General features: G+C 45.0%; 1 protein-coding gene across 1 annotated transcript; it reads left to right on the top strand.

Annotated features, from left to right (window-relative positions):
- The first annotated feature begins 6,440 nt into the window (after window positions 1-6,440).
- ECT2L (epithelial cell transforming 2 like) lies at window positions 6,441-101,191 on the top strand. The gene is made up of 22 exons (XM_075338244.1): window positions 6,441-6,623; window positions 8,309-8,421; window positions 15,578-15,740; window positions 17,009-17,261; window positions 24,166-24,299; window positions 25,972-26,099; window positions 30,472-30,610; window positions 30,681-30,849; window positions 36,296-36,424; window positions 37,213-37,305; window positions 48,172-48,357; window positions 48,459-48,562; window positions 48,674-48,796; window positions 50,555-50,644; window positions 68,958-69,172; window positions 81,040-81,187; window positions 82,624-82,697; window positions 91,240-91,396; window positions 91,704-91,769; window positions 96,822-96,910; window positions 100,519-100,691; window positions 101,009-101,191. Exons 1-22 carry the CDS (start codon window positions 6,441-6,443, stop codon window positions 101,137-101,139), a joined length of 3,060 nt encoding a protein of 1,019 aa, XP_075194359.1. The 3' UTR covers window positions 101,140-101,191.
- Window positions 101,192-110,978: the final 9,787 nt, after the last annotated feature.

Below are 110,978 nucleotides of genomic sequence, written 5' to 3'. Positions count from 1 at the left end.
CGGTGGCCGCGGGTAACCTCAGTGACAGCTCAGCTGATCGCGCTACTCACCTCATTTGCTGCGTGGAGCTGACCGGAGCGGCGGTGAGTAGCGCGATCAGTTGAGCTGTCACTGAGGTTACCCGCGGCCACCGCTGGATCCTGGTAACCTCAGTGACAGCTCAGCCGATCACACTGCTCTCTTCATTAGCTGCGTGCAGGTGACAGGAGCGGCTGTGTCTTCTGCAGCTCCTGTCACCTGCATGCAGCAGAGCTGGATGCGACGTCGGAGGACCGTGGATTACGCCGGACAAGGAAGGCTTTGTTGTGGGTAATAAATTGGTAATGAGGGAATTTGTTAGTGTTTTTTTATTTCTAATAAAGGATTTTTCGGGTGTGTGTTTTTTTACTGTCACTTACAGATTAATCATGGAAGGAATCTCGGGGAGACGCCTGACATGATTAATCTAGGACTTATTGGCAGCTATGGGCTGCCAATAACTCCTTATTACCCCGATTTGCCAACGCACCAGGGCAAATCGGGAAGAGCCGGGTACAGTCCCAGAACTGTGGCATATAATGTATGCGGCAATTCTGGGCGGCTGTTGGCTGATATTGTTAGGCTGGGGGGCTCCCCATAACGTGGGGCTCCCCATCCTGAGAATACCAGCCTGCAGACGTATGGCTTTATCTGGCTGGTATTAAAATAGGGGGAACCGCACGCCGGATTTTTTAATTATTTATTTATTTATTTTACTGCACAGTATAGACACGCCCACCGGCTGCTGTGATTGGTTGCAGTTAGACAGCTGTCACTCAGCGTGTGGGCGTGTCTCACTGCAACCAATCATATTTGCCGGTGGGCGGGGAAAAGCAGGGAATAAGAGATTGTTTAATGAGCGGCCGGCTTTTTCAAAAAAGGAAAAGCCGCTGGAACAGAGTGAACGCCATGCAGCGCCGGGGATCGGTGAGTATGAGAGAGGGGGGGACACTTCAGTCACTCGGGGGAATAGCGGTCACCGGTGAATCCTTCACCGGTGACCGCTAATCAGGACGCTACACAGACAGAGCCGCGGAGTCGCTGCAAAGTCTTCACACACTGAAACTTTGTAGCGATGCATGCTGCACAGCGGGAAACAAAGGACCTAGGAATGGTCCTGAAAGATTTGTAGCGATCACAACTTCACAGCAGGGGCCAGGTCGCTGATAGGTTTCACACACTGCAATGTCGCTGGGGAGGTCGCTGTAACGTCACAAAACCGGTGACGTTACAGCGATGTCCTTTGCGATGTTGCAGTGTGTAAACCCAGCTTTAGTGCTGCCTTTTTATTATTGCTCTCTTGTATAAGGCTATGTAGTTATTGTGAAGTGTAATTATGGAGTGACAGATTTCCCTTAAAGGGACAGTTTTCTATTAAATTTAGAGGTCAGCATTTCCTTTATTGTCTTGTTTCCTTTTCATTTTGAGACAATTGTTGGATTTTATGTTTGTGTAAACACCTTTGTAGGACCTTTTGTGTGGGTTAAGATCACACTATCTGCAGCTTCGCCACTTGTAAACAAATCCTTCTGATGATTGGTACATGTCAATGAAAGTGAATGAGCTCTATCGACTTCTTGTCTACAGTAGTTGCTAAAAAATTATCTAGTGTAAAAGGACTCTTAAGCTGGGTTCACACTAAGCGACAGCGACGTCGCTGTTACGTCACCATTTTCGGTGACGTAACAGCGACCTTGTAAGTCGCTGTTATGATCGCTGCTTAGCTGTCAAACACAGCAGAAGCAGCGATCATAACGTCGCTGTGCTATATGTGCAGAGAGCAGGGAGCCGCGCTTAGCGCTGGCTCCTTGCTCTCCTAGGTACAGTACACATTGGGTTAATTAACCCGATGTGTGCTGCAGCTACATGTCACAGTGCAGAGAGCAGGGAGCCGTGCGCACTGCTTAGCGCTGGCTCCTTGCTCTCCTTGCTACAGTATACATTGGGTTAATTACCCGATGCGTACTGCAGCCACATGTCATAGTGCAGGAGCCGGCGCTGGCAGCAAGGGCGGAGGCTGGTAACGAAGGTAAATATCGGGTAACCAGGGAAAGGTCTTCCCTTGGTTACCCGATGTTTACGCTGGTTACAGCTTACCGCAGCTGCCAGTGCCGGCTCCTGCTCGCTTCATTTCGTCGCTCTCTCGCTGTCACACACAGCGATGTGTGTGTCACAGCGGGAGAGTGACAACCAAAAAATGAAGCTGGACATTCAGCAACGACCGGCGACCTCACAGCAGGGGCCAGGTCGTTGCTGGATGTCACACACAGCGACAGCGACGGGACGTCGCTGCAACGTCACAGAAAATGGTGACGTAGCAGCGACGTCGTCGTTGTGTGTGACACCAGCTTAAGGCTATGTGCCCACGCTGCGGATTTACCGCAGATTTTGCCGCGGATTTGCCGCGGATTTCCCGAAAATCTGCAGCCGCGGCACTTCCAAGCCATTTCAATGGCATTTTGGAAATGCTGTGTCCATGCTGCGGATTTTTCCGCTGCGGATTTGCCGCGGATTTTGATCCGGAAAAATCTGCAGCATGTCAATTGTTTGGTGCAGATTTGGTACGGATTTTTGGTTTTGAATGGGGAAAAAAAAAAAAAAAAAAATCCGCGGAAAGTCGCGGATTTTCAGGCAGAAAAATCCGCAGGTACATTCTACCGTGGACACATAGCCTTAATGGGAAGCTAATATCAGAAAATGGCCTATACTGTAAATAGGATTTTTACAATGAATATATTATTAATTTTAAATTGACACTTTTTTTTCTTTTTCATACCACAATCATTATTTAAAATAAAACAAAATTCATATCTTGCACTTTTCACACTGGCCGCTGAGGCTATTTTAGACTCCTCCTTCCTGTCCTCTTAAAGAGATTATCACCTACTTTTACACTGATGGCTTCTCCTTAGGATAGGTCATCAATGTCTGATCGGCTGGGGTCCGACACTCTGCATCCTCGCCGATCAGCTGTTCTCAGTCCCTGTGGCAGCAGCTGGAAATGCTCAGTTCCAGAGCTGCTCCGTCTTCTGATAGTGGCCGGGTACTGCACATCCACCTCCCATTCAGATCAATAGGAGACAGATGTGCAGTATCCGGCCTCAGCCACTATTAGGCCCTGTGCGCACTGGAAAATGGAGTTTTCTTAAGAAAATTCCGCAGGGTCTGAAAGATTACCACACCCGCGATAAAAAAAACCGCGGCAAACCGCATGCGGTTTTACCGCGGTATTGTTCGCGGTTTTGCCGCATACGGGTTGGTACGTGTGCTTTAATGCATTCAATGCAATAAAGCACATTGAGAAAAAAAAAAAAAAGTAATTTCCTTCTGAGATAGATAGCAGACAGATAAATAGCCAGAAGAATAGATAGAAGGATAGATAGAGTCCCTGTGAGCACACGCTGCATTTCTCCCAAGCGGTAATGTGTGTTCACATTACCGGCCGTGGGAAATGCCCTGTGGTTACCTCTGCTGTCTCGTTGCGAAGCTGCATTCAGCGCTGTGTGTCAGACGCGGCTGGATGCAAGCATCGGAGGATGTGGATTACGCCGGAGTTGTGTGTTTCGGGGGGTTAATAAAAAGGTGAAACGGGCTTTTTTGTGTTTTATTTAAAATAAAGGATTTTTTGGTGTGTTTTGTTTTCACTTTACTTACGGGTTGATCATGTCAGCTGCCATTAACTCCTTATATTACCCTGATTGCCACCACATCACGGCAATAGGAAGAGTCGGGGACACTCCGGTACTGCCGCATAATGGATGCCACAGTCCCGGGGCAGCTGTGGGCTGATATTCTCGGCTGTGGGAGGGGGGGGGGGGGGCATTAACCCTGGCCCTCGCCCTCCCCAGCCTGAGAATACCGGGCCGCCGCTGTGTGCTTACCTCGGCTGGACAGTAAAAATACGGCGGAGCACAGGTTTTTTTTTCTTTCTATATGTCTGTTTGCTTTCTATGTGTATTCTATGTGTCTGTGTGTGAGTGCGATATGGGTGTGTTCTATGTTTGTGTCTGTGATGTGTGTGAGTGCGATGTGTGTGTTCTATGTCTGTGATGTTTGTGTGTGTTTACTCTGCTCCGCTTACTCTTCCTGTCATAATGACATCACTTCCCTGCAAACCGCAGGGCAGCGATGAACATTACCGCAGGTAAACCGCGAAATACGTTATTCCCTGCGGGATTTCACGATTACATGGCAGTCAATGGAGTGAAATCCCGCAGCGACGTGCGGAAAAGAAGTGACATGCAATTGTTTTTGCTGCGGGAATCCCGCAGCAAAACATGCGGCTGTCAAAATCCGCATAGTGCGCACAGCATTTTTTCCCCATAGGTTTTGCTGGTGAATCACTACAGAGATGTTATGAACATAACATGCAGCAAAACCGCAGGTAATCCACGGCAAGTGCACACAGGACCTTAGAAGACAGAGCAGCATTGGAGCTGAGCGTTTCTGGCTGCCTGCTGCCGGGACTAAGAACAGCTGATCGGCGGGAGTACAGTGTGTCAGACCCTGGCCGATCAGACTGATCACCTATCCAAAGGACAAGACATCAATGTAAAAGTAGTGGACAACCTTTTTAGTGAAGAGTTTAAAGCAAGGCTTCTTATCAGAAAATATAGGGTTGGTGATTGACCATTGTGGCTATGTACATGTGTTATTTCCCAACCCAACAGAAAGTTAGACTAAAAAAAAAACCCAGTGTGAAAACTATTTTTTTTTATCTTTAGTACAGATATTATGTAAAAAATTAAAATTTCCTAACTTTTTTAAACTGCATTTGGCACAAAAAGCTGATTTAAAAAATAGGTAATTTTCTGAAGATTGTTCAAATTACTCTGTAAAAAAAAAAAAATTTTACAAAGATGGGAAAACATAAGCCTGTCATTCTGCTAAACCGCTTTTGTCAATTTAATGTGTGAAAGCCACACATGGTTTCTCAGCTATGTTCACACAAAGTTTGAGTTTTCAAGAGCAGATCCTCTCAAAAATCCTCTTCAAAAACACATTGAAAAATTTCCAGTAACCCCTTGATAACAAGACTTTTTTTAATTTGTTTTTTTATTTTTTCCTCCTCTTCTTCTAAGAGACAACTTTTTTCGTCCACATAGCCGTATCGAGGACTTTTTTTGCAGGACAAGTTGTAGTTTTGAATGACACAAATAATTTAATATTATGATGCACTGCAAAGCTGGAAAAAAAATCCAAATGCACTGAAATGCAAAGCAAAGTGCATTTCTACAATTTTTTTAAATTTTTCTTTACCATATTCACTATACAGACAAAATGATTCTCTAAGTCAGTACGATTACGCACATACCAACATGTACACTTGAAGAAAAAAAATAAGTGGTGAAAAAAAATCCAAAATTTGTGAAAAAATAAATACATAAAAGGAAAAAAATAATAATAAAATTTAGATTGTGTCACCATTTTCTGAGATCCTTTAATATTTTCAATTTTCAAGATATGTGGCTGTGTGGAATCTGCTCCAAACAAGGCCAATAAAAATGCTGCCCAAAAAAAGTCAGGAAAAAACCTTTTCAAAACCTCTTCACCTAAGAAAAAACTCCCCCAAAATAGGAGCGTTTCTGGAAGTGATTTCTGATTGTAAAACCCATTGTAGTTAAACACCTAAAAGTCCTCTGTGTGAACATACAATGTGTAGCCATACTCTTTCAGTGCATAATGAGCTTTTTTTTTTTTAAAAAAAAAAAAAACTGCCAAAAAAGGAAAAAAAATGGTTCCCCATAGAGAATGTCATAAAAAAACAATTCCTCTTGGCCTATGGAATCCTGTTTCCCTTTACCTCAAGCCGTGGAAAATAGAATTAACCCTCATGTGTGATGGTGACATGTCCTGCTGGGACGTCTGTCTGTAATGTAATGGAGCTTTTCTAGGCTTTATAGCACAAAATATTGATAATAGAGATTACAACTCGTTTTGAAAAAAATGACAAACAGGGCCTCATTTGGCTTTGTAAATACAATTAACGAACCTCTGTTTCATGAAATGTAGCTTTCAGTATTTGTAAATGCTCAGTCTTGAAGAGCCAAACTAGGCCAGTGGGTTAAAGAGGTTGGCCAGTATTTTCTTATCCTCGGGATTGGGCATCAATATCTGATAGGTGAGGGGGTGACATCCGGCACTCACGCTGATCAGCTGTTACCGGCAGTGGTTGGAAGCTCTTGGATGCTGCCAGAACACAGCAGCTCCATCATTTCTACACCAATCATAGCTGGGTACTGTAGATACACCCCCTATTCACATGGCACCGGTAACCCACATCAATCACATATTCATGGCTAAGGATGGGCTAGCAATAAAACAAAGTAGTGAATAACCGCTTTAATTTTGCATGTCTGCTATCACATGTACTGTTAGAGAATTTCACTTTACCGTTTCAGAAGTTGTCTATAGTAGAAAGTATGACCAGTCCTCGGACATACAGCCCACACAGTGTAAAGCGATGGCAACTAGAAAGTCTTGGCCTCCAAGGTGGAGGAACACAGATGGCAATCACAGACAAGATTAACCCAGATCAGAACGTGAGCACTCATACAAGATTTAGTGCTTGGACACCAAAGGCAAGCAAGTCTCCCAACAAGCAGGTATTTGGAATATTTATCACAACTGGAATCATAGATAAACTCACTCAATAAGGAATGAGATGATCAGTAAGACAGTTAAAGCACCACTCCAGTGTTTGTTTTTTGTTTTTCCACCTCTGGAGTGGTGTGTTAAATCTATGTACTTTGCCCCCACTCTTATAGTCACCCTTGACCAGTTTGTGACGTGTCTGTCACTCCAATGTTTCATGGAGCACACCAAAACTCACAACTCATGCAAGTCTATAAGAGCCTCGTTCTGGCTCTCATAGACTTGCATTGAGAGCTTGTGACGCAACTTCTGACTTCCGGCCAGTCAGAAGTTGCAATCACAAAATTGGGCATAGGACCAGAGCGACAACGAAAAAAGGGGAAAACACCAGAGGATGAGTATAAGAATGGGGGCTTAGATTTTATGCACCACTCCAGTGGTGAAAAAACAACAATGGTTTAATTTTAAAAGACAACCAGTTAAATGGAAGGTATGTTTGTATAGGTCTAGGGTGGCATGCTATGGCTGACCATACATATTGTTTCATGCCAGCATTTCAGATGAATGGCTGCTAATTGTTTCTGTTATGGAGTAAAGCCACACATACACATTATATAGCTGTGTGACAAACAATGGCTCTTCTCACAGATAACGACACCTCTGTACATAATAATGATCAGCTAGGCCACAGGTGCACAATATTTTATGCCACACCACTGCACTAGACAATACCAGGGAAAGGAAAGACAGGCGGGGGATAACAACAAATGACAAAGTTCAACTCATGGCTGCAGTCAAATCCAGGACTGCAACCTACTCATCAACTCGAGATAAGGGCGCCACCGGCTTCTTCCACCTCAAGGCCTAGCTTCCAAATGATCTCAATAACCGACACCCTCTACTGGGAGACGAGGGTATATATAGGGACTGGGAGTGGACACAAACCAGAAGCACCTGAGGAGAGGTAATGAGAATGCTGCTGGCAAAGAGAAACTGACATTAACCCGTAGCTCTCCAAAGGAAAGGAAACTACATTTAATAAAGAGTCTTACATGACAACGAAAGATTCAAACCCAGAACCTGTCACTAGTCTCATACTGCAAAGAGACAGCTGAGACATCAACACTGTCCTCCCTCCCCATCTTCAGTGTCTCCACATGTTCCTTCCTCTCCATACTGTCCCCCCCCACGCTCCCACCACTCCAAACTGTGTAATTACACCTCTTCATACTGTCCTGCCTTGCTCCCAGCACTTCAAGCTATTTCCCCTCCAGCTCTTAATACTGCCCCTCCCACACTGCAACCACTCCATATTGTACCCCCACACGCCCTTCTCTCACTACTGATCCATTGCCATGACACACACACACCTCACAATAATAACCCTGACCTGTAATAATAAGACATTTTACTTTTTAGCCATGTGTGAGTGCAGCCCAATGTATTTAGCTTGTAAATCTTGATTGGATCGGTTGATCTTACCTGTGTGACCCTATTGGATGCCCATTCTACCATCTTTAAGGGCTATGTTGCTCGGGAGAGGGACAGCCAAGCAATAGCTCACATTATATATTTAAAGTCTCTACTCTAGCTTTAGATCATGAGTTTTATAACCATACATTTTCATTATTTTGTGATACATTTTAATAGTGGGAAGTTGTACATTGCTTTTAATCATTTCTGCATTTTTTTACAGCTATTTCAAGAAAGAGTAAATCTCGTAGGGCACTGGTATGATCTATGGACAGATAAACAGCGTAAACAATTTCTACATGCCATTTTAACAAGGAGTAGCAGGACACAGCTAAAGTAAGGAAATAGAAGGGTACAATAATAATGGGGTACATTTAGGGTGTATTCACACATCACAAGTTTGTTGCAGAATTTTTCAGACTGTGGTGTTCATCTGAACAGGGTTTGCCAAAATCCATGTACTTTTTACCACTTTGCATCTTTCAAAGTCTGAAGTGGTTAGCAGAAGCTTAAAAGACCTGAACATATTGCAGTGCATACTGTATAGTTATTCTTTTTAGCGTTTGTTATATGCTTTTTCATGTGGGTTTTGGAGTAGACCTGCCTAGAAAGGATGGCGTATGCACTCCCTTAAAGTACCCTAAATACTGATAGACCACTGAGCAATATACCACGTCATCCTGTTTCATCTGCTAAAGGATTCTGTAGAGCAGGGGTGTCAAAGTACTTTTCACCAAGGGTCTCATCGGCATTATTGTTGCATTCAACGGGCCTCTTGTAATTGTAAGGGTTTATGCAGATACATGGTACAAGCATGGACAAATTGACTAGGTGGTATACAAGAGCTGTCCCTGGGTAGTAGGGCTTAGAGCGGTTTGAGTAGATAGTAGGTCTAAGAGAGCTGTTATTGGTTATTAAGGCTAAGGACGCTGTCCCTGGGTAGTAGGGCTAAGAGAGCTGTCCCTGGGTAGTAGGGCTAAGAGAGCTGTCCTTGGGTAGTAGGGCTAAGAGAGCTGTCCCTGGGAAGTAGGGCTAAGAGAGCTATCCCTGGGCAGTATCGCTAACCCTACTTAGTAGAGCTAAGAGTGCTGTTCCTGGATACTAGGGATAAACTACAGCTGTCCCTGAGTAATAGGGCTATAAGCGATCTGTCTCTGGGTAGAAGGGGTTAGAGCACTTTTTGTAGATAATAGGTGTTACAGGGTTGATGGCTTAGGAAGAAAGGAGTGAACAACCCGGGGTCCACCGTGCTATGGATGTAAAATAGCTGATAAGAGCCCAGAGAGCAAGATGGACAACAGCAGATTAAAGTAAAGCTGAGTATTAATGAGCGCACTAGGCTCTATGTTAATTGCACACAGACTGCACAAGTAGCAACAGAAAAGTAACACAAATTCAGGTGACCTGCCTATATGCGATGCACAGCATGCTTAACCAGTGTACACACCAGTACTAAAGACACAATTAAAGCGGCCTGCCTATATGCTGTCTCTCTCAAGTTCTGTAAAGGAGTCCAAGTCCTGTTAAGGCATCCAATTCCAAGAGGTCTCTCACATGTCACACATAGACACAAGTAATAGCGGTGTTTTCACCTCCCGTCCCAGACACCAAATGAGACAGGTAAACTTCCTTTTATAGCTTGTTCCAAATACTGGAACTGGAGTTAAGGGAATGGCCAGTCCTATCAAGCTCTAGTGGCTGTTTCTAAAACCTAGACCCAAAATCCAGGCCCATTATTCAGAGTTATAAGCGCAGTATGTGCTGGATCCTGCTTCTCTGGGTCCTAAATCACAGAAGCTTGCTACCTCTGGTACAGATACCTCCCATCCAGAAACTGTCCAGCAGCCATCTTACATACCAACTCCCTACCAAAAGCAGATGAGCTTGTCACCTTCTGTCAAAAATGTACCCTTGATAGGGCAACCGCAATCCCATGTTGTTTAATGGGCCTATGCTTGACCTGAAAGCTAAAACCTTGAACAGTCGGAAACCACGGTGTCACCGAGGCTTTTTTCCCTTTTTTTTCTCCCACAACTATCTCAGTGTTGAAACGTCAGAGACTAGCTTGAACTTCTGGCCCAGTAGGGAAACATCTTAAGGCTTCCAGTGCCCACTTGATGGCGAAACCATGTTTCTCTATAATAGAGTAGTTCCACTCACAGGAGGACAACTTCCTACTTAGGTAGATGACTGGATGCATCTCCCTGTTTAACTCCTGTGACATGACGGCACCCATCCCAACGTCTGACACATCCATCTGGATTATGAATTATTTTGTGAAGTTGATTGCTACCATTACTGGCCGTCTAGAGAGCGCTAGCTTTAATTTCTGAAATAGAAATGCCCCTTCAGCATCCGATGACCACTTAGCTAATGTCTGACTTTCGACATATCAGAAGGTTCGTCAAGGGTGCGCCTGTCAAAGCAGAATTTGGGACAAAATGCAAAATGTACAGAAAAATGTTAAATGTTTATGCAAGATTAAAATCACTAATGAAATCATGGAAAAGACAGTGTGGAATTCTGCTTAGTAATGTGATATCAGGACCAGAGAGGTAGATCTGGGTATCATCAGCGTAGAGATAATGCTGACAGCTGTATGACACTCTAAGCTATCCCAGGCCAAAGGTGTAGGTGAAGAAGAGCAGGGATTCTAGAACTGAACCTTGGGGGACACCAACAGATAGAGGTTGAGATGAGAAGGTGGTGTGTGAGTGGGAGACGGTGAATGTCTGGTATGTTAGGTATGAAGTGATCCAAGATAGGGCCAAGTCTACGAAGTCAAGAGATGGGAAAATCTGTAATAAGAGGGAGTGTTCCACTGTATCAAAAGGCAGAGGACAGGTCCAGGAGGAGGAGGCCAGAGTAGTGTCGCTTGGCTTTGGCAGTTAGTAGGTCATTGGGGACTTTAGTTAGGGCAGTTTTAGTTGAATGATGAGGTTTGAAGCCAGATTGTAACTGGTCAAAGAGGGAGCAGGAGGAAAGGTGGGAGGACAATTGTAGATGGATGTGCTGTTGCAGTAGTTTGGAGGCATTGGGGAAAAGTCGTATGCGGCGATGGTGGGTCAAGGGAGTGTTTTTTAAGAATGGATGTGATCGAGGCATGTTTGAAGCATGAGGGGAAGAAACGAGTTGTTAGTGATAGGTTGACGAGATGGGTTAGAGTTGGGTGGAAAACTGAGGCGAGGTTTGGTATGAGGTGGGACTGGATTGGGTCAAGTGCACAGAACTTGAGATGTAATCTGGACAGTAGAGATAAAAGTTTGTGTATAATGGCAGAAAAGCTGGTTTTGAAGGAAATCGGCTGAGTGGTTATAAGGAAAGGCTGTGGGGACTGTAGGCCAAAGCTTTCTCTTATATTGTTAATCTTCTGCTTCAAAAATGAAGCAAAGTCTTCAGCTGAGATGAGAGGAGCTGCTGGGGGACAGAAGAGAGAATTGAAAGTGTTAAATGGCTATTTAGGGTTGTGAGACAGGGAGGATATGAGAGATGAGAAGTAGGTTTGTTTTGCAGCAGTGAGTGTGGACTTGAAGTTGGTGAAGGACTGTTTGTATTTATTTATTTTACTCACTTATATAGTGCTATTAGTTCCACAAGCACTTTACAGATGTGATTATCACTGTCCCCATTGGGGCACACAATCTAAAATTCTTATCAGTATGTCTTTAGAGTGTGGGAGGAAACCGAAGTACCGGGAGGAAACACACACACAAATACAGTGAAAACATACAAACTCCTTGCAGATTTTGTTCTTGTTGGGATTTCAGCTAAGCTCTCTAACACTGCAAGACTGCAGTACTAACCACTGAGCCACCCCATGCTGTCCCATCTGTATGTGATGAAGTGCTCGTTGGAATGGGATCTCTTCCATCTTCACTCAGCAGCCCTGGAAACTCAGTTCTTTAGTCAAGTTGGTGCCTGTTGATTGGGCGAGTTTTGTTATGTTTGAGGCGCTGGCGATTCGAGAGCTACAGCTATTGAGGTGTTATATTAGGCGGTAGCAGCATCTGCATCATGTAGGGAGAAGGGACTCAGAGAGTAAATCAAGGTGTTAGAGATTTCTGCGAGAGTGTGTAAGTTTGTGGAGTGGGGATTGTGCACTTGGACAGAAAAGGGAAGAGAATGTGAGTAGGTTTTGGTCAAATAGGGGGGAGAGGTGAGTTAGAGAGGTTAGATAGGAACAGAGGTGGGTGACGATGAGTTCCACTGTGTGGCAAATTTTTGTGAGTGGCTGCAGAAGACCATTGAGTGAGGCCAAAGGAGGAAGTAAGTGTTAGAAACTTAGAGACAGCTGATTGGGAAGTGTCAATGGGGATGTTGAAGTCACCCATAAAGATAGTGGGGATATCAGCAGAAAGGAAATGAAGTAGCCAGGTGGTCAAAAAAGGTGTAGGCTGGCGGTGTATGACAGCCAGTTGGAGGTTACAGTGGGAGTAGATACGGACAGAGTGCACCTCAAAGTGAGAGTAATGGAAGGTAGCAATTATTATCCATCAGGGGAAATCCAACTCCTACACCATGCTTGTTGTTGCGGCAGGGGTGTGAAAGAGATGGAGTCTAGCATATGAAAGTGCAGCTGGAGAGGCTGTGTCAAAAGGGGTGAGCCAGGTTTCGGTGATGCCAAGCAATGAAAGTTTTTAATGATGAAGAGATCATGGATGTATGAAGGTTTGTTGCAGGCAGAGAATTCTATAGACCTCCTGTTAGAGAGACTGGGGAAGCCGCGACTGGGTGAATGGGTATAAGGTTAGAAAGGTTGCGGATATTCGGATATTCGCTTTTACAGTACAAGCCTATGGAATGTCAGAATAATATCAATGAGGTTATTAATGGTTATCTGAGGAATGTTCTGCAAAAGAAATGCACTTGGGCATGCAAGTCCTCAACATCTGCTGTTGCAGCTCTGTTTGCAAGAGCTGACCAATGACATGCCAGCTGTGTTCATTGAAAGACAAGTCCAGAGGCTCTACAGGTCATGGTACAATGTTTAGGCCACACAGGCTGCTCCCAGTAGCATGAGCAACATGCGGCCTGGTGTTGTAGCTCCTGAGATGCTTTAGAGAATTAGCCATACCACTGGTTCCAGTTGATTTATTCTGCATTGCAAGTGAAATTGGGTGTTATATGCCAAGCTTAAGGCTTGGTATAGTGTCTACATAAGCAATGGATGACATTCTTATCGCCAGATGCCAAACTCTGTCGCTGAGGCCATTCAGTTTTCACCCAATGCTCTGCTGTAGCTCTACTGTCCCAGTAGCACAGAAAACAAGGGTGTTTTGTGTACCCTCCTTGCAGACCAAAAAGAAAATTACCATTTTCAAATCAACACAAATTAACCACCCATGAACATTATATTGCAACCTCTCTAGAACAATCTTGATGTTTTTATATTCTTCTTTAAGTTTTACAGAATGACCTATTGGTACAGAGCCATACTTATTTCCATTGATTAACAGAACACATTTTAAACTTCTTTTGGAACTATCAATAAAAAGCCTCCAATCCCTTGAATCATATGCTGGAAGCCCCATAAAGAGAAGTAGCCCTTCAACATCAGTATAATAGACAAGCTGGCCATCTGAATGGAAGTACTTACGCAGTTCTGCTTCCCTGTTACGATAAAATGAGACACTTGTTCCGAGTTTCAACATTCGATTCTCTTGTAGTCTTGAAGCCAATAGTTCAGCAGACTCTTTTGGTAGATAAAGATCTCTCAAAAATAGCAACAAAAAGAGGAGATAAAAAGTCCCCCAAAAATTTAATATACTCACAGCAGAAAAGAGGGCATCCAGTCCAGTTAGCCCAGGCCACCACATCTATGCACAAACAGAATGCAGACAAACCTCTCACCTTGATGGACACTTCACAGGTGCAAGGTAAATTGCACACTAGTGGCACGCATAGGGCGCTGTCCACACTTGTATGCGCATGGTGTCCAGCCAGCAACCTATTACCAAGCCCTTACTATTAGATTAGGCAGGTTACCTGGACACTACTCACTGCAACACACAAGGGACAGAGACTCCACTATGCACGGCCTGTATTAAGAGGCCCGGCTGCACCCCGTATAAAAAAAGTGCAAAAAATATATCAAATTTATATGAGGTATTAGTTAGTAAATTGGCCAATGTACATAAGCCTGCAATCCTCATCACGGTTCCTCATGCTTGCAGGTCCCTACCTATCAAAAATAGCAACAAAAAGAGAAGATAAAAACTCCCCCAAAAATTTAATATAGAGGTTTGCCTGCATCCTGTTTGTGCATAGATGTGTTGGCCTGGGCTAACTGGACTGGTTGCCCTCTTTTCTGCTGTGAGTATAGATAAAGATATCTAACCAGATCATTCAAAGCAGACTGAGTAAACAGAATTGGTTTGTCACAATCTTCATCACATGGCTGAAAAATATCTGGACTGTCTTCTTCATCAGTATAACAATGTGAGGAGAGATCTGTGCCAACGTTTTCTGGAAGCGCAGTAAATTTTGGAACAGGTATGTCTTCACTATGGGCAACTGGTCGAATAGCTGAAGGGATACTCTGGTATTGCAAATATTGCTTGTTTTTCTTATTGAAACCTTTTACATCGACAAGGCAGAAATAGCAGTCTTCTAAATGATTGTTTGGTTCTCTCCAAACCATAGGAACTCCAAACTGAAGTTTAGCATTCTTTCCTTGAGACCATGATCTCAAGCTCTCAATACAGGTTTTGCACATTTTGTGAGGAGCCCAATGCTTGTCTTGGTCTCCAAGTTTTACTTTGAAGTACGCAAAATACACCCTCTTAACAAAGTCAGTAATGTTGCACCTCTGAGTCTTCACAGTAAAGTTTCCACAGATGTAACAAAAAATATTTGGATCATTTGAGAACTGTCTTCTGCGAGATATAGAGACCATTGTTAGATCAGCAAAACATCCTGCAGAGAAATACAAGATAAAAGTTGTTAGCTACCTGAGTTGTTCATTGAATTTCTGTCCCCCCCTTCCCACACACACCTTAGGTATTTATTTACAAACAAAAAAACAGAAAAACAGCAGGCTAAAAACCATAAATATCAAAATTCATTGAAAATTTCAACAAAATAAAACGGTACATGCACACGACTGTTGTGTACGTTGAAAACTGTTTGTTTACTTATCATAACAAATGGGAATTATGCATGTTCAAAGAAAACAAAGATATTCTCACATTTATTGGGAGACTAAATGAAAACTAAATTTACCTTAGTGAACCGTATAAACCGGCACTTTTGATACACTACTTATATTTTTCATGGAATTCATGAAAATGGGATATATACCTATAGCGCGAAAATGTGATGTGATAGAGAAATTATAAGATCAGATTTGAATTCAGCACCCTCAAATTAGTCTAAAAACTGTTCTTAAAGTCCATGGCAGAAAGTATTGTTATTTTTTTTTTGAAGACCAGTGACATAGTCACTGTATGATTGTGAATGCAGCTTCTAACCTATGGCATATTCCTTGTCTCAGATTTATACAGGGCTGGTTTTCTGAAGAGGTTCCGGTTACCAAGGTAGATTTTACCACAGTCATACCCAGGATTCTTTCCCTGTACATTCTATCTTTCCTCAATCCTCATGACTTGTGTTCCGCAGCCCAAGTTTGTTGGCACTGGAAGTTCCTCTCTGAACAGGTATGGGGTGACATAATTTTTTTTTTTATTACTATGCTCTCTCTGGATGACAGAATGCAGTTAGCTCCATCCAATGGCGGCAGCGATATGCCAGCATGTTACCAATAATATAATTGTCTGATGAAAACAAGTATTCCACAGGATAGGTTATAACTTGTTGATCGTGGGAGTTCAACCACAGAGTCCCATGCGGATCATTAGAATGAGGAACTTAGAATGTAGTATAAGTGTGCATGCTCGACCACCGTCCCATACATTCGATATGGAGTTGCTGAGAGTAGTGTTTGACTTTTTCCAGGGAATGAATGGAGAAAATTTTAAAAATTTCCTGATTTAGTGGGTCCCAGCAGTGGGGTTTTGTCTGGAAATCCCTTTAACATTTATATTGATCTAATAGTTTGATGTTCTTTATGAAAAAAGCAAAGTTCTGGTGTAGATATATTAGAAAATTAGTACAGAATGTTAGAGGAAAAAAAAGAGGATGATAAAGGTGTAAATTTATTTTAAAGGAAACCTGTCATTATGGAAATGCATTGTAACCTGCAGGTACTGTTCTATAAAGCAGGGGGATCTGAGTAGATTGATATATAGTTTTTAGAGAAAAGATTTAGTAAAGCTTTTGTTTTAATAATTTAAAGGTGTTGTCCAGTATGTGGACACCCCCTTCTCATTCCATACGTTTACCCCCATTAAAATACAGAAGGTTATACTCCTCTTCCGTGTCAGCACCATTTCAGTGGTGCTGGCACTTGCTTACCCAGGGCTCAGGTCAGATTGTTATGCCGCACGACACGGGAGGTGCATATAATATAAGCTTTTTTATTTTAACTGGGCAAACATGTGGAATGAGAAGTGTTTGTCTAAGTAGTGGACCTTTAAACCTCTGCTCTTTGTAAGGTTTTTAAATCCAGAAGGCAACCCCATCAGTGATTGACAGTTATATCTGTATGCACACTTATAGAAAGACAGCTGTCTGTCACTGAAAGGACCGCCCACTTGACCAAAAATCCAAGAAAGAGCAGAAGATTAAATTATAACACCATGGGTTATACTGAATCTTTTCTGAAAAAATATTTATCAGCCTACTCTGCTCCCCTTGCTTTAGAACACGATACCCCCAGATTGAACTGCATTTTCATGGTGACCGCTTCCATTGAAGGTTTATAAATCCATACTCTATAGAAACCAATCTATACTGTAAATATTTGCTACCTATCTAAGATATAAGAATTATGTCTTCATACAGAAGATCTTCGTTATTTTCTCAGGATTGCCTATGGATGCCAAAATGCACTAAGTTTGGTTGGTTTTTGCCATATACTCCAGCAGACAATGAGTATGGTGCATGGAAGAGACATTATATTTCATGTGCTTGTAGTCTGGATTATCTGACACCAAGGGAAGCTTCTAAAACATATGGCACATTGAATGAGACCAAGGAGTCTAGAGAGGAGCGTGAAGAGAAACTGAAGGAGAAATGGCTACGCAATATGCTTCGAGAAAGGCTAGCACTCGAAAAACGTGAGCCACCTTTATATAATTGAGTAATACATGTTGAGTAGTCACTAGTGATATATTTTATTTCTGCCGATTTCATATTTTCACCGAATTATTTGTAACATGTATTTATTAGGGTATGTGCACATAGCATTTTTCTTTATGAAGCCGCTTCATGAAAACACCCATGGAGGTTTTCCTGATGCAGCATTACTGCTGGCTTTACTCGTTTCTTTTTGGCTATGTCTTTTCAGTGAAAATGCTACTTTTTTAACCGCTTTATTCTCACAAGAAGTAATAGGAGACAGAGGACAGCCTCAATTTGTTACACAACTTCCTTGGACACAGTGATGTCCCTATAAGTCACTGGATAAAACTTTTTGGTTATAGTGTAAAGTCTGAAAAGAAGGAGCGCTCTTTGACTTTTATATGGCAATTTTGGCTGAAATAGTTTGATGACGCCATGTCACATTAGCACAGTTTTTACAGTGGCAGAAAATAAATAATCCCCCACAAGTGACCCCATTTTGTAAACTATACTAATAAGAAAGTCATATAGGGGTGTTGTGAGTACAGTAGATTGAACCCACAGAACCTCACAGAATTTTAAAACCGCGTGTCTTGGGGAAAAAACAATTACTACTAAAATGTTATATTGGCAGCAAGTCTTTGGTTTTCCAAAGGTAATAGGTAAACGTTAACCCCTCAATTTGTAACACAATTTCACCTAAATTCGCTGATACTCCATCTTCGCCATGCAGCTGCGCTTAGAATGAAGGAGCACTGTCTGACTTTGAGTGCATATTTTGTTGGAATACATTGTGGGCACCAATTACACCTTAGAGTGCCAAAACAGCAGATACCCCTACAAGTGACCCTATTTTGGAAATTATATCTGCAGATGATTTCATCCAGGGAATAAGTGAGCATTTTTAACTTTCAGGCAGTTCACAGAATTGTATATCATTTGGCTGAGTAAATGAAAATTACCATGTTTTTTTCAATAAAAATGTTAATTTGGCCCAACGGTTTAATTTTCAAAGGGGATAATGTGAGAAAACAAATTACACAATTTGTTATGCAATTTATTCTGAGTACGCCAATACCCTATATGAGGCGGAAAACTACTTTTTAGGCACAGTACCAAGTTCAGAAGGGAAGGAGCGCCATATTACATTGCAGATTTTGGTGGAATAGTTTGCAGGTGCCATGTCACTTTGACAGAGTCCTTGTCTGCCAGTACAGCAGAATCCCCCATAAATGTCCCCGTCTTACAAAATACACCTCTCAATAACTTCATCTAAGGGGACTGAAAAAGAGGGGGTATTTAAATTTGGGAGCACAGATTTTGCTGGATTTCTTTTTTTTTTTTTTTTGGGGGGGGGGGGGGAGGTAGCCATAGTGCTTTTCTAGAGCTTCTGTGCTACCAGTAATGTGGAAGCGCGCTTTATTTCTATTAACTAATGACAGAACTGAATTGGGACTTGTTTTTTTTTTTATTTTGTGTGGATTCAGTTGAAACTTTTCTTGAGCACCTTTAACATGAAACTTTATATCACATTTATCCCATGGGCTACACTGAACACTTTCATCGTGGTTTCCATCTAAATTTCTGAATGACGGGATACAGATGAAACTTTCAGGGATCCATTCACTATGAGGCAGCAGAGTAACTCTGCAGTCTGTCTGGCCTCTTTTCGGCAGTGTGCTTTTTAGAAGCGCAAAAAACTGTGGTTAACCATGCTTTTATGAACCACTGAAAAGATGGACACTGATGGATCATAGCACAGATTGAGTCCAGGGTAACTCCCTCTGCTACATTATAGGGAATCTTCCATCAGAGGTTCAATCTGAATTTCAGATGTTTACACGGAAACCCAGATGTAAGTGCTCAGCTTAGAGCGCAGGATAAATGTGAGCCAAGCCTTACTGTGATCTTTGGAAGAAAGAATGGACAAAACAACAGCAGGTAATTGCTTTTATTTATTATTTACTTCATTCTCTATGCTCTATAAGTGATTAGATGGTGTTCTTCTTTATGTCTGTGCAATTACAGTGATACCAGATTTATATTATTTTTTTATGTTTGGCTACTATCACACACTAAAAGCCGTATTATTTTTTACAAAAAAAGTTTTGGAAAGGCTATGTTTTAAGAGCTGTATTTCTGCAGACGGCTCATGTGAGGGCTTGTTTTTTGTGGGATGAGTTGACATTTTTAGTGTTACCATTTTCGGCACATAACATTTTTGATCACTTTTTATTCCTGTTTTTGAGAGGCAGAATGAACATAAATCAGCATTTTGTTCTTTGTGTTTTTTTTCTTATGCTGTTCCCTCTGTGATACAATTAATAAGCCAGGTTTATTTTTCAGATCAGTATGATTATAGCAATACCACATTTATATTGTTTTTTTGTTTTGCAGCTTTTATACAATAAAAGCAATTTTAAAGAAAAAATGAATTGCTTTTGCATTGCTGTATTCTAACAGCTATAGCTTTTTTTTATCTTTCATCGGATGGAGCTGAATGCAGCTTATTTTTTGCAGTACAAGATGATGTTTTCGGTGTTACCATTTTTATTTACATGTCACCTTTTCATCGTGTTTTATTAAAAAAAAAAATTCGGCGGTATGAGGTTATATAGAGCGAGTCATTCTGAACATGACGATACCAAATATGTACTTTTTGGCTTTATGTAAATATCTTTATTTTTTTATTTTGTGATATTTAAAAAAAATAAAATATATATATATATATATATATATATATATATATATATATATATATATATATATATATATATATTTATTTATTTATTTATTTATTTATTTTCAGTGACTCACACACATGTAAGAGGTGTGTGAGGTCCTGCTCAAGCCAGGACCTCACAGGCCACCTTACATGGGTGACCCCATAACCATTATACGGTTCAGGGTCACCATGGTGTTGATCAGCATGATGCGATCACAACCGTGTTATGCCAATCGAAGTAGAGAGGGAACTCCCTCCCTCAATGAGCAGATAGATACCTCTGTCACCATTGACAGCAGTTCAGAGGAGTTAAACGCCCAGGATCTAATGTATGTGGCAATCTTGGGCGGCTGCAGGCTGCTATTTTTAAGCTGGGGGTTGCTCAATAACCATGGGTCTCCCCAGCCTGAGAATACCAGCCCCACAGCTGTCGAGCTTTATCATGGCTGCATATCAAAATTGTGGGGGAAAAGGTCCGCACTCGGTTTTTTAAATTATTTATTTAATTAATTACAGAAAAAGCCGCATCCTATTTTGATACACAGCCAAGATAAGCACATGGCTGGGGGCTGTGCCTGTAGCCGTATGCTTTATCTGTGCTGGATATCATACTATGGGGGACCCTACGCCAAATGATTTATTTATTTTTACACTTTAATACCGTGTTTTTCCAAAAATAAGACACTGTCTTATATTTTTTTTTGCCCCCCAAAAAAGCACTAGGGCTTATTTTTGGAGGAGGTCTTATTCTTGGAGAAACACGGTTGGGGGTAAGTTTATCACCCAAAAAAGCAGACCCCCCACTTCCCAGGAGACTCATACTCACCAGACCAGGACGTCTGCGTGGTTCCCAGGTCCTCCTGTGATCTCCGGTCGGTGCTGCACGCCGTCCTACCCTGCTGCTAGCTGACACACACAGAAGATCCCAGACACACACAGCAGATCTCACACACAGCAGATCTCACACACACACACACAGCAGATCACAGATATACACAGCAGATCACACACAGCAGATCGCAGATATACACAGCAGATCACACACAGCAGATCGCAGGCACACACAGCCGATCGCAGGCACACACAGCCGATCACAGATACACACAGCCGATCACAGATACACACAGCCGATCACAGATACACACAGCCGATCACAGATACACACAGCCGATCACAGATACACACAGCCGATCACAGATACACACAGCCGATCGCAGATACACACATCCGATCGCAGATATACACAGCAGATCACACACAGCAGATCGCAGGCACGCACAGCCATCACAGATACACACATCCGATCACAGATACACACAGCAGATCGCAGGCACGCACAGCCATCACAGATACACACATCCGATCACAGGCACACACAGCCGATCACAGATACACACATGCGAACGCAGACACACACAGCCGATCGCAGAAAAACACAGCCGATCGCAGACACACACAGCCGATTGCAGACACACACATCACATCACATCACATCCAGCACTTACGGCAGCAGAGAATGAGAGCAAGTCACGTGTCCGGCCGCAGGTCTTGTTCGTTGCGCTGCACCGCACTGCCTCTCAGGATTCTCCCGGCGAGAAGAGATCGGTGTCACTGGATGAGGTGAGTGTGTATGCGATCCGATGTGTGTGCGATCCGATTGTGTGTGTGTGTGTGTGTGATTTGTTGTTTGCGTGTGAGCCGATGTTTGTTTGTGTGTGCGATCTGATTATGTGTGTGATCTGACTGTGTGTGCGATCCGATGTTTGTGTGTGAGATCTGGTGTGTGTGAGATCTGATTGTGTGTGTGTGTGTGTGTGTGTGTGAGAGAGCTGATGTGTGCGGGTGTGTGATCACTGCAGGTCCTGCTGCTCGGCGTCTGGTGAGTGTGATTGCCGGGTGCCGCTGTCTATAATGAAGTGTCCTGCAGTATCTGTATCTTTTTTAGCTGCACGGACACTTCATTATTGATCCGGGACTAGGGCTTATTTTTGGGAGAGGGCTTATATTTAAGCCTTTCTCCGAAAATGCTGAAAATCCCTGCTAGGGCTTATTTTTGGGGGAGGTCTTATTTTTGGAAAAACACGGTAGTAACCTGCAGACAGTGCACAGTGCCTGTGATTGGTTGCAGTCAGAGACTGTCACATAGGCTGGGGGTGTGTCTGCCTGCAACCAATCACAGACGCCAGAACGACTAGTGAGTGGGGAAAGCAGTGCATATGGATAGCAATAATAAGGAGCCCCAGAAGTGAATGAGCGGCCGGGAAGCAGTTACAGCCGCACCAGAACCTTGGTAAGTATGAAGCACTTGTCCTATATCCCTATCCCTTCTACCACCATTTTCAATAGCTGGATTTTGGTCCCCATTGACTTATATGGGGACCGGCATCCAGCCAGATAACCGGGACCAATCCCGTGCCAGAAACAGGATTTTATTTAGCCTGGTTAGATCCACCGGTCCTGGTTATCTGCAAGTCCACCCATCACTACTCCTGATTCCTCTAGTTTGGTTGAACTCAATTATCAGTCTCTGTTAAAGCATCCCTTTAAAGATCTCACGACTTTTAGTAAGTTGAAAATGTCTTGGTTTGGAAGGATGAACACTATCAAAATGGCCATCCTGCCTCGCTGCCTATATGTTTTTTGAACTGTATCCATTTTCCTTCCTGATAGTTTTTATCCTTAGTTACGATCTGCTTTGGTTAAATTGTCTGGGGTAAGATGAGACCTAGGATAAACATGCAAACTTTGACATGGCCTAAATCTTTGGGTGGAGCAAGTCTTATTGGCCTCAACGACTACTTTCATGCTGCTATTCTAGTTAAGATTGCTAGATTTGCATTTTCATGAAGAAAATTAACAATGAGTTAGTCTGGAACAGGAGGACTTGCCTATTTTACTGAAACATCATCTCTTCTCTAACCAAAGAGACACTTCAAATCTGGTACTCACTCAGAGGTAGATTGTTCCCTTATAGGACAATTAGATCTCTCACACCACTTTTTTACAATTTCTCTTTTCAACCTGGATTCTTGCGTAGGTCTTTTCTATGCTGGAGGACGCCTGTTTGTTCCAGGTTCTACAAAATGGTGTGCTACCCTCATTTATTTCTTTACGGTGTGGTCCCCATCCAGAGAACTAATGTAGTTTGAATATTTACACTTTCACTGATTTCGATCTCAGAAATATGATAGTTTGTCTCTGTGTGACCCCACATTCTTTGAGAAACTGTTTTTACAAGATTCTCCACCGGGTCATGTGATTATCTTTAATATACCATGGTTTGAACAGAGAAAGTAATTTGGCCCTTCGTCAATAGGGAATCAAAAGAAAGCTATTCTTCACCTTTGTTTAACAGCTGCTCATACAGTGATCTCGAAATATTGGAAATCAACACAGATTCCTACTACAGTGGACTGGTATAATGAGATGGTTAAGATTCGTAGTACGGAGGAACTTATGCGGAAAATACTGGTACCTTAGACAGATATTTGAAGACTTTGAGTAATTGGATTCTGTCTCAGGATTTGTCAGATTTTCATAGATTATTTTGAGGACCTGGATTGGTTCTGATGTATAAATGAATATTTATGTAGGATGCTAGCCCCTTCCTCACCCTTCCCTCTCCTTTCTTCTTTCCCCTACATCTTTCCTTATACTTATTTTTTTTTTTTTTTTTTTTAAGAAGTTCCCCATATGGGGTCTCCTTTTTCTTTTTGGAATGATATGGTTGCTTGGTGGTTTTGTGCACTTACATTATTTTCTATATTTAGAAAGACTTTATAGGCTTATATTTCTGATGTAACAATCATTTAATTATGATTAGACTGTCAGTCAGTTTTGCTGTATAAGTACTGCAATGTGATATTTTACAATTACTGTAGATTTGTTTGTTTTTTAATAAAAATAGATTGAACATAGACCGGACAATCCCTTAAACCAAGGGTTTTTTTAATAAACCTTCACGAGACCCCTAAAACACAATCTTGCAATATATCCCAGCTTTCTGTAGATTTACAATTCATTAATTACACTATCCTCTTTACAACCAAAGACATGGAGAATCCAAAGCTCTAAATAAAGATAAACTTTAGATCTTTTAGATATTGTATCAGTCCTAACATTTGTTATGATGTTTTGTCTCATTGATGCTATGAAACATCTTGGGTTTTTTTTAGGAGAGCTTTTTAAAACTAGACCACCATGGATGAGCGGAGCATGGAAATCAGCAATAAAATCCGGTTTATCACTAAGTCCATCAATGAGTATGACTGACCGGGAGGCTTTACAGGCTGAGCTCTGGTTCATCAAGGTCAGAGAAAATTGTTCTGCTACTGTGTTCATAAATGAGCTATTATTGTATGTGTGAACCAAATGTAATTACTACACGATATATTATGTAACTTTCTAATATATGTTGTAGTTCAAATCTTCCCTACTTAAATCTCTGCTTGTTGTCAGCTTGGCATGCTGCATGCTGTTAGTAACAGCTAGCACCCTGATAATACCTGTTCCCTGCAGACCAAGAACAGGGAACATGGCTTCACCCCCCGTCACTCCCCCTGTTCTCGGACAGAACAAAAGCAGCTATTATCAGGGGGCTGACTGTTACTAAAGGTACCGTCACACCAAGCAACTTACCAGCGATCCCAACAACGATAGGGATCGCTGGTAAGTTGCTAGGAGGTTGCTGGTGAGATGTCACACTGCGACGCTCCAGCGATCCCACCAGCAACCTGACCTGGCAGGGATCGCTGGAGCATCGCTACACAAGTTGCTGGTGAGCTCACCAGCAACCACTGACAAGCCCCCAGCGCCGCGTGGAAGATGCTGCGCTTGGTAACTAAGGTAAATATCGGGTAACCAACCCGATATTTACCTTGGTTACCACCGCACGGAGCTACACGTGCAGAGAGCAGGGAGCAGCGCACACTGAGCGCTGGCTCCCTGCTCTCCTAGTTACAGCACACATCGGGTTAATTACCCGATGTGTGCTGCAGCTAAATGTGCACAGAGCAGGGAGCAGCGCACAATGCTTAGCGCTGGCTTCCTGCTCTCCTAGTTACAGCACATATCGGGTTAATTAACCTGATGTGTGCTGCAGCTACATGTGCACAGAGCAGGGAGCAGCGCACAATGCTTAGCGCTGGCTCCTTGCTCTCCTAGTTACAGCACACATCGGGTTAATTAACCCGATGTGTGCTGCAGCTACATGTGCACAGAGCAGGAGCCGGCAGCACAGGCAGTGAGAGCGGCGGAGGCTGGTAACAAAGGTAAATATCGGGTAACCAAGGACAGGGCTTCTTGGTTACCCGATGTTTACATTGGTTACCAGCCTCCGCAGAAGCCGGCTCCTGCTGCCTGCACATTTAGTTGTTGCTGTCTCGCTGTCACACACAGCGATCTGTGCTTCACAGCGGGACAGCAACAACTAAAAAATGGCCCAGGACATTCAGCAACAACCAACGACCTCACAGCAGGGGCCAGGTTGTTGCTGGATGTCACACACAGCAACATCGCTAGCAACGTCACAAAAGTTGTTCGTTAGCAGCGATGTTGCTAGCGATGTTGCTTAGTGTGACGGGGCCTTAACAGAAAAGAGAGGGCCACACATCCCTTGATGTGTTATGTAATGTCCCAGAGGGGAGGAGGACCAGAAAGGAGCATCACACTGAATTACAGGTAGTGGGATGGTGGGGCACAGCATTGTGCATTTCATAGTTATAGTTTATGAAAGTAGGGTCGGTAGAATACTTTTTTTTAATTTTTTTTTATTCTCCCCAGAGTACCCTTTAAGCTCTATGAAGCTCTATTTTAAGCCATTAATCAGCATAGAATTGTTAGACTTCTTCAGAAAAAAAACAAAAACATTTCAAGATGGACTTTAATTTTATAAATTCTGTTATTTGTTTACATATATGTTAAACAGATTAAATATATTAATTGGTACATTTCTGCGTTTTATATCTATGTACATATTTTAGGGTCAGGACAAAAGGTCTGAAAATGCTCTTACAAGTCGGATTAATGAAGAAGAAACAATTACTCCCAGTTTCACATTATCTCGGGAAAAGAAACTTGTAGAGCAGTCCATAAACTCACTACCTAAAAGGTATATATGTCTAGATTCTTAGAGGCTTTGGGTAGGTTAAATGGTCTCTGCACTTTTATAAAAATTACTCTAAAAGGCCAACACTATGGCCCGATTAATGAAGATGTTTGTGCCGAAATGATGGCATAAAACACTTTTGTTCAAATCTTAAACTTTGGTACAATACAAAGTTGCACAAAAATGATGTGACTTTTGGAGTTTTCGACAGCTTAGCCAAAATGGGTGGAACTGGGGAGAGTAAGGGGCTGGTTCCGGAAGGGCCATTGTAACACTCACCCGACAAATTAATTAAAAGTTGTGGTGTACCTTATGCCAAAATGTTACTCCAGTCTCCTACTGGCAGAACATAACTATCAAGGCAAACGCCAGTAATATGCTGCTCTGAATTCCTTAAGTAGCATGCGCCTCTTGATGAATTAGGCACATCTTATTACTGTATGCCCATCATTAAGACTGACATACGGAATGCCAGTCTTAAAGAGATTCTCCAAGAATGAGATAAAATGTCATCCCTAATATAAGTTAACCTACACCCTGTCCTAGTCACTTGTCAGGATGTGTTGCAGACTGAAGACATACAGCTCTTGAGACCTGTATTTCAACTGACAAGAGTTGTATCACACATATCTCGGTCATTGACCAAGAGCAGGGCTGTTATATGTGACGGAATATGTCTTAACTGGTATTGTGCTCAGCGAGGAGATATTTAGCTTTATTCTCCTTCTCTACTATCAGTCTATCAATTTTATAGCAGTGCATGGGAACTGATGACTGCATCCAGCTAGAAAACAAACATTGATAAGGATGAAGCTGGAGATAGCAATGTTGTGCTCAGCAAGGAATAAACATATTTCTTCACATATCACAGCCCTGCTCCTGGCCAACTGAGGTATGTGTGATACAGCTCTTGTCAGTTGATACACAGGTTTTGGGAGCTGTATGTCTTCAGTTTGCATCTCATACTGATATGTGACTGGGACAAGCTGTAGTTTGAATTATATGAGGGACGTCATTTTAGCTAATTCTCTGAGAAACCCTTTAGTGAATTTAACGAATGTGTGTAATGCCTGCTGAGTGGAGAATGAAGCATTTTTCATCTCCTAAAGTGTTGGCAGAATACTGATAAACAATTGCCCACTTAAAAAGAAAGGTTGAAAAGTTAAAGAAAATGAGAATCAGGGGTTCATTGATATAACCTTTTATTTGCGCTAAAAGATGTTGAAGTTGTTTCTGGAGAATGATGAAAACAAGATTGATTCTCTACAGGTTCTCCATGAAAGGACAGGTGCCCTTTAAGTGGCATAAATTACACTTCTTTACAAAAGTAGCCAACAGTATTTAAATAGAATTAATTTCCCACCTCATTTTCTATGGATACAATGTTGAATGACTTGTCATGTCTTTCATAAAAAAAAAACCCCTGTATGAAACGGTGAGAGGAGTTGTGCAGTTTAACAAAGAATTTGAAATTTGGAACCAATAATGACAGTAAAATGTGGGACTGAGATGAGAAAGAGGAAAGAATAGAATGGAACATAGGATAAGAAAATATTTTTTTTTTCATGATGCCCACCATACACATTACGGTACATGGCTGTCGGCCAAATGATGGTTCAGCTGCTGGTCATTTTGGCCATCTCTCCCATACACAGGAGCGCTGGTTTAGCCAACTGCTCCTGTATGCTCTATGAAAAAGCTCCTACCAGGTGTGGTGACAGCTTATCTCCGGAAGTATGATCAGGAGTCTGAAATCAGATATACTAGATCAATGTTTCCTGCATACTATATATATTGTCCAGGGCTCCCTTACACATTAGACTGATGCGCATAGGAGCCTAATTGTGAGATCAGAGATGCTGGGTCTTGCTATTGCATTAGTCCAAAATTACACCCACCGTGATGCGCAATAGCTGCATATCGTGAATTCATGTCATGCAGTTGTGACGCCCTGGACTATTCGGGTCGTCACAAGGTTCTGCACAATCTGCCCTCCCCGTGTAGGGCTCAAACCCCCATTGTTCTGGGTCTCCATCCTGCAGTACTGCCTCCACCAGCATTCACAAATCCTAGATACACTTTGCACTACACCTGTCAGGCACACCAGTGGGCTGCTTAAGCAGGAATAAGGCCGTCCACCTAGGGGTCAGACAGGGAGGTGGGAGGTGTCAAGTTAGTTGAGTGGTAGTCCTCGAGCTGTGAGGAGCTCTGAGGAAGCTGAGAGTTGTAGCTCCTGTGACACCCTGGCCTATCAGGTCGTCGCAGGGTATTGTGCAATCTGCCCTTCTGCACAGTATCCACTCCTCCTTGGTTACGGATCCTGGTCTTTTGGTGTTGCTAACAGCTTAGCCAGTCGAAATCTTAGGAACACTTTGCACCAAACCCACCAGTCACACCATTGGGGGGCCTGAAAGGAATAGGGCCGCCCACATGAGGGGTTGGTTGAGAAAGTGACAGAGAAGTGAAACAGGAGTGAAAGGAGTAGGAGGTGGACGGTGACTCTCTGAGAGGGAAAGGTCACCGGTCCGGAGCAGGGCTCCTGAAGTTTAATAGATGGCAGACGTTGGTCTGGGCCGGTAGGAGCTGGAACCCCGGTCGCAGGGGATCACGTCTAGGGGCACGGACTGCCGAGGAGGGCGGCCAGCGGCCTTAAGCCATCACCGGGCAGGGGCCAGAGCACGACGGGGTATGTGGACCCTAGGGCGGGAAGTAGCTTCACGCGTCCCGATAATTACCCGACGAGGGTGAATACTTCAAGATTCATTCCCAACTCGCTCCAAAATCGGGCTACAAGCGCACCGATGGGATAGGATTTTCCCAAATTACAGTCCAATGAAATCCTACGCGTGAACCCTGAGAGCAAGCTCACTCCGTTAGCCATACGGGTGAGCGGGACCCGAAAAGTTTCAAACTTGAGGGTCCAACTAGTGAGAAGGTGCCACGGAAAAGGCCACAGGCGAACAGCAACACCAAAGACACAGATCCAAGCGTGCTCCCTCCATGCTGCAGTGGTGCTCAGAATTCTGGTTTACAAGCTGTCGGTGTTGTTATTCCTGGACTGCGTGAGTGCGCTGAAAAGCCCCTTTTCCTCTATCAATGGCACCCCAATCACCCACACCCAACGGGCCTCGGGGCACAAACCCCCTACCCACGGAGGGGTTAAACATCCTGCTGCTACACCATCGCCACCGGGCTCCCCAACAGCAGCAGTGGTCTCCTACATTACCACGCACCGTGGGTGGCTTCACGAACTTACACATCCCCTGTACACACTTGTCCCCCTCTCTTTTAATTCGAGTGTACGCGTGAACCACCCGGGCCGGAAACCCCTCGAGCCACCGCGGCTCTGGATCCGAGTGGCTCGGCCGCTAGCACGGGGGGCGGTACACTCCCAGGGGAGTAGCAGACTAGGTCGCAGACGGTGGTCTGGATCTAGAGGAGTCGGACCCTTGGTCACAGGGGATTGAGGCTAGGTGCCTAGAACTCGTCAAGGAGGACGGTCAGCAGCCTGGTCCTATCACTGGTCCGGGACCGAAGGCACGTTGGGGTACATGGATGCTAGGTTTGGGAGAAGCTTCAGGCGACCAGGCAATTAACCTGTGGAGGACAGGGCCTTATGGACTGTTCCCACGAAGCTCAGAGATCGGGGGCACTAGTGCAACGAGGGGGATAGGGCTTTCCTAGTAAGCGGCCCACTGAAATCGCAAGCGTGAGCTCCTGAGAGCAGGTTCCTTCACTTAGCCATAGTGGGGAGCGGGGCTCTGAAAGCTCCAAGCTACCGGGCCACAACGGACAATCTAAATTTTTGTGACAGGAAGCAGGTGATGGACCACCAGGCAGTGCTGCAGGGGACGGGACCCGGACGAGCTCCTTTCAGGAGACAACGGCAGTCAGAGACTTGGTTTACCCTGTTGTCAGCGTCTGCTTCATTGCTGAGTGAGTACCCGACTGACCCCTGCACTGCATTCCCGCACCACCATCCAGAGTCCCGGGGCCTACCCCTACCCGTGGAGGGTGACGACATCTGGCTGCCCCACTTCATGACCCCGGGTACTCCCAACAGCAGCGGCGGTACTCGCAATTACCGTACACCACGGGTGGCGTCACGAGCTATATCTAATCCCCTGTAAATAATCCCCTTCTTCATTTGAATGTGGCTCCTAGCGCCCGGGTCCGGAGACAATTCACAATTGTGTCCCACTTATTGTTGATTCTTCACCATAACATTAAAATTTTTATCTTTATGTTTGAAGCCTGAAATGTGGGAAAAGGTTGAAAAATTCAAGGGAGCCGAATAATTTTGCAAGGTACTGTGTATTGTTAGAAGCTCTCACATGTTAAATGTAAGTGTACTTCATAGTTTTCCTTTTTTTAGGCAGAATGTATCTGGATTTGACTACTATTCAGCCACAACCAACCGACAATATCGCAGTCTCCGTTATCAGTATGGAGCTACATGCCCCCCCAAACTACTTCACATGGTGCTGATATCATCCCATATACCAGCGTATGAGGTATATCTGCTTAACGTGTATCTTACTTCATCTTACATTCTAGAAATCTCATTTCCATTTGTTCCTGCAGGTCCTTTTAGATAGTGTGAAACCCAGCGTGATACCTATAGTGTATGACTTCTATGGGGCGACGACTGAAAGTCTGCTCTTCACTGTGGAAAAAGCACTGGATGGATGCACAGTACAAAGCATTGGGATTATCGCAGATGGAGATTCCCAACAAATACACTTCTTACAGAGTAAGAACTGGTTATGAAATGTCATAATGCTGGTGAAGGTCAAGGCATCGTGTAGCACTAGTCAGGGAATATAGATGAGATGTGAATTATTTGGGCTTTAAAGGTAGTAATTAGTGTTGAGCGGATACGAACTGTAAAAATCCGGATCCGCGCGGCTTCAGCGTCCGATCCGGGTCCGACCCGGTCGCGGGAATCCGGCTGCACGATCCTGGAATTTTTATTTTTTTTTTCACTCTCACTCTCACTCTCACTCTCACTCTCTCTCTCTCTCTCTCTCTCTCACTCCGACTCCGACTCCGACTCCTACATATATTGCTTATAGTTAAGTGAAAAATTTATTGTAGTACCTGAACATGTGTATGTGAACATCAGACATTTAATAATTTTTATTATACAATAATCAAGATATTTGGATAGAACATAAAATATATTTCTTGGAATACAACTTTAGAACACAAAAAACTAATAAATTGTAAATATGTAATACACTATGTAATATACAGTAGATTACATATATAGCTTGTGTGTATATGTGTGTATATATATATATAATATTGTATTACATATTTACAATTTATTAGTTTTTTGTGTTCTAAAGTTGTATTCCAATAAATATGTTATGTTCTATATAAATATCTTGATTATTGTATCATAAAAATGATTAAATGTCTGATGTTCAAATTGCACTACAATAACTTTTTCACTTAAATATAAGCATTATACTAAATGTTATTATTTAGCATGTTTTTGTTGAAAACTTTTTTGCCAATTACATAGTTTCTTATATAGTGTTTTATATATATATATATATATATATATATATATATATATATATATATATATATTATATATATATATATATATATATAAAAAACACTATGTAGTATACTATGTAAGTGGCAAAAAACAGTTTTCAACAAAAACATACTAAATAACATTTGTGCAGTCTATGAATTTGTTGTAAGAAATAGAATTGCCTCCATCAGTTTTGATGAATGGTTGAATTTTTCTATTTCTTTGAGAGGAAGTAAAAAACTTTACAGAAATCTGGTCAATCTGCTGCTATAGGAGACGGCGTGAAATCTTTTTCCTTGCGGCAATGCTCTGCCTGCTCCATGTCATCCAAATACTTGTCAAAGTTAAGCTCCTCATCTGATGAGGATGAAGATATGGCAACAGTAGCACTGTCAGGCCCCAAGTCCTCTTGCGCCTGGCAGTCCTGTAGCCACTCATCCTAACTGCTACCTCACTCAAAGCTTCTTTGCCTTAAGTAAGCTGTTGATCATCAAGCAGTATACGATGACTTGGGTCCACATAAACAGCTGCCAGAAGAATTTTATTTTCCAATAGCTGTGTATCTCTCCATTTCATTGAAGCAGAAATGCCATCTGCGATTAAACCTCCTCTTTGGGACAGGCAAAATAGCAAGTTTTTCCACTCCCTTATGAAAATGCCAGGAGTTAAATGCTCAGCTTGTAATTTTTTAGTCACGGTAAATGGGTGATTAAGCAATTCCTTCAATTCAGCCACCTATGTCCATTGACCTTCATTTAATGTTACTTGAGGGTTCACAATATCTATAAGAAACAATTTTAGTTCAAGCAATTGCTCAGTCATTAAATAAGTGCTGCCTCACCGAGTGGCTTGATCAACAATTGCCCCTTTCCCAGCACGTCTCTTCAAGATGGAATCAATTTTAGGGGCTCTGGCGGCAATAACCAACTTCCTCACTTTTCCAATTAGATTTCCAGCATGTCCGCCCAGTTTCACACATCTGGCTTTTCGCCGGTTTGGCGGATGTGGCGCACGCCAGTACAGTACAATACAGTACAGTGGCAGCGCCGCAACTTCCGGGTCACATGCTTCGGTCACATGACAGCATGTGACCGGTGTTTGTCGCGCTGCCACTGTACTGGAGTGCGACGCATCCGCCAAACCGGCGAAAAGCCGGATGTGTGAAACCGGGGTCCCTCTTGCAGACTCTCTCTTGTTGCCAGCTGCAGCGTGTGCACAACACAGCGCATGTGATGAATATGAAAGTGTTTTGAAGCAGCTTCAACAAGATCATCTAATTCTAAAGTATTTTGCTGTTCTTCTGTTGTAATATCTGTTTGTTTCTCAGTTACATGAACAGCACTGTGGCCTTCCATCTCTAACATACTAAATCCTAAATTTTCTTCTAGCTGTTGTTCATTACTCTCATTCATCAGTTTAATTGTACTTATCATGTGTGAAGCATTGTCCTTTACAATAGTAAGAACCTGTTTTTTTTTTGAGCTCGTAATCTTGCAGAACTTTTTCAACTAAGGCCTGGAGAAACTGGCCGCTGTGATGAGCTTTAGTATCTTTACTGCCAGTGTCTTACTAACAATTTCTTTCTTGTTACAAACATATTGAACATTGATGGCAAAATAATTCAGTGAAATGCAGTGACTCTGGGCATCCAGCAAAGGCAATGGGTGAAAAGATAGGACATTCAGACACATCGTTTTGTGAGGATCCTCACAAAGAGTGAACATGTCAGTTTGTGGCCTTTTTATAATCTGCTTTTGCTATTGAAAGCATTATTTATGAGCTCAATAACTTTTCAGGTGATGCGTTTTTTTAAAAAGCTGATCTGCTTTTGCAGCTGAAAAACGTATCCTCAAAAAACGCTGTGTGTGAATGCAGCCTTAGATCAGGAATAGAACAGCCATTTATAGGACATTTCATAACTTTCCCAAATTCCTATGAAAAAATATTCAGCACACTCTGCATTGCACTACTGTCCCCAATTTATTATATATTTTAGGAGTCGGAGTTGGTGCATTTTATTCTGACTCCGACTCCACCAAAAGGAGCTCCGACTCCGACTCCACGACTCCGACTCCACAGCCCTGGTGTGTACATCGACCGTCCGTTTTTTTTCCAGCGCACAGATAACAAGTCTAAGGGGTACTTTGCACGTTGCGACATCGCTACTGCGATATCGTCGGGGTCAAATCAAAGTGATGCACATCCGGCGCCGGTAATGATGTCGCAACGTGTAAAGCCTAGATGCGCCGATAAACGATCGCAAAAGCATCGAAAATCGATAATCTGTGTAGCGTCGGTCATTTTCATAATGTCGCACCAATAGAAGATACGATGTTGTTCGTCGTTCCTGCGGCAGCACACATCGCTGTGTGTGAAGCCGCAGGAGCGAGGAACATCTCCTTACCTGCCTCCACCGGCTATGCGGAAGGAAGAAGGTGGGCGGGATGTTTACGTCCCGCTCATCTCCGCCCCTCCGCTTCTATTGTCCGCCTGCCTTGTGACGTCGCTGTGACGCCGCACGACCCGCCCCCTTAGGAAGGAGGCGGGTCGCCGGCTAGAGCGGCGTCGCAGGGCAGGTAAGTGCGTGTGAAGCTGCCGTAGCGATAATGTTCGCTACGGCAGCTATCACAAGATATCGCATGTGCGACGGGGGCGGGTACTATGGCACTCAGCATCGCTAGCCGATGCTAGCGATATCGCAATGAGCATAGTACCCCTAAGGGTCCGTAAAAAATGCATACAGCAAAAAGAGGACATAATTTTTTACCTTGTTTTGTTGAAGATTATAACATAACAAGATTACATCATAGAACAAAAGAATAAATAGCATTTCCCATTGCTAAATAATGTTGCCCTTAAAATACCATGGGTCTATTATCTTAACCAAAAGCATAAGACACCCTTGTCAGGTACCAAATATCACATACTTTAATCATAAGAGAATACGCCTCATCGCCTGGAGACTAATGTGAGCCTACTATACAAGCAATTGGAAAGGCTCTAAAGACGCTCCGGCATCTTCTTCAGTGCTTTGTCAGCTTTTTTGCTTCAACAACCATTAGCATTTCTTCATTGATGAATGGAGTTAAAAAATACATCCTGAAAACAGTGTGGAATAAGAGCGCCAGTCCATAAGGTAAGTATAGTCGGTTAACACTGTCCAATTCTCTGCTTGACTCTAAGCCCGTCTGAGTGAGCTGTAGGCTCCAGACCTTACAAGGATACCTCCGGATTCCCAGACCAACCCTTAGTCCATGCTGCGTCTTTAGTCTACGAACCCTCGTTGATACCCGAGTCCTCACTAGGCCTGTCTCTCTAACCAACCCACTGGCTATCTCTCAGTTCTGCCCTCCTAACTACAAACCCCCTCCATACCGGGAAGTGTACAACACTGTTTACACCTACTGAAACCTGGTTTTGCTAATACAGGGTACTAAACATTGTCAATATATTTCCATCACATTAAACAGTACATACTCTTTATATTATCAGGCCTCAAAGCTAGGCGGCACCAGCCGCTACACAGTCTCGGTACTGCTACATCAAAGAGCATTTTGCTAGCAGCAGTGCATAATAATGTTTCAACGACATTTACAATACAGGGGAATAGCATAATAGAACAGGGGTGGGGGTAAACGCAACTCCTACAGAACTATGGTGAATGAGAAGGTGTCATCTAAGTCGTGATATAAGGTTACAGGTCTTATTAAAGCCTATGGAGAGGATCACTGGCAGAGGGACAGTAAGACCATGCTGAAGCTTGTAGCAAATATGTTATCACACTACAATACTGGATTCAGTACTATGCTGACCAGTGCTGCTCTACAATGTTCTCCAAGCGGTTACTTATCAATATGTGTTACCCCAGGGAAAGAAGAGCAGGAATTCCACGTGTGTGTTGTGAATGGTAGACATTGTAGCAGCAAGTCTCCACCCAACTAGCCCAGGGAAAACGGAAAATTAGAAGAAATCTGTCAGCAGGGTTTTGCTATGTAATCTGACAGAAGCATGAGGTAGGGGCAGATTCCAAAGATTTATCACTTAGTTAGCAGTGGTGATAGAATCACAGCTTTCTCTACTGCAGATCTAGCTGAGCTCAGGTGTTGAGCTGTGTATAATTTGCCCACAACACAACTTTCTTTGTACGTTGTATAGTGAGAGCTGCTAATCAGTGCTGAAGCCAGGGTTGCAGAGGCCAGTTGTCCTAAAGTGTTAATCTCCTGCTGATATAACATTGATTCTATTGAAACAGCAAAACAGAGTGACACATTACTATAATCAGGGTCTCGACTCCTACATCATGCTGCTCTCAGATTACATAGCAAAAACCTGCTGACAGATTCCCTTAAATATGTAGCCCAAACGTTTTACCAGATTAGAACCACAGAGATCAACTTTTACTGCAGATATTTCATCTTTACTTCAGTTCCCTTTGATCTGACCAATGCTGTGCACGACCATATGCAATATAATCACAATCTATGAAGTGTAATGAATTTGGCTTTAGAAGGTTAAAGTGTTCGATCTGCACAAGGACATTGTATAGAGACTGGTAGCCAGTCTTTTATGTATGTACGGCTTATAGTGATCAGCATGCATTTGTGATAAAACATTACTAATGAATCATTTCTTTGTGATTTCTCTTTACCAGGTATCAGAATCAGTTCACAGAGTGTCCTAAGATCTGACATTAGGGACTTTTGGGAGAAACTAGGGAGCTGCGTGCAGGCCGAGAAAGATGGTGGCCATATTGACATGTTTGTTCCACTGGCTGCTTCAGGTATGACAAATTTGATACTGTCTTTTATTATAATTACTAAAACTGTAAAGAATTCTCATTATTGAAATCCGCCCTCTGTGAATTATGTGCCCTCACACTATCACAATGACTTTCAACAGGTTGTGGAATAAAGTGAGACATTAGATGTCAGTTGGCCGATCAATGCTTTATCCAACTGCCAAATCGGCCATCTTCCCCATATACAGGAGCTCTTATTCGGCGCTCCTATGTTTTCTGTGAAAAAGAAGCCAACAGAGACAGACATCTCTGCTGGTGGCTTATTGTTGGGCGAACAAAGTGACCCGCAGTCTGAAATCAAATGTGCCTGATTGGCATCTTCCTCGAAGACCAGTTGGCAGAGCCCCATACACATGAGAATCTTAGCTGAACCAGTCTATTGGTTTTTATCTATATAGTTATATGGGGGAGTAAATTGTATATACTCTTTTTGTGACTGTCCCACAATCCAGTATTTACAATTGATCTAAGGTAATTAAGTTTCCTTTTATTTTGGTTCCATAATCCAAAGAACACTGAAGACAACAGCTGTTTCACGTAAAGTTACTGTTCCTCTAGACTGCTTGGTAATAATCCAATAAATTAGAATATTTCCTTATTTTCCACTCTTGACGTGCCATTAGATTAATGTATATTTAGATTATTGATACTTTGTATATAATCTTCACTCATTCTTCTAGCTTCTCCGTGCCATGTGATCTGTGCTCTAATTGTCACTATGATACATGTACAGATTATAATCTGCCCTTATGTTTTACATTGCATTGCAGAATCTGGAAATGAAATCCTTGGCCATCTTTCTCGGATAGCTGGAGTCCCATTTTGTTCGCCAACCGGGATTGCAACTGGATCCTTTCATCATAGTAAGTTTCGGCCTGAAATGTTTATTAATTGTTTTTTTATATTTGTAGGAGGAGCACCTAAAAATCATTGAATCACTATATTAATGTTACAAGAAAAATCCTCCACATGTAACTACAATGATCTAAAAGTTCAGATAACCATAAGGCTATGTGCGCACGTTGCGTAATTGCATGCAGTTGCGCTGCGATCTGCACCACAGCGTAACTGCATGTCTCCTGCGTCCCCAGCATAATCTATGGAGATTGTGCAGGAGTCGTGCGCACGTGGCGTATTAGAGCGCAGCGGTTCGGCTGCTGCCAGAAGCGTGCGTTCTAAGAAGTGACATGTCACTTCTTTCCTGTGCTTTGCATGCAGCTCCTGCTCTCTCTATGGGAGGGGCTGCAGTCAGAGCGCATGGAATCGGCTTTTTTTGTTTTTCATTACGGACTGTTTCTGCAGCGATTTGAAGCGCACGTGTGCTGTTCAAATCACTGCAGAAATTTCTGCAGTGACAGTTCGCAACGTGCGCACATAGCCTTAGCTTCTTATGTTTAAGGCTTTGTCTTTAGTGCTCTATAGCTGAGTTTCTTCAAGCTACTTTAAAAATCCTAGAAAGAGAATGCCAAATGTATACAAAAATCATCAATTCAATAATTTATAAAATAAAAAAAAAAAAACAACCCAAAACGTTAGCAAAAGAAGATAGCTGTACATGTGGCAGAAAAATCTGCTAGCTATGGAAATGTACATAGATATTTCATCCCATTAGAAGGATAAAAGCCTGTTTAATAATTGTCAATAGAATCAACATGCTGTGGAGTTAATGGGACTCTGTCAGAACAGGGTGACTGTTCCAACAAGTAAAGGTGCTTGGTGCACTATTGGAGGTGCCAAACATTTAAAATCCTCCTTCCCACCTGCTTGTTTTCCCTCTATCTCCATCCCGCCTTTTCCTTTGACAGCTCTGGCTTTATAGAGCCAGAGAAATGAGGAGATAGAAGGAAAACAAGCAGGTGGGAAGGTGCACTTAAATATTTGGCCCCTCCATGATGCACTGAGTGCATGTGCTTGTTTGAGCAGTCATCCAGTGCTGACAGTCCCTTTAAATAGAACAATTCTGCATTTGCAGTCTCTTATATTGATTTTTACTTCATTTGTGCAGTTGTGTAGAATTTTTTTTAGTTTTTTCTGGGATTTTATACTATTAGTTTTTATTAGTAAAGTACTGTGCAAAAGTTTTAGGTAAGTGTGGAAAAAATCCTACAAAGTAAGAATGCTTTCAAAAATAGAAGTATTAATAGTTTTCTTATCTATTAGGCCTCTTTCACACGTCCATGAAAAAACACACACATTTTTCACTGACGTATTGAAGGTGCATATGGCTCTCCAAGCGCTGTGATTTTGGCACACGTGTGTTCTTCGTGTGCTATCTGTGATAGCACACGGAGAGCAGGAACTTTATATTCACCTCTCCATGCCGCTGCTGTCCGTGGTGTTGATGTCTCCCGCAATGCTGTTTTGGGTATGCGGTGAATATAGAAGAGAATATGTAGCGGGCCTGGAAGCAAGTGACAGCAGCGCCCCAAGACAGCAGTACTGGAGACAGGTGAGCATAGAAAATCATTTAATTTCACAGACACGTGCTTTTTCTGGTACGTGTCACACGGATCACACTACTGTGTGGTCCTTGTGACATCAGTCGTGCCAGAGAAAAACGGATTTCACTCCGTGCAGAATGCGCGGACACGTATGCCACACGGACACACATGCATGAAAAAACATGGATGTGTGCGCAGACCTATAGATTAGATAGGTCTGCGTATGTCCATGATTCTGGTACATATAAAAAAGGTGACATATGTACCATACCAGAATAACTTATATGTGAAGGGGCCTTTAGAAAAAGCAAAGTGAATGATTCAAATGGCATCAATCTTCTAGGTCCACATGACACAGTTTTTGAAGAAACTCGGCAGAGAGGCTGTTCAAAACATCTTGGGGAACTAACCACAATTTGTTCGTTACACTTAAGATAGTTCTTAATGACATTGGCTGTATGTTTGGAGTTTTTGCCCTACTGCAGAATAAATTTGAGACTTCCCTGCTGGTCTTGTATAATGGATGAGTATCTGTCTATATTTCTCATCATTGAGGACTCCATTTGTGCCGCCCCCACGCCTGTAGCAGCCGGGCTGCTTGGATCCGGACCCGCTGTGTGGCTCAAGGGATCCTCCGGACTCGGGGGTCACGCGGACACGCCAAATGAAAAGGAGAACGTAGTTGTACGGGCTTGGCTGTATTCAGTTCGTGATGCCACCCACGGTGTGTGGTGAAAGGTGGCACCACCACTGCTGTTGTGGGACACCCCAGGGGGAGATGTAATGGCAGCTGGATGTTAACCCCTCCGTGGGTAGGGATGGTTGCCCCGGGGGCCCAGTGGTTCTGTGCAGGGAATGGTGATGACAGGGTCTGCATGCCCGGACGTACTAGGGGATGTTTGGTTACTCACAGTTGAATAAATCACATGAGTCTTTTGGTAAATCAAGGTGCTGGTGGCCGGCCGCCACGGCCGGTTGTACTCTAGTCCCCGACCTGGGCTGGTAGTCGCCGTCTTTTCCCTCTGCACTGTGTTTGCTTGTGTTGGACTTCCCAGTATGGAACACTGGAGTCCGCTCCCGGATTGTTGTGTACCTGAGGAGCTGTGCCCGCTGACTCTGACCGGTGGGATCTATCGGGCCCTGGTGGTTGCCCTCTCCCTCTCTGTGGGTGGTTGTCTGCTTTTGGGACTTTGGTTGGGACAGGACCTAAAATCCTGCCCTCAATTGGTTAATTAGCTAGACCGTTGGACCCTGAAGCCAAGACCGGAACTAAGTACCCCCTCTGTGCACAGTTTCCGGGTCGGTTCTCTGGTGTCGGTACCGGCGGGCTCCAACCCTGTCCCGGTCCACCTCGGATATCCGGATGCCGTCTTCCCATCGCCTGCTGACGGAGACCACCATCTGCCACCTAGCCAAGGTACCAGGGCTCCGACCCTGGCGCCTGTCAACTTGAGCTTCACCTCCGCTGGAGCTACACCTAGCCCCAGCCTCCACTCCTCTCAGCTTGAACTCCAGACTCCTTCTAATCTGATCTGCTCTGCCTGTTTTCCCGCCCCGGGCTATCTAGACCCCTAGGTGGGCATTTCCTAACCGCCTGGTCCCACCCACTGGTGTGCCTGTCTTGCCTTGAGGGTGGTGGCTAGGGTTTCAGGTTGGCTGTATGTAACCTAGGTGAGGGAAGGTGTTATGCGGGGGCCTATTGTGTGACTACCTGCGATGTCAGGGTGTCGCACATTAATGCTGACAAAATTCCAATTTCCATTTGCTGAAATGCAAGGAACCTCCACCATGCCTCACAGTTGCCTACAGACATAAATTATTGTATAGCTCTACAACCCTTCAGCAAAGAAACTGCTGTCTATCACAACCACATTTTTTTTTTACCTAAAACAGAGAACCTGTTGCCATTTTTCTAGACCACAGTTCTTATGATTCCATGTACAGATGAGTCACTTGGCTTTGTATCCATGTTGAAGGTATGGGTTTTAGCTGCAATTTTTCCATGAAGACCGCTTATGGGCCTATTTCTCCAAACAGTAAAGCTATGTGCATACGTTAAATATTTGGTGCAGAAATTTCTGCACTATTTCTACATCTCATGGCATGAAAACTGAGTGTCAAAAACGCAACATGTGCCCACAGACTAAATGGGCATAGGTGGGCCTGCTGACAGTTGTGAACTGATGGCACTTCTGGATATCTTCCGCACACTGTAAATTCAGGCAGGAACTGAGCCACAATGAGCAGTGACGTCACTCAGGTTAGCAGCGGCTGGACGTTCCCATGGTTCTCCAGCTGTGACCGCAGGTAATCTGACCTCAGGGACTTCAATGAACTCAGGTGAGGTCACTGAAATCATCTGAGGTCAAATTACCTGTGGTTGCAGGTGAAGGACCGTGGGAACCTCCAACTGTGACCGCGGCTAACTTGAGTGACGTCACCACCGATCGAGCGGCTCAGTCTCTAATTGAAGCTCATAGGGGACATTCATGTTCTATGACTGCTCGGTGTGAATTCAGATGTAGCAGTGCTTTAATCATCATAAGACCTCGTGTGGATTATGTTGGGCCTGCAGGGGTGTTTTAGGAGTTAATAAAGTGGTGAAAGAGGATTTTTTTTGTCATTTATCTCAAATAAAGGATTTTTTTGGTGTTTGTGTTTATTTACTTTCACTTACAAATTAGTAATGGAGGGTCTCATAGACGCCTCACATTACTGATCTAGGATTTATTGACAGCTGAGAGCTGCCATTAAATCCTTATTACCCTGATTGCCACCGCACCAGGGCAATCCGGAAAAGTCAGGTAAAGGTCCAGGACTGTCGCATGTAATGGATGTGGCAATTCTGGGCATCTGCAGGCTGCTGTTTTTAGGCGGGGGGGCTCCCAATAACAATGGGTCTCCCCAGCCTGAGAATACCAGCCCTCAGCTGATGGGCTTGATCATGGCTGGATAACAAAATTGGGAGGGATTGCACGCTGTGTTTAACATTATTTACGTAAATTTAAAAAAAGAGCCACATACAGGTCCTGCTATTTTGATACACAGACAAGATAAGCACACAGCTGGAGACTGCAGCCTGTAGCTGTGCTGGGTATCATAATATGAGGGGACCCTACGTCAATTTTTTAATTTATTTATTTTTACTGTACGATATAAACACATCAGACAGGCTGTCACTCAGCGTCGGGGCGCATCTGACTGCAACCAATCATAGACACCGGTGGGCGGGGAAAGCAGTGCATATTCAATGAAGGTAATCATTTGCCTGGGAAGAAGAATGAGAGGCCGCGGGAGAGTACAGCTGTGTTGGTGAGTCGGTAAGTATGAAGCGCTTACTCCCACCCCTTTTTTCCGGATTCTAGTCCCCATTGATTATATGGGGACTGGCATCCGGCCACATACCAGGCATCAATCCCCCGCCAACCCCGAGGGATTGGGAGTCCTAAAAAGATAGAACATGCTGCATTTTATTTGTCAGAAGTTTGACAAGTAAACTGCAGACAAAAAACTGCAATGTGTGCTCAGCAAATCTGATTTCTCATAGACTTTGCTGGGAAGTCAAAAGTGAGAACTTTCTGACATCAAAACTGCACCAAAAGAGGAAAGGCTGCAAGCCATGCTCAGTTCTCTGAAGTCATCACTGCAGGAGGATTTCAGGGATCTTAAGAACATGATTAAAGACGTTAAGGAGGAAATCAAATCACTGGGGGACCGTACAGACCATGTGGAGTCTAAAATGGCCGAACTTGCTCAGTCACACAATGATCTGATTGATGCTAACACAGCACTAGAGGAGGAGGTGGGAATACTGAAAAACAAGCTTGGGGATCTGGAAGACAGATCCAGAAGGAACAATCTTAAAATTAGGGGCATTCCTGTGTCAGTAGCTGATAAAGAGCTGCCAGATTTCTTTCACAAGTTACTCCAACTACTGCTCCCAGAACACACAGAAAGAGATCTCATAGTGGATAGAATACATAGAATCCCTAAACCTAAAGGTATCGACCCCACTCTGCCCAGGGACACGCTGGCACGACTGCATTTTTATAAAACAAAGGAAGCAGTGCTCCAGATACTGAGGGATAACCCTATCCTCCCAGATGAATTTAATGATTTAAAGGTGTTCCCGGACCTGTCTGCTGCAACTCTGGCAAAAAGAAGAGAATTTTCCCAGTTCTCCAGAATCCTGAGGGAGCATGACATACACTATAAATGGGGATTCCCGGTGAAACTGATTATCTTCAGGGATTCTAAAACACATGTATGCCAGTCCCCTCCTCAACTGAGCAAACTACTTGAGTCCTGGGGATTACCCCTTACAATGCACTCAGACTCACGCCGGGAGCAGGGGGATGCTCAGAAGAAAAAGATCAATCCTGAGTGGGAACCAGCTTGAGGGAGTCTCGCCAGCCGCAGGCGTGTGTAGCTCTCATGTGACCTGTGATGTCACTTAAGCCCTCTGTTGTTCTCGCCTATGGCGAGCAAGTACTTCCCAGCTGTCCGGTAAGGATGAAGCTGAAGTATTCAAGTTTTTTTGTTTTTGTTGTTTTTTCCCTCCACCCGTGCACCGTCCCTAACTGGTCCTCCTTGCCTGCCTCTGCCTGCCCTATGCCTCTCAGTCGGCCTGCCTGGAAACATCGTCCTTTCTGGGATCCACCATGAGTATTAAGTTTCTGTCTCTCAATGTGAAGGGTCTCAATTCTCCTGCAAAAAGATCCATGCTGTGGAGAGAAGTTATAGCATCCAAATGTGATATAGCATGTATTCAAGAAACTCACCTTCTTACTGATGACAATAAAAGGCTACTACATCCAAGATTTCCACATATGTTCTTTGCAAATGACTCTAAAAAAAAAAAAAAGGAGGAGTGGCTATCCTGATTAAAAACTCTGTGGCTTTCAAAATGATTCATGTAACCTATGGTGCAGACGGGAGATATATTATTCTAAAGTGCCTCCTGAATGGGCTGTTGTATACCTTGGCATCGATTTACACTCCAAACTCATCTCAACTAACATTTGCCCGGAAATTTTTCCAGATGTTTAGGAGCACCGCACAGGGGTCAGAGATAATCTGCGGTGACTTTAACACTCCAGTTTTCCGATCTATGGACTGCTCGGCGGGGTCCGCTAAGTCAGGAAAGGAACTGAAACAGTTGGTCGCGGAGTTTCATCTACATGACATATGGAGATACCTTCATGCATCGGAAAGGGACTATACTTTCTTTTCCCCAAGGCATTGGTCGTACAGCAGGATCGACTTCTTCCTGACGGATAGTAAGACTGTTCACAAGTGTACGGGTGCTGAAGTGGGTCTGATAACATGGTCGGATCATGCTCCGATAACTTTGGTTGTACAGGACTCTACTAGTGGATTTATGGTGCCTCAGTGGAGACTTAATACTAGTTTACTGAACCAAAAGAACGTTCAGGAGGAGGTTGTGGCAGGCCTGTTGGAATACTTTGGACATAATGACAATGGGGAGGTCTCTGACGAGACCTTATGGGCTGCACACAAATCAGTTATTAGAGGGCAGTTTTTAAAAACTGCATCATTCTTGAAAAAGCAAAGAGAAGCAGAAATTAAAGAAATTATAGCCCATATTCAACACTTAGAAACTATTAACAAGGCCTCCCCGTCGTCTACACTGTCCAAGGAAATTCTTACTTGCAGGTTTCAACTGCGATCCCTCCTGTTGTATAGATATGAACATAATCTTAAAAAGAGTAAATCAACTTTTTATGCGATGGGGGATAGAGCCAGCACCTTACTAGCTAGAAGAACAAAAAAACGGGAAATTAAATCTAAAATTGAATTTTTGAAGGGCCCCGACGGATCACTTATAAGGCACCCTAATGGGATAGCAGACGCCTTTGCCAAGTATTATGCTGCCCTGTACAATTTAAGGGATGACCCGCAAACCCCTCAGCCAACACCGGAAAAAATGCAGGAGTTTTTGGACGGTCTGGAATTGCCTCGGGTCTCAGACCGGCAATTAGAATCTTTAAATCTTCCCTTTACTATACAGGAAATTTTGGACACCATTAGAGCTTCTAAACGAAACTCAGCCCCAGGCCCGGATGGGCTTCCCTATGAATATTATCAGCAATTTGCCTCTATTCTAGCCCCTTTTTTACTAAAGACCTTTAATTTGTGGCAAATGGCCGGGACTATTTCCTCAGAGAACCTAGAAGCAGTTATCACTACACTACCCAAACCTGGGAAAACGGCAGATACCCCTGGGAATTTCAGACCAATTTCATTGCTCAACTGTGATTTAAAAATTTACTCAAAAATGGTAGCCACCAGACTCCATAAAATAATCCCCTCCTTGGTAGCCCCGGATCAGGTGGGTTTTGTGGCGGGCAGGCAATCCAAAGATGGCACCAGGCGGATGCTGGATTTAATTGGGGTGATGGAGAAGTCGGGTGTCCCTGGTGTATTCTTGTCACTCGACGCCGAAAAGGCCTTTGATAGGGTGCACTGGGGATATCTGGAAAGAGTGTTTATGAAATTTGGTTTTGAAGGAAGAATTAAGTCATCTGTTTTGGCCTTGTACTCTCACCCAAATGCTTCAGTTCTAGCCTCGGGTTTTCGCTCATTAAAATTTTCTATAACCAATGGCACCCGCCAGGGGTGCCCGCTGTCCCCTATTGTTTTTGCTCTGGTGGTGGAACCTCTGGCGGAGGCAATTAGGGTGAACCCGAACATAACTGGTATAAGGGTAGGGGAGCATGAACATAAATTGGGTCTATATGCGGATGATGTAATAATATCATGTACTAACCTTGAATATTCCTTTCCAGCAGTGATGTCCACCCTGTCGACCTTTTCTGAGGTGTCTTATTACAAATTGAATGCCACTAAGTCCTTAGTACTAGCATTTAATGTACCCGCAAGGTCCAGAAGGATTTTGGAGGCAGCCTTTCCTTTCCAGTGGTGCGAAGACAGTATCCCTTATCTAGGTATCCGTTTGACACCAACCCATTCCCTCATCAGATCCAATCTCGATCACCTACTCAAAAACTTGGGTCAGGCTCTAGGCAGGTATGAGAAGTTGTCGCTATCTTGGATGGCGAGAATTCAATCCTTTAAGATGACGTTCCTTCCTAAGCTGCTGTATATGTTTAGGTGTCTCCCTCTTAAAATTCCATATAGATATTTGATAAAACTGCAGTCGATGACCAATAAGTTTATTTGGGGTAATAAAAGAGCTAGAGTTGCTAGTAAGATTATGCATCTGCCATATGGAATGGGAGGTCTGGGTACGCCTAATGTGATGGCCTATTATAAAGCTTCTCTTATAGAATCACTCAAAGAATGGTGGAACACGGAGAGTTTCCATAGGTGGGTTTAACTTGAGAACTCTCTGACAGACCAGGGTTCGACGAGGAAACTGATGGAGGTGGAATATCTAAAACGTACTAGGTCCACCCTGTGTTTCCCTACTATGACAGCATCGATAGCCATATGGCGCAGTGAGATGATCCCTAAGATCCAGGTCCCGCTGTCAGAAATTTCGCTCAGAGCAATAGAATCCCACATTCCATATACAAATTTGAGTAGATGGGAAGCAGCGGGTTTTGGAGTTTTGGCAGACTTTTACGATGGTGCAGGGATTAGGCCCTTCAACGATATACTTCGGGAGCACCCCTCCCTAAAGGGGTGTTTTTTATCAACACCTGCAGATTCGCCATTTTCTAAGCACAAAATTACCCCCGGGATCAAACCTGACCTTACCCACTGTTAAGGCACTATTGTTTAAAAAACTAATGAGGCAACCGGGAATCTCTTTAACCTACAAATGGTTGAACAACCCCTCTGACGAGCAAAAGCTCCCATACATGACTAAATGGGAATCAGATTTAGGCATTAACACCTCCCCCTCGGCGTGGCATACTGCGACGCAGTGGGTGCAAAGATCCTCAAAATGCATTAACCATTTGGAACAGCTGAAAAAGGTGCATCTACGTTGGTACCATACACCGGCAAAATTGGTGCATTACATTCCCAACTACTCACCGCTCTGTTGGAAGGGCTGCCTCCAGAGGGGATCACTGGGACACTGTTGGTGGCACTGTCCGAGGGTCCAACCTTTTTGGATAGCAGTTTTCAGACTCATTAGTGAAATAACAGGTGTGCACACCAACCCCAACCCAGGGCTGGCAGTTCTGAATTTGGGCATAGACTCGTACCCGCAGAATTTTAGGGGACTGATTGTGCAAATTCTAATAGCTGCCAGACAGTGTCTGAGCCATTCGTGGAAGGCCACTGAAGCTCCCTCTGGAGCCGAGTTATATAGTAGGATCGACCAACAATGCCAATATGAATACTGCCTTGCCCACTCCCTAAAACAAAAAACTAGAATTCTTACAATATGGGAACCCTGGCTGTCATCCAGCCATGCAACACCTATTACACAACTATTCCCCGGGCAAAGAGCACCCAGTTGAGATAGAGCCGATGGAATTATAGCCCTGGCTCGGCTAGCCAGGGGGCTAAAGCATTGAGACCCTGACTGAGGCAGCAGTTTATGAGAGAAATCTAGGAGGAGTTGATGGCCCCGGCTGGTGGACTGGGGTTGGTAATGCAGGCAGGCATCTAACCCTGTACCCCTACTAACCCCCCCCCCCACTTCCCCCCCAACCCTACCTTCTTCCCCTCCCCCTTTGTTCTTGTTCCCCCTTACTTGAATGAAGTCCCCATCTTTCCTCCCCTCTCCTCCCTCCCCATGTTGTTGTGTGGTTAAAGTGTAAGGCAGAGGAATTGTAACTGGATTGTCTCGGAGTATATTAATGTATGGAGCCCTCATGTGCGGGCAGTTGACAATTGTTCTCTTAAATTACCATGTATGATTTTGTATCTGCCGTGTTTTCAATAAAAACTAATTGGATTAAAAAAAAAACTGCACCAAAAAACGTGGCAAAAATGCAACAAAAAACGCCGCGTGCGCATGGTAGCCTTAGATTCCATTGCAAAAACTTCTGACACACCTATAGTCTAATGATTAATCTTTACATAGAGAATTTTAATGGGATGTTTGTTATATCTTCTTGTATTGGGAGGCTTGTGTTCTTTTGGGTGTCTTATATCAGTATTATAGGGTGCATGTAATATTGAATAATGACATTTTAAACCTGATGATGGTCTTTAGACTAGTATTACCGTAGCTTTTGGTTCTGGAGCCTCCTGTGGATCTCACATCCTACATTTAGCTCCTCAGCTCCAGCTATTAAAATGTAATACTAATACGTTCTGCCAGCATTAATATAATCTCAATATTAGTCCTCAGTGAATGGCTGCCTGTCCCCCGAATGAATGGATCCCCTCCTTTTTCATACTTCACTGATGTGAAACTACAAGCCTGGTGCAGACTGGCTGGTGTAATGGAAGAGGCGCTGCAGGCAGTCAGGAAGGAAATGAAGAAGTATCTTGCTGATCTCCAGAGGAACGTCTCCAGGAGGATAATAGGTAATCCGCCTGCGGTATAACATAGTCATTGTTGATGTTTGGTCACTACATTCCTTCCACCGCTGTGTGAATCATGAATGTAATGTTTTCTTGCCATACAGGGCAGTTCATGTATGACGCGATGCCCATGGTAAAGGTGCTAACCAATAATGAGGTTGGTGAGGCTTTAACTGAGGCTTTGATGGAACTTGCTAAGGAGAAAAATGTATGTAATGAAATAAACTGGCAAGAGCCCAAGTTATAAAGTCTTTAATAGACTTGGGGTAATGAATTACATTATTTTGTCTCTATTCTCTGTTCCCTTTCTTAATCAAAGGACCATCCTCTGGAGTTCCTTTCTGTTTACCTGTTAAAGAAATGTAGCAAGAACAAGGAGATCGGGCATCAGCTGCTGTTATCAGAGGGATCCATCGATGATACACTGTCAGCATTTCTGAAGGTACTTAGCAGACATATACACGTTAACAATAGAAGACCCTTATGGTAATGTACGTTTCAGGTTTTTCTGCTATTACAATTTTTTTATGGTTAACCCCTTTAATTTGTATATGGTTTCTTTCTAATTTTATATTACGATGTTAGCTATAATCTCATACAGGCAAAAAATATACTGTGAATGTCCAGATATTAAGACTATGGGCACACCTAGACTTTTTGCTAAGTTTTTGGAGCAGAAAACGAGTGCAAACGTCACGTTTTTGAGTTATGAGTTATTCACTCGATTTTGGAAAGTTTCTGTTCCAAAAACTTTAAAAAAAACCCTGTGTGTGAATATACCTTAACGGTAACCAATCAAAAGGATTTTCATATATAAAGTAAAGTCTGTGCTATACTAGCACTAAGATGCTGTATCTAAGCATACCTTCTGTTCTGAGATTGGAGGTTTTATTTGAGAAATATGTGCAAATAAAGTTCCAGCAATGCACTTCTCTTTGATTGACAGGTGCAACAGGAAGGAAATATGTTCGTTGAATCTTGCTATCTATTCCCAGCCCTGTCTGCCTGCCTGGCCTTCCTCCCCCTTTCGCCGTCATAAATGTTAATTTTGGCGCAGACAGACAAACAGGAGCGGGAATAGATGGCAAGACCCGACTCACATATTCCCTTGCATATGTTGCACCTGTCAGTCTAATAGCAATGCATTGCGGGAACTTCACTTGCAAATATTACTGTAATAAAACATCCAATCTCAGAACAAAAGGTATGCTTACATTCAGCATCCTAGCGTCAGTATAGCACTTGTTTTAGTTTATATATGAAAACCCTGAAGGTTGTTCTCTTTAAAGGGGTTTTCTGATTTCAGAAAACACCTTTACCCCATCTGCAGTTGTTTTAAAATAAATAAATAAATTAATTAACTTACCCTCTCTTGTCACTTTGATAGCCCTGCTGCCAAGCGGTAAGATAGCAGCTCTCCTCAAGTAGATGACATGAGCTGCTAAGTTCACTGATTGACTGCAGATCTGAAGATGTGACCTCAGTGCTGTAGAGAATAGCAGCAGTGGACCTGGGGAAGGTGAGTAAGGCCGGGGCCACACGGGGATTACTGCGATCCCCTTGCATGATACTCGGCTCATGCTGGCAGTACAGCAGAGTGAGTGTGATGCAAGTGTCCCTGCGACTGAGGTCCGATCGTGCGAGCGGACCTCAGCTGCGGGGCGCGGCCCGGCTCTGAGGAGGGGTGGGCCAGTGCTGAGGAGGGGAGGGAGGGATTTATCTCCCTCTCTCTTCCGTAGCCGGCTATTGCGATTCTCGCTCTGCACGCGCGGTACACCGGTGTACTGTGAGTGCAGTGCGATTTTTCTCTCACCCCAAAGACTTGAATGGGTGCGAAAAAAAAAGGATCGCATTACACTTGCAGTATGCTGCGATTGTATTCTCTGTCCGATTAGGGCTGAGAAAATAATCGCTCATGGGTGCTGACACACAGGCCAATATTGGTCCGAGTGGAATGCGATTTTTTTTTTTATCACACTCCACTCGCACCGATTTTCATGCCGTGTGGCTTAGGCCTTAAGCAGAGGTTTACAAACTGCACATGGGGATAGAGGCTTTCTGAAACAGAAACTGCTTTCATACTTGCAGATCCGTACATGTGCGTGCCTATGAATCCAAGTATTTGTAGAGCAATTCCAGGAAGGTTTTATTAATCGTTAACTGAAGACAAGAAACAAATATGTTCCGATGTCTTTTGCAGCAGGAAGATGATGTTGAGGTTGACCAAAGTGGAAAAGTTCCTCATTACCAAAAGAATTCAGACGTCACATTCCAACGACTGACACTGCTGGTAGCTATTATCATATGCTATAAACTATGGTGTATATCATGGAAATTACCAGATTCTGATATGCGGATACTAAAGACCTAATTACCTTATTTTATTTTTCTTTACAAAATAAATTTGCTTCTGAAAAATAAACACAACGTTCATATTTAAAAAGAAAAAAAGAATGTACTACAAAATCTTCTTTGTCATATTCCCTGCCTGTTTTTTTTTTTCTTTTTGCTTAATTGGACCTCCCGGGGCTGGGGTGGGGAAGGCAAATTGACAGGATATGTTCTGTTTTTTTTACTTACCTATTTCTACTTATAGGCCAGAGTCACACTTGTGAGTGCCTCGCGTGTAACTCGTGCGAGTCTCTCATTGAATCACCCAGCATGGACTCATACTCTCAGGACAGGATCAAAAAAACAGAGAGAACATGGAGTAATAAATAGTGCAAAACAATGACAAATTTTATTCAATTGTGTGAAATAGACAAGACACAAAAAAGGGGGAATGGCCATATAAAACACCATAAAATACACAGAATGGGGGGATGGGAGTAGATGGTAACCCCAGGGGAAAAGGCAGCAGCATGTATGGAGACAATCAAGAAAAATGTCAGTATATTAACCTGACTGGCAGCTATTACAAACAAAATACCAACATGACAGCATGTAATAAATAGATAGTCATAAAGTGCTGAGTGCATAAGTGGATACAGTGCAAAAAATAGCAGCATACAGAGATTGTAAAGTGCCAAGTGCAAACATGAAATCATAAAGCTGCTCTGAGCACAATATACAGTGCCTACAAGTAGTATTCAACCCCCTGCAGATTTAGCAGGTTTGATAAGATGCAAATAAATTAGAGCCTGCAAACTTCAAACAAGAGCAGGATTTATTAACAGATGCATAAATCTTACAAACCAACAAGTTATGTTGCTCAGTTAAATTTTAATAAATTTTCAACATAAAAGTGTGGGTCAATTATTATTCAACCCCTAGGTTTAATATTTTGTGGAATAACCCTTGTTTGCAATTACAGCTAATAATCGTCTTTTATAAGACCTGATCAGGCCGGCACAGGTCTCTGGAGTTATCTTGGCCCACTCCTCCATGCAGATCTTCTCCAAGTTATCTAGGTTCTTTGGGTGTCTCATGTGGACTTTAATCTTGAGCTCCTTCCACAAGTTTTCAATTGGGTTAAGGTCAGGAGACTGACTAGGCCACTGCAACACCTTGATTTTTTCCCTCTTGAACCAGGCCTTGGTTTTCTTGGCTGTGTGCTTTGGGTCGTTGTCTTGTTGGAAGATGAAATGACGACCCATCTTAAGATCCTTGACGGAGGAGCGGAGGTTCTTGGCCAAAATCTCCAGGTAGGCCGTGCTATCCATCTTCCCATGGATGCGGACCAGATGGTCAGGCCCCTTGGCTGAGAAACAGCCCCACAGCATGATGCTGCCACCACCATGCTTGACTGTAGGGATGGTATTCTTGGGGTCGTATGCAGTGCCATCCAGTCTCCAAACGTCACGTGTGTGGTTGGCACCAAAGATCTCGATCTTGGTCTCATCAGACCAGAGAACCTTGAACCAGTCTGTCTCAGGGTCCTCCAAGTGATCATGTGCAAACTGTAGACGAGCCTTGACATGACGCTTTGAAAGTAAAGGTACCTTACGGGCTCGTCTGGAACGGAGACCATAGCGGTGGAGTACGTTACTTATGGTATTGACTGAAACCAATGTCCCCACTGCCATGAGATCTTCCCGGAGCTCCTTCCTTGTTGTCCTTGGGTTAGCTTTGACTCTTCGGACAAGCCTGGCATCGGCACGGGTGGAAACTTTCAAAGGCTGTCCAGGCCATGGAAGGCTAACAGTAGTTCCATAAGCCTTCCACTTCCGGATGATGCTCCCAACAGTGGAGACAGGTAGGCCCAACTCCTTGGAAAGGGTTTTGTACCCCTTGCCAGCCTTGTGACCCTCCACGATCTTGTCTCTGATGGCCTTGGAATGCTCCTTTGTCTTTCCCATGTTGACCAAGTATGAGTGCTGTTCACAAGTTTGGGGAGGGTCTTAATTAGTCAGAAAAGGCTGGAAAAAGAGATAATTAATCCAAACATGTGAAGCAGCTCATTGTTCTTTGTGCCTGAAATACTTCTTAATACTTTAGGGGAACCAAACAGAATTCTGGTGGTTTGAGGGGTTGAATAATAAATGACCCTCTGAATAAACTTTTCACAATATAAAAAAAAAAAAAAAAAAAAAAAAGGAATAACATTCTTTTTTGCTGCAGTGCATTTCACACTTCCAGGCTGATCTACAGTCCAAATGTCACAATGCCAAGTTAATTCCGAATGTGTAAACCTGCTAAATCTGCAGGGGGTTGAATACTACTTGTAGGCACTGTATGTGTGGAATCCACTCTAACACATGCCATCAACATAATACAATATATAGCGATATGCAAAGAGCTGCTTGCAAGGTGCTAATTGCAAAAAAGGGGCCAAAATCCCCAGGTAGGGGGACCCCCCCATGGGAAAGAGCCCCCTAAAACCTCCAATGTACGTTTCGCAGGATAAATACTACCCCTGTGGGTACCGCTTCATCAGGGAGGAAAGGCGAGGGTGGTAGAGATAAGAGGCCTCTCTTATTTATAATGCCCGCTGTGTATGTGGCTTCCTGAAGTGACGCCCACCGGAATGACGCGCACGGAAGCCGGCGCCACGCCTCCTCACTAAAGGAGCGCCGTCAGACCTGGAGCGCGCACGTGGGAGCAGGGACGCGTCACCCATATCCCACATGTGCGCTCTCGTCCAATGAGACAGCGGTCGCGTCAGAGAGAGGGGAGGGGCCGGCGAACCGGCGCGTACTGGAGGGCGGCAGGCCAGGAAGCTGAGGGAAAGTAAGTAATGTGGCAGAAAGAGATCCGATCATGTGACCAGGTGGGGCGGGGTTAAGTCGAATACACAAACAATGCAGGCATATAGTTCCACATGCTGTCATGTTGGTATTTTGTTTGTAATAGCTGCCAGTCAGGTTAATATACTGACATTTTTGATTGTATCCATACATGCTGCTGCCTTTTCCCCTGGGGTTACCATCTACTCCCATCCCCCCATTCTGTGTATTTTATGGTGTTTTATATGGCCATTCCCCCTTTTTTGTGTCTTGTCTATTTCACACAATTGAATAAAATGTCATTGTTTTGCACTATTTATTACTCCATGTTCTCTCTGTTTTTTGATATTGTATAGGAGTATGTGCTAGGCACATGTTCTGCCCCATTGTGGGCATCTGTGCCTTATATTGTGATAAATGACGGTCATGAGGTATAGCTTCCTCTCAGGACAGGAGCATCTTAGCTGCATAGACATACATGCAACCGACCCGCTACTGTCAGGAGAGTGCGAGTCCGTGCTGGATGATTCAATGAGAGACTCGCACAAATTACACGCGGGGCACTCGCAAGTGTGACTCTGGCCTAAAGGCGCTTATCTATCTCAGAGGATATATATTTTATTTACTTAAATGCTTGTCTAAAAATCATTATTGCAATTGGGTTTCGTTAAAAATGTTGCACTGTTTGGCCTTTGACTGTTCCTTGGTTTCCTGCACATTCTACATTGATGAGGTCTGTGGTCATAAAGTAGCTGAGAGGAGCTCAGAAAAAGACAGATAAAAGAGTTACAAACCTGTCAGACTACCATAGTGGTTAACTCCTTCAGCAGCCAGCGATAGAGGGTGCAACAAAGAGGTTAGAGAAAGCACATGGTGAAACATTCTTAATGAAACCCAATTGCAAAAATTATTTTTAGTCGAAATTCCATGCATTTAAGAAAAAAATAAATAGTCACCAAAGGTGGACTAACCCTTTAAGAACAGGTTAAAAACCTATTTAATAACATATTATGCATGTATGAATGTTTTTATAATTCCATAAGTTACCCCTATAGGTGATCTAAAGGGAAGCTGTCACCAGGTTTTTTCAATTTAAAGCACAGCCATCACCTTTACCGCCTCTTTTGTAGTATTGTATTGTAGCGTCCTGCGTGTAAGTTCTTAATCCCCTCTGCATCTCTCCATAGCCCAAAATAGAGCTTTCAATATGCTCACATATAATGTGTGGTCCAGTCTGAAGGCCATCGCTGGTCTTGATCTGGCACCTCCTCCTTTCCCATAATCGACATTCGCCTTCCTTGCTTCATGTGGATCTAACCCCAGGGTCTTCCACAGAAGCAGAACGATCGCGGTCACAGGGGTCGCTATCGCGACTGGTCTCTGAGGTTCAGGGGGCCCAGGACCTCAGCAAGTTGTGCACCGTCAATAGTGGCAGACCATGCGACCAATATAGCGCCCAGTGCCAATGCTGGCACTGGGCCCCCATGCAGGCCCCCCACTGAAGATCACACTTTCAATTATATCGCAGATACTGATACAATTGAAAGCAATGATGAGAACGTGAGGGGCGCAGTCCCTCTCTGATCATTCTCCCACTATGTCTGCGGCGCTCTGACAGCTCAGCACAGTGGAAAGTGATGACGTCACTACTGCGCCTGCTGTGCTGTGATGTGCAGAGTGGTAGAACAGTGGACACTCTGAGGAGACTGGAGCAGCAGGTAAACTAGGAGAAGGGAGTATGTATTTAATCACGGAGGTCAGACCACTATGGAGGTGCATTAAACCAGATCGTGGTGGTATGCTACTACATGGGGGTTGCATAGTGGTATATGGGTGCTGCCTAATACTATATGGGGGCTACATAATACTATATGGAGGAATATGGAGTGCATTATAATACATGGAGAACTATGGGGGTGCATGAAACTATATGCAGGACTATGGGGGTGCATTATAATACATGGAGGACTATGGAGATGCATTATAAAATATGGAGGACTATGAGGGCTGCCTCATACATGGAGGACTATGGGGTGCATTAAAATATATGGAGGACTATGAAAGTGCATTATACCATATGGAGGACTATGGGAGGTGCATTACACTATATGGAGGACTATGGGGAGTGTATTAAAATATATAGAGGCCTATGGGAGTGCATCATAATATATGTAGGACTATGGGGACTTTATTATAATATATGGAGGACTATGGGGGCTGCATTATATAATATGAAGGACTATGGGGGCTGCATTATAATATATGGAGGACTATGGAGAGTGCTTATAATACACTGTGTGCAGAATTATTAGGCAAATGAGTATTTTGATCACATGATAATTTTTATACATGTTGTCCTACTCCAAGCTGTATAGGCTTGAGAGCCAACTACCAATTAAGTAAATCAGGTGATGTGCATCTCTGTAATGAGGAGGGGTGTGGTATAATGACATCAGCACCCTATATAAGGTGTGCTTAATTGTTAGGCAACTTCCTTTCCTTTGGCAAAATAGGTCAGAAGAGAGATTTGACGGGCTCTGAAACGTCCAAAATTGTGAGATGTCTTGCAGAGGGATGCATCAGTCTTGAAATTGCCAACCTTTTGAAGCGTGATCACCGAACAATCAAGTGTTTCATGGCAAATAGCCAACAGGGTCGCAAGAAGCATGTTGGGCAAAAAGGCGCAAAATAACTGCCCATAAATTGAGGAAAATCAAGCGTGAAGCTACCAAGATACCATTTGCCAACAGTTTGGCCATATTTCAGAGCTGCAATGTTACTGGGGTATCAAAAAGCACAAGGTGTGCCATACTCAAGACATGGCCAAGGTAAGGAAGGCTGATAAACGACCACCTTTGAACAAGAAACCTAAGATAACACGTCAAGACTGGGCAAAAGAAATATCTTAAGACTGATTTTTCAAAGGTTTTATGGACTGATGAAATGAGAGTGACTCTTGATGGGCCAGATGGATGGGCCAGAGGCTGGATCAGTAAAGGGCAGAGACCTCCACTCCGACTCAGACGCCAGCAAGGTGAAGGTGGGGTACCGGTATGGGCTGGTATCATCAAAGATGAACTTGTGGGACCTTTTCGGGTTGAGGATTTAGTGAAGCTCAACTCCCAGACCTACTGCCAGTTTCTGGAAGAAAATGTCTTCAAGCAGTGGTACAGGAAGAAGTCTGTATCGTTCAAGAAAAACATGATTTTCATGCAGGACAATGCTCCATCACATGCATCCAACTACTCCACAGCGTGGCTGGCCAGTAAAGGTCTAAAAGATGAAAAAATAATGACATGGCCCCCTTGTTCCCCTGATCTGAATCCCATAGAGAACCTGTGGTCCCTCATAAAATGTGAGATCTACAGGGAGGGAAAACAGTACACCTCTCGGAACAGTGTCTGGGAGGCTGTGGTGGCTGCTGCATGCATGTTGTTCGTAAACAGATCAAGCAACTGACAGAATCTATGGATGGTAGGCTGCTGAGTGTCATCAAAAAGAAAGGTGGCTATATTGGTCACTAATTTTTTGGGGTTTTGTTTTTTCATGTCAGAAATGTTTATTTCTAAATTTTGTGCAGTTATATTGGTTTACCTGGTGAAAATAAACAAGTGAGATGGTAATAGATTTGGTTTTTATTAAGTTGCCTAATAATTCTGCACAGTAATAGTTACCTGCACAAACAGATATCCTCCTAAGATAGCCAAATCTAAAAAACCCCTCCAACTTCCAAAAATATTAAGCTTTAATATTTGAGTCTTTTGGGTTGATTGAGAACATAGTTGTTGATCAATAATAAAAAAAAATCCTCTAAAAACTTGCCTAATAATTCTGCACACTGTGTATATGGAGGACTATGTGGAGTGTATTATAATATATGGAGGACTATGGGGAGTGCATTATATGATATGATATGATATGAAGAACTATGTGGGATGCATTATAATATACAGTGTGTAGTACTATGAAATGCATTATAATATTAGATATTATATCGGGATATCGGAGTATAGCAAAGCTGGGTGCTGAGGGAAAGAGCCAAGTGTCAGCATACTCTAGTTACATCACTGGTCTGCCACATACTGCTCTCCTATCTCCTGATTCACTTTCATTATAGCGTGGCTTTATCTGGGTGGTGCAGCGGCTAGTCCACTCCATCCCCATCCCCTTGCTGCAAATACTGAGCACACAATTGCATAGGTAATTACCTCAGCCTTATGTGATTCTCTCTACATCAGGTCCACTGTGACAATTGCTTTTGACAGTGTTGATTTTACTGGCTAGCCGGCTTACTGCACACAAGCTGTAATAGATTGGGGCTTTAACAATGATTGTATATATTCATGTTTTACTTATCTTAAGGTCCAGTCACACTAAGCAACTTACCAGCGATCCCAACAACGATAGGGATCGCTGGTAAGTTGCTAGGAGGTTGCTGGTGAGCTGTCACACTGCGACGCTCCAGCGATCCCACCAGCAACCTGACCTGGCAGGGATCGCTGGAGCGTCACTACACGAGTTGCTGGTGAGCTCACCAGCAACCAGTGACCAGCCCCCAGCGCCGCGTGGAAGATGCTGCGCTTGGTAACTAAGGTAAATATCAGGTAACCAACCCGATATTTACCTTGGTTACCAGCGCACGCAGCTACACGTGCAGAGAGCAGGGAGCAGCGCATACTGAGCGCTGGCTCCCTGCTCTCCTAGTTACAGCACACATCGGGTTAATTACCCGATGTGTGCTGCAGCTAAATGTGCACAGAGCATGGAGCAGTGCACACTGCTTAGCGCTGGCTCCTTGCTCTCCTAGCTACAGCACACATCGGGTTAATTAACCCGATGTGTCCTGCAGCTACATGTGCACAGAGCAGGAGCCAGCACTGACAGTGAGAGCGGCAGAGGCTGGTAACAAAGGTAAATATCGGGTAACCAAGGACAGGGCTTCTTGGTTATCCGATGTTTACTGTGGTTACCAGCCTCCGCAGAAGCCGGCTCCTGCTGCCTGCACATTTAGTTGTTGCTGTCTCGCTGTCACACACAGCGATCTGTGCTTCACAGCGGGACAGCAACAACTAAAAAATGGCCCAGGACATTCCGCAACAACCAACGACCTCACAGCAGGGGCCAGGTTGTTGCTGGATGTCACACACAGCAACATCGCTAGCAACGTCACAAAAGTTGTTCGTTAGCAGCGATGTTGCTAGCGATGTTGCTTAGTGTGACGGGGCCTTTAGTCACATTGTTACTTAGGGATTAGGTGCTGTGAGCTCAGCTGTCAAACTGTGCCCTAACAGATTGTGACTCAATCCACTATCGGATATATTTTATGCTATATTTATTTTTGTAACTGTTACTCAGTAACCAGCTAATGAAAGCACAGCACCTTCTGTAACGATTGTGTCTGCCTAGTTGTTTCAGCAGATCGTGCCTCATCACCCTTGTATGTAATATATGATTCACTGTCTGTTAGGCCTAAGGGTACCGTCACACTTTAGCGACACAGCAGAGATCCCACCAGTGAGCTGACCTGGTCAGGATCGCTGCTGCGTCGCTACATGGTCGCTGGTGAGCTGTCAAACAGGCAGATCTCACCAACGACCAGTGACCAGCCCCCAGCCAGCAGCGACGTGCATGCGACTCTGCGCTTGCATGGAGCCGGCGTCTGGAAGCTGCGGACACTGGTAACTAAGGTAAACATCGGGTATGGTTACCCGATGTTTACCTTAGTTACCAGCGCACACCGCTTAGCGTGTGTAGGGAGCAGGAGCCGGCACTGGCAGCGTGAGAGCTGCAGATGCTGGTAACGAAGGTAAATATCGGGTAACCACCTTGGTTACCCGATGTTTACCTTGGTTACAGCTTACCGCAGGCTGTCAGATGCCGGCTCCTGCTCCCTGCACATTCAGGATTGTTGCTCTCGCTGTCACACACAACGATGTGTGCTTATCAGCGGGAGAGCAACAATAAAAAAACGAACCAGGGCTGTGTGTAACGATCAGCGATCTCACAGCAGGGGCCAGATCGCTGCTCAGTGTCACACACAGCGAGATCGCTAATGAGGTCACTGCTGCGTCACAAAAACCGTGACTCAGCAGCGATCTCAGTAGCGATCTCGCTGTGTGTGAAGTACCCCTAAGACACACGGCATGAAAATCGGAGCGAGTGGAATGCGATAAAACATCGCATTCCACTCGGACCAATATTAGCCTATAGGGTGCTTTACACGCTGCGACATTGCTAACGACATATTGTTGGGGTCACGTCATTAGTGACGCACATCCGGCACCGTTAGCGACATCACAGCGTGTGAAACCAAGGAGCAACGATCAACGATCGCAAAAGCGTCAAAAATCGTTGATCGTTGACACGTCGCTCCTTTTCATAATATCATTGGTGGTGCATGCTGCTGGTTGTTCGTCGTTCCTGCGGCATCACACATCGCTATGTGTGACACCGCAGGAACGACGAACATCTCCTTACCTGCGTCCACCGGCAATGAGGAAGGAAGGAGGTGGGAAGCATGTTCCGGCCGCTCATCTCTGCCCCTCCTCTGCTATTGGGCGGCCGCTTAGTGACGCCGTTGTGACGCCAAACGAACAACCCCCTTAGAAAGGAGGCGGTTCGTCGGTCACAGCGACGTCGCTAGGCAGGGAAGCACGTGTGACGGGTGTTAGCGATGTTGTGCTCCACGGTCAGCGATTTGCCCGTGACGCACAACCGACGGGGGCGGGTACGCTCGCTAGCGATATCGATAGCGATATCGCAGCTTATAAAGTACCCTTATGTGTCAGCACCCATGAGCGATTATTATCTCAGCCCTATTCGGACCGAGAAAACAATCGCAGGATGCTGCGACTGTAATGCGTTCCTGGTTTCTCTCGCACCCATTCAAGTCTTTGTGGCGAGAGAAAAATCGGAGATAAATACCCCCTTCCCCTCCGCAGCTCTGGCCCGCCCCTCCTCAGCGCTGGCCTGCCCCTTCTCATCGCCGGCCCGTCCTCCGCAGCTGAGGTCCGATTACACGATTGGACCTCAGTTGCAGTGAGACACGCATGACACTCGGCTACCACTGTGCTGCCAGCGTGAGCCAAGTGTCATGCAAGGATCGCATTAGTCCCCCGTGTGGCCCCGGCCGTAGCAGTATTACATTTTTGAGTCACCATTTGATTGTATGTTCGGTTGTAGGAGAACTAGCATCAATTATTTACTGTATTCAGGGCCGGACTGGCCATAGGGCTATTCTGGCAAATGCTAGAAGGGCCGGTCCCTGTAGTGGGCCACTCGATCTACGGCGACTCTCTCTTCTGCTTCATGCACTGCAGGCAGCATTAGTATGCCTTGAGTACAATCATGCTGCGCTACACAGCTAAAATCAGCAGGAGCAGGGGGTGGCTTGCTCCGAGTCACCCCCTGGTCCTGCTGATTAGACAGTGGACATAGATCGAGCCTCTATCCGGCCTGCGAGATGTGGGAGTCCTACGCTGCTCCCTGCTTTCTGATCAGTGTAGGGCCATGACTGGGTCCTGAAGTGTGGCAGCGTCATAATGTCAGTACATTGCTGACATCATCCCATGGCACTCAGAGACACGTCGGGTACCGGTAAGCGCTCCACGGAACCGAAGATGAAAAGTTTTACCAATTTGGATGAGAGGGGAGGGGATTAGGTCACAAGATGGGTAAAAGGGGGCAAAGCTTTGCAAGAGAAAGTGGAGGGAGTACTTTATACAGTGTGTCTGTAAGGGGGGGTTGTACTGGAGCAGTGTGGGGAGGAATATTTTGGAGAGGAAGTGTGTGTGTGTGTGTGTGTGTGTGTGAGTGTGAGAGAAGCAGGGATATTATGGAGAGGGGAATCATGGGGGTAATATGATGGAGGGGGCAGCCTGGGGGGATATATGATGGATAGGGGACGTCTGAGGGGGAATATGATGAAGAGGGGCAGCCGGGGGGGAATATGATGGAGAGGGGCAGTGTGGGGAGAATATGATGGAGAGGGGCAGCATGGGGGGAATATGATGGAGAAGGGGCAGTCTCTGGGAGATTATGATGAAGAGGTTCAGTTTGTGGAGGGGATATTTTGTGAAGGAAGCACTGCAATAATTTTTTGAGGCATGCAGAAAAGGAGACCTTTATGGGGCAGTATAATGATACTTTTATCCTTAAGAGCGCCATGTTGAGACGTGCTGCGGAAGGTGGAGAAGAGGGAAATCTGGACACACAAGCTCTGTGCACGACATCTCATCATGGCATCTTTACTTCATGAAGACACAAGGCACAGAAACAACTCTGATCTGAGATGACATCAACTATAAGGTACCTGCATGTAAATAATTTTGATACTGTCTGAATCTCATCAGTACTGTGGTTCCTGTATGCTCCGCAGTTTGATGATGCCTAATAACAACTCCCAGTATCTCCTTACCATTTTTCATGACAACCTGGATGTTGTAGGTTTATGCAATACAATTGTACATGGGGCTAAGCTTGGTTATTTATTCATGTACTGATGGTAGTTCTGGCTCTGCATTCATGTGCTGACGGTGGTTCTGGTGCTACATTCATGGGCTTACGGTGGTTCTGGCGTTGGATTCATGTGCTGACCTTGGTTCTGGCTTTGCATTCATGTGCTAACAGTGGTTGTAACGTTGCATTCATGGGCTGTGGGTGGTCCTGGTGGTGCATTCATGTGTTGACCTTGGTTCTAGCTTTGTATTCATGTGCTGACCCTGGTTCTGGCTTTCTATTCATGTGCTCAGGGTGGTTCTGGCTGTGCATTCATGTGCTGTGCTGCCCTTGGTTCTGGAGCTGCATTCATGTACTGCCGCTGATTCTGGTGCTGCATTCATGTATGGATGGTGGTTCTGATGTTGCACTTATGTAATGACAGTGGATCTGATCTTGTACACATTTAACAATCCAAAACAAGCTTCATGGCTAAGTTAAAATGTAAGAATCTCAAAACTTTGTTTTTGAGATTATGAGGAGAATTTGATGAGATTCTTATCCAAAAACAGTGTAAATTAGCGTATGTTCATATTTATTTTTTGAGCAGAAACTGAGCATAATCTCACCAAACCTTCATTAAATCCTTTCAACTTTATTCCAGGGATGCATTAATGTACTGATGGTGGTTCTAGTGGTGTATTCATGGATAAGATACTAAGGGGTACTTTGCATGTTGCGACATCGCTAGCATCGGCTAGCGATGCCGAGCGCGATAGTACCTGACCCCATCGCACATGCAATATCTTGTGATAGCTGCCGTAACGAACATTATCTCTACGGCAGCTTTACACGCACTTAACTGCCCTGCGACGTCGCTCTGGCCGGCGACCCGCCTCCTTCCTAAGTGGGAGGGACGTCGGCGTCACAGCGACGTCACACGGCAGGCGGCCAATAGAAGCGGAGGGGCGGAGATGAGCGTGACGTAAACATCCCACCCACCTTCTTCCTTCCACATAGCCGGTGCTGTGTGTGTTGCCGCAGGAACGAGGAACAACATCGTATCTCCTATTGGTGCGACATTATGAAAATGACCGACGCTACACAGATCATCGATTTTCTATGCTTTTGCGATCGTTTATCGGCGCATCTAGGCTTTATATGTTGCGACGTCGTTACCGGCGCCGGATGTGCGTCACTTTCGATTTGACCCCGTCTATATCGCAGTAGCGATGTCGCAGCGTGCAAAGTACCCATAACTGCTCACATCCTCTTGATATCTGATGCTTCCTTTTTGTTATAAAAATTAGGAACTGCTGCTGTGTCTGGTGTCTATAATTTATTGGTTGCAGCGCCATGATTGTGATGTGACATCAGCGTTGCAGATAGTAGCAGGCCTGGGGAGATAGAGCAGTTTCTTTGTTTTCAAACAAACTATCCAGGGAATGGGTTTCCAAAACTTGAAAACCACTTTAAGGGTATGTGTGCACAATGTAATTTAACTCAAGCAGAACCACCAAGTTTTTGAAACAGAATATGCTGAAAACCATGGTGTTATTTTCCTGACCCATCTACTGTGTAGTTTTACAGTAGTTTGCTAGGCATTTTTTTTGTTTTTGACCATCTTTGTTTTGTTTTGTTTTGTTTTTTTTCAGTGTTTTCTCATTGTTTTTGTCACATATTTTTACTGTACTTCCTATTGACCTGCATAGTAAAGTACAGAGCGTCTTCCGAGTGGAAACCACCAGTAGACTGTGGTGGTGACTTCTTTTAACTGCTTGGTGGTTTTAGAAACCTGAAGTAGTTAAAAGATGCTCAAAAGTCTGAACCTGTGCACAGCGAGTAGATACAGATGTTCATTCGAGTATTTTGCATAGTGGTATCCATGGTGGGATCTGCCACCCAAAAATGTCATTGCGCATTGGTATGCACCCAAAATTAGCATCAGTGAAAACTACAGCTTCCTTCCATTCCCCCTTTCAAAAAAAAAGCAACGTTATGGGTCTCAAAAATTGTTGAAAAAATCTGATTTTGTATCCCTGCCCATTAGCAATATGAAGAGGCCACAGCAGCATCCACTCATTATCTGCAGACCGATCTCTGTAGGGAAAATACAGTCAAAAAAAGTTTGGGCACCCCTATTAATGTTAACCTTTTTTCTTTATAACAATTTGGGTTTTTGCAACAGCTATTTCAGTGTCATATATCTAATAACTGATAGACTCAGTAATATTTCTGGATTGAAATGAGGTTTATTGTACTAACAGAAAATGTGCAATCCACATTTAAACAAAATTTGACCGGTGCAAAAGTATGGGCACCCTTATCAATTTCTTAATTTGAACACTCCTAACTACTTTTTACTGACTTACTGAAGCACTAAATTGGTTTTCTAACCTCATTGAGCTTTGAACTTCATAGGCAGGTGTATCCAATCATGAGAAAAGGTATTTAAGGTGGCCACTTGCAAGTTGTTCTCCTATTTGAATCTCCTATGAAGAGTGTCATCATGGGCTTATCATGGGCTCCTCAAAACAACTTTCAAGTGATCTGAAAACAAAGATTATTCAACATAGTTGTTCAGGGGAAGCATACAAAAAGTTGTCTCAGAGATTTAAACTGTCAGTTTCCACTGTGAGGAACATAGTAAGGAAATGGAAGAACACAGGTACAGTTTTTGTTAAGCCCAGAAGTGGCAGGCCAAGAAAAATATCAGAAAGGCAGAGAAGAAGAATGGTGACCACCTCCAAAGACCTGCAGCATCATCTTGCTGCAGATGGTGCTAATGTGAATCAGTCAACAATACAGCGCACTTTGCACAAGGAGAAGCTGTATGGGAAAATGATGCGAAAGAAGCTGTTTCTGCAAGCAAGCCACAAACAGAGTCGCCTGAGGTATGCAAAAGCACATTTGGACAAGCCAGTTACATTTTGGAAGAAGGTCCTGTGGACTGATGAAACAAAGAGTTGTTTGGTCATACAAAAAGGCGTTATGCATGGAGGCAAAAAAACACGGCATTCCAAGAAATGCACTTGCTACCCACAGTAAAATTTGGTGGAGGTGCCATCATGCTTTGGGGCTGTGTGGCCAATGTTAAAGTTGAGGGTTGCATGGATTCAAGTCAGTATCAGCAGATTCTTGACAATAATGTGCAAGAATCAGTGACGAAGTTGAAGTTACGCAGGGGATGGATATTTCAGCAAGACAATGATCCAAAACACCACTCCAAATCTACTCAGGCATTCATGCAGAGGAACAATTATAATGTTCTGGAATGGCCATCCCAGTCCCCAGACATGAATATCATTGAAAATCTGTGGGATGATTTGAAGTGTGCTGTCCATGCTCGGCGACCATCAAACTTAATTGAACTGGAATTGTTTTGTAAACAGGAATCGTCAAATATTCCCTCATCCAGGATCCAGGAACTCATTAAAAGCTACAGGAAGCATCTAGAGGCTGTTATTTTTGCAAAAGGAGGATCTACAAAACATTAATGTCACTTTTATGTTGAGGTGCCCATACTTTTGCACCTGTCAAATTTTGTTTAAATGCGGATTGCACATTTTCTGTTAGTACAATAAACCTCATTTCAATCCAGAAATATTACGGAGTCCATCAGTTATTAGATATATGAAACTGAAATAGCTGTTGCAAAAACCCAAATTGTTATAAAGAAAAAAGGTTAACATTAATAGGGGTGCCCAAACTTTTTCATATGACTGTAGCAGCAAATAGAGCAATAAACAGGACTGAACGAACTATAATACTGGACGCAGCTGTGACTACATGTTATATGGTCGTGTTACACAATCTACAAGTGCACAAAGATACAACACATTAACCACGCGACAAGTGGGCCTGTGTACCTCCAAATGCCAGGGGCTGAATTTTACTCCCAGTCGGGCCCTGACTGTATCTGTACAGGACATTACGTATGTCCCTGGGGTTTGCTGATGTACATTCACAACATCATGTTGTTGTTTTTAAATGTTTTTAATTTTATTATTTGGGTGTTAATAAAGATTATTGTAAATATTTTCATTATATGGTTGTGCTTGTAGCATTATATGTGGATTATTTTGCTCTTTCATGCAATTTCATATGGATAACACGTCCTATGTCATCCACACTGTGTCCCCCAATCGCGCCGCTCCTGAGCAGTTGCATTTCTGTCTGTCCTCTTGAGAGTAGAGCAAAGTACTGTAATGCACATGCATCTGGAAGGGCTAAAGGCAGTGGCATAACTAGCATTTGATTGGCTCTGGTGCAAAGTTTGGAGCTGCCCCCCCCCCCAACACCACCGGACACCGACACTCAGCATACAGGATAATGACGCCGATACTCGGGGTATGGGATAATTACGCTGACACTTTGAGCACAGGAAAGTGTCACTGACACTTGGCTCATTCCCTCAGCACTCAGGTTACCCATGATATGAAATCCCTCTTTCTATCAGCACCCAGCTTTCCTATGTTCTGCTATCCATCTTGCCCTCAGTATGCACCTTCCCCATGCTCTGCTTCTCTTCTTTCCCTCAGCACGCATCTTTCCCATGCTCTGCTATACATCTTTCCCTCAGCATCCAGCTTTCCCATGATATCAGAGCATGGGAAAGCTGGGTGCTGAGTGAAAGATGTATAGCAGAGATTGGGAAAGCTGGGTGCTGAGGGAAAGAGCCTCTTTCCCTCAACACTAAACCTTCCATTGTCAGGCTGCCCCCAGGGGGAGCTGGAGCCCTGCAGGGAAATACACTACACGGAGCTGAATATGCAAGGAGGTGGACACACAGTGTGTGCTGATGCAGTGCCTTGCAGCATCGGCTGGAAAGGAGAAGTCGCGGGGCGTGCGGGGGATGGTCGGGCAGGCCGGGTCATACACAGTGAGAATGAAGACTGGAGAAACGAGCAGAGGCGGCGTCGAGGTCAGGCCGAGGTCAGTACCAGAGGAAGCAACCAAGTGGTTGAGGTAGGAGAGGGGGGGAACAACCGGGGCTATTGTGGGAAGGACGGAGGTGGGACAGAGGAATGGAGGAACGACTAGGGGATGGAACACAGACAGAGAACGAGGGCACAGAGAGGGGACAGATCAGGATCACACTTACAGGGACCAGCAATCACAGGCAAAGCAGCGCTAAGCTTATAGCGGGCGCTTGCTCACCGGAGATGACAATACTTAAGGCATGCAAGCTCTGGAAATTTGCCCCTAGCCATGTGGACGGGGAGGCGAAACCGTGACACACATCCCATGCTTTTATCTTTGTCCCCCCTTATATATAACTCTCCAAATACTACAATGGCCCCCACATAGCCTTCCATATAGTATAATGGGTCCGACATAACCCTTCATATATTAGAATGCACCTCCCATAGACCTCCATGTATTATAATTCACCGGATAGCCCTGCATATATTATACTGAATCCTATAGTCCTCCATATTTTATAATGCAGCCATATAGTCCTCCATACTATATTATGCAGCCCCCATACCATTTAATGCAGCCCCATAGTCCTCCATATTTTATAATGCAGCCCCATAATCCTTCATATTATATTATGTAGCCCCCATACCATTTAATTAAGCCTTATAGGCCTCCATATTATATTATGCAGCCCCCATACCATTTAATGCAGCCCCTTAGGCCTCCATATTACATTATGCAGCCCCCCATACCATTTAATGCAGCCCCTTAGGCCTCCATATTATATTATGCAGCCCCCATACCATTTAATGCACCCCATAAGCCTCCATGTATTATAATGCAGCCCAGTAATCCATGTAAGGTGTCCTTCATATTGTGTTATGCAGCCCCATACCGTTTAATGCATCCCTATAGGCCTCTAGTCACCGTGTACAAGTCCTCACATCTCCTCTTTCCCCCTGCTGCTTCGGTCAGTGTCCCACTCTCTGCAGTCTCAGCTCAGTAGCGCCCACTGATGACGTCACCACACTCTGCTGCACTAAGACGTAAAGCGCAGGCAGAGAATGTTGAACGATGGAGTGGAGCACTCTGGTTTGCCACTGAATAACGCAGCTCCTCTCTCACAGAGAGGAGCCAGCTGCTTCTCTGCAGGGTGGGCGCCAGGGCCCTAACCCGCTGGACCCAGTTGCAGTCGCGATCTCTACAACCATCTATCATTTTGCCTCTGGCCAATTTGCTGATGACCCTGTAGTAAAGCCGCTGCATGCGCACTACAGTACTTTACTCTGCCCTCAGCAGGGCAGACAGAAATGCACCTGCTTAGGAACGCAATTCGGGGACATTGTGTGGATAGTGTAGAACTCATCATCCACATGAAGCGAGGAAGGAAGACTGCGATTGTGGGATGGAGGAGGCGCCGGATCATGACCACCGATGCCTTTCAGACTGGACCACAGACTGTATGCGAGTATAATTAAAGGTGTTCTAAGTGCCATGCAAAAAGGATTGGGGACTTAGATAAAGTTTACTACAATGCTGCAAAAGGGGCGATAAAGGAGGTGGCTGTGCTTTATATTGCGAAAACCTTGTGATAGGTTCCCTTTAAAGTTGACCTATCACCTCTCTTGATATGTTTATTTTTGCTAATAATTGTATTCCCCCTGAAATAAGGATGGCAGGGCAGATTATCTTATACGTGTATTGTGCTTTTTGGACTGTGTCACACTGTACAGGGACACATCGCAGACTCCTAACACCCAGCTGTTCATTTATTCATAGAGTTTTGGGAGGAATAAGAATGCTCTAGAATTGTTAGATTATGCGGAATGCAAGTATTTCCTAAAACAACCATCTTAGCCAATTTTTAGCATTGTACATGTGTGATGTTTATTAGCTGTTTAGGCTGAGCACTGATCTCGGTTCTCACCATTGATTTTATGCCATCTATCAGATCCTCTATCCTTCTTTTATCACAAAATACATCTGAATAAATAGGATCTCTGAGGCTTTACCATAGTTGATAACATTTTGTGACTCATTATGATATTGATAAAAGTAATGTCTCTTTTATATATACAGGAGAATAGGTTACAAGTAGATCCAGGAGACAAACGATCAAAGTTTGCTCGCGAAATTCTGAAGAGCGAGAGACAATATGTGCAAATCTTAGAAATTGTAAAAAATGTATATGCTGCCCCATTAAAAGCTGCTCTGTCATCAAACCGAGCCATCCTCAGCATCACTAATGTACAAATCATCTTCTCCGATATCCTCAATATTTTGCAAGTCAACAAGTAAGTAATCCTAATATTACGCGGGCTTTGATTTGGCTTGGGTAGACCATGCCTGTTATGGCTGGTGTCTGCTTTTTACAGGTCAGATGGTTTAATAATTCACTTCCTATTGCTGGTGACTCTGGGAATTTGGACATTAAGAAGAAAAATTATATAGTAACTGATATCTAAAGAACAATTTCCCTGGTCCCGAATGCTTAAACCATTGATGTGCTAGATTATGGAAACAGAGAGATTTTAAAAAGGCTGATAAAAATTGAGTTACATACTTTGTAAAAAAAAAAAAAATGCCTGAGCTCCTCTGATTCTACCTCTTTTCTGTTTTGTACTGTGTCATTCAATTGCAGAGGTATTCACAATCTTTTCTTCTGGAGCTCGCTATGTGTAATCTCTACTTGCAGTCCAGCTGGGTGTTTCTTCAGTCTTCTTTGGGGATGTGTGCTTTTACCCCGTCCTCCCAGACTCTGTCAGTCACAGCTCTGCAGCATCTGAGGCTGATACACTGTGAGATGAGCTGTTGTATGGTTATTGGCAACATCTGGGAGGGAGTCTCTGAAGAAATACCAAGTTGGACTACAGGCAGAGATTTCAGCTACTGCTCTCCAAAAGCAACAAATGCGAATATCTCTGCAATACTGCGACACAGCTCAAAATGGAATAGAGCAGCAGACTCAAGGCAGCTCGGGGATTTTTACAACTTATTTTAATAATATTTTTTTCAGCAAGTGACAGGTCCTCTTCAACTAGTTATACTTTTTTAGAATTTATATAAAATAAAGATTAAATCTTGGGGCTTCTATCCTTGGATTAGTCTGTAAGGGCTGTCGTTCATTTCCGCACCTTGCTGGTGTAGTGGGTGGGCCTACCCCCTACTAGTTTAGCATAGTTACCCGGCATTGTGATTATTAAAAGTGTTGATTTTTATTATTGTATATGATGTGTTAGGGCACCCCCCTAGTGGCCGGGTGGGACGGCTGTTGCCACCGGGGAGGAGGAGTCGGCCGGATATCTAGGCAAGGTCTGAATGTGTGTGGAGGGAGAGGATCCGGGGCAGCGGAGAGTGCACATCTGCAGCGGCAAGTGTGATTGTGTGAGCGGACCATCAAGGGACACCGGAGATAAGGAGGTGAACGCAACCTCAAAGCCTATTCTGCCGGTGTGGGTCCGGTGTATGCTTGGCTGAAGAGTGGAAGCCCGTAGGAAGTGGAGTACTTTGGGCATATTCCCACCAGAGGGTGCGTTCGGGCAGGGTGTCCCCAGCTCCACTAATATTGCCGGAATCTGCTGCCCGGAGTGTTTTATCTTTGAGAATAAATGTCGTTTTTATTGCATCTGGACTTTTGCCTGCAGCCTTTTTGTGCATCGGCCGATGAAGACACCGACATACACTCTCTCAACATTAAAGAAGTGATGAAGCCAGGGATGTGCCTTGAATACAGTGCTGCCACGACTACACAGCCAGAGGCCTCCCAGACTTGTCACTTCAAGTGGCGTAGTCGGCAGGATACGATTCCCCTGCCAGGAACCCAAGAAGCCGGAGACCAAGTGGTGCCGAGTGCACCGTCTCCGGGCTATGAGAACAGATTTCCAGTCCCATGGTGGGAGGAAGAAGTGCCCAAGGCGTTGGACCGGGCACAAGATGGCGGCAAGATGGCCGTCGTCTGTGAAGATAACGAGAGCGCGCGAAAAGTTGGCGCCAAAAGAAGAGCCTGGGGCTGGCCGGCGCCGAAGAAAAAGGACAGAGTACTCCGCCCAAAGAGGGGAGGCGCCAGCTCCAGGGCATTGAAGATGAAGAAAAAGAAAAAGAAGTACCTCAGCGGAGGAGTCAAGATGATGCGTGAGGCTGGGGGTGGAGTCCGTTTAAGAGCGGGAAACGAAGACCCGCCTCCACTTTCCCCAGTCTCAGCGTCGACATCACCGCCATTACCAGCGATACTGTCGGAGACCGAGATGGAGACCTTTGGGCAACCCGCGGAGTTGGCAACGACTATGGCCCTAATCAGCCTCGGTCGAGGTCGACCCCGGTTCGCCCCTGCTAGTGAGGCCGCGTTGGCGGACCTTCCCATTGGACCGGGAGGTTCCACCAGGCCGGACAAAGTTTCCTGGAAGACCTCATGGGATGCTCAAACCGGGAGCACCATCACAGAGGTGAAGGCGACCTATGCCACCCCACCCATGCCAAACCGTCCGGGGGTTGCAGTCTTCCCATGGGAGACCCCGCAGCTTAACGCCGCCGCTTCCCCATTTGTGCCGGAGCCGGCTGAGGAGTTTGCTGAGCGCTTGGAGAAAGATCACCTGGGCTTCTTCTGGGATCCAGTCATCGCCCCGCCTGCGGAGCCGCGCCCCAGTGTCCCGACCCCGAAGCCTGACCCCGTCCAGGAACGTCTCCTGGCCGAGACCATCGTCCGGGAAATGCTGTCCGGTTCTGGTGGCGAGGAGCTGGCACAGCAGTTTGTGACCGGGGTGGTTGTTAAGTTCAACCAGCAGGACGGATATGGATTCATCCGAGAAGTCGAGACCGGGGATGATTACTTTTATAATAGAGTTCATCTCGACGTGGAAGGACTGCCCAAGCGACTCCATACTTTGTGGCCGGGCGAGAAAGTCCAGTTCCTGCCGGACGCAGGTAGCCGCGGCCTGTTTGCTGTTTGTGTCTCCCGCATGCCAACCACCCGGGAAGCGGAGCAGTGGCAGGAGGAGATTGAGTGGGAGGAGCAGCAAGAGCGGCGCCGGAGCCATGCCAGATCGCTCCCGCCCGCGCCCTCTCAACCCCGGCGTGTCATGGCTGCTGTCCCGGAAACAGCGACTGCATCGGCCCCTGACCCGGAGAAGGTTCCAACCGTGGTAGCGGTAACGCAAAATGTTACAAACAAGCCGGTCATCATGCTGGACGCACCACCGCCATCTCGGGCAGAGGCACCATCACCCCCAAGAGGAGCTGCAGCAGCTGCACCGGCGGAGCCGCCTTTCGCCCCTGTGTCTTTCAGGCGAATCCGCCGCCAGCCGGGACAATCTCTGGGGGCCTATATCCAGGCTCAAGCGGAAGAATGGAAGCGAGCCTGGCCCCCAGAGTAAGTTGTTAACTTCAGCACCTTCAAAGACCGGTGTTGTTCCAGACCGGCAGAAAGTTCCATTGTTGTTGAAAAGTTTTACGGGCCCGTTGCCCTCCAGCAAAGACCGGGAGCGCTTTTGAAGCCTCCGGGCACCTTCAGCAAAGACCGGGAGCGCTATTGAAGCCTCCGGGCGCCCATCTAAGACCGGGAGCGCTGTTGAGCCTCCGGGCGCTATCCAGAGACCGGGAGCGCTGCTGCGCCATTAAGCGCCCCTAAAGACCGGGAGTGCCGCTGAACTGGTGCCGCTGTTGAGGACTGACCCAAAAGGTTTTTATGTGTCAATATGTTTAAAGTTTTAGAGCCTTGCCGGGAGGCTCGGATTTTAAGAGGGGAGGCATGTAGTGGGTGGGCCTACCCCCTACTAGTTTAGCATAGTTACCCGGCATTGTGATTATTAAAAGTGTTGATTTTTATTATTGTATATGATGTGTTAGGGCACCCCCCTAGTGGCCGGGTGGGACGGCTGTTGCCACCGGGGAGGAGGAGTCGGCCGGATATCTAGGCAAGGTCTGAATGTGTGTGGAGGGAGAGGATCCGGGGCAGCGGAGAGTGCACATCTGCAGCGGCAAGTGTGATTGTGTGAGCGGACCATCAAGGGACACCGGAGATAAGGAGGTGAACGCAACCTCAAAGCCTATTCTGCCGGTGTGGGTCCGGTGTATGCTTGGCTGAAGAGTGGAAGCCCGTAGGAAGTGGAGTACTTTGGGCATATTCCCACCAGAGGGTGCGTTCGGGCAGGGTGTCCCCAGCTCCACTAATATTGCCGGAATCTGCTGCCCGGAGTGTTTTATCTTTGAGAATAAATGTCGTTTTTATTGCATCTGGACTTTTGCCTGCAGCCTTTTTGTGCATCGGCCGATGAAGACACCGACATACACTCTCTCAACATTAAAGAAGTGATGAAGCCAGGGATGTGCCTTGAATACAGTGCTGCCACGACTACACAGCCAGAGGCCTCCCAGACTTGTCACTTCACTGGTATCAAGCCCCTCACACGTGATTGACAAACCAGCATATCCAGGGAGACCTGGGAAAAGTAGAACGTGTCGTCACTCTGCACCTTCGTTTTGTTCTCTCTGTAGAAGCTGGTTTGTCAATCTCGCTTCTGGGGCGTGATGCGAGCAAAGTGCAGAGATTAGTGACATGAATCACACACTAGTCTATGGACAGAGACCCCAATATTAAAATACAATCCTGCAGAAAAGGTAAAAACACGTTTGCAACAATCTCATTATCCTAAATATCAGTAGACTGATACAGCACGCCGACCCAGCACTTTTTGGGAGTAAATCCTGCAGTCAAGTTTCTTTTTAAGCCTTTTTTGCAGTACACATTTATGCTCTCATATTTACTCATACTTACTTTAGTAACTTGCATGTTCACAGGCAGGGCCGGCTCAAGGTTTTTGTGGGCCCCGGGCGGAAGAGTCTCAGTGGGCGCCATCCATCCGCAGACACGCAAATACACAGATACGTACACATTCAGGCATACATACATATACATATTTGAAGACAAACTCACAAAAATACATACAAACAGACAAATCTATACAGTCATATACAGTGACATGCATAGATACACATCATACAAGCATACAGACACATTCCCACTTGTCTCCATCCAGCTCCTCCTGGGCATGTGGCTGTGCTGCATGATGGCCATCACTAACACACATGGCCGTGCAGAGTGCACACTGACACTGCTGTATATACATCACAGGTGGGGCTGGGGGCTACAATATATACATCACAGGGGGGAAGGGGCATATACATTACTGGTGGGCATAGTTGTTACTGGAGAAATTAACAGCTCTGGGGGCATACACGTTACTGGGGTGGATGGCATAGTGCTCTGGGGGCCGCACCGATGGCTATGGGGGGGCCACACACACAGCTCTGATTCATGATTCAAAATACACACTCACACAGCTCTGACCACACACACACACACACACACACACACACACACACACACACACACACCCTGATAGCACTGATGCACACATCTCTGCTGCATATGTACAGACACAAACAGAGCTCTGCTGCACACATGCACATCTCTGCTGTCCAAAGTGTATATATACGCACAGCTCTGCTGCACACACAGCTCTGCTGCACTGCCCAAACAGTGCATATTCACAAAGCTCTTCTGCACACACAGCTCTTCTGCCCAAAGTAAATACACACATATCTGCTGCCCAAAGAGTATATATACACACAGCTCTACTGCATGCGCGCGCACACACACACACACACACACCTCTGCTGCCCAAAGAGTACATATACACACAGCTCTATTGCACACATACACACATCTCTACTGCACACACACACACAGCTTTGCTGCACACAGACATAGCTCTGTTGCACACAGACACACAGCTCTGCAGCACATAGACACACACACACAGCTCTGCTGCACACAGACCAGCTGCACACAGACACACACACACAGCTCTTATGCACACAGACACTTAGCTCTGCTACACACTGACACACACTGTTGTAGTTATCTATTTTTAATGCAGGGGTTGTAGCTTATGATAGGGCAGCTGAGAAATGAGCACACGCAGCTCTTGGGGGTCCACACTTACGGCTCTGTGGGTCCCCCACATATGGCTCTGGGGGGCCCCACACACACAGCTCTGGGGAGCCCTAACACACAGCTCTGGGTGCCACCACATATGGCTCCGGGGAGGGCAGTACATAAATCTGGGGGGGGGTAGGTCATACATCTTTGGGGGAGGGAAAGCCCTACAGCTCACTGGGGGCCATGAATCAGGGGGCGGGGGGGGGCACATGCAGATTAGGTGGGGGGAGGGGTCTAGAACATACCGCTCAAATCACGGTGGAGAAGGGGCCCACACAGCACCAGAGGGCAGTGCTGTGCTGGGGGTCGCTGGCTGGCACTGCCCCTCCTCTTCCTCTGTGGGAGTTGAGCAGCACGCCACGCGGTAGCTCCGCCCACAGATGAACTTCAAACAAGGACGACGCTGTGGACTGTGCGTCTTAAAGGGATGGGAGCCGCAGCTTCCTGCCGAGGAATGCGGTCCCCAAAACTCTGCCCGGGGGCAGCAGAACTGACGAAGGCGAGTGGGCCCCTCGGCTGTCCAGGGCCCCGGCATTTGCCCGGGTGTGGCAGGTGCTGACACTGGCCCTGTTCATAGGTTTGTCCAACAATTAAAGGGGTATTCCCAAGTTGTTAGCATGAAATTCAGTTTGCAATTAACTTGATTTTTATACCTGTCATTTTCCTACAATAAAAGCTTTCATCTTTTATAGTATAGACCTGGTTTCCTTAGTACCAGGCCCACTGTGCATAGTAGTTACATTGAAGGAGAGTGGTTAACACTTAACATACTAGTCACCTGTCTCCAGCCCATTGATTCCTATACAGCAGTTCCTGCTCAACTCCCTCCCTCTACATCTCTTTCTCTTGCAATATCAGCAGACCACAGCTTTTAGACCAGATCTCATCACCGTTCTTTGCTCTCACTGTCCAGAACTGTGTTTTGTTTCAAATGTCTTGTTATCTCTGTGTGTACTGTGAATATATCCAGAAAAAAAGCATAGGCAGCACTCCAGTTTTTCTAATGAAAAAAAAAAATGGACTTTATTGAGCCCAGTGGCAACGTTTCAGTTCCTAAGAACCTTTTTCAAGCAACTATATGCGTATCTGTGGCGCCCTGGCCTAGCCAGGTACTCACAGATAACACACAAACACCCCCACCCCCACTAGACAGGGACATCAGCCAAACAAAAATCCTTGTTGCCTTCCTCCAGGTGAGGCGGAGTCAAGCGGTTGGCTCCACCCACCGAGGAGTTCACAGGCCTGGAGGCGGGAAAAGTGACAGTTTAGTCCAGGAGGTTGAAGTGAGAGGAACAAGCACTTGGGTGTCTGGTTTGTGGCCCAGGCACTAACAGCAAGGTTGGCAGACGGTGGTGGCTGTCTGCAGGAGTGGTGGAGCAACGCGGAACTGTAGGACCGGGGACAGGCGACGGGAGCGAAGTGAAGCCAGCACACACAGGCAGGGCCATCGGACCCTGACCAGGCTTGGAGCCGCCGACAATAGTCAAATCCGAATGTGACTGGAACCCCAGGGGTCTCACAACAGCAAAAGTCCCTATTGAAGGCAACAGCCCACACCGTGCGGGTATACAGCTACTGCCTAAGGCTAGAGACCCAAGGGCTAGCGTCTGCGGGCAAACGGGCTCCTCCGGTACCCATACACCGGGGAGCGGACTACCGTTGGGAATCCATAGTAGTCAAAGGAGAACATCAAGGTGCAGGGAAAGACAGCCGCCATCACCTGTCCGGGGAAGAGACACAGCAGTCGGCTGTGGGACCCATCTATCCAGCCGTTTGGTTTACCTTGGACTTTGTACCTTTCTTGCTGAGTGAGTACACCCGTGCCATCCGGCACCGCGCCGCGCTGTCCCTGCAACCCTGCACCTCACCAACCCTGCCTCCCCGTCACATCATCCTGCCCCGGGACCACCGACCCCTACCCACGGAGGGGGAAAACAACATCCCAGCTGCTCCCTACCATGGCTTCCGGGATCCCCGTCACCAGCAGCGGTGGTGACCATCTTCACCACAACCCATGGGTGACGTCACGGACTAAATTCCCCAAACCAACCACCCCTTTCACTCACGGGCGAGGAGCGCCGCTCGAGTCCCCGGATCCGGCCCACCGCTCGAGCCACCGAGCAGCCGCAGCAGCGCCGGACCCGAGCGTTAGCGAGAGCGCAGTAGCGACGGCGTCCTCCCCGCCCGCGACATATCCATAGAATATACACTGTATATCATTATCCATGAACATCTTACTTCTCATTGACATATTAATATAAAAATATAACAGTTCCTTTAGTGTCATTTCATTTGTGAAATATTGTTACAAATTCATAGTGCTCACAGTTTCATATGCATATATTTATACATGTTTTCATAGTGTGCACCACGCTTTCATATGTGCCAAACTGTAATACATTATTAATCTCTCACATGTGTATATAATAATTAGGGAGGACAACCCCCCTTTGTATGCTGTGATAAACATATTCATGTTACAAAAGTGCCAAACTCGGCGTCTAGTATATTGTATTGGGCATGTCCATTTGCGTCATAGCATATGAGCCAGCAGGGGAAGCTTTCCAAAGCTGGCGTAGGCGCGCATGCGCCCTTAATATATAAACTCCTCAACCATCATCTTTATATCGGGAAGCTTTAGGGTATGTGCGCACGTATGCATTCTGCCATGACAAATATTCCGCAGAGTTTTGTCACTGCATGTGCGTTTCAAAATGCAGCCAGAAAGCTGCATTTTGGATGCATTGTGAATGCAGAATGGATGCAGAATTCATGCGTTCTGGATGCTTGCTCTGCCATAGACAGAGTGGTAAAAGCATCCAAAACGCACAAAAGAAGTGACATGTTGCTTTTTAGAATGCATCGATTTTGTCAAAAATTTGGGATTGAAAACGCTGTGTTTTAAAACACAACGTGCTCATGGAATTTGCTAAATTCTCATACTCTGCTAGGGAAGCAGAAGGCATGCGTTTACGCTACAGTTTAAAACGCCGCGTAAACGCATGAAAAAATGAACGTGCACACATAGCCTCAGGCTATGTGCGCATGTTGCGTCATGTCCATGCTGCAAATTCTGCAATGATTTGGCAGTGCATGTGCGCTTCAAATCGCTGCAGAAACACTGCATAATGGATGCTGTGTGTCTGCAGAATAGATGCCGATTTCATGCGCTCGGGATGCTGCCTCTCCCATAGACAGAGTGGGAGCAGCATCCAAAGCGACGAAAGAAGTGACATGTTGTATTTCTAAATGCAGAGATTTTGTCAAATTTTTGACTCTCAAAATGCTGCGTTTAAAAACGCATTGTGCGCACGGAGTATGTACAATCTTCATAGATTGTGCAGGGGACGCAAGACGCAGACATTTATGCTGCAGTGCTGGACCCAGCGTAAATGCATGAAATTACGCAACGTGCGCACATAGCCTTAGAGCGCGCATGCACTTCATGCATACCATGTACTCTGAGTGGTTCGTACGTATAATCATATACTTTATCCGGATCTTACATCCATTACTCCTTTAAAGTTCCAATTAGCATATAGTTATCCATATCAAGACGAATTTCTGTACTTTATATGATCTTTTTATTTCGTCCACACTAAGAAGTTCCACTACTGCTTCTATTTCTAGACTATAGGTACAGGGAATAGTCCCGGTCTATAGGATCGCATCCTCTCACCTATTCCCACATTGTGTATCAGACGCTACTAAACAAGATCAGTTTTTATTAACAGTTGTCTGTATGCACCATAATATTTTAATCGGTACAACTTCTCCATATACTGTATATATACATATATTCATCCCCTATTGGTACACATGCTACCGCAAATGTGCTACCAAAAATTACACATATTTAATTTACTTCTAAAAAAATTTTTATTAAAATATATGTACCGTACCCCACCAACAGCACACATTAAGATCAGTCTTCTTTTACAATTAGGTCCAGAAATATTTGGACAGTGACACAATTTTCGCGAGTTGGGCTCTGCATGCCACCACATTGGATTTGAAATGAAACCTCTACAATAGAATTCAAGTGCAGATTGTAACGTTTAATTTGAAGGTTTGAACAAAAATATCTGATAGAAATTGTAGGAATTGTACACATTTCTTTACAAACACTCCACATTTTAGGAGGTCAAAAGTAATTGGACAAATAAACCAAACCCAAACAAAATATTTTTAATTTCAATATTTTGTTGCGAATCCTTTGGAGGCAATCACTGCCTTAAGTCTGGAACCCATGGACATCACCAAACGCTGGGTTTCCTCCTTCTTAATGCTTTGCCAGGCCTTTACAGCCGCAGCCTTCAGGTCTTGCTTGTTTGTGGGTCTTTCCGTCTTAAGTCTGGATTTGAGCAAGTGAAATGCATGCTCAATTGGGTTAAGATCTGGTGATTGACTTGGCCATTGCAGAATGTTCCACTTTTTTGCACTCATGAACTCCTGGGTAGCTTTGGCTGTATGTTTGGGGTCATTGTCCATATGTACTATGAAGCGCCGTCCGATCAACTTTGCAGCATTTGGCTGAATCTGGGCTGAAAGGATATCCCGGTACACTTCAGAATTCATCCGGCTACTCTTGTCTGCTGTTATGTCATCAATAAACACAAGGGACCCAGTGCCATTGAAAGCCATGCATGCCCATGCCATCACGTTGCCTCCACCATGTTTTACAGAGGATGTGGTGTGCCTTGGATCATGTGCCGTTCCCTTTCTTCTCCAAACTTTTTTCTTCCCATCATTCTGGTACAGGTTGATCTTTGTCTCATCTGTCCATAGAATACTTTTCCAGAACTGAGCTGGCTTCATGAGGTGTTTTTCAGCAAATTTAACTCTGGCCTGTCTATTTTTGGAATTGATGAATGGTTTGCATCTAGATGTGAACCCTTTGTATTTACTTTCATGGAGTCTTCTCTTTACTGTTGACTTAGAGACAGATACACCTACTTCACTGAGAGTGTTCTGGAATTCAGTTGATGTTGTGAACGGGTTCTTCTTCACCAAAGAAAGTATGCGGCGATCATCGACCACTGTTGTCACCCGTGGACGCGAAGGCCTTTTTGAGTTCCCAAGCTCACCAGTCAATTCCTTTTTTCTCAGAATGTACCCGACTGTTGATTTTGCTACTCCAAGCATGTCTGCTATCTCTCTGATGGATTTTTTCTTTTTTTTTAGCCTCAGAATGTTCTGCTTCACCTCAATTGAGAGTTCCTTAGACCGCATGTTGTCTGGTCACAGCAACAGCTTCCAAATGCAAAACCACACACCTGTAATCAACCCCAGACCTTTTAACTACTTCATTGATTACAGGTTAACGAGGGAGACGCCTTCAGAGTTAATTGCAGCCCTTAGAGTCCCTTCTCCAATTACTTTTGGTCCGTTGAAAAAGAGGAGGCTATGCATTACAGAGCTATGATTCCTAAACCCTTTCTCCGATTTGGATGTGAAAACTCTCATATTGCAGCTGGGAGTGTGCACTTTCAGCCCATATTATATATATAATTGTATTTCTGAACATGTTTTTGTAAACCGCTAAAATAACAAAACTTGTGTCACTGTCCAAATATTTCTGGACCTAACTGTATATTATAGTGCATTCTAAGTGATCTGTGAACATAAAAACATACATTAAATAAACAACATTGTCAGTTTAATTCCAAAAGTGATATCTTCTCTTTCTTCATTATTAAACCAACTCATCTTCCCACAGACACACATCACATAACAACGTTTACATCAGGAAAGAGACCTTGAATTCTGCATGTAAACCATTTGCGGCAGCATGACTGTGGGGCGTAGTGGAGAAGAGATATAACACACTAAAAAATGAGTGTCTCACTATATAGAATATGGATCTCCTATGTATGCTTCCCCAATCTATCTGCTGGTTATCTTCAGTGAAAGAGAGGGAAGATGGCCACACGAAGATGGCCATAATGAGGACACATCCGTTATATGGCCTAGCCATGAAGACAAACATCTGCACAACAGAGATAATGATAATGACAATAGAGCTTTTTTTGGCTATTATATTATGTGCTGATCTGGCTGATTTATATTCGTAGTTGAAGAATACAGGTCCAGCTAGATTCCCTGTAAATATATGATTTACGCTCTTTGTGGTTTCTAATATCCCCATATTGTGTTTTTATTCAGGCAGTTGTTAAGTGAGATGACTGAACGCCTTCAGGAATGGGGGCCTGCACAATGCTTGGGTGATGTTTTTAGCAAGTTTTCATCACGGCTCAAGACATACACTAATTTTTTCAACAACTACACAGTGATCCTTAAAACTATTGACAAGGTAAAGTTCATTGCACTTCTTTCACCACAACCCATTTAATCTCATATGTATTGCTCCCCACATACTGTTGATAGTACCTGGTAATGTTATGGCTTGCCTGTAACGTGGTGCTATTCAGAAGCAGATATGCCATTGGTGCAACCAGTGCAGCCACACAGGGGCCCAAGAGATAAAGGGCCCAATTCCACCCTCACATCAGGTGGAATTGTGCTTTATGATGAGCTACTTGACTGCAAAGGGCCCTTATATTGTTCTTGTACAGGGGGTATTCTTCTGTCTGTGTTCACTTCGGGTGGCCTTAAGATTATACGCTATTACTTGAAAGCCACTATTTGTTAGCAACATTGTGCTAGGACTCAGAATCTGCTCCAAAAAAAGGACCGGAGTCAATGACATCCATAAGCTTTAATGGCAGATGTACACTTTGGATAGTCATTTATGATGTGTGTGTGTGTGTATATATATATATATAATACACACAGTATGTCCACCCATATCCTGTCCGCCGCCATTAACTTAAGGACGGCGGCAGCTATAGGAATAGAAGTGGTGTCTAGGTATAGTAAAGTAGCCATGCGCTACGCAATGAAACCACCTATAGTGCCACCTGGTGGAAAACATTGGAGTTAGCATTTTTATCTCAAATACGGAACGAGATAGAGAAAAAAGTGAATTACAAAATTATAGGGCATCATCAATTCTATACGAATCAACACCTTGCATATAGAAATGCTATGATTAGAATGTATAAAAGTCACAAGGCTGCGGACGTGAAGCAATACCTCATGGAGGTAACCTACGAGTCATTGGTTATGGTGGCTGCGTGGAGTGGCCTCCACGCTCACCTGACCTGACCCCATTGGACTTCTTTCTGTGAGGTCACATCAAACAGCAGGTGAATGCGACCCCTCCACCAACATTGCAGGACCTACGACGACGTATCACAGATGCTTGTGCAAACGGGTCACCTACCATATTGCACAACATGCAGCAAGATACAGTATGCTGTCCAGAGTCCAGATGTGCATTGCAGCTGACGGTGGCCACTTTGAGCATCAAAGTTAAATGAGCGCCATATGCGTGACCAGCATTCAATGTTTTGGGGGGGGGGGGGGGGCATGGGTTTCATATCATAGCATTTCTGTATGCAAGGTGTCGATTCGTATTGAATAGGTGATTTTTAATTCACTTTTTTTCTCTATCTCATTCCGTTTTCAAGTAAAAAATGCTAACTCCGTTGTTTTCCACGGTGGCGCTATAGGTGGTTTCATTGCATAGCGCATGGCTACTTTACTATACCTAGACACCACTTCTATGCCTATAGCTGCCGCCATTCTCAAGTTAATGGCGATGGACAGGATATGGGTGAACACACTGTATATATACAGTTTATCTAATGTACCTCTAAGTAAAACTTTTTTCCCCCATCAATGTAGTGCAGAGAAGCCATACCAACATTCAGAGCTTTCTTAAAAAGACATGATCAGACTATCGCAACTAAAATGATGAGGTAAGGAGATACCAGGAAAAAAGCATTGCATATGACATTATGTACTATTTATCTTTAAAAAGGAGGCATGCTGTAATATTGGGCAACGGGGATTAAGTTTCGGCACTGAAATAACCAATATGTAAACTGTACATCATAAGTGCTTAACCCCTTCCGCCCCCAGCCTGTTTGCACCTTCCTGACCAGTCCAAATTTTACAATTCTGACCAGTGTGTCTTTATGTGGTAATAACTTTGGAAAGTTTCAAAAGATTCCAGTGATTTTGAGATTTTTTTTTTTCGTGACTTATTGTGCTTCATGGTAGTGGTAAATTTTGCTAGATATAATTTGCATTTATTTATGAAACTATTGAAATTTTAATTTAAAAAAATGTGAAAATGTATCCATTTTTGAATTTTGCATTTTTATGCCCTTAAATCAGAGAGTAATGTCACACAAAATGATTAATAAATAACATTTCCCATATGTGTACTTTACGTAAACACCATTTTTGAAACATATTTTTTTGTTAGGATTTTAAAAGGGTTTATCAGCATTTTATAATATTCTCAACAAATTTTATAAAACCAATTTTTTTAAGGACCACATCACATTTGAAGTGACTTTGAGAGACCTATGTGTCAGAAAATACCCAAAAGTAACAATATTTTGAAAACTGTACCCCTGAAAGTACTCAAAACCACATCAAACAAGTTTAGTAACCTTGCAGGTGGTTCACAGGAACCAAAGCAATGTGGAAGGAAAAAAACTAACATTTTACTTTTTCCCACAAAAACTTTGCTTTAGCCCCATTTTTTTTTTATTTTCACAAGGGTATCAGGAGAAAATGGACCATTAGCTGTGCAATTTCTCCTTAGTACAGAAGTACCCTATATGCGGTGGAAAACTACTGTTTGGGTGCACGTCGGAGCTGAGAAGGGAAGGAGATATATTTGAATTTTGGAGCGCAAATCTGGCTTAAATAGATAACGGATGATGCCATGTTACGTTTGCAAAACCCCTGATATGCCAAAACAACAGAAACCTGCACAAGTGAACCCATCATGGAAACTATACCTCTTGAGGAATTCATCTTGGGGTGTAGTGAGAAATTTTAACCCTCAGGTGATTTATGTAATTGTATAACATTGGGCTGTGAAAATAAAAATTACCATATTTTTCCACTAAAATGTTGCTTTGGCCCCAAAGTTTCAACTTTCAAAAAGGGGCAATAAGAGAAAATGGACCATACAATTTGTTATGCAATTTCTCTTGAGTTTGCCAATACCCAATACGTAGTTAAAAACTCCTTTAACCCCTTAACGACCTTGGACGTACTGAGTACGTCATGGTCACATGGTGCTAAACGACCCATGACGTACTCAGTACGTCCTGGCGAAATCGCGGTCCCGGAGCCCCGGGGAGTGAAATTTATTTACTTAAACGGTGGATTCGGGAAGGAGGGGACCTCTGCCTGACCTCAGGAGGGGTGGTGCCTCCTCCCCGAACCTACAGAGGCTGTGATTGGCTGACGAACGCCGCTCAGCCAATTACAGCCACTGTAATGTTCCAGCCATTGAAAATGGCTGGAACATTGAAATCCAGCCCTGATCAGTGCTGCTGTAGCACTGGCCATTGGCTGGAGCTGGGTGATCGATGCTTCACCCGCCCCCAGCTCTGATTGGAGAGACCGGTCTTGTGACCGCTCTCTCCAATCAATGTGGATCTGCGGCCTGTGACCGTCCCTGGAAGCCGAGGAGAGCGGTAAGTTGTTGTCCCCGCCGCCCGCCCCTGTCCCCGATCGCCCAGCCGCCCGCCCCTGTCCCCGATCGCCCCGCCGCTGCTCCCGCTTCACCGCTGTCTCCGATCGCCCCGCCGCTGCTCCCGCTTCACCGCCGCTATCTCCGATCGCCCCGCCGCTGCTCCCGCTTCACCGCCGCTGTCTCCGATCGCCCCGCCGCTGCTCCCGCTTCACCGCTGTCCACGCCGCTGTCTCCGATCGCCCCGCCGCTGCTGCCGCTGTCTCCGATCGCCCCGCCGCTGCTGCCGCTTCACCGCTGTCCCCGCCGCCATGCTCCCGCTGCACCGCTGTCTCCGCCGCCGCTCCCGATCCACCGCCGTCCCCGCCGCCATGCTCCCGCTGCACCGCTGTCGCCGCTCCCGATCCACCGCCGTCCCCGCCGCCATGCTCCCGCTGCACCGCTGTCTCCGCCGCCGCTCCCAATCCACCGCCGTCCCCGCCGCCATGCTCCCGCTGCACCGCCGTCCCCGCCGCCATGCTCCCGCTGCACCGCCGTCTCCGCCGCCATGCTCCCGCTGCACCGCTGTCTCCGCCGCCGCTCCCGATCCACCGCCGTCCCCGCCGCCATGCTCCCGCTGCACCGCTGTCTCCGCCGCCATGCTCCCGCTGCACCGCTGCCTCCGCCGCCGCTCCCGATCCACCGCCGTCCCCGCCGCCATGCTCCCGCTGCACCGCTGTCTCCGCCGCCGCTCCCGATCCACCGCCGTCCCCGCCGCCATGCTCCCGCTGCACCGCCGTCCCCGCCGCCATGCTCCCGCTGCACCGCTGTCTCCGCCGCCGCTCCCGATCCACCGCCGTCCCCGCCGCCATACTCCCGCTCCACCGCTGTCCCCGCCGCCGCCGCTCCCGATCCACCGCCGTCCCCGCCGCCGCTCCCGATCCACCGCCGTCCCCGCCGCCATGCTCGCCACTGTCCCCGCCGCCGTCGCACCCACCTTTTTCAGCCGCTGCTGCTCCCGATCGGCGGCCGCCGCCGCCTCCTTCATCGGCTGCCCCTTCTCCATCGCCACACCACCTATCCCTCCATGTGCTGCAAGCCACCCTCCCCCCACGTGGGGGGAGGGTGGCTGGCTTGCAGCACATGTGGGGGGAGGGTGGCTGGCTTGCAGCACATGTGGGGGGAGGGTGGCTGGCTTGCAGCACATGTGGGGGGAGGGTGGCTGGCTTGCAGCACATGTGGGGGGAGGGTGGCTGGCTTGCAGCACATGTGCTGCAAGCCCCCCTCCCTCCCCCCACATGTGCTGCAAGCCCCCCTCCCTCCCCCTACATGTGCTGCAAGCCCCCCTCCCTCCCCCTACATGTGCTGCAAGCCCCCCTCCCTTCCCCTACATGTGCCATCTCTCTCTCCCATCAGACTCTGCCCCCCTCCCCGATCTGCTGCCTGCTCTCTCCCATTTTCCATCTACTGCCCCCTCTCACCCTCCTCGATCTGTTGCCTCCTTCATCTGCTGCCTCTTCTGTCTGCTGTGATCCTGCTGCCTAGATCCATCCTGTAAGGTAGGTATCCCCATCTCACCCCCCCATCCTCTGCCGCTCCTCCATCCACTGCGCCATTTCCCATCCATCCGCTGCGCCATTTCCCATCATCCATCCGCTGCGCCCTTTCCCATCCTCTGCCGCTCCTCCATCCACTGCGCCATTTCCCATCATCCATCCGCTGCGCCCTTTCCCATCCTCTGCCGCTCCTCCATCCGCTGCGCCCTTTCCCATCTTCCATCCGCTGCGCCCTTTCTCATCTGCCGCCCCGCCCTCTCGCATCGCATTATCCAGCGCAGTTGCTCGCTTCCAGACTGCAGTGGATGATGCGATGCGAGACTCGTGCATTGCTCTCACGTTTGGCACTGGTCTTAGTGGCAGGCGCTCTTTTTTTTTTTTTTTTTTTTTTTTTTTTACTGATGTCTGTATTTTTTATTTCGCCAAACTAATTTTTTTTGTATGGGGGGGGGGGTCTAGTTTCCAAAATGGGATCACATGTGGGGGAGCTCCATTGTTTAGGCACCTCAGGGGGTCTCCAAATGAAACATGGCGTCTGCTAATAATTCCAATCAATTTTACTGTGAAATGGCGCTCCTTCTCTTCTGAGCCCCGCCGTACGCCCAAACAATTGATTTCCACCACATATGAGGTATCGTCGTACTCAGGAGAAATTGCACAATACATTTTATGGTGCATTTTTTCCTGATACCCTTGTGGAAAAAAAAGCTACCTGTTTGAAAAAACAATTTTGTGGTAAAAAAAGAATAAAATATTTTCACGGCTGAACATTACAAACGTTTGTGAAGCCTCCAGGGGTTCAAAGTGCTCTCTAAACAGCTAGATAAATTCCATGAGGGGTCTAGTTTCCAAAATGGGGTCAATTGTGGGGGAGCTCCATTGTTTAGGCACTTCAGGGGGGTCTCCAAATGAAACATGGCGTCCGCTAATAATTCCAACCAATTTTGCTGTGAAATGGCGCTCCTTGCCTTCCGAGTCCTGCCGTGCGCCCAAACATTTGATTTCCACCACATATGGGGTATCTGCGTACTCAGGAGAAAATGCACCATAAATTTTATGGTGCATTTTTTCCTGATACCCTTGTGATAAAAAAAGCTACCTGGTTGAAGCAACAGTTTTGTGGTAAAAAAAAAATGTTTTCTTTTCACGGCTCAACGTTATAAACTTCTGTGAAGCCCCCAGGGGTTCAAAGTGCACATCAAACATCTAGAAAAAATATTTGAGGGCTCTAGTTTCCAAAATGGGGTCATTTGTGGGGGAGCTCCATTGTTTAGGCACCTCGGGGAGTCTTCAAACCCGACATGGCGTCCGCTAATGAGTGCAGCTAATTTTGCACTCAAAAATTCAAATGGCGCTCCTTGCCTTCCGAGTCCTGCTGTGTGCCCAAACATTTGATTTCCACCACATATGGGGTATCTGCGTACTCAGGAGAAAATGCACAATACATTTTATGATGCATTTTTCCTGATACCCTTGTGAAAATACTAATTTTTATGGCTAAAGTAACATTTTTGTGTTAAAAAAGTAAAATTTTCATTTTTTCGTCTACATTGCTTTGGTTGCTGTGAAGCTCCTAAAGGGTTAATAAACTTCTTGGATGTGGTTTTGAGCAGAGTGAGGGGTGCAGATTTTAGAATTGGGTCACTTTTGGGTATTTTCTGTCGCCTAGGTTTCTCAAATCACTCCAAATGTGATGTGGTACCTAAACAATTTTTTTTTGTAAATTTTGTTGGAAAAATGAGAAATTGGTGATGAACTTTGAACCCTTCTAACTTCCTAACGGAAATTTTTTTTTTTTTCAAAAATTGCGCTGGTGTAAAGTAGACATGTGGGAAATGTTATTTAGTAACTTTTTTGTGTGACATATCTCTCAGATTTATGGGCATAAAATTTCAAATTTTGAAAATTGCAAAATTTTCAAAAGTTTCGCTAAATTTCCGAAATTTTCACAAATAAACGCAAAACATATCGGCCTAAATTTACCACTGACATGAAGTACAATATGTCACGAAAAAACAATCTCAGAATCGCCAGGATCCGTTGAAGTGTTCCAGAGTTATAACCTGTCAAAGTGACACTGGTCAAAATTGCAAAAAATGGCCGGGTCTTTAAGGTGAAAACAGGCTGGGGGCTGAAGGGGTTAAAGTGAACTTGTCAGGTCCCATATGCGTTCTAACCTAGAAGCAGGGTGATGTGTGGCCTAGAAACCCCTTCCTACCCACTCCTGTGTTGTAATACTGTGTAATATGAATTTATAAAAAAAGTTTTATTACTTATGTGTTCCCTATGTAAATGAGCAGGGGCTCTAGTTCCCTGGGCGTTGCTTTGTCCCTTGGGCGTTTCCATGCTTTCCGTGGTATCACGTCCTTGTGGGCGGGATACCATGGATTTACATGAGTGATGTCATTGTCAGCTCCTGGAGATCCCGCACGGGCGCACTTCTCATTCGCACAGCCTTCTTATCCGGGTGTTTACTTGCCGGCTGTAGACTCGCTCTGTGCCTGGTCGGAATCGCAGGTGTCTTCTGAGCATGCACAGTGCGCTTGTGAAACCGACAAGCAAACACCCGGATAAAAAAGCTGCGCAAATGGCAAGCTCGCACACGCGGGATCTCCAGGAGCTGAAGGTGACGTCACTCATGTAAATCCATGATATCATGCCCACAAGGGCATGATACCACGGAAAGCATGCAAACACCCATAGGGCGAAGCGACGCCCATAGGGCTAGACCCTCTGCTTATTTACCTAGGGAAACACGTACAGTAAGTTACAAAACTTTTTTTTATAAATTCATATTACACAATATTACAACACAGGGATAGGTAGGAAGGGGTTTCTAGGCCACACATCACCCTGCTTGTAGGTCAGAATGCATATGGGATCTGACAGGTTCCCCTTAAGGCATAGTGCAAAGCTCAAAAGGGAAAGAACGCCAAATTGTAGTGCAGATTTTGCTGGAATGGTATGTGGTTGCCATGTCACATTGGCAGAGCCTCTGAACTGCCAGAACAGCAGAAATCCCACACACGTCACCCCATTCTACAAACTGCACCCCTTATCGAATTCATCTTGGGGTGCAGTGAAAATATTGATACCACATGTGTCACAAAATGTTATACTATTGGGGAGTGAAGAAAAAATAATTATATTTTTACAACTAAGATGTTCTAATTATACTGCTCTCAGATTAAATGCTAAAACCTGCTGCCTCATTCCCTTTAAGGAAAATGTTTCCCCTCCCACAACATGGACAATTTGCAGTCTTAAAGCATGAGAATACAAACATAATAATGACCTGTTTTGGGTCTGTTCCTTTTATGCTATTCACTGATTACACTCACTGTGGTAAATGTATCAATACTTTGTAACTTAGGCTGCAACCTTGCTTGGGATGTCAGTTTAGATGGACGGCCATGTCTTCTTAGATTTACAGTTGTGCTATACACCTTCCATATTTGGATGATGGATTGAACAGTGCTCCGTGAGATGTTCAGAGCTTATGCTATTTTTTTTTTATAACCTAACCCTGCTTTACTCTTCTCCATGACTTTATCCGTGATCTATCTTCTTTGGTTTTCATGATACTATTTGATCCATAATGATCTCAAACAAACCTCTGAGGTCTTCAAAGAACAGCTGTAGTTATACTGAGAATATTTTACACAGGTGGACTCAATTTACTAATTAATGACTTCTGAAGGCAAGTGGTCACCCAGGATTTTATTTAGTGTATCGGTTTACAGGGGACTGAATACAAATGCACGTCACAATTTTCAAATTTATATTTTTTAAATATTTAGAAAACCATGTATCATTTCCATTACGCTTCACAAATACTTGCTACTTAGTGTTGGTATAGCACATAAAATCCCAATAAAATACATTTACACACATGGGCAATATTGTTGGTAGCTCTCGTTTAATGAAAGAAAAATTCACAAAGGTCACAGAAATAACTTTAATCTTACAAAAGTAATAATAAATAAAAAATCTATGAAAATGAACAAATGAAAGTCAGACATTGCTTTTCAACCATGCTTCAGCAGAATTTAAAAAAAAAACCAAAAACAACTCAGAAAATAGGCCCAGACATAAAATTATGATACCCCTGAAAATAATGTGACAAAAGGGTCATGTTAAATCAAGGTGTGTCCACTAATTAGCATCAGAGATGTCTACAATCTTAAAATAAGTCAGTGGGCCTGTATATAGGGCTACAGATACTCACTGTGCTGTTGGTGCATTGGTGTGTACTCAACATGGACTACAGGAAGCAAAGGAAAGAGTTGTCTCAGGAGATTAGAAAGAAAATCCTAGACAAACATGTTAAAGGTGAAAATTATAAAACCATATCCAAGCAGCTTGATGTTCCTGTAACTACAGTTGCATATATTATTCAGAAATTCAAGATCCATGGGACTGTAGCCAACCTCCCGGAATGTGGCCGCAGGAGGAAAATTGATGACAAATCAAAGAGAAGGATAATATGAATGGTAACAAAAGAGCCCAGAAAAACCTTTAAAGAGATTATGTTCTGGGGCTGCTTTGCAGGGTGCAATGAAATTTCAAGACTACCAAGGGATTCTAGAGAGAAATGTGCTGCCCAGTGTCAGAAAGCTTTGTCTCATTCGCAAGTCATGGGTCTTGCAACAGGATAATGACCCAAAACACACAGCTAAAAACACCCAAGAATGGCTAAGAGGAAAAAAATTGCACTATTCTGAAGTGGCCTTCTGTGAGCCTTGACCTACATACTATTGAGCATCTTTGGAAGGAGCTGAAACATGCCGTTTGGAAAAGGCAACCGTCAAACAGGAGACAACTGGAGCAGTTTGCTCTTGAGGAGTGGCCAAAATACCTGTTGAGAGGGTCAGAAGTCTCATTGACAGTTACAGGAATCGTTTGATTGCAGTGATTGCCTCAAAAGGTTGTGCAACAAAATTTTAAATTAAGGAGGAACCATCATTTCTGTCCAGGCCTATTTCATGAGTTTTATTTTTTAAAACATTCTGTGGAAGCATGGTTGAAAAGCAATGTCTGACTTTCATTTGTTCATTTTCATAGATTTTTTTATTTATTATTACTTTTGTCACAATCAAGTTATTTCTGTGACCATTGTGGGTTTGTCTTTCATTAAACGAGGGGCACCAACAATTTTGACCACGTGTGTATCTTTGTGGGTGTAACATGAATAAAATTTCGCAGGGTATGAATACTTTTTCAGGGCACTGTATCTTTTCAAATAACTCAATGTTTTTTCATTATTAGTTTACAGGAGTTGTTTATTTTTCCATCCACTCGCTTTGAAGAATATGTGAATCTCTTGTATGCTCTCCGTCTACATACTCCTCCAGAGCATTCCGATCGTGAAGACCTAAATTCTGCTATACTGCTGTTGAAACAATACAAGGATTACATTAGACAGGTCAGCCTTCGGTGTGTTATACAATACTATAATCATTAGGTGAGTAGATTGACATGACAACATATAGCGCTTAGTTATTTTACTTGTGTGATACACTGCTATAAGGGGTACTGTCGCTATATATAAAGTATTTGGTTTTGATTTCCATGTTAACATTGAGGATAAGGCCAGATGGAGCGGCCAGGTCACGGGCTGTAGTAGACACGATGTGACTGCAAACTCCAGCAGCAATCAAGTCTTGCTGTCTAGAAAACAGAAGCACATAATTGCTCCATCTGGACTTACTGTGATATTTTTTATTCACCAGCTGAAAGCAGGTCTGAAAAAGGACACAGAGCTGACCAACATACAGAAGATGATTCAGGGATGTCCGGTAAGTAGTAGCAGAGCAGCTATTCCTTCCCCACCACTGTCCTGTCTGACTTGCAATTTAGGCAACGGATGCGCTGCATATAGTGGCACAACGCAATGCTACGGATCGTACAAAACAACGGAAAGCTTTATTTTTTTTTTTCTTCTTTACAGTTTACCGGCAGCTAACTATTGTGAACGATCAGCCGATCGCTCTCAATAGCCGGCGGCCGAGCGCTCAGCTGGGCGCCCTCACATGCCGGCGGCCGGGCGATCAGCTGAGCACCCTGACATGCCGGCGGCCGAGCATGGCGGTTGCTCAGCTGAGCGCTGTCACTTGCCGGCGGCCGGTCGCTCAGCTGAGCGCTCTTACTTGGGCGCTCAGCTTCGGCCACCGAAAGACAACAAAAATAAAGTTTGTGATTAAAAAAAAAAAAAAAAAAAAGCATGCGCAGTGAAATCCTACGGCTTGCGCTGCTCAAAAAACGTTACATGCTGCGTTCCTTCCGCCGACGCAGCGTCAAAATAACGACGCTGCGTCGTCCAGCAGATGCAACGCAGACACTTGTGTTACAGTGCGTCATCCATACAAGTCTATGGAGAATAGCGCAATGCGTTAACGGACTGCGCTATTCTCCATAGTGACGGAATGCGCTGAACGCAAGTGTGAAAGTAGCCTTAACGCTTTACTGGCACCATTCTTTTCCATGTGTAAAATGGCTATATGCAAACTGCCTCTTCAGACAGGAAGAGCAGTTGGTCTGTAGTGCCACCTATTGGAAGTAGCAATCCTAAAAGTCAACATCGACCCTTTAATAAAGCTTGCCATATGACATAGGATTAGAGACTTGCGAAAAAACGGGAACGGATCATATTATTTTTTTTTTTTTTTTAAAAAATCCTGTTCCGGTCCGGAAACCGGTACCTGTATAAGTCCATGGGAACCAGAATCCGGAGATTAAAAATGTTGGTGGAAGGGATAGGGGGATAGGAACGTGCGTGGTGTACTCACCGAAGCTCCGTGTCATGGCGGCAAGCTGCTTCCAGGTCGTACATTCACTTCCGGGGCTGTGTGCACTAAAAATAAAGGTAGATGCTAGAATGTATGGGCTCCGTTCAGGTAAAATGTAAATTGTCACGTGGTGGGGGGGCGTGTTCAAAATGCAGCCCAGTTTAGAATGAACATAGGGGAGGCCGCGATGTACCTCCTCTGCCCATCCTGAGCCACCTGCTTCATGTAGCAGAGAGCTCAGAATGAACTGTGCCCGCGATGTGCCCCCTCGGCCCAGCCTGAACCGCCTGCTTCATGCAGCAGGCAGCTCAGGATGAAATGTGCCTGAGATGTGCCTCCTCTGCCCAGCCTAAGACTCCTGCTTCATGTAGCAGGCAGCTCAGGATGAACTGCGCCCACGATGTGCCCCCCTCGGCCCAGTCAGATCCACCTGCTTCATGCAGCAGGCAGCTCAGGATGAACTGCGCCCGCGATTTGCTCCCTCTGCCCACTGTGCCCAGCCTGAGCCACCAGCTTCATGCAGCTCTGGATGGCAACCACTCACACGCTGTCACAGAGGTTGGGGGGCACGTCTCACTGCAACCAATCACAGACGCCAGGCCAGCGGGGAAAAAAGTGCTGAGTCCATATGGACGAGCAATGATGAGCAGAGGCCACAGGAGCAGCGTATAGCTGCTCAGGAGACGTTTGCAGCCGCGACAGAGCATGGTAAGTATGAACCGCTCGCTTCATTGTTATTTTCTTTATTTTTCCTTTTATTTCTTTTAATTTCTCGAGTGCTGGATCCAGATCAAACACCTGGAATCCCGGGCCCGGGTCCGCTACCCGGGAAACTTTGAAACTGCGCGGATCCGGACTTTTACAGTCCAGGTCCGCCCAGCCATACTTAGGATAAAAGCCAAACCAGAGTCTCAGTTTGCTCACATAGTGTTTTGGGGTGTTGTCCCTCCTCAGTGCAAAGCATAAGATCTGATTTGGTTATACAGTATATCCCATGTGTAAAAGGAAATACATCAGAAGGAACGTATTGGAGAGAGTTTCACAATATAAGAATAAGCATCTGAAACAGATATAGGGTATGTGCACATGTGTTATATTTTTGCTGCAGACATTTCTGCATCAAATGTCTGTGTCTCTTGGCAGGAAAAATGCTTCATAAAAAAAGCACGGTTTTGGTGCGTATTTTCCAATTCATTAGAATGGGTGAAAAATGCTGAAAGAAATGACATGCTGTAGATTTGGGACCGGTTCACATCTGCAAGGAAAAAAAATAAGCAGCATGAGATTCATTTTCCTGGGACAGTAAAATGCTGTGTTTCTTTTGTGGCAAAACGCGACGTGTGAATATACCTATACATTTATTACCCGAACATGTTAGTACAATAGTACAAAGATAAAAGAAGTAAAGTGCCATAATATTATATCAGATATGATAAACAACACTCATACATTACCAGTGGTACATGGTATTTGGTACCGTAGTTTAAGCTTAAAGGGAACCAACCACCACGATTTTGCTGTACTTGTGGCGCCCTGGACAAGCCAGGACGTCACAGGTACTACAACAACACACCCCACACCCTGGTTAGGAACATCAGAGTCACACACAAATCCTTGTTGCCTCCCTCCAGGGGCTGGTGTCCACACCAGGTGGGGCGGAGCCAGGTGGTTGGCTCCACCCACCAAGGAGTTCACAGTCCTGGAGGCGGGAAAAGAGAGAGAACAGTTTGGAGAGTTGAGGGAAGTCGTAGTGGAGCAGACTGGCCGTGTCCGGGTACGTGGCCCGGGCACAGAAACAGCAAGGTTGGCAGACGGTGGTGACCGTCTGCAGGCGAGGCCGATTGACGCACAACCGTAAGGACCGGGGACGGGCGGTGGCCCGCCGGTACCGGACCGGGGAGCGAAGAGAAGCCAGCACCACTCGGCAGGGCCTACGGACCCCGACCAGGCTTGGAGTCACCGTTAAACCGGTCAAATCCGTCAGCGACGGGAACCTCCGGGGTTTCCCAGCAGCAAAGACGCGACTGAAGGCAACCGCTCAACCGTGAAGGGAAATACAGCTACCGCCACAGCTAGAATTCCCAGGGCCAGAGCCTGCGGGCAAAAGGGGCTCCTCTGGCAACTACACCGCTGGGGAGCGGGTCACCGGTGGGAAGCCATCGGGGCCGAAAACACATCAAAGGTGCAGGGAGAGACAGTCACCGCCAACCTACCGGGAGTGACCACCGCAGCCGTCTGTGGGACCCGTCCATCCAGCCATTTGTTTTACTAGAGACTCCGTGTACGTTACTGGCTGAGTGAGTACCACTGTGCCGTCTGGCACCGCGCTGCCCCGCGACCTTGCACCTCCCCAACTCCTGCCATCCACCCCTCCAGTCGCTATCACCGGGCCCCGGGACCATCAAACCCCCCTACCCACGGAGGGGAGATAAACATCTCAGCTGCTCCTTGTCATCGCTCCTGGGATTCCCGTCCAGAGCAGCGGTGGTGTCCCAACCTCACCACAACCATGGGTGGCGTCACGGACTGACTTCCCAAACCCAGAAATCATCCCCTTTCAATCACGGGCGAGGAGCGGCGCTCGAGTCCCCGGATCCGGCCCACCGCTCCAGCCATTGAGCAGCAGCAGCAGCGCCGGACCCGAACGTGGTGAGCGCAGCGCCCTCCCCGCCCGCGACATACTCGTATAAGCTAAAGTCACTAGGATGCTGAATCCAGGCGTACATTTTGTTGAAAGATTGGATTCTTGGTTGCTGGAATATCTTTAATCAGAGTAGTAGAAATACACTGCACTTTGATTGACGTGTGCACCGAGGGCAGGCCTTTATGGATCAGGTCCTCGGTGTATATTCCTCTTACAGTGTCTTGTATTGCATGCCCCTTTTTCTTCATTATTTAAATATCGCACCACGTCGCCATTGCTGCTGTTGGCAACGTGTGCATTGTCACAGTAATTATGTCTTCATTAAAATGGCGCTGGAGTCTGCTCATGTGTATCGAGATCTTCGGCGCCATTTTATTGAAAACTCTGCGGTGAAGACCATGAGTGGCAGGGGCTTGTGCATTGTTTAGGTGGACCTAAAAAAGAAAGAGAGAGATCTCATCCATAACAGGCTTCTGGAAAAATGATCGAGTTTCCCACTTACTTCCCTTATGCTCGTTACTTGAGTCTTGCTCATCAGAGCATCGAACCTGCTCGATTCGAGTGATGAGAGAGAACCTGAGCATTTTACCGCTCGATCATTGCTACTAAAATGGCAAACCAATGGGTCTGTTGTGATCGGCATTTTTATGATCATCAGTCATCTTCCTCCAGAAAGATTGAACAGCCTACAGTCCCAAATCAGATGGCAAAAATCTGCAGTGCCATAGAGAGTCAGCATCCGGCATTGTTACCATCTGCAAATTGAGTGCTACACTTTGGGCAGAGTATCCGGCAATCTGCCCATTTTGTGTAACCTCAGAGGGATCAAATAGCTTTGATGAAATATTACTGCATTAACTTTCTGTTCACTGCGGGTGAGACATAAAGATCAGATTGCAAGAGATCAGGAATCTGCTCTTCTATTAAAGAAGGGAGTTTTGCTCTCTCTCTATTATTAATAACTGGAAGTAAATCAATGGTTGACTTCGCAAAAAAAAATACATAAATAAATAAAAGGGATGAATGCAACCGGGACACTAGGATCTTGGGGCAGGACTGCTAACGTCATGCTGAATTACAGCCGGCTCCCCCAGTTAGGCAGCTGAGAGCCAACTGTCAATCAGCATGATGTCGGCTGTCCCACCCGATCTACAGAGCAGAGTGGAAAGGAAGCTTCCGTTCTGTTAATGAAGCCATTGTATCACCGGCAGGAGGGGCCTGTGAATGACTGCTTTGTGTCGGCAAAGAACGGCATCGTGCACAACAGTCATGTAGGTAGCAACTATCTGCCTGTTAGTGCTTAGGCACATTTTTTTGGTCAAACTTCTGGATATACCCTATAAGTTCAGGAACCTCTATGCTCCAATGGTGTTAAGGTTACACATTCGTTGAAATAATATTTATTTCTTACTCCCTAGAACCTGACAGAAGCAAATAGACATCTAATACACATGCAAGATGTGGCTCTACTGAGATGTGCCAATGAGGACATAAGTGCATCTCTTAGGTACAGTTTCAAGATTGTCTCTGATTGTGGCACACCCCCATACCATGCAGTCCCTCTTGAAACCAGAGCTGTTATGTGTTGTCATTAAGGTCACAGTAAATAGTATTCCAATGAATATTCTTGAAATCATTTGACCGATACATACAAGTGAATCTCAATAAATTAGACTAGCAAAAAGTTAATTTTATTTCAGTAATTCAATACAAAAAGGGAAACGCATATATTATATAGTCATTATACACAGAGGGATCTATTTCAAGTGTTTATTTCTGTTAATGTTGATTATTATGACTTACAGCCAATGAAAACCCAAACGTTATTATCTCATAAAATTAGAATAATTACCACAAAACACCTGCAAAATCTTCCTAAGAGTTTAAAATGGTCCCTTAGTCTGGTTCGGTAGGCTACACAATCATTGGGAAGACTGCTGATATGACAGATGTCCAGAAGGCAATCATTGATACACTCCACAAGGAGGGTAACCAACAAAAGGTCATTGCTAAAGAATCTGGCTGTTCACAAAGTGCTGTATCCAAGCATATTAATGGAACGTTGAGTGGAAGGAAAAAGGGTGGTAGAAAAAGGTGCAGAAGCAACCGCGACAACCGCAGCCTTGATAGGATTTTTAAGAAAAGGCCATCCAAAAATTTAAGGGAGATTCACAAGGAGTGGATTGTGCTGGAGTCAGTGCTTCAAGAGACATATCCAGAGCTTCAAGAGACATATCCAGAGCATGGGCTACAACTGTCGCATTCCTTGTGTCAAGCCACTCATGACCAATAGACAACGCCAGAAGCGTCTTACCTGGGCCAAGGAGGAAAAGAACTGTACTGTTGCTCAGTGGTCCAAGGTATTGTTTTCAGATGAAAGTAAATTTTGCATTTCTTTTGGAAATTAAGGTCCCAAAGTCCGGAGGAAGAGTGGAGAGGCCACAATCCAAGCTGCTTGAGGTCTAGTGTGAAGTTTCCACAATCAGTGATGGTTTGGGAAGCCATGTTATCTGCTGGTGTAGGTCCACTGTGTTTTATCAAGACCAAAGTCAGCGCAGCCATCTACCAGGAAATTTTAGAGCACTTCATGCTTCCCTCTGCCGACAAACTTTTTGGAGAGGGAAATTTAATTTTCCAGCAGGAATTGTCACCTTTCCAAACTATCAAAAGTGCCAAAAGTGCTTGATTGGCCAGCAAACTCGACTGACCGAAACCCCATAGAGAATTTTTGGGGTGTTGTCAAGAGAAAGATGAGAGACACCAGACCCAACAATGCAGATGAGCTGAAGGCTGCTATCAAAGCAACCTCAACTTCTGTAACATCTCAGCAGTGCCACAGGCTGATCGCCTCCATGCCACACTGCATTGATGCAGTAATTAATGCAAAAGGAGCCCCAACCAAGTATTGAGGCATTTACTGTCCATACTTTTCAGTAGGTCAACATTTCTGAGCTTAAAATATTTTTTTCAGTTGTTCTTATATAATATTCCAATTTTCGGAGATAATGACTTTTGGGTTTTCATTGGCTGTAACCCATAATCATCAACATTAACAGAAATAAACACTTGAAATAGATCAACTCTGTGTGTAATGATAATGACTATATGATATATGTGTTTACATTTTTGTATTGAATTACTGAACTAAATTTACCTTTTGATGATATTCTAATTTATTGAGTTGCACTTGTATATTGCATTATAAGTGACAGCTCCACTTTAGATTTCCTTGTGACCAATCTTTCACTGTAAAGGGTGCTTTACACGCTGCGACATCGCTAGCGATGTCGTGAGCGATAGCACCCGCCCATGTCGCTGTTTCGTCATGGGGGTGATCGCTGCTGTAGCGAACAATATCGCTACGGCAGCGTCACACGCACATACCTGCCTAGCGACATTGCTGGAGACACCGAACAATCTCTCCTTAAATGTGGCGGTTCGTTCGGCGTCACAGCGGCGTCACTAAGCGGCTGCCCAATAGCAGAGCAGGGGCGGAGATGAGCGGCCTCATTGCCGGTGGATGCAGGTAAGGAGATGTTCGTTGTTCCTGCGGTGTCACACATAGCGATGCCGCAGGAACAACGAGCAACCAGCGGCATGCACCACCAACGATATTATGAAAAGAAGCAACGTGTCAACGATCAACGATTTTTGACGTTTTTACGATCGTTGATCGTTGCTCCTTTTAGTCACACACAATGATATCGCTAACGGCACCGGATGTGCGTCACGAACACCGTGACCCCGACGATATATCGTTAGCGATATCGTTGTGTGTAAAGTACCCTTAAGTCTATGTTCACACACATGCAGTACTTACCACTGAACATTCTGTCCATATCCTCTTTTTGGGAGGATTAGAATGAAAACCAGTAGAGAGCACTGAATGTGTGAAACTAGCTTAATTCCTATAACCATGGAACTCAATCTTCTTTTTTAAGCAAATTCTGTTTTGAAATATATATATATATGCGCGCATTACATTGGCATTCTCTTACACCTACAAATGCTTCTGAACCAGATCTGTTAACAGTAGTTGGATTTCCTTCATCTTGCCGGCAATTATTTGTCACGTCAGTCACTTACACATTTGTAAAGCAGTTAGTCATCCGTTGCACAAACTCCACTACTATGGCATCAGCAATGGCATTTGAGATTTTTTTTCGTTGCTTGTCAAATTTGGAAAGTGACAAGAAAAATTAGATGTTCTAGAAGGAGACACATTATTTCCTTTATTATGGTATGAAGTGCTTAAAGGGGGTCTCCACTTTCAGGAAAGTGGATGCCAAATGCTATAAAATAGCTATAATAACAAACAGAGCCGGTAGTCAGCCTGCCCAGCCGCAGCACCAGTTTCCCATCAGCACTTGGTGTTGTTGTTTGCGCTGCAGTGGTGGTGGCGTCACATTAACAGCATGCATCAGAACTGTAGCCAATCACAAAGTACAGAGGCTCGCACCATTTACCTTGTTTATTAACTGCAACGATGATGTCAATGTGACGTCACTGCTGCAGCCCAAACACCTAGATCCGAGGAGCAACACAGAGCCAGCGCTGGACCCATGGAGGGGTGACTACATGCTCTGTTTCTTATTTTTAGGTAATTTACAGTGTTTGGGGTCCACTATCCTGAAAGTGGAGAACTCCTTTCAAGAAGGGCACCTTTGATTTTAAGGCTGGTTTCACACAGCCGGCTTTTTGCGGGTTTGCCGGATTTGGCGCACGCCAGTACAGTGTATACAGTACAATGGCAGCGCCACAACTTCCGGGTCACATGCTCCAGTCACATGACAGCATGTGACCGGAGCTTGTCGCGCTGCCATTGTCCTGTATATACTGTACTGGAGTGCGCCGAATCCGGCAAACCGGCGAAAAGCCGGATGTGTGAAACTAGCCTTAATGAAAGCTTTCTGGAGGGTTTTGAAGAAATGTAAATATAATTGTGGCATGCTGTCCCATACATGGCCTGCCAGTGTGCCTGTGCCCATGGGGCTTTAGCACAGCAGATTTTCGGGTGGAAGATCTTCTGTGCATCCTAATAGCATCGTTGTGTATAAAATTGTGATGATGAAAATAGAGTATAATCAGAGGTCATCTTATTTTGTAACGACACAGGATCTATGAGCACATCAGCGACCTGAGTCTCTTTCTCTTTAACGATGCACTGGTGATTTCAAGTCGGCACATTTCCTATGTACCATTCAGCCATACGGCAAAGACGTCCTACCAGTTTATGGCCTCAGTATCTCTACCAAGGTTACTTGTGGAAGACCGTCCAGATACAAAATGTAAGTCGGTATACACTTGTCTTCTGTCCGTTCTCTTCTCTTAAGTACTATCACATCCCTGGCTGTAACGTCCTGACGCATACATTTCATGTCCTATTTTCATTTTTTTCTAGTTTTATAATACTTTAAAACTAAAAACTATGAATATATTCCCAGAAGAGGAAAGTAGTTCAACTCAAAGTTAAAAAAATAATCTTTTGGGGTAATCCATTTGATTTGAACAATGGTCGGAGTATGCTAAATTTGAAGCAAATACACGCAAACAAGCCTGCTAAAATACTTTAAGGAGTAATTTCAAATATATTCTTCTTTTGCAGATATGAAAAATGCATTTAATCTCCAAGGACCAAAGCGTCAGTGGATTTGTTCTACCAGCACAGAAGAGGAGAAGGTCACCTGGCTTTCTACATGTCAAAGTGCTGTGCATGCCAGTATTGAGAAGCGATAAACCCACAACTACAAAATTGTGTGCATTTCAGTTTTCCAGATTATTAAATGTACGAGGGGCTGCTGCTAAGTCTTTGGCTTTGTGATTTTTTTTTTGTTTCTATGGTAATGAATGTTACATCACATGAAAACCTCATGTGTCTAAGATATGTTTTTAAAATTTTGTGTTTGCTGCTTATGGCAGCAGTGATCTACGCACACGGGAAAACAAAATGGTGGAGTCTAATGCGATATTCACAGCAACTGAGAGCAGAGGAGTGAGAAAATTCTTGTTTCTACAAGGAAAGGATATTCATGGTGATATGTCGCTGACATTGGGGGATCAATGCCCTTCATATTCCACAGTTATGAAATGGGTTGCCAAATTTAAAATAGGCCACTTCAGCAGTATGATGCCGAACAGCCCAAAAAGACAGAATGATGACCCCCCCCCAAAACTCAGTATGATGGCCCAAACACAGAATCATAAGCCCCATGGTATGATTCTTCACAGCCCCCAAACACATTATGATGGCCCCACATAATCCCTCCACAAAATAATGACAAAAAAAGAAGCAAACACAACTCACCTCGCCCACAGCATGCTGCTCAGATCTTTGCTCTGCACACTGAGGCATTGTAATGACATTATTGAGCCTGCTGTGCCGATGGATCTCTCAGCCACCATTATATTTACTTGTGAGGTACCTGTGTATGGAAACTCAATATATTTCCATGATGGATGACAGAGGAGTTATTATTATTATTATTTATTATTATAGCGTCATTTATTCCATGGTGCTTTACAAGTGAAAGAGGGTATACGTACAACAATCATTAACAGTACAAAACAGACTGGTATAGGAGGAGAGAGGAACCTGCCCGCGAGGGCTCACAGTCTACAGGGAATGGGTGATGGTACAATAGGTGAGGACAGAGCTGGTTGCGCAGTGGTGTACTGGACTGAGGGCTATTGTAGGTTGTAGGCTTGTTGGAAGAGGTGGGTCTTGAGGTTCCTCTTGAAGCTTTCCACGGTAGGGGAGAGTCTGATGTGCTGAGGTAGAGCGTTCCAGAGTATGGGGGATGCACGGGAGAAATCTTGTACGCGATTGTGGGAAGAGGAGATAAGAGAGGAGCAGAGAAGGAGATCTTGTGAGGATCTGAGGTTGCGTGCAGGTAGGTACCGGGAGACTAGGTCACAGATGTAGGGAGGAGACAGGTTGTGCATGGCTTTGTAAGTCATGGTTAGTGTTTTGAACTGGAGTCGTTGGGTGATGGGAAGCCAGTGAAGGGATTGGCAGAGTGGCGAGGCTGGGGAGTAGCGAGGGGAGAGGTGGATTAAGCGGGCCGCAGAGTTTAGGATAGATTGGAGGGGTGAAAGAGTGTTGGAAGGGAGGCCAGAGAGCAGGAGGTTGCAGTAGTCGAGGCGGGAGATGATGAGGGCATGCACTAATGTTTTTGTTGATTCTTGGTTAAGGAAAGCACGGATCCGGGAGATATTTTTGAGTTGTAATCGGCATGAGTTGAAGAGGGCTTGGATGTGTGGCTTGAAGGATAGAGCAGAGTCGAGGGTCACTCCAAGGCAACGAGCTTGTGAGACTGGGGAGAGTAAGCAACCATCTAGTTTGATGGAGGAGATGAGTGAGGAGGAGGAAAGACAATGAGCTCTGTTTTGTCCATGTTAAGTTTTAGGAATCGCGCAGAGAAGAAGGATGAAATAGCAGACAGACATTGTGGAATTTTGGTTAGTAGAGAGGTAATGTCAGGTCCAGAGAGGTAGATCTTTGTGTCATCGGCATAGAGATGATACTGGAAGCCGTGGGACTCTATGAGCTGTCCGAGGCCGAAGGTGTAGATGGAGAACAGCAGGGGTCCAAGAACTGAGCCTTGGGGGACACCGACAGATAGGGGGCGAGATGAGGAAGTGGTGTGAGAATGGGAGACTCTGAAAGTTCGGTCGGTTAAGTATGAAGAAATCCAAGATAGGGCCAAGTCTGTGATGCCCAGAGATGAGAGAATCTGTAGTAGGAGGGAATGGTCTACTGTGTCGAAGGCAGAGGACAGGTCCAGGAGGAGGAGGATAGAGTAGTGTCGCTTGGCTTTGGCCGTTAGTAGGTCATTAGTGACTTTAGTTAGGGCAGTTTCAGTGGAATGATGCGGTCGGAAGCCAGATTGTAGCTGGTCAAAGAGGGAGCAGGAGGAGAGGTATGAGGACAGTTCAAGATGGACATGCTGTTCTAGTAGTTTTGAGGCATAGGGGAGAAGGGATATGGGGCGATAGTTTTACACAGAGGATGGGTCAAAGGAGGGCTTTTTGAGGATGGGTGTAATAGAGGCATGTTTAAAGCATGAAGGGAATACACCAGTTGTTAGTGATAGGTTGAAGAGATGGGTTAGGGCTGGGATGAGGTGATGTTGGGGATGAGGTGCGATGGGAGTGGGTCCAGTGCACAGGTTGTTAGATGTGATCTTGAGAGTAGAGTGGAAAGATTGTTTTCTGTCATGGTGAAGAAGCTGGATTTGGGGAAGAAGGCTGAGTAGCTATGATGAGGGGCTGTGGTGATTGTGGGCCAAAGCTTGCTCTGATGTTGTCAATCTTCTGCTTGAAGAAAGAGGCAAAGTCTTCATCTGAGATGAGAGGAGAGGGAGGTGGTGCTGGAGGACGGAGGAGAGAATTAAAAGTGTTGAATATCTGTTTAGGGTTGTGAGAGAGAGAAGATATGAGGGATGAGAAGTAGGTTTGTTTTGCAGCAGTGAGTGTGGACTTGAAAGTGGTCAGGGACTCTTTATATGCAATGAAGTGCTCAGTGGAATGAGATCTCTTCCATCTGCGCTCAGCAATTCTGGAAGCCCGTCTTAGTTCTTTAGTCTGCCTCGTGTGCCAGGGTTGCCTGTTGATTGTGCAGGTTTTGGTGTGTGTGAGGGGGCAGATGATTCGAGAGCTGCAGAGATTGTAGTGTTGTATAAAGTTGCAGCAGCATCTGCATCGTGTAGAAATGCAATGTCTGTGAGAGGGAGAAGGAGCTGAGAAAGGGCGTGTAAATCAAGGTGTTTTATATTTCTGCGAGGGTGTGAAAGTTTGTGGAGGGGGGTTGCGTACTTGGAGAAGAGAGGGAAGAGAATGTGAGTAGGTTGTGGTCAGACAGGGGGAGAGGTGAGTTAGAGAGGTTAGATAGGGAACAGAGGCGAGTGAAGATGAGGTCCAGCGTGTGGCCATCTTTGTGAGTAGCTGCAGAAGGCCATTGGGTGACTTATAAGAGGAGAACTCCGGCACACTACCCCCAATAAAGATAATACTAAGAAAAAAGTCTTAAATCAATTCCATTTAGTTTTCAAAATTTGCATAGAAAAACTGTCCTTATGAGCATCAAAATTTGCATAGAAAAAAAGTATGTCAGGGATATGAGTCCTACAGGTATATGGCTCCAGTGCTCCTGAAATCAATAACCCTTCTGGTTATGGGAAAGAGGTCCCGACGGGCATAAGGCATAACGTGCTGTGTGCAAAGGAATGTAAAATCCCATGGCATGTAGCTTTGGGATTGTCATGATAGCACGGACCCTATTTTGGTTAATATGAGGAGGATTTTTCTGCCTGGTAACGTGAGTCAGCTGGCATGTAGCCAATCAGCTGACTGCACTGGTGTTTATGAAATATTGATGGTTATTGTCAACTTTGTGTGAGAAAGAGTTTGTATAAATATCTGGGTTTTAGTCAGCTGTGTCAGTCACAGCTAACAGGATCAAGTGATTTGTGATGAATCATGAAGTCACGGCTGCAACAAATTCTCAGGAGAGCTGGAGAGGAAGACGGCGATGAGGGCCTGCCTTGGGATGGTACCGCTGAAGTGTCGGGCGGTATGGAGCGGGGCGAGGTGTCTGTAGTACCTGTTCCTGGTTCGGGTGCGACTCCGGTGGAGGTTTCGCTCTGTGGTCGAGGAAAAGGAAAGAAGTGTACTCACCGCCGGCGTCAGGAGGAAGAACGGGTCGGAGGTCGGCTGGAGCGAAGAGTAGCAGCGCTTGGAAGAAGTAGTCGGCGGCATCGCTGGACCAGTCCCGCGGTGAAGGAAGAGGCAGTCGGGCGAGATCTTCGCAGTCAATCCCAGTGGTATCGCGAGAATTGGGCATCACAGGCTGGCTGGTTGTCGCGTCATCACGAGGTGACCGCCGGCCAGGATGTCTGATGTCTGGCTTCCACCGCTCCAGAAGAAGATGGGTTCTTCAGGCCGCCGGCGGGTGAGGACTTCGGTCTGGGCTGTAGCTTGCCGTCGCTGCTGCAAAAGAGCTCTAGTGTGCAGCGGCGGCGCTACAGGCCGTGTCTTCGGAGGAGTCCGGGAGCAAGAGCGGTGAGGAGGGATGTACTTCAGGGCCTACCGCTGCGGCCGGCGCAGCCATCACTCCCCAGCTGCTGGAGACAACCGACTGGTGATCGTCCCTGCAAGTCTGGTGAGCTATCCTATTCCCTCGGTACTAACACTGGAGTAGGTAATAGCATCAGTGTTAGAGAGTTCATTTACAGCGTGTGCGCTGAGTTCATGCAGGGGGGAAGTAGGGTAGACACCATACACACACATGTACAGCCTGATGCACATGAGGGTAGCTTTAAGGGCATCCCTCAAACATGCTTTGAGGAAGCATTAACTTGTCAGGCTTCGCCTTTAGGTTTTCATCTGAGCAATGCGACAAAAGAGGATTTGGAGCAGAGAATATATGGATGGGTTTTCTTTGTCACCGTCAGGTAGGGCTTTATTGTGTTTGAGTGGGCATGAAGCCAAAGGTGAGAGTGAGGTTATGATGAAGGTTTTCAAATCCTTTCACATTTGGCTGCAGGCCTTCTCAATTTATCCTATCGTAGTTTTTGGGGGCATTGCTTGGCTTATATACGATGAATCATTCCGGCACAAGATGCCGGTACATTCCAGGATGAGATGGGGTGAGAAGGATGTGGGGTTATGGCTGAACTTGAGGTTGCCACAGAGGGGTATTTTAGCAAAACAGGCTCCTACTCAACAATTGAAAAAGGAGTATGTTTTGTTAATAATGAATTGACGTGTAAGTGGCTTAATAATTTCGGGTTCAGGCATGAGTGCTCATCTTGTGGTGGTTCTCACCTTTTAGCCAGATGTTTTAAACGGGGTGGGTCAGTGGGTCAACAGGTTTATAATCCTTGGGAGTTTTTTTTTCCTCTCAAAAGCACAGACTCCTGTGAGCTTGGGAAAAATGCTGCCATGGTTAAAGCGGTACCCAGACAGGGAGAAAGCCAGAATAATATATGAGGGCTTTAGGCTATGTGCGCACTAGAGCTTTTTACCTGCGGATTTACCCGCGGATTTGCCCCGGAAATTTCTTGAGAAATGTCTGCAATCTTTGTGCAGACATTTCCCATGAAATTCAATGAGAAAAAAAAATAGCTGTGCGCACTGTGCGGATTTTTCTCAAGAAAATTTCTTGAGAAAATTTTCTCGAGAAACTTTCTTGAGAAAATGTGCATGTCCATTAATTTCCGCAGGTACCGGGGGTATTCCGGGGGTATTCCGCAGGTAGCAATGATGTGCGGTATACCCCCGGAATAGCCGCGAATTACCTGCGGGAATGATCATCGCTGCCTGCGGTTTTGCAGGAAGCGATGTCATTATGTCAGGAAGAGGAAGCGGAGCAGACGTCACACTCCCTGGACGCCGCACAAAAGCACTTCCGTGCGACCTCCAGGTGCCAGTCTGTGTCCTGCTCCGGCCTCGCGGCTGCCTGCACTGCAGGGTGTCAGTGTCTGCCCGCAGTGTCAGCAGCCTGTCACGCGGCAGCGCAGGCAGACACTGACATCCTGCAGTGCTGGGAGCCGCGGGGATGACGATCGCTGCTGTCAGGAGGTGAGATCATTACCTGCTGTGACGATCTCCTGCCTCCTGACGTCAGCGCTGTCTATGCCCGTCTCACGAGCGGCCCGAGACTGTCACTAGCGGTGACGTCACGGGCTCTCGCGATACTTCTGACAACGCAGTCAGTGACAGCGCTGATGTCAGCAGTACAGGAGATGATCACAGAAGGTAATGATCTCATCTATGCTCCTGATGGCAGCGCTCGTCATCCCCTGCAGTGACCTGAGCTGACCTATTGATGTTAGCTCAGGTCACTGCATTGCTCTCCCAGCCAATGGGGAACATTCTGTTCTTCATTGACTGGGACAGCGACTATGGTATGGATCGCCGTGGGACCCCCCCCCCCCCCTATTGGATTACGCCGGACGTGGATTGATTGTTCTTTTCAATAAATTGGTTAAAGAGGCTATGTGGGGAGTGTTTTTTCAAATAAAACTTTTTTTGTTGTCTATTTTTTAATTACTACTGACTGGGTTGGTGATGTCGGGTATCTGATAGACGCCTGACCTCACCAACCCCAGGGCTTGATGCCAGGTGACATTACACATCTGGCATCAACCCCATATATTACCCCGTTTGCCAACGCACCAGGGCGCGGGATGAGCTGGGGCAAAGCGCCAGGATTGGCACGTCTAATGGATGCGCCACTTCTGGGGCGGCTGCGGCCTGCTATTTTTAGGCTGGGGAGTGTCCAATAACAGTGGACCTCCCTAGTCTGAGAATATCAGACCCCAGCTGTCCGCTTTACCTTGGCTGGTGATCCAATATGGGGGGGACCGCACGTTTTTTGTTTTAAATTATTTATATAATTTAAAATAACAGCGTGGGGTGCCCACTGTTTTGGATTATCAGCCAAGGTGAAGCTGACAGCGGTGGTCTGCAGGCTGCAGCCGTCTGCTTTACCCTAGCTGGCTACAAAATATGGGGGGACCTCACGTCGGTTTTTTTTAATTATTTATTTATTTTATGGCTAAATACAAGGCTAAGCACCCTTTAGTGCCACATGAAAGTCACTAAAGGGTGCCAGCTTAGAAAATGCAGGGAGGTGGAACATTATATAGGTTTTTCTCATCTATCTATCTATCCCTCTATCTATCTATCTATCCATCTATCCCTCTATCTATCCATCTATCTATCTATCTATCTATCTATCCATCTATCCCTCTATCTATCTATCCATCTATCCCTCTATCTATCTATCTATTCATCTATCCATCTATCCCTCTATCTATCTATCTATTCATCTATCTATCTATCCCTCTATCTATCTATCTATTCATCTATCCATCTTTCCCTCTATCCATTATCTGTCTATCGATTATCTTTATTATTTATTGCAGGGACAAACCTGCGGTAAATCCGCGGTAAATCCGCGGCAAATCCGCATGCGTTTTTGCCGCGGATTTTTCTGCAGGTGCGGAAATCTTCCACTCCCAGAAGTTTCTCAAGAAATTTTCTTGAGAAAATTCACATTTCTAGTGCGCACATAGCCTTAAACATGTTTTTTGTTCCTTATTTTACAGGTTTAGGATGTGTTTTAGTTAAGAATTTACCGTGTGTTAGCCCTCAGAGGGTTTTTTGTTGTTAAACACATCGGAAAAGAGCTACGGTTAGGTAGGTTAGCAGGGCCTTTCCCTGGACCACCTTTTGTTAATTTTCGTATTTCACCATTAGGGATAGCACCTAGGAAAGAAACTGGCTTTTTCAGGGTATTCCATCACATTTTTACATATAGTAGTTACATAGTTACTAAGGTTGAAAAAAGACCTAGGTCCATCTAGTTCAACCTTCCTCCACCAGTTCTACATTTGGTCACAAAGTCATTTACCTTTGATATCCTAATGGTGGGTCCCTCAATGACGAGGTGGATACCGGAGTAGCTTCAGTTAGTTATTTGTCATTTGATATGGCAGTAGAGCTCCTTAGGCAATTTGGTCAGGGGGCCCTACTGGCAAAATCGGACATCAAGTCTGCATTTCGGCTGCTTCCAGTACACCCTTCAAGGTTTAACTCTCTTGTGGTTTTTTTGTTGTTTTTTTTTTCTCTGTAATGGTGAATTTTATTTCGAGAGATGCCTCCCGATGGGGTTCGCATTGTCGCGTTTTTATTTCAAATCTTTGTCTTCATTTCTTTATTGGGTAGTGCAGGATTCAGTACTTGCTGGTGGAGTCCTGCAGTATCTTGATGATTTTTTGTTTATTGGCCTCGGGGGCTCGAATTTATGTATGGAATTGGTTCAAAAATTTTTAATGGTCATGGAACATTTTGTGGTTCCCATGGCCAAGGAAAAAATGGTATTCTCATGCCAGAAAAATAGAATTTTTAGGAATTTCAATTGATTCTGTGGCTATGGAATACAGCTTTCCAAAGGAAAAATTGTCTCGCTTGCAAAGCTTGGTAGAGGAAATTTCTGCTAAAAGAAAGGTTACCCTTCGAGAGTTACAATCTCTGTTGGGATCGTTGAACTTTGCTCTCAGATTTATCCCTATGGGGAGGGTGTTCTGCCGACGGTTGTATGAGAGTATCAAAGGTTTGAATTCAGCAGGTGCCCATGTTCGGGTGTCGGCTGAAATGAGGGAGGTTTTATTGGTTTGGCAGAGTTTTTTGTGTGAGCTAAATGGAATTATGTGTTTTCAGGATCGGTTTTGTTCTTCAGAGGATCTTGGTTTGAGCATGTGCACAGATAGTGGTTTTGTTTTTTTAGTTTGTTTTGGTATGGCTTGGTCAACAGGGACCTGGCAGGAGAAGTGGGTTGAGGTTGGTTTAAATAATAAGAGAGATGTTTTGGATTTGTTTTCAGTTCTTGTTTCTGTTTCTATCTTTGGTAGTACGCTTGCCAATAAGAGGATTAGTCTTCGGTCTAGTAGTGAAGGGGTTGTTTTCGGGATCAATACCTTTTCTTCAAAATGTTTTTGGGCAGCGAAGGTTTTGAGACAGCTGGTTTTCAGTGTTTGAAATATGATATTTGGTTGAAGACGTCTCTGTTCAGGAGCTAGAGGTTGTTTCACTTTTATCTTCCTTGCAGCGGCTGACCAGTCTGAGGGACGGAGCGCAGGAGGGAAGAAAAGAGTTGCCCTGTCCAGAGCACTTGTGGGTAGTGTTGGGAATTTAATCCCAGTATATATTAAAAATTCTTTAGGTTCGAATACATGGGCAGCATATACTGCCGCATGGGAAAGATGGAGGAGTTTTTGTGAGGGAAGGGTTTTAATTATTATTGTAGTAATTTATCTGTTGTGTGGGAATATGTTCACTTTGAGCTGTCATTTGGTATTAGTTATGCAACACTACACTAAGCTTTGTCTGGGGTTTCCTTTTTTCTTAAATTGTGGGGTTTTTAATCTCTGTTTTTCGTTTTTTCCTATCAGGCAGTTTTTGAAAGGGCTTAAGAGAAGCCCCAGGCAGGCTGATGTTAGACGTCCCATTTTGGGTGGAATTGCTGGAAGAGTTATGGGTTACCTTAGGTTCGGTTTGTATGGATGACTTTGAAGCAGCTTTATTTAGGACTGCATTTGTGATAGCATTTTTCGCAGCTTTGCATATATCCGAGTTGGTGTCGCCAAGTAAGAAAGTGGTAGATGATCTATTGGTTAATGAGGTGAAAGTATTTAGAGGTCATTGTTTGATTTTTATTGTATGTTCAAAAACTGATCAACTCGGCAAAAGGGTAATTGGTTACGCTATCAACTATTAGAAGTTCAAGGGTCTGTCTGGTTGCGAATCTCAGGCATTGGTTTTCGATTTGTCCGCATCTTGGTAATGCTTTATTTTTGCACAGGTCTGGAGATCCGGCTACTAGGTTCCAATTTAATGCAAAGTTAAAGAGCTGTTTGGTTAGTTGCGGTGAGAACAATTTAAAATTGTAATCACATTCATTCAGAATTGGCGCTGCTACAGTAGCAGCTAGCTTTGGTAATAAAAAAAAAAAAAAAAAAGTAGAATTATGAAGTTGGGGAGATGGACTTCTGGTAAGTACAAGTTATATG

Source organism: Anomaloglossus baeobatrachus, chromosome 3 (assembly GCF_048569485.1).
Source record: "Anomaloglossus baeobatrachus isolate aAnoBae1 chromosome 3, aAnoBae1.hap1, whole genome shotgun sequence".
NCBI lineage: Eukaryota > Metazoa > Chordata > Amphibia > Anura > Aromobatidae > Anomaloglossus > Anomaloglossus baeobatrachus.
Note: the sequence above shows the minus strand (reverse complement) of the source record. Positions and strands in the feature narration are given on the sequence as shown.

Bases quoted from the DNA above. Each gene is read 5' to 3' on its own strand.
- ECT2L (XM_075338244.1), top strand. From the start codon at position 6,441: ATGACCAGTCCTCGGACATACAGCCCACACAGTGTAAAGCGATGGCAA. The intron at 96,911-100,518 runs GTACAGTTTCAA...GTAACGACACAG, and splicing joins GACATAAGTGCATCTCTTAG to GATCTATGAGCACATCAGCG. The intron at 100,692-101,008 runs GTAAGTCGGTAT...CTTCTTTTGCAG, and splicing joins AGACCGTCCAGATACAAAAT to ATATGAAAAATGCATTTAAT.